The following is a 144,179-nucleotide window of genomic DNA, read 5'->3' on the forward strand; positions in this document are numbered from 1 at the left end:
AGCGCAAATTGGCCATTACACCTTCCATTTTGCTCATCCTTTACAAGCTTTTGGATTTTTCAAAGCCTTCAGATATCACACTCTGGGCGGCCTTCCTCACTGCCTTCCATTTATTTTTGCGCAAATCTAACTTCGTGCCCCCTAGCCCACATAAATTCGACCCATCTAAGCACCTAGCCCGCCGCAACTTTAAATTCACTTCGGTTGGAGTTGTTATTGCTACTACATGGTCTAAAACTAATCAGTGTAGGCCACAATTCATTCTGTACCAATTTTACTAATACCGGGTTCACCCCTGTGTTTAGTTTCTGCTTTGCGCCACATGTTTCACACCATCCCAGCTTCCCCGTCAAGTCCAGCCTTTGTTTACCCTGGCAGCTCAGGTTGACGACGTTTACGCATCGTAGTTTCACAGCCAATCTCCGTTCTCTGCTAGATTCAGCCGGTTTCCCATCTCAGTCTTTTTCTGGCCACAGTTTCCGCAGAGGGGGTGCCATCACTGCCTTTACCGCCCATTTTTCCGGGGAGCTAGTTCAAAGCCATGGCGACTGGAAATCCGGGGCCTACCTTTTGTACCTTGAGATACCATTTTCAAAAAGAGTTGAGGTTTCAGAACGCATAAATGGTTATTTGCGCTCTTTCAAGTGTTGACTGTTATTTTGCAGTTGCCTTATGCATGATATTACTATGAAATGCATCAGTTTACTTCACAAAGTGATGTGTTCTGAGCTTGGCCGTCTTTCATCCTTGGCCATTTTGCGGGTCACCTACAATAAATGAGGTGTTCCCGCCTCAGACTGCCAAGCTCTCTGTTATTCTCATTTGTTCTACAAGTAATTAATTGTGCCCCTTTGGGGAAGCGAGTCGAGCGCCCTCAAAGGGAGTAATTAAGTTTTTCAGAGTTGTGACCTTTGACATCAAACTTCAGTCGAGTTAGCCTGTGTTTGCAGCTCGTCTGAGTTTTGGCAACCACACCCACCCACCCTTTTATTGGGTTGATTTGTTAGCCTTATATACTTTGTATTTCTGTGAGTTATGTATCTTGTTGATTTTGTGGCCATTTTGCGGGTCACCTACAATAAATGAGGTGTTCCCGCCTCAGACTGCCAAGCTCTCTGTTGTTCTCATTTGTTCTACAAGTAATGAATTCAAAGCACATTAGATAATTGTTGCGTAGTATGGGTAACACGACTGAGAAAAATCTAGAGAAACTTTTTACACTGCAGAAGAGAGCTTTGCGTGTACTTTTTGAATTGCCCTATGATTTTCCTTCTGTAGAATTGTTTTCTGTTTTCAATGTTATGTCAGTAAGACAAAGAATTTATTATTTCCTTGCAATTTTAACATTTAACTGTGTGACAGGTAATGCTCCGCAATATCTTTCAGATATGTTAATCTTCCGAAGTAGAATTCACCAATATTATACACGTTCTGTAGAAAAAATGGATTTCAATATTCCCAAAGCAAATATTTGTATGGGTCAGAGAAGTTTTAAATATCGTTCATCGCAAGTATGGAATTCTTTACCCAGTGCATTAAGACGTGCTCCAAATATAACAACGTTTAAGGTGATAGTGAAACAATTTATAAAAGAAAATGTTCCTCTGTAATTAGTAATTAGTTTTGTGTTTTTTTTGAGATTTTTGCTCTTTATTTGAGCCCCGACGAAAATTACTCCTTGAGTAACTCGGTCGCTCAGTAAAAGTGAAAGTAAATAAAATGGAAATGGTTCATATTACTGAGGTCGAGGGGCAACCTGTCTAGGTGACTGCGATATGGAAGGGCGAGCGATTTCACAAGAGAGTAGCATAAATTTGTAAAAATTCCCTACGGACCGGTATTGAGTGAATCTGTGGCGTGTGTTGAGAGGCTTGGAAATGGAGAATGTGTCAGTATTTTTGATCGAAAGAGGTTTTGCGGTGATTTGTCCAGGTAGGTTGGGAGTGGGGCATTGTAAGCTATTGGAACGGGTTCTTTTTCCCCGATTCGTGGCGGGAGAGCAGCAGACAAAAGCGTTCACACACAGTTCTGTGATATGATATTCAATCTCAATATCACAGAACGTACATTTACGTGTATATGCAGTTGAGCGATATTTTACATCTGCAGATATTCTGGTCGTGATCATGAGTACATGTACGTTCGGTTACAAAGCAGCGCCTTGTCGGTTTTTTCTCACTGAAAGAGAAATATAATTAGTATTTTCGTGATTAAATGTGACATTGAGTTTTACATTTTTTCTTAGTTTTTATTGTTGTTTGTATTTAAATAGGGAGGTAAGAAGTTAATGATTTACCCGTTATATGTGTATGTTCGGTCACGAGACCAATTGAGTGACGCCATATTTGTTTCGACAGACTGCCAGGACGTCAAGAAGGTGCACGCCAGTAACGAAATTTGATGATCTCCTGGCATTGTCTATGGCATGACCATGGCTACCAGCGAATACAGGGATCCCCAGGTTAGCAGACTCCACGATTGTTTCGCACGATTTTACGTCTGTAGTATGTAACATGTAAAGAGTTCATTCAACTGTGCTACGTTACTCTAGTTTTGACGGGTATGCAATGTTACTCGGTAAAACTTAACACATTATACAATGAATCTGTCAGACTGGAAAGCTCAGCTCTATCTATTTCACGTGTATGACTAAATCTTATTAGCATGGCTTTCTAGAATCCCATAGAAAGAAGAACAACTTTGTCTAGTGCATTACAAGGTACATGCACGCTCTTTTCTAACAAGAATGATCATCGCTATCCTGGATGTAAAAAGGTCAGAGTTCGTGGCGGAAATTTTCAGCGTTTTTAGATAATGGCGTTCACGCACGCATTTAATCACGATCGTTTAATAACAATGTTTCTGTTTGGTAACAAAAGGTCAGCAACGTTATCAACCATAGTCCTCGCCGATTGGTATTTTCATGAACCCCTATTGACCTATGATGTCATACGGACATTTTTTTTCCTATTGGGGGTCAAAGGGTTAAAATACGTTTAAAGCTACTCTACAAAAATACTACTAGGTATACAGCTGCACAAGTTGTACCCTTTACCTACCTCCATCTTGACACGTGCCAATAAAATAATGTAAGCAATCACAATATGGTACTTTGAATTCAAAGTGTTGCCCATTTCTTGGTTCATTACTTAGTATCGTCTTATTAATCGTACAAACTTGTGTAATAAATCACAATCGTCAATTTACAGCACGCCGACAAGAAATCTGGAAACAAAGGCAAAGCTTGTGTTTTTCATTGTCCATTCTTATGGTTTAACGAGCTTCGTGTCAAAGTTCAAGTCGTTGACATTGTTGTACATTCAGTATTTCTGTCAATACTTCCGAAATCAAGAACTATACCAATACAAATATTTTATACTAACAATAGATCACACTATATGAAGCACATTATGACATTATCTATAAACACAATTGGAACTATTTTGTGATTATAAGATCTTGAGCATTTTGTTATAATCTATTTAAAAATCATCAATCTAACAGTGTTTTTGTGTGAAGGCGGGGTCAAATTACATAAATTATTGATCATTGCACAATCATCAAATACACCTCGAACAAATTTTACATTTTTTTCTAGCTTTTTGCTTGCTTAGGAAACGAGAACCAATTAAACGTAACTGATTTGTCAATTTTGTTTAGTTTAAGTCAAATACAAATTCCCTTTCCAAGTTGATTTGTAGGCATTTACTGTTATCACCAAACGATGCATGATAAAATTTTAAATTTTCGATGGGAAAATGGCCTTCTACCTCTACCTAAATTAGTTCTGCTGTAGTGTATGTTTTTTTGGTGATCTCTCTTTCAAATGATTTGGTAGATGTTAAGAAAATGTCTTGTACATTTATTTATTTCACATACAAGGAAATGAGACCTGGTAAATTTGATTAAACTACCCTTTTCTTGTAAGTGTGCTAATTAATGCTGGAAAATTTTACAAAATCACTGAATTATTCCAGCTCTTCTTTTAAAATGAACTATTTTTGGTAGATGCAAAGAAATGTAATCAATATCATCTGTCTGTTGAAACCTTAAAATATCAACGGCGGAAACCAACAGTTTTTGTCTGGAATTTTTAGGGCCTGTGCAGAGATGTCTTTGCAGCTTCCAGGACCACCCAGATGTGACCCTGAATCTTTCAAGGACTATCCTGGTGTGACCTTGAAACTTTTAGGGACCACCCAGATGAGTCCTTGAAACTTTTAGGGACCACCCAGATGTAACCCTAAATCTTCCAAGGACTATCCTGGTGTGACCTTAAAATTTCTGGGACCACTCAGATGAGTCCTTGAAACTTTCAGGGACCACCCAGATGAGTCCTTGAAACTTTCAGGGACCACCCAGAAGTGACCTGAATCTTTCAAGGACTATCCTGGTGTGACCTTGAAACTTTCAGGGACCACCCAGATGTGACCTGAATCTTTCAAGGACTATCCTGGTGTGACCTTGAAACTTTCAGGGACCACCCGGATGAGTCCTTGAAACTTTCAGGGACCACCCAGATGAGACCCTGAATCTTTCAAGGACTATCCTGATGTGACCTTCGCTCATCAGCTTGTGCATTCACAAGCATTACTTGGTAAAGCTGACAGGCAGAGGAATCACTGGAAAGATTTGGTCCAACTTCCTGCACATAAGCGTCAATATTCAGCACCTCGAAGTTAAGATTATGTAATGGCTTAACCCGGCGTCCTCATGGCTCTGATGTGTGACTGGTCGGCCGGCGCTGAAACACGTCTTTGCGTATTAATCACGCGACGAGATCTACAAGGCATGTTCTCCTTGGCATAAATGTGATGAACTGGGCAGTGGCTGAACCTTCAGTCGATTTAAACGAGCCTCTTGACGATTAATGGCAATGTACTCGTTTGTTGAATATGCTGTCCAAACCGACGCGACGCTGGTAAACAATTTGCATGATGGCATATTCCATTTTAATCTACAGGGACACCTAGGGCACATCGCGCGATTGTGTAAGGTCCCGGGTAAGGTACATGTTGCTCTTTCATGCTGTAAAGTTTTCCCACCGTTTAAAATACTGTGGTTGTATGTTATAGTCTTCATGATTGATTTGGAGATGTTGTCAATGATGCTTTTCTCGTTAAGCGAGACACCAAATCGTACACCAAATAATATGGTCCTTGCTAATTAACATAATAAAGGTCACAGGTCACATTGTTGTGAGATTCTGCATTGTTTCAAGTCGATTGTGTAAACGACGCGACGTTCGAATGAATTTTGTCCACTGCACCACCGTCCCTCCACCCTCCACTCTGGGTGGAGGGACGGTGACTGCACTAATTCCTTCGTCGGGAAAGGTTACTGATTCTGAATGTAGGACGTCCATTACCTCAGTTATTTAATGACAGGACTACATGGAAAGCAACGGAATACTGGATATCGCCGATGAATTTGATGTATGTTACCAAGGTCCTTTGTGGAGTGACAGTGCTGTTCCCGATCTCGACAATGATGTCAGCAACTGTGATCGTAGCGTGAACATGACTAAGTCTATGAGTCCTTGAATCTTTCAGGGACCAATTGAGGTGTCCCCGAATCTTTCGAGGACTATCCTAATGTGACCGTGCAACTTTCACAGACCGCCAAGACGAGTCCTTGAAGCATTCAGGGACCACCCTGATATGTCCCTGGATCTTTTAGAGACCACTCTGATGTGACCTTTAAACTTTCAAGGACCACCCGGATGAGTCCTTGAACGATTCAGGGACCACCCGATGAGTCCTTGAAACTTTTAGGGACCAACCTGAGGTGTCCCTGAATCTTTCAAGGACTATCCTAATGTGACCTTGAAACATTGAGGGACCACCCACATGAGTCCTTGAAACTTTCGGGGACCACCCTGATGTGTCCCTTAATCTTTTTAAGGGACCACTTAGATATGACCCCTAAACATTGTTTGAAATAGTAAAGAACCAATCAGATATGATCCCGAAACCTTCAAATGCATCCAGGTCCTCTAAAAAATACAGCAATCATCAAGTTTTGACCTTTAATCTTGACATTTTCAAGAATGTGTATCAATGAGATGAAATATCCTCAAAAAATTGTCAAAAAAGATACATTTACAATTTTGAATAGCAGATGGCATTAAATACTACAATTTTTTTTATACTACTTTAACATTTAGTTCGATAATTACAGTTTTGATATTTTCACTAGAAAAATTGATAATTACTAAATGCTTTGAGTAAACCCTCTCTTAGAGAGCATATTCTGTGACTTTAACTGTTCATCTTATAATCACAAAATAGTTCCAATTGTGTTTATAGTGCATTTTCCTTGTTAAGGCTCTAATTGTTATTAATTGAGTTATTAGATGAGTTCAATTAATGTTCAAAATCACAAGGAAGTGATCAAATAACCATCTTGTGTCAGCTTTGCTGTCCTCCGTACTGCTGTCCTTGGCAATCAATGAAAAAATAAAGAAAAACAAAACGAAGATGGGTATGACACATATAAGTGCCTATTATCACATGCACAAGCCAAGTTTGTCGTCTCCGAACAAAAAATACGGGATTTATTCTCTGGTCGTTCTACGTCACGACAACCCGCGTCTATGTCATCAATTTTGGTGCGTCGGACCTTTTTTTGTCGATCTTCGGTGTGCTCGTAAATATGTAAACAAACAACATGGCGGCCGATGTTTCTCCCACGATCAAAAGTCATGTAATGAAATCGATATTTTCACAGACTACGACATTACTAATCCGAACAATGTAAACACAAGAGTGTACCGCCTGTATATTCCGAGGAATTACGTGAATAATTTGCGGAAACAACGAACTCGAAGCTGGTCGCGTATACCGTGGGTTCCGTACGCATTGCAAACACAGGGTCAGGCGCGATGTTTACAGTGTTCGCGCCGTCGAGATTCAGTCGATATTTGTTCCCGAAAAATGGCGTATCTTCGTCTGTGATAAATTCTAGGACTATACTATCTTTGAAATAGAGTATAACTTTGCGGAAGGTAGCCTACGTGTAGACCGAGAGCTGTCATTTGCTCCACACACGAACGAACGTGAGCGCTAACGCACACGACGGACGACTGGAAATGATTGACAACTTGTGCACGGCGTACTGATATTTATTCCTAAAGTAGTTCAAAAGTTTAAACGCGGAATCGTCATGGAAAACTTATTTTATTTTGCAAAAAATAACGAATTCTTGGCTTGTGCATGTGATAAGTATATTATTCCCTAATATTTTTCTTCGTTCAGCTCGGAAAATACTCGTGACGTAATAACCGTGTCACCAATCGTCTTCGACTCGTGGTGACACGGTCATTACGTTACTCGTATTTTCCTTCGCTGAACGAAGAAAAATATTAGGGAATAATATCTAAGTATTGTGCATCAGACAATTTTCTGCTTATCCGCCAATGTACGTGCTGTAAGATGATATTATACAACTCACTAAATTGTATAAATATAAACAACCCTGGGCTTGGTACTGGAATTCTTTTAAATATTTTTTTTTTTTTATCATCCTTCATGCAATTTCTGAATCTTAACTTAGCCGTGTATAACTAATTGTTTACCATTACAGAAATCTGATTTAAAGCAGGGTATAACTTATTGTTTACTTTACAGGATCTCATTGATGCAGCAAAGCGAGGTGATGTTGAGAGGGCTAAGTCTTTGATAGATGATGGATGTGATGTCAATGGTAGAGGTAGTTTTGGGGGTTGGGTGAGTATTATGAACATCTTTCATGCTGTAAATATGTACAAAACTAATTCAGTGAAATCCCCTAACAAAGTATACAGGAAATATTTTGGTATGTTAAGGTCGATATCTCCCATAACCGATCGCTAAAATGGCAAAATAAAGTAAGTTAAATGCATCACGGAGGGGTTGAGATTTCCCTGAATCTCGTGTATCACGATATCTGTAAGCGATCGCGGTCGGCTACTCGGTTGCTCGAAGGGTGACCCCAACAAGTCATCACGAGTTATGTTTATTTTCGGAGCAATTTTTGCGTGAAATGTTAGTTAACCTCCGACTGGAATCAACCACGGACTGTGTTCATAGATATCTTCGTTATTGGAGAAATTAAAGTCCAACCTTTGTCGAAATCTTACGATGTATTGCCGACTCAATGAGCCGATCGCGGACACCGTATCCTCTTAGGCCTCAGATCGGGTGATTACGCTCACTTGCCAGTAAGGTGCGGAATTGTGTTTTATTGTTTTTAGAAGGTTTAGCGAGAAATTTAGAAGGCTATATTAGAATTTTCTGAATCTAAATCTAAACTCCAGCTAAATTAGAAAGTTTAGAGCACTATTTAGATTTGGGCTAAATATGATATCGTGATCATTGGATATATCGCCGGAAAAAATTGGACTCCTCAGAGCCGATCTAAACTTCAGCTAAATTAGAAATTTTAGAACGCTATTTAGATCGGGCTAAATATCGTAATTATCGGATATATCGCCGTAAAAAAGTTCGGACTCCTCAGAGCCGATCTAAAGTCCAGCTAAATTAGGAAGTTTAGAACGCTATTTAGACCGGGCTAAATATTGTAATTTAGCTGTGTTTAGCTGTGTTTATCGTGTTTAGCCTATTTAGCTCCCATTGACAATAAATGGAGTTTAGAACAGGAACACGTCGAGAGACACAATTCCGCCCAAACTCTAATGGAATTGCACGGGCATTGCAAGACTGAGTTCGTAGATGAAGACAATGCAAGTAGAAAATCTAATTTGAAGGTTTTGGTTTGGTATATAAACTCAGCCTGTTCAGGTGTTTCAAGGCTTCCACTCGTATACAGGTCTGTGAGAGAGTTCAATAATACAAATTACCAGTCATAACAAAACAAATAGCTATTCATGAATATTAAGTAAGGTAAAGTAACTTGCTCCTTTTTTAAATTTGATATATCTAAAAATTACTAATTATACAAAAGGTATCACGGCATTTTACAAAACTCTCAAACTGTTTGTTTAAGCTCTTAAGTTATAGACAAATTACAGAGCTGCATTCATTTTGAATTTAGGAAAAAATAACTCTTATTTATGGTATACAATAATTTATAGAAGTGAGGGGCTATACTAGACAGAAAGATCCGTTGCTCGAGGAGGATGCTCCCTTCGCTCCCCTCCTCTTACGACTGGACGCGGTCTGTCACATGCGACGTGAAGATGAAAGAAATTTAGTCACTTGTGTAGCTGTTTCTTGTCGCTACAATATGGGAAGTTTATGCAGATTACTATTGAATATTTATTAGACTAAGCTCTCTCTGCATAATAGGTATGCTTGTCATGGCAACACTGTCAATCAATTACCATTGCGGTCATCACAAATTATAACATTGTAAATATAAACATTCACATACATTCACATGTGGTAGGAATTAGTTCAAGCATAGAATTTTACTTGTTAAATTTTGTGAAGTTCATGGTTTCACTGCCTGCTCTCCAACTGAAATATGTGAGGACACAATTGTACTTTGCATGAAGATTTTTGCTTACATTCACTAAAGTGACGAAGTTATGAATAGAAAAAATGTATGACAAGATACCTTACAGTCATACCATGTATGCATGCAAGAATGGTCATGCATGCACTCCACTAAAAATAGATACCCTGTGATCTGAATGAGACTGCTGCCCACTCCATGTTGTCAATATCTCGGTGTCTTCATGCCATACGCGTTAATACTATTCTATTCATCGATATACAAGTAATAATTGCAGATATAGATGAAATTTCCAGCAAATGACACCCAAAATAGCGTCACATGCATGTATTTCAATGTTGTGTCGATCGCGATCGCAATGTGCGATGGTACATGTAGATGATAGCTGTATGTGTAGGCTAGATGAGAAGACTATTTGATGTAAGGCCACAGGGTCCGGCGAGCAATATTCGTCTAGAAATTATGAATATGATCAATAAATGTCTTGTATTAAACTTTTTTTCACTATACAAGCCTTACCTGTGTCTAGTGTGTGCCTATTACTTTACCCTAGCTATCTGTGGATAGTATTTCAAAGAAAATAGTCTATATCTGTTAATTGCCCTCCCTAATCCCCTTCATTAATTTGTTCTGCCGATCGCCAACGCGGGGGCTTATCGCCCTGACCAAATAACTCGTTAGCAGCTCATAAGGTAGTAGACGGAAAGGGCTGAAACTCTCAGGGTCCGATTTCAAAAAATCTTCATTTTCGAAGGGTTAGGTGACGTAAATTTTCGAAAAAAGTCGGCATCAGCTTTGTACTTAAGCAAGCAAGAACACTGACTAGTTATTTTCAGGATTCCCATGGCCGAAGACGGAGTACAGCGATCGAGTGGTTCTACCAGTCGATGGCATGAGGATGGGAGTAACGCCGGAAGACGGAAGTTGCGACCTTTGACACTATGCTGGCTCATATCTTGTTTACGGGAGCGAGCAAATGGACAAGTTGTAAACAAAATTTGCATACTTCCACAAAAGCTTCGCTTAGTGTCAAGGTCGATTGATATACTATCAGTTACTCTCCCCACTGTGTTTTAGTGCATTAAAATACTCCGGCATCAAAGTTGGGATGTTAAGTTCGTTCAAATTTCCCAGGCTTTCATTCGGTAGACGCAACTAAAACTCTAATAAGCCACAAACACTAAAAACACCGTGTGAAGTAATTGCAGTGTTTGCCCCGTGTGTGCAAAGTCGGGTTGATTAAATCATGATTAAATCTAGTGAACATTTCTAAAAAACACGAATGTTTCTCGGATCGAAATGAATTCGTCTGTCTGTTTATGATTTGACCAAAGACAGCGTATTGGACGACCAGTTTTACTGCCAATGGCTTGACAGTGATGCCGCACCTACTCGTGTCTGATCCGCAAAACAGAAAGGATCGCGTTGAATTTTCTAGCAGCAGGCTCAAGTTGGCAACAAGTAAATTGCTTTGTAGAGATTTATCGTGAAGGAAAGCCAACGGGTGTGAGAATGAACACGAATAGAAAACCAATACTATCACTAGGAAAATTCTCATGTCAATGAAAGCAACTCGGATCTACAAGTTACGCATTTGACATGCCTTCTTTTCGTTGTCGATGTTATGAAACACAAAACTTTTTCGTTTGACTCTTCGCAAGTCCCCCACCTTTCTAAAATGTCACTGTCTGATGTGACCCAAGTAAAATTATTGTAGCTGGAGACATATTTTGGTTAAAAGACATTGATTTGTTTGAGATTTTGCTGTGGCATCATCGTGAAATAAATGATCGGCAGCGTTCTTTGTAGCAATGGAATAACCACAATTTCGTGGTTAGTTGCCACATTCAAAAACTTTCCTTTCGACAGTTGCACGTGATACACCACGAGAGAGAGAGAGAGAGAGAGAGAGAGAGAGAGAGAGAGAGAGAGAGAGAGAGAGAGAGAGAGAGAGAGAGAGAGAGAGAGAGAGAGAGAGAGAGAGAGAGAGAGGAGGGGGATTGTATCCAAGAAGCCGACTATGCTTGTCTTTGTAGTGACTCTCTAGGTTCGTTTATTTTTTTGCCTGTTGTTTTTTGCTTTTCTTTGCAATTTCGCTGGTTTAATTGCTTGACGAATGTGTTACAGATTCATTGACATTACTGGATCTTTGCGTTGTTCATTATGTTCACTCCTTTGGATAAATGTAACGGAGATCGGTTTCGAATCAAGTATTACGCAAAGAAATGTTTGATTTATATAAGTGATGAACCTTTGAATAAAAAAACGAGAATATTTTGATCCATTTTGACTTTCCCCATTGATCCGGCTCAAAAGTCAAGTAGTAAACCCAGCGATGACTCGTGGAATGATGGATGTTGATGTTTACTTCGGGAAGTGTTTTTGAAATGTTACGAAATTCTATCGGGAAATTAGTAGTTTTATACTAAATGCTATATTTTTACGACCATGGTTTATTGTACAAAGGCAAAGGAAGTCATTATAAAACAGAATAGCAGCCTTAATTTCGTTTTAATTCAATTAAATTTCCGTTACCGTTTGCGCGACATCTCCGTCATAAGATAGTTATTGGTCTGTACGTGGTCTGTACACGGTCCTGCCGGCGAGACCGTGGTGGCGAGACCGTGGTCTGTATACACGGAGGTAGAAAGAAAGAGGGACCTCCATGGTCTGTACAATGACCGACGTAGAGAAAGGAGGTATAGCTTCACTTGCCCAAGTCTGACGCATCTGTGGCATTTAGATATCAAAACAGAGTAGTAGAATTACAGGAATTGACTTCAGCAGACTGTCGCGTTAGTTGTGAGGTGGTCGAGAGATAGGAGCAACACGTACATGTCGCGTAGCTCGTGGAGTGGCGTTAGGAAAGCCATGCTATAGCGTCCGCCCGAGAAACTCCAAACGACCAGGGCCAGTCCATAATCTTGGAGGTAACATATCACACCTGTACGCTTCATAATCAGTTGATTTTCTCTCACAATGATATGGAAAGTACTTCATTTGGCCTCAATTTTATTAGACATCAGGGGACAAAATATGTCTTCCTGACTCCAATATGTCCGTATCCATTACTTTACACGAAAATTCAACATGTTCAAAGCGGACACCGTCGCTGCTGAACTACATGTACTTTGAAGATTACATAATGGCGTTCGCGCATACATGCATACCTAATACTATACGTTGTTTATTTCTGTTTATCTATGCATACATGCATAAATTAAGTGTCTAGGTACTTTACTCCCATCCTCTTGCCACGGACCCTGAGAGTTTCAGCCCTTTCCGTCTACTACCTTATGAGCTGCTAACGAGTTATTTGGTCAGGGCGATAAGCCCCCGCGTTGGCGATCGGCAGAACAAATTAATGAAGGGGATTAGGGAGGGCAATTAACAGATATAGACTATTTTCTTTGAAATACTATCCACAGATAGCTAGGGTAAAGTAACAGGCACACACTAGACACAGGTAAGGCTTGTATAGTGAAAAAAAGTTTAATACAAGACATTTATTGATCATATTCATAATTTCTAGACGAATATTGCTCGCCGGACCCTGTGGTAAGGCGTGCCACAGTAAGTGAGGCTACCCACAATCCCCCTTGATTTGTTCACTCAGAGATTTTTTTGCTAAAGGCTTTTTCAATTTTATCAGTTTCTTTACAATTTTTAACTTACAATTTAAGTTCAGGATTATTTGTTAAAACTATTTTCCAAAATTATTGATTATGTTTGAAATTCAAGAGTAAATTGAATGAGAAGTCGATGTTTGAAGGTGCTAAAATGGCACAATTTTCAAGATAAAGTTTTCAGCAACTCAGATGGTCTCATCATACCACCTGTCAGGTGGACTGAGTTGTTCTGTGTACAGAAGAAATTTGCTTCAGTTCAGTAAGTGATCTCCGTGTGTACAGATCATGGAGACTTGTGGGTAGTCTCACTTACTGTGCGTGCGTGAATATTAGGAAGGTGTACAAAACCATAACTTTTGATGAAAGAAAACAATAAATAATGATAAAATAATGTAGAATTTAAGTTCAAGTGACTGAACTACACGTAAAACCAAACGTTATTGCAATATTTTTAATATACGGCCCCTAATGGAAGAGTCATTTTGATGTCATATCCGTCATAGCGGCAAAGCCAGTCCAGATAGCTAGTACGCCACATTATGGCGACACGAAGGAGATGGACGTCCGTTTTGTGGAGTGGCCGTGATTCACATAAGTCATTTCATCTATCAAAGCATGGTCGAAATAAATTTGTTTATTCAAAGAATTTCATTGATGACTACAACGAATTTTAAAGGTCTTTGTTTATGAATGCTGCAAAGACGTACACTCACACATGCCACGTTCTCTATTTCGTTTGATACTGATTGATTTTCCAACTCGCCTAATTTACGCTAGTCCCCGTCGGGCGAAAGGGCGAAACAATTACTTGCCCTGCGGTGAAATGCTATATCCTTGAGCTCGGGGCTAATTGACTTGGGCAGCTCCTATACATCTATGATTTGCTCACCCCAGGTTGAGGTGTGATACCGACAAAAAAGAGAACATCCTCTCCAGTACAGAAAATTTCAAGGGCCTGCCTTTATTCCGTGGTCAGCAAAATTCTAAGCTCTACGAAACACTTTCTCACTGCCTCGGTGTAACGTACAAGGACAGCTATTTTTCACATCCGTTATTTAAAGTACGTAAAATCACGATTGTTGCTTGGCAGAGTTGTTGCCTCACCGTGGATATAATACTGCGGGTAATTACAATGTTTGTCTGCCTGTTGTTGACATTAATAGAAAATAGGCGGAGTCCTATGATAATTTTTGATCATGCACTTCGCTTGCTCTATGCGAGTGACACAGACCTCAAAACTGCCAATAAATTTCTCGGTGAATCTGATTGGTAGCAACAAAAGTCTGTTGCCAAACAGGAATGTTACAGACCGCGTCTAGTTGTAGTGGGGCGTAGAGAGCGCCCTCGAGCGACTGATCTTCAAGTCTAGGGCTATACTAATGTCATCGGATAAGTATGCGCCTGTTATAACCATATATATCTGACAGATTTTGAGAAAATAATTGATTGCCAACAAGTTCATGGGAGCAAACATCTCTGGGATAGCGGTATATGTAAGTCATCCCTCCTCTAAGGCTAATAGGGTTCCCTTGTTTCCCATTTTCTGAGCAATGTACAGATAAAATCATGCCTATCCGAAGTCTCATTTAACGCTTTAGAGTATAGAATATATACTGGACTCGCCTACGCTTTTGTTCGGACTAGGTAGAATTTTGCTCCTAACCCCTTGTACTTTACTTATTGTTCAATGTCCACAGAATTTTGGCAAGTCTTCATGACAATGGAGGTACAAACGAAACGAAACGAAAATACAGTAATTCCACCATTACTGACATTGGCTCCGCGGCTCTTACTATTTATAGACAATATAAATATCCTTTGCGAAATAAGCCCATTATGAGGCGATATCGGACAGCAGGATTGGTCATCTAAATGTTTTTGTAACGCTGACCGTCAAAATTGAAATGGAGCAAAAACGTCGGCAGTATAGAGTCCCCTAGCTCAAATTCCACGTTCTCGATCTTCTGTGATACAATTATATTTATTACGTTTCACTTTGCATATTTGCACATCCGTATGCTCAAAGTGGCGAGAATTCGATTTTTCTAAATGATGTAGCGACTAAATGATGTAAGAATTACATTTCCGATAATCATCTGCTCATTGTGTACTGATAGTTGTACGATCAGTCGTGACACATATGATTCCTTAGCATAAAAAATGATCAACTGCAACATACACGTATGAGTACGATTTATAATTTTGCCTTAGCAGGGTCTAAAATCATGGCTAGAGTCTATTTGTTTTCACGAGCAAGTCTGTATGGATAATGAATTTACAACGTCACTGTTGACAGTATCACTATACAGTATCACGTGAATATGCATGGAACCGGTTGTTTGCTGTAAAATTAACGATTTCATATTTATAACAAATTTTTGAATAGTTTTATTTTAACTTTGATTCTTATGTTACAGTACTTTTGTATTTATTAAAAAATAAAATAAGAATGGTCAAATACTCAATGTTTACTCAGACGATGACAAATATCGTAAATATCGATAAATTGAATTATTTATCTGAAGGGACCATCTGAGAAACATGACAAGTCTTGAAACCCTGTAAAGAATGACTTAAAGTTTCAAGTACAGGTCTAATGTACAAAATATGTGGCGATGAAGAGATGTGAATTTTAATTATTTTCATTTAAGCTCACGGACGAGTTTCACATACATTTGATTGACCCATTGGTGGTAAAGTCAGGATGTCATTCAGAGTGAATGACATTGCGAACAGTCCGTCCAAACATCTTTGTAGATTTTTTACTTATTTTCAATTTTCGAATCGTACATTCTGTTTCTACTCTACTTATGACAGACAAGATAACGCATTCTCTCGTAAAGTCCACTTCACATACATAAGTTGGGAAATACTATGTCTCAATTCTCATGCGCGTATGTCTGTCTAAAACTATGATGCTTGAACGACCTGCAATTTTGAGAGAGTAAGTGGTTGACCGTCAATATTGTTAAAATTAAAATGTACTTTATCTACATGAATTTCAGTGCAATTGTTATCCTATAGAGACATATAGAACAGAATAGCACACCAGAATAGAGCAACACACATGAAACAAGGAGTAGCATATCATGAGGAATTTTCAAACAAAGAAGAATATTCAGCTTACAATCTGATATGAAGGTTTCAAAAGCCATTGTACCTAAAGGCTAACAATCTGCTATTGTTAATACTACGGTTCTACCAAAGGAATTGAGCTTTAAGCTAACCTTGACTTTGCAAATCAAAACTTTGAATTGTCTTCAATTCTGCTTTCTACTGGTGCTTGCAACGATATGCAAGGATTTTGTTCCTGCAACAATATTTTCTAATACTGATTATCGCTATCTAAAGGTGTTATGAAAGATGTAATGGGTTGTATCATCAATCCAAATGGATTATATATCCACGTCATCAACGTCAACTTGGTATAATCGATGCAGTAGATTATCTTTAAGTTGATTCTGTATTGTTTGCCGAGGACAAAGCAAGAGTTTTGATAAATCAATGTGCCACCCGACGGCCAAATTTGCTCATCGATCGACTCAGAGCTACAATCGTTCGCAAACCTGAGAAAATCTGTATATGTGAAAATGATTCGACAATGACAGTTCACGAGCGGCTGAAATGGTCCGTGGTCACGTACAATTAGCAATATTAAAGAGAGTCGATTAACGTGCCGACAATTTACGTGTTTCGATTTCAAATTTTCTGAATGTCCATTACTCGATCGGACACTTTCATCTCAATTAATGATTTGTTAAATGATTTGGTCAACATTTTGTCAATAAACCTGCCTGTGAATGCTAGTCTCACTGGAGTATTTCGAATAAGGTCACTTGAGTTCACATGTTAAGTGGTTGCTCGGCAACATCAAAACCGTGCGTGACTACAGTTGATGTACGTGATTGTGAATCAAGACACCCGGATGTTCAGACAGCCAGTCAATATTCACCCGCTATCAGCAATAGCTGCCGCCGTCATATCTAAACCTGTAGTGTATCCTCGCGGCTTCTCCGCAAATGGCGTATATTCGATAAAGAAATGAAACGAAAGTCGTTTGCAAGTAAAGAAGCACATCTGCTTCCATTCAGAAGTTTTGTTTGTCCATGCAAGGCCAAAAATGCAGGTCACTCTTTAACTGAAACATTACGTCTAAATTTATCTTTACCACGTTTTCGCATTTATGTCTTATCTTGTTTCCCGCGGCCTAAGATATGTCGTCGAATAATAAGCATCAATTACGCCAATGGTGTCCATGGAAATCGAAGAGACTTGTTGGTTTAAAACCTCGAAAAGATGGAAAATATTCAAAAGCAAACGTAGACGAGCTGTTACAAAATTCGTGAAAGAAAGCTCGTCTTGTAGAACTAAGTTGTGATTATGATCTCATCACATAAGTATCCATATACACATCGGTATATAGCACAATAGACTAAGTGCTGTAGGATTATTCGTTACCGGCGTCATACATTGTATCAAACGCAATCGACGGCTTGGAGAGCGGCCGTTAGATTACAGGTGAAAATCGGATGCTCATTTACAACAATAGCTGGAAAATAAAAATTTAGCAACATTATCAGCACTCCAGTCGAGTCATACGGACGGTTCAATGTCTGCGGATGTTGAACTTGGCGATATACCAAACTGCTAAATCTCAACCTAAGTTCAACTGTATAAATAAGTGCAGTATGATTTTCGCAAAGCGACAAAGAAGGCAAAAATTGAAATCATTCGACAAACAACGATAAATTTCCTTCATCTCATAAAATTCCTTAAATTATAGATTCGAATCGAACCGGCAGCGTAGTACTGTAGCCAAAACATCAGCTGTCAGATATAGCTGTAGCCTGAACTCTGCAGAGCCGCGCTATGGATGTATGTAGTTGATTAGGACAACAGAACAGAGTCAAGTTACAAAATTTGGAGGTATCCGCGGATGAGAGATGTGTGTCACTGCAAACATCAAAATTTGTAAGACATAAACATTGATCATCGGGATCGAGATTGACGAGTTGACACCGGCGTTGACCGGTGGCCACGTACTTAGTCTGGGTCAGAGTCTCGTAGATGTCATCGAATTAAACTGTTCGGGCTTGCTACGATATGTCACGGTTAGTTATAATTGTATATTTATATACGTTTGATAAAACTTGAAGTGTTAGGTAAATTATGCACGTGTGTACAAGAAATTGGATTTTTTGGATTTCCTTAAAATATTGATTCAATTATTGTCCTGACGAAAAAGTCTTTGAGTAAAACTAAAGTCGGGTAGAGTATCTTAGTAACAACTGTACTGGTTCCACTTCTATTTGCTTCGTGTGAGTTAGCAGTACTATTGTGTTATGATGTTATGCGGGTCATTTTTTTGCATTTGACCAATGAGACTATCATGTAATATCAAACAAAAACTGATACACACGGCACGAAAAGACTTTCCAAAAATGATGTAAACAAATGCCGTCAAGGTATACAACAAAGCTATGAGACTCTTTTGTACAATCAGTGTCGTTTCTTCGCCATTGTCAGTTTTCAATTAATGACTTTCTTTGAAACACGGAAATTCTCCTCCTATGTATTATTCCGAGCGCTGGTATTAAAAACACTTAACAATGGAGACGACAGGCATGTATGTCGGCAGAATACAACCAGTAATTAGTCAATGGATTAGATAAACGGTATAAATTTAAAACTCTTTAAACTCTTAAATTGTAAACTTTAATTGATTGGGTACGCGAAAAGGTATTTAACCAATGAAGGAGCTACCATATCACCTCTCACAACCTTAGAGGAATTTCTAGCCTATTACACAGACGTAATAAACGAATGTTATCGACCTCGTTGTACGCGCAGTACCATGTTACCGACGATACAATTCACAGGCATTGAATCTACGAAACATTTATTTCCAAGATATTGAACATGCCGACCAAGTATAACAGATACACGGACAAAAAGACACAATAAATAATGATTAAGCGACTTTTTTCGATACATAGCAACCTAAGGCTTACAAAGTATAGATATTAATACATATATGACCAATGTACTCAAGAACAACTTTAAATTGCGTCGTCATTATGGACCATCCAAAGCTCATTGTTTTGTTTTGTTCGTAATTTTTTTTTTGTAAAATGACAACTATGAATCAATTACTGACGTTTCTAGTTTGTATTTCTTATTTGATTTGTCACCTTAAATATCAGTATGCAAGCTGTGTGTTTTGTTAATTTCCCATCACAATGAAAGCATACTCCTTGATTACTGTGACTTTGAATTTCACTATTTCTGTCAGTTTATACCTGTTACCATGCCGACATGATTTAGTTCTTATTGGTGAATTGCAATTTTAACATTGTTTACATTTTTGTAGAGCAATTCCACAGCATTGCATGCGGCTTCTAGAGTAGGTCATGCAGACGTCGCTGAAGTGCTGATTAAACATGGTGCAGATGTCAATGCTAAGGATGGGGTAAGTAAATGTGACTCGGTTTTTCGATGTTGATATCGGAATCATAATGCTTAAAAAATTTCACATATCCCTCTTCAAAATGTAATAGAGCAAATTATGCTAAGATGGCCGCGATCTGTCCGCAAAGAGAGTGACCCACCACTCATATGGCGTTCGATTTATTCAAATAATTTAATCATTTTGCACGATGACCGATAATAGTACATCATTATTTCAAATTTGTATTTGGTCCTGTCGGTTGGTTAGCAATTTAATTTATTTATTCTACAACCATAGCTTTCGCTTCGAAAAAATATTCCGTAAAAGTTTTAAGTGTCGGTTATCTTCAACGCTTATCTTCATGGACAGCATGATATCAGAGAGAGAGAGAGAGAGAGAGAGAGAGAGAGAGAGAGAGAGAGAGAGAGAGAGAGAGAGAGAGAGAGAGAGAGAGAGAGGAGAGAGAGAGAGAGAGAGAGAGAGAGAGAGAGAGAGAGAGAGAGAGAGAGAGAGAGAGAGAGAGAGAGAGAGAGAGAGAGAGATGTTTTTGAGAAATCCAAATTTGGAATGTTTGATAGCGGATTATTTAATGCCAATGGCTTGAATTGCTCTTTATATTAACCATACATTGGTTAATCGATTTTCGTTTACATCCTAATGGTATTGCAGCTTTCAAATATTTCTGTTAGACACAAATGCATGGTATTATTGTCGGTTGTTAGGCCTCGCTGATGAACGCACCCATGCAGTACATCAGCCTGGTTTAGGCAAAAACATGTTTCTGGTCAGCGCGCGCGTAACCTGAACAACAGCGCATCACCCATTTCCATTGCAAACTACGTACTGATTGCTATGACACCAAACCATAACGGCTGAAGAGAAAGAGAAAATTCGTTTGGGTGCATGATCAGTGACTGCATGAACATTATATATGTGACTATATTGATAAAACTATAAAACTGACAAGTGTTTCATCTAGGCTGCGCGATTGCGCGATTCCCCCTCTTTGGTGTGCTACGCGCCGCCAATTGCACGTAGAAGGGGCGACACATTGCGCACTGCACTGAGCTTGCTGGAATGGCTGCTATCATGGTTGTCACACTTCGAAGTATTTGAGTCGTTATCGGCACCCGTTAATAGTGTGGCAACAGGCATAGTATAGTGTAGCAAGACCATTTGGAAGGGACTAATTTTAGTTCGAATTTGATACTTTTTGAACTGCTTCAATAAAATGCTGTTGAAACTATACCACGCGAAATTTCCGTACGCTTATTTTGCGTATGAAAGCCTATATCAGCCAGTTGAGAGTTACGTTCACAGAAGTTCATTGCCCTAGCCCGATAAGGTTTCTGTGTCACATCATCTCTGTACGATTGAGAAAAGGAGACAAACTGAAGTTGTTGTGCATCATGTGAATGTCCAAAACACTCTGATAATAATCCTGATAGCAAAATTTACACGAAAAATTGGACTTTACTGTCACAGAACGTGTTTAGTGCAGACTGCACGAGCATAGCGCATTGAAGCAAGCTATTGTGTCAATGGGCCCGTTTTTGAATTCAGTGAACAGACACTGACTCATTTTTCTTGGCAAATAAACCCTCAAATTAACTGTCGGAAATAACCAACCTTTCTGTTTGTTATTTTCCCATGATTGAAAAAAGCAAATGGAGCAAATCTGACATCGAGAAAAACTCGACTCCGCAAAATACGGGATCTGACCCTCTAAGTTGTTCGTTTTAGCTCTACTGAGTCTGCGCACAAAACTACAAGACCAGCTAGGTCACTAGAAAAATACAGCTCACTGGTTTGCAAAGGGCAATCTTGATTCAAATTTACAGCAGTGAGGGATGATATACGCACAGTAAAAACGTGACAAACCAGCTCATTATTTTTTTCATAAGCTACAAAACATTCTTTTATAACTACAATAGATTTTTTTCTTTGTTTGTGTAGTGCAGACAGTTCAGTGAAAAATGAAAAAAATCCCTTGAAGGTACAGTGGGAATGGCTGGCTGTTGTTAAATTTGATGTTAAGCCCCATGAAAGCAGACTTACAGAATATGTGCAAATAAACATACAGAATATTTAAGCATGAGGGAATATGCTACATTTTTAGGGATATTAGTGCTTATGAATATTAATGAGCTGTCCGCCACTCTTGGAAGCCCTATACATTCATAACAGTGATACCCAAATTTGTTGACTTTGGAAAAAATCTTGTAGTATATAGAGGATGGTGTTTGCAGCCAGCAGCTTGGATTTTGTATGCAAGTTATTTATGGCTTGTAGTATCTAATCACAAGTGACATCACTGCAATATTAAAACTTATATATATATAAGATGTCATTAAATGTTTCAGTTAAATCCTCCCAAAAATTTTAAAATCCCCCTCAAAAATTCCAGTAGAGGGGGACCAATGCCCCCTTGGTGTAGTATCCTAGATGAAACACTAACTGACCCTCCTCCCTCCCTTGAGGGAAAAAAATTAAAAAAAATATTCGCGTCGCCGCACCCATTTTTAAGAAAGACCTGACCAGAAACATTTTTTTTGGCCTTATGTCTCAATACAGCATAGTAAAAAAGAACCAATCGCGTACCGTATAATAATGTAATTGGGGTTAAAAGTTACGTGTGTTGAAATGTTTCCTCAACTGGGCGTATATTTGTTTGATTTTTTATCCTGAGATCATGATCAGACCTCACAAATCCATCGATCGACCTCGACTGTTGGTTACCCGGAGGTGTGTTAGCCCGATGGTCGATCTGCGACGTTCTTTCGTATGAAAATTCAGTGTTCGCGGTTGAAATTCTGGCAATGCTATTCACGTAATCAAAGGCTTAGCAAAAATGTGTATCGTCATCATCTGAATGCGTAACGGCCACTTCCGCATTCAACCGTGAGCATAAATGTTGTATTTTTTTTGACACTTGTAATGAATGTTTACGATAACGAGGATATTTTTGATAGTAACATGATATTTTGATGTACCGGTATTCATACTGAACTGAGAAACAAATTTGAATTGAATGAAAAATAAAAATACGAAACTGATCATAATCACACACATACACTGACAGTGTGCAACGTGGTATTCTGAGGCACTGTAACCATAGAGGTAACGTCTCTCGCTCCATGCTGTAGCTAACACTGTAACAGTGGTAAAAAATCATACCGGTAATCATGAAAAATGTGCCTCTAGAATTTAATTGGATTTCTGTTAGCACGCGAAGCAAAGATTTCCCTTGCTTGGTCAAAAGAAGGTCTGCAGACAGTGGTCCTTCCATTGTAAAGGAGCATCAGATCATCGGTATGATCGTCACGTAGTCGATTACGTTGTGCTGTGACTACGCGGTTTTGGCAACTGAATCCCCGTTCACAGGGCACGGACGAAACCAGAATCACCAGAGCTATGCAGGCTAACAATCGGAACATTGGAAACAGCTCTCCATATTCGTTTATCAGAATACGACAAGATTCACTGAAATTGGGTCGTCCGTGGGCACGCAACGTCAGTTTCATTTGAGTAAACTCGGCTTGCAAATCGGGCCCATGTATTGGGGCTACCATTGGCACGCCATCTTCAACGTGATTAGCACCAAAATGGGCAATCAGTGTCACCAGAGACACTGTGCCATAATCACGGTTGACGATCATTACGATCTGGATATTTGCTGGCATCGAGGAAAGTTAGTAAATCAGTACATTTATTTGGAAATCGTGCTCGCAGTCGTTCGATGAGATACGTTATGAAGTCACGCCTGACATTTGCATAACCTTCGATATGTTTGGCAGCTACGTTAGTTAGAGAATGACCACGATATACATTGTTTTCAATTTCCCTCGTCAGCTTGCTCTCATGTTCGCCTAGACTGTCTGGTTCTAATAATAGCTGTAGAGACGCGATAGTTGATTGGACCATCGGTTCGATAATAGCCAATTTGACATAATCTCGTTTGAATACAAAATTGCAACGGTCCATGATTGGCAGTACGTCCATCAGCAAATGCGTTATGGCCAAGAATGAGTATTGTTTGATCTGCTTTAAGAGACCGCTAGCAACTGCGTTGTCACGTTGTGTCTTCTTCTTCCACAGGCGCTCCTTAGCTGGGTAGTCTGCTAAGTAGATCGATTTCGGATCGATCTATTGATCCCGTAGTCGATATGCCCGCCACTGCAACCTAAATACTCACAAGGTGTGCAACACAATCACTAAAAAAACACGCGATCTGGGTTTTCAACTGGACGTGCTCTCACAGAAAATATTCAGACTACGCTTCCATATACCTAGTTGGATAACAAATTTAACCGTCTCCTCGAAAATCATGCCGATGAACGTGTTACTCGCATCATGTTGAAGAAATCGGCCGTGTTTTGAGATCAACCGCAGTGAAATGCGGCCTGCAGAACGATTCTACCATATGATGTAATTTATTCCACTACTGATCGGCTAATCAACGGCGAAACAAAGGTCATGGCAAGACGGCATGGTTAAGTATAGTTGAACCAATCAGCAGTGGAAAAAATGACGTCATATGGTAGAATCGTCCTGCATGCCGCATTTAATCGCGCTTGGTCTCAAAACTCGACCGCTTTCTTCAAGATGATGCGACTAACTCATTCATCAGTGTGATTTTTGAGGAGATGGTTAAATTTGTGATCCAACTAGGTATATGGGAGTGTAGTTCTGAATGTTTCGTGCGAGCGCACGGCCAGTTGCCAAATCAGGTGGTGTGTTTTTTTAATAAAAGTGTTGCACACCTTGTGAGTATCTAGGTTGCAATGGCGGGCATATCGACTACGGGATCAATAGATCGATCCGAAAATCGATCTACTTAGCAGACTACCTAGCTAAGGAGCACCTGTAGCTTCTTCGTCGAATTCCATGACAAGCGCTGGCCAGTTGTCATAAATTCCTTTGACGGCTCGGTCGGAAGAGAGCCATCGCACTGAGCAAGGCTCTTTTAAACTCAGTATATCTTCGCTTTCGAGAATTTTATTTAGTTCTCGTAATCTCTGGTATCTTGTGGCAGAATACTTGAAAAGTTGAAAATGTTATTCACGGTCTTTTTATACTCCGTAACTTTCTTGACACCGCGACTAGGATCGGCTGCTGCAAGTGCTAACCAGTGTGCAGCACAATGGACACGGATAAGATATACGTTCTGATGTTTCAATCTTACGCCGACACTGTTATGTCTACCGTCTTGACGGGAGCCCCGTCTGAGCCGAGACCCATGACTTTCGATATTTCAATTCCATGATCACTGATTACTGATAAAATTTTGTCAGCTACTGTTTGGGCTGTACCGTATAAAAAAAATGTTGTTCCCAATAAATATTGTACGGGGTTTTCCATCATCAACGATTTTCAGAAACACGATCAGCTTCTTATGAACCGTGACATTGACTGTTTCGTCAACGAGTATGTCAACAAACGGCGAATCGGATATTTTCTGAGAAATTTTTTCACGTACTGTGTCAGCTAATGCTATCTGCATGACTTTAACACTGTCGTGGTGCGTGTAAGTCTCCGTTTTCAAGTATTCACATCCGTTTTCACGTTGCAGTTCAATCAACGACACGCATTTTCGGTTTGGTATCTCCTCCTTAGCCATGTAAGAGACCGTACACAGGACTGCTCGCTGTTTTCCCTTAGTTTCGGAAAGTCCTTTACTAGTAAAATCGCGCATTAAATCCTGCGATGATCTCGCCACAGCAGCCTCACGATGATCATCGATCTCCATATAATGTTTATCGCCGAGTTTTGTGAATCTGGAGACCCACGAGTGAACGCGTTCCTCTTATTTGCTTTCTCACACAGCATAAAGAACAGTACAATTGTTTTTTGTCATTTTCGATGGCCTGAACTTATGAGCGAAGCCAAGGATACTCGATACTCTAACTGCTTTGTAACTCAGTGTGACTTTCTCCCGTGCCGGCTTGCTCGTGCTTCCGCTTCACTGCTGTCAACGTTGAACTTGATGTCACTGAGGACACGGTAGTGGTGCACGTGGTAGATTCTTAAGTAGTCGTGGCTGGCATGTCAGCCTTTTAGTGCTTGAACTTGTACAAGATTCATCTTGTGATGCTTCCGATATATTTTTTTGCTTGAAGCACTAAAGTTGAAAGATAGCATCGATGATTGCTTTGACAAGATCTATGACCTATGGTGGCAACAGTTATAGGTAGCTACTCTGCCTCACAGCATGCACGCTGTCGTGTCAGTGATATGATAAGTGTGGTTGTTTGCCAGGAGGAAAATACATGTAAAAAAAGCTCGAATGATTTGCTCAAAATGTTACAATTTCAGGCACCACCCACGTGAGTATTCAGTTGTTGACGGGTCGCAATCTCACAAAGCAAAATTCGCTCAGCGTGTTGCAATTTCACACTGTTTCTCTGCATAATATTAGCTAAGATGCAATCTTGGTTGGAGGGACCATGGACAAAATGCCGTTTTGTCATCAAAATGGCGCTGATTAGGCCAAAAAAAATATGTGCTGTTCCGATTACCCGACCTACCCCAATTTTATCCCCCGACCCTAGACTTTTTAGAGCTTCGTAAACCCGGAAGTAAAATAATGATATGAAAAAACGTGAAACGCATGAAACTATTTTTAGTTCGATTTTGATACTTTTTGAACGACTTCAATAAAATGTTGTTAAAACAATACCACGCATAAATTTCCGTACGCTGATTTGCATATGAAAGCCTATCAGCCAGTTGAGAGTTACATTCACAAAAGTTCATTGCCCTAGCCCTATAAAGTTTCCGTGTCACATCATCTCTGTACGATTGAGTAAAGGAGACAAACTGAAGTTTTTGTGCATCAATGAATGTCCATAACACTCTGAAAATAATTCTTATAGCAAAGTTGACACGAAAAAATTGGACTTTACTGTCACAGAAACGTGTTCAGTGCAGACTGCACAAGCATTGAAGCAAGCTGTGGTGTCAATGGGCCCGGTTTTTGAATTCAGTGAACAGACACTGACTCATTTTTCGGGGCAAATAAACCCTAAAGTTAACTGTCGGTGACAACCAACCTTTCTGTTTGTTATTTTCCCCATTCTAAAATGACTGAAAAAAAGCAACTGGAGCAAATCTGACATCGAGAAAAACTCGACTCCGCATTCAATTCAAAACAAGGGATCTGACCCTCTAAGTTGTTCGTTTTAGCTCTACTGAGTCTGCGCACAAGACTACAAGACCAGCTAGGTCACTAGAAAAATACAGCTCATTGGTTTGCAAAGGGCAATGTTGATCCAAACTTACAGTAGTGAGGGATGATATACGCACAGTAAAAACGTGACAAACAAGCACATTATTTTTTTCAGAAGCTACAAAACATTCTTTTATAACTACAATAGATTTTTTCTTCCTTTGTGTAGTGCAGACAGTTCAGTGAAAATGAAAAAATCCCTTGAGAATGGCTGGCTGTTGTTAATTTTGATGTTTGAATGTACATTAAGCCCTATGAAAGCAGACTTACAGAATATGTGCAAACAAACATACAGAATATTTAAGCATGAGGGAATATGCTACAATTTTTAGGAATATTAAAGCTTATGAATATTAATGAGCCGTCCGCCACTCTTGAAAGCCCTATACATTCACAACAGTGATACCCAAATTTGTTGACTTTTGAAAAAATCTTATAGAGGATGGTGTTTGGAGCCAGCAGCTTGGATTGTGTAAGCGAGTGATTTATGGCTTGAAGTATGTATATCACAAGTGACATCACTGCAACATTAAAACTTACATATAAGATGTCATTAAATGTTTCAGTTAAATCCCCCCAAAATTTTAAAATCCCCCTCAAAAATTCCATTAGAGGGGGACCAATCCTCCCTGGTATAGTATACTGCATTGATGACAGTAAATAAATTGTGTTGTGTCAGTTCTTACAAGTCAGACTTACCTGTGGATAAACAGTTCACTTTCCTGTCAAAGAATTGTAATTCAGCCATATCAATTTCCGTGGCAGTCTAATAAACCACACATTTCAATTCTACTGATGAATATTTTATTTTAATAAATTGATATTCACTTTGAGTGCGTTTCATGAGGAAATTGTTCACTGGTAGTTTGTTTGAACGCGTACAAAATGCACATTGAGAAATAAAAAAAATTGAAAAAAAAAATTTCCCTACCTACCTACCCTATTTTTGAAAACCATGTAATCGGAACAGCGCATTTTTTTTTTTTTTTTGCCTTACGGGCAACAGTCTTTTGCATAGTCAAAAACAATTGAATGCGACGCAGACTTTGAATGCGGAGACATGTGTGAGAAAAAACAATTGAATGCGATGCAGACTTTGAATGCGGACACATATGTGAGAGAGAAACAATTGAGTGCGACACAGACTTTGAATGCGGACACACATGTGAGAGAGAAACAATTGAATGCGACGCAGACTTTGAATGCGGACACACATGTGAGAGAGAAATAATTGAATGCGACGCAGACTTTGAATGCGGAGACATATGTGAGAGAAAAACAATTGAATGCGACGCAGACTTTGAATGCGGAGACATATGTGAGAGAAAAATAATTGAACGAGACGCAGACTTTAAATGCGGAGAAACAGGTAGTTTTGGGCCACCGTACTAAAATTAGTAAAGATAGAGATATTAAAGTTATTCTTTATGATGATTAAAAATAACAAAAAAGTTATAAAAAATTAACAATTCATCTCTATACTCAAATCAACATGCCTCCGTTTTCTTCGTGACATATAGATATCCCTATTTACAATGACAAAAGACAATGTAGTCGTGTTGATTTACAATATACAATCTGGGCTTTGGTAGGACGATACGATCAACTACGTGTTACTAAAGCATAGCCTCGTGGACATCTTTCACTCAGAATTTTCTGCGGTTTTCTGCTTTAATTGTTCATTCCAGCCTTGCATATGATGAGGGAGATTACACGTCTTTGAAAGCTTGTGCTACAGTGAATTTTAGTTTTTAATAGCGTCACGGTGCTACCAAACCCAAGATTAGATGAACCATAGGCCCTGAAGCTCCATGGGTCTATGTAATGAACAATCAGTAGTTTTATGTGTTTTGGAAATGATGGCGTTTTCTCATGCCAGACCTCTGACCTATATTAACCTTCGTGATCATAGCGTAAACAAAGAATGCAAAATGTATGAATAAATCTCAATGCAATACGCCAATGATAATTCAATGACATTATCATACACTAAACCAGACTACAAAAATAAAAACTTGATACATGCCATTCCGACACACTTCAGACAAGGAAACGCGTTGACCACTCTTCAATTTTGTGTGTTTTGTGTTGTGACGTATGTAGTAATATGGGAACCGAATGGCGAGATAAAGTAAGCGCTCTGTACTCGGAGCATTTGCACTCGCAATTGCGCTGTATTGATTCTTCGGCCGTGCCACACTTGCTAAGCGCTCGTGCGAGGACGGCCGCGGCGGCAGACTTAAGCAAACCAGAGTGCAAGTACCCTTAATACGGTTCGCTCGCATTGTCTCACCATGGGGTTCAGTCATGATTTAATATATTCCAGTTGAAAGAGTAACAGGTTACGTTGTGTCTGTTTCTAAATATTCTTTTAATGGAAAAAGATTTGCTTTCAATTTATCTGATGAGCGTCAATGTTGTGCTTCTAAAATAGAAAATGCCGTTGGATGTGTTGATGACAATATTTTATATTTCCACTTCGTTTGCGTTTATGTTTGTGTTTGTAAGTTAGTTTGTTACCGTACCTTGTACAATAACATACCAAATGAAACATGATATCTTTTGCAAGTACTCAAGACAGAGACTAATAGCACCCGTCACATCGTTCCATTTCGTAATCTATTTAGGGAAATATACAATGTTTCCAATACGTTACCAATACCATTACCGAAAAGCATGAGAAAAATAACACTTCCAAACACCTTCAAATAACATTCTTGTTCTTGACGAAGTTGATGTCCTATTTATCGCCACTTTCCAGATAATAGTTAGTATACTGAGCGATGTACTTTGCTTATTAATACAATGTATGTAGTGAATGGCCAAAGTGCACTGTAGAGTTTTTAAGTATATCCTCTTAAGGGTATACTGTCTCCTGTTCCAAATTGTCAGAGTTACCATGAAAAGAGAAAATTTTATCAATCACAGACTTTAAGCGGCTGGCTGCTTTTTTAAACAGCGCCTTCACATGGGCATTTTGAAAAGATGTTCTCTTTCCATGGTAACTGTGGCAAAATTAGGACAGGTTGCATTATACCTTTAAACTTGCGGTAGACTTGGATATCACGAGTGCTTTATGTCACGGATGCGAACATTAATCATACACGTACCTCTGATTGCAAGTCCGGCGAATACCTGTTTACAAGGCGCTGCCTGGTAGGAAGACACGCCTTGGTTTAAGCTAAAAGTGTCTGCGACACTGGTGATATGGCGGACTGGAAAAGACTGGCTTGGCGTGAGGTTTCCTCCAGAATTTGAGATTAAAGAAACTACAGAACCGGCCACTTCTGCTTCATATCTGGGCTATTTACTTGAATTTGACTCTAATGGTAACCTTTCTACTAGGCTATATGGCAAGAGAGATGATTTCAACTTTAGTATAATCAATTTTCCACATTTCATCTGTAATATTCCACTCTCACCAGCTTATGGGGTGTACATTTCCCAGCTTATTCGATATGCAAGAGCATGCAGTTCATATGGCGATTTTGTAGAGAGACATCGCCGTCTCTCTTACAAACTGTTAAATCAAGGTTACACCAGAGCAAGACTTATGTCCACAATCAATCGCTTTTTTGGCAGATATCGCAAGCTGGGAGATAAATACAATATCTCTCTTCGACAAATGATCGCCGATGGCATCGATGACATGGGGCTTTAGTTAGTGACCACTACCTATCTGACTTACAGATTGATGTATGGCGGGTGCATCCAATATCGCAGTTGAAAACATTCAACTTCTTCAACTTTCAACTTCTTGGTCTTTTTGCCAGAGGTCCATATATCTTTCTTTCATGAATTTGACTGTGTTTGTGTACCGTCTATTTACTGTCTGTTCTGTGCTGTTTTGTGTCTATGTTTACAACTATTGTCTTACAAATTTTGACTAGTGTTATTGGATTATGGATGGTATGATTGCGATTATTCACCCCATGCATTACATTGACTACTCTGTGTAATTTATGTGAAGATTTCAGTGCAGATATATACACTGCTTATACTTTTCCGCATGGGTATGCGATTTAATGTTCAGGGCAAACATTTAATCGCAATGTAATCTATATGTTGTTCAAAACTGCATATGCAGTCCCAAAGGGTACAATAAGTATATACACACACGTATACTAAGACATTCTCAAAAACTGTTTTCAGCTTGAAAGTAAATTCATAAAAATAATGCTAAAAGCCACAGCTAGTGGGGCTTTAATTTATTTAAACAGAGAAAACAGTGATAAAAACCTATTAACCTTAACCTAAACGTGACCATGTGACTAAATAAATCTACTATAATGGCAAACTCAAGTGTTCAGTGTCCAGCAGGAGCGCTCTTCACCTTAGATGTCGGTGACTTCAACCGACGTGCGACACGAGACAATACACGAATGATAAACACAAACGCACAGGTTCAGCCAATAGTCCACGTAGAATAATGGCACAAACTTCCTACTATATAAATCACTCATCGGAACAGAACTTCTATGGATGTTCACCAGAACCCACAGTAGCAATACGTATATCGTAACTGTGCCCATATGTAGCACAGGTACACTGAACTTGGATTAAAACCTCACTTCACACAGTAAAGTGGCATGGACTTCCGATGATCACAGCAATGAAAGAAGAACACAGCGACTTTTCTAACCTGTCGGGCAAAGCAATCGCAGCCAAAACACCATTTGTTTTATATAATAAAAATACCCACTCCTCAAATTCAATGAGACTCTGCTTGTCATTGAATTTATCATCGCTTAATGTCGCCTGAGCTATGTTTGACCTTGGTAACTGTGACCTTGGTGACAATTTGTACCAGACGAGCTAGATGGGCTTGGTAGAACAAATCACTAACGCGGAGGGTTATTACCACCCTTACCAGCAGGTCATAAGGTAAAAACAGGCATTGAAAATGCTAACCCTAGAGTCCTGGATTCTGATAGTACTGCTAGTAGCTATGTTTATTGCTGTTGTCGTTTTTGTTGTTGTTCTTGTTGTTGCTGCTCTTCTTGTTGGCATACACAGACGGATTCCTGACAGGACAAATGATAAGCTCTGATACCCTAAGTCCCTCTTTCAAGCCATGATACATGGGACCAAATAATAAAATTAATTTTAACTTTTTATGACCAATTAAGCTATTCCTTGATTGCTGTATCTGTTCGGAAAATGCACCAACCAAAGTAAACTATTTTCTTGCGATATATAATAAATTTTCCTCCACAAGGAGGCTATTATCTATGTTATGACCTCAATCTTGGCTGTTGCTAAGCGATAAGCGCACACCGACAGTATGACGGCCAGTGTGAAAGAACCGCCCCGCTGAAACCCGAGTTTCTGTTGATTTTCGTCATAAAATTGATTTAACCGTTTCTTTGTATCTGTAGTTAGAATTACTTGTGCTCTGAAATTTACATAAATTGGTGTTTTATGGAAATTTAGCTTTATTTTACCTTGTACAGTCTGAGCCTAGATTAGTTTACACTGTTGAACTGGATTTTGGAATAAAACAGTATATCTGGCAACTAATCTTCGCGTAAAATATTTACTATATTAAGAAAGTTATCGAACTGCCTTATGTAACCAATGTCATTTTGCTTCAGTTAGACCTGCAATAAGATGACACACTCAATGTATTGTGTGGTGTGTACAGTATTCATGAAAAACGTATTTTACATTAAGAAACTCTGTGCTCCTACATAAAGATTATGTGATCATTATAGTACTGCAGTAGGATGGCATTAAAATGATAGCTTTTAATCTACTTTATATCTAAACGTGTTCGATAGAAAATGTTAAGTTCGAACGTCGAAATTTTGAAGACTTTATGTAGCAAATTATGATATTAGATGAAAATACATTGACTAAAGGTTATAATGAATTGCTTTGCTTTCGAGAAAATGAAGGTTTCTCAATTGTCGAGAGACCATAATAACTGTATATAGCTAAAGTACATATTTTTACATAATATCAAACCACAGATTGTTTAACCGAGGAATTCATAGTTCAGACCATGACTGTTATGGTATGGAGAGCAATGCGTGTTTTCGAGAAAATGTAACAAGGTTGCATTATTGTCGATAGAGCAAAGTGCACACTAAACGCTACATAATTGTATATTTCTAAAGAATATACATTGAAATTAAACCACAAAGATGTAGCACAAATAAACATAGAATATAACATTTAATCTATTCCTATCAATAAAATCAAATAATGCTGTTTTATGAAGGAATGAAGATACTGCTGCCTTTATATTGATTTTTGATTTTACTGCTGTTAAAGATAACGTCTGACTATATCGTTCGTCTTATACAAGGATAACTGAACAAGAGTCTAAGAATCTAGTATTTTGTCTTTCAATATATAACCTCACTTTATACTACTTGGAATGTTTGACTACATGGTGATCATTAAAAAGTGCATAAACAGTGTGGCCTTGTCAATAACGACATTAACAGGAAACACCTCGGATAAATCATGGATTTTTTTATTTCGATTTTCATGAGTAAACAGCCAATCAACCTAATAACGTGGTTTTTATGATTGTTTGTATAAGCATTCAAAATTCACATCAGAATCTCAATGGCTGTTTATTACACTTATTCGTATTGACATATAGTCATACCAGCCATGGAAATACCAAGTGATTTCAATGATAATATCATTTTCAAAAATTGGCTTAGGAATGATTAATAATCAAGAGGAAAATACAATTACCTATGTGTACTAATCATGTAATCCTTTAAGAGAATAATTCCTGTCAAACTGTTTGTTGTAGTACAGATTATGCTGTAATACGGTTTGTGTAATTTGGAATTTTACTGTTTACCACTTGTAGATGACACCTCTATTTCGCTGGCGATTAGATAATGTGCACAAATGTAGATGGCGCTTTTTCGCATTTTATTGATACTTGTTTAAAAATATGCCAGTGACATCAATGATGACTTTGAACAGACAAGATCCAACACATCCAAGATAGGAATAAAATGACACAGATTATGTGAAAAAAAATCATCAAATCTCGGCGAAATTTTAATGCCGTAGTGTGCGACCGAGAGAAATGTGAACAATGTGCGGCGATTTATCAAGAGTCATCGTGATGACCATCGAGAGCTAACTGAAATCCCAGCAGCTGCCTTGAATGAATACTTAGCAGTATTTTCCATCAATATGAAGGAAGACGACGGGAATAACTAGGAACCTGGTTCGATCTCGGCCTTAAAAAATAACGTCAAGAGATATTCATCGGCATAAGACGATACGGCGTTTCCTCAATGATAAGCAATTCGACGAAGCCACCGAAGCACTGACGGCAAAGCAGATGCACTTCAAAAATCGAACATGAGGGCAAGCAACGAGCATCCGAAGAGAGTTCTCGCAAAGAATAAAAAGCGATGTGGTACTCAGGCCAGGCATTCTTGGAAAGAATGAATTGAAAAAATAACAGCTTCACGCGTATATATATGGACTCAATGGCCGATTGGCGCGAAAAATGACCTCTGGCGATATAAAACTATAAAGTGACAATTCTATTCATGAATTTGGGAGCGGGTTACCGAAACAAATACGCGAGACTGAAAGTACATGGACTATCACTCTGTTCCCTCTCACTTGTTATAGGCTACCTTCAGATTCTACCCTTGGAATGGATCGCTTGTTAAAAACTTACCGAAATGACTGTGACCCGATTTCGAGCTCCCGTGAGTTTGTCAAGCAGAAGCCTTCGATACATGTACACACAAAATGATAGTCAATTCTACATTCAACCCGATACCGTAAACCAAAAGTTACACTTTTACGTTGTTTTTACCCGCAATCCAGGTCCAAGGGAAAAAGTAAGTTACTGTCTTTCATGCAACACGCTGCAAAACGTATGTCACTTGCTGGACGTACATTATTATATTTGTCTCTAAACCCTCTTCAAAAGATATTGATTCAATATTGTTCTCATATAGTAATATTCAATGGTCAATTCAAGTTTAAATTTATAGCTTATTATTAAACATCACTGTTGCTGTGTTGTATCAGCATGAGTGTCATTTGTGCAGTGATAGATACAAACGAAGTCGATTGTCTGACGAAGTACAAATAATACTAATATCCTTAATGCAACACAGGAACGGGTGTTATTGAGTAGTAACAGGCTTAGCATTTACTTATGCCCGGAATTGTATAAATTACAGGAAAATCGAAATTACTGGGCTTCATATTGTCTCGCCTCCGCGCGCCAAAATCAGAAACTTTTTTTTGCAATATTCATAGATTGCTTAACCATTCAGAACAAAATACAGCGTACGACAACAATCACCATCTCACTTAACCCTATACTAATATACAACAGATCTAACGAGAGTAACAAGAAAAAAAACTGTTTATGTCACAGCATGGTTTTACAATTGGTACCGCTTTAAACTCACCTCTACTTCGCCTGATCATAGACCCTCTGATCGTCTTACAGAGTGGGGAGTGGCCGCTATCTTATTTACTGTCCCGAAATGTTCTTGTTCCCAAAGCCCTTCAAAGCTATATGTCGGAACATCGCATCACTGATGAAGAGTGGCAGCCATTGTGTGTATTTGCTTTGTTTTCTTGTAGGTTAGAAATGAAGTTTGGGGACACTCATAAACCGATGACGTTATGACTTTTAACGTTCATATCGACATTTGTCGTGGAATATCACGGCTAATTATTTAGGCAATAGGTCGTCTGGATGGAGCGATATGGGAATGTGTCTATGATAATACTCAATAAATTAAGTCAGTCAACGAATCGATCGATCGATCATTACCTGATATCATCATGATATCCAATTCTGTCACACTGTATTCGAGTCAGCTGTTGACTTAGAATTAAACCAAATACGTATTTTCTGTGTTTGTTTGTGACATTATAAAAAGAAAGCAATAGTCTAATCATTCACCATATCAGAAACATCACTGGGATGTAAAGTCTTTAAATTAAATGTAAAGCATGGAATACTGTATGATTAAACTGCTTGTATTCGTTTTCCTGCAGGATGGTGATACACCGTTGCACTGGGCAGCACGGGATGGTAATGAGAAGACGACCAAATTATTGTTGGAATACAAGGCATCTGTAGACATGAAGAACAAAGTAAGTGAATGCAGTTTACATTAAAGCACGATACTGCAATGAGACATTACTAAGATTTCAATGCATAGCAATGTGAAATAAAATCGTATGTTGAGAATGTGCCAGAACACCGCTTAAGTATGAGTACGCATGTGCGAGATTATATTCGCCTTTTGGATTTGTGGGAACACACACAGCTTTGGTCTGTTTATTTTGTATCGGAAACTTTCATCAATGTGTATTATATGCATTATCGGGAAATTATACACCACACGACAGGCAAACAGTCTGCGGTCCCTCATTGTGACTAACTCAATCGTGTCGGGAAAGTGTCAGCGAGTGGTGGCAGAGACCCGTGAAGAGAGTGTTCAAAGTTAAAAGTCGTTTATTTCGTGTACCGGAAGTAACATACTGTAAAGGAGAGCATCCTTCTTGGTCTGTATTCAAAAACCAAAATCATTCTATCCAGTGGTCATTTGAATACCATAAATGTAAAGTTGTCACAGCATCCCCTTTTCAAATGGATATTATCCGTGGTCAGTGCACGCGGTGCAGCCTGGGTATATCCCATGGAAGTCCATCATACGTTGCGGCATTGAATTTGCTTCAACGCAGCTAGAAAAGACATTCAAATCAGCTCTATGTTATGTATTCTTGTTTGGGATTAAACCATGTCTGGAAAATTATGCATTTCAATCGTAAAATTACAGTCACGTTATAAGTCCAATATCGCGTGAAATATTTTGTGAATTCTCTGTCTCGGAAATTGATATGTTTGAAAGAATATCTCAATTTGTGTTGTTATAATATCCGCTGGTTGTTTGCCACTGAAATGTTGGAGTGTAAAGACGAAAGTTGCAATGATCCAAAAAGGACATTCAATATAAATCCCCTTATCCACCCCCTCCCCGTCGACCCTACACGTTTGTAACTTACGAGTCTTTTTTCGCCCATGACACATTGATTGCCAGTGCTGTGTGAACAAATCCAACATTTTGTTGGCGAAGTAGCATGTTTATATTATTATTACTAACGTACACACAAACGAATAAAATGAATGAAATTTCATTCTGCAGATTACTTGCGATAAAGGTGTTGTGAGAGCATCTAGAAGTTATATGGGGCCTCATTAGTCAAAATGAAAATATTGTGCTGTTCCGATTACCCGGCCTACCCTATTTTTTGCCTGCCGACCCTAAACTGCTTAGAGCTACGTAACCACGGATTTTTTAGTTTTACATTCATGAACCAATGACCTCGACAGACCCATACATTGATGGTGATGTTTTGTGTCTTTACACAATGATCTTGGCAAAACCTCATGCAGATCGTGTAAAATTGTAGTGTTATGCTGAAATAAACCCAAAGATTCATGCCGAAGAAAGTATATTTGTATTGGGTCATCACTCTATCGAAAATATCACAAGCCATGACCATATTTTATCCCTTATTTTCAAATGTGTGCGGAACGGGTCACTGTTTGACCGTATCCCTTCAACGTCATTGCTTTTCGTGCCTGTCTTTTCTGTTTATCTTATTATTTTTTTTAATTTTATTTAATCTCGAACCAACAGGTTGCCCCAATAACAGGTTCGTTTAAAAATAATAATATAGTACAAAAACGAAAAATATATAAACAGTTACAACGTAAACAAAAACAGACAGGAGAATGCACATTAAAAGAAACAGCAACGCAGCGAAAGATACACAGAAATACATCAAGATAAAAGTAATTATTCAGAAAAAAAGATCTTACATAATCCATGACGAAAATTACTAAGTTATTAAAAATATCTAAATTTTGCTTGTTACAGATAGACTTAAAAATATTTTTCAAATAAAATAATTTAGACCAGCCATATGTTCTGACATCTTTCCCGAAACGTCTACCTGGGTGTCAAAGTGGCTATTTTATTCATTGTATGACCCCTTGGGCCTATGCTCTGGTCATTAGATGTTAACTTTAAAGTAGAAATCTTGGCCGCGAAACGTCACGGATTCTATTGATTTTGAATTTATCGCTTCGGTGTGCAGTACTGCGTTGTTTACAACATGGCTCGCTTCGTTGATGAGGCGAAAGAGAACTCATTTACTTCAGTACGCTTGCAAACTTCTAGATGATGCCGGGTTTTGACACGCGGCATATTATATACGTCACAAAAGTTGCAATGTAAACGTGGCAAGCGTGAAAAGCTATTCAAAGCCAGTCATCGACAGGCCAACTACAGCAGCTGATGTTCATTAACCTTGTCCGGAGCCACTCTAAATCTCGTCCAATGTCAGCTGAGAAATGATGACGATGGTTGGCTCTCCGTTGATCTAACATGTTACAACGGCTACCTTTTCTTGTGCATCGGTTGCACATCGGCGACAACTTTCACCAGCGGCTTCGACTAGTTCCCGACAAAGCCTCTCCAGTATGTTTGTGAACTGTACCTTTCAATTACCCATTTACATAGTTTAGCCGGTCGCCAAAAAACAATAGCTATTTTAAAGAAGTCATCGTAAATTTAATTTATAGACTCAATTATTAATGAAATTGAATTATTTTAATGCCATTGTTTTACTTTATTGACATTATTTGTAAATGGATGTTGTGCTTTACTAGCCTACTAGCGACACTGTTTATACTTATCGATCAGCTGATACCATACAGCTCGTTGCAACAGCCGTGTATGTCTGTGCATTGGCATTACGTTTTCTTTATGCATAGCATATCACATGTTTATGAGATTTTCGAATTACATGATATTGAAAAAAAAACGATGATTCAAGTCTGATATTGGAGGCAGGGATGCAATTACTTTTCGTTTCCTTCAAAAATACATAGTTTTTGTATTTCCAAATAAAACCATGATTGTACTGCTCATTTTGTTGTGTTTAAACGTGCCAGTGAAGTGCAGTTGGGTGGAGGGTGTACAGATATACTGATTCTGGGCCGATCATGCCGGATGATGTTCACGGCTTCCATATTCGTTTTCTACATCTATAAATTCACTGGCATTGCCAAATCTATAAAAATACTAGCAATGATGTATTCCGCTCCGGGCCCATAATGAACTAAAGCAAGCTTTGCACTTCATAATGTACTCGGCTTCACCTTGGACATTATGTTGCAAAAAGTGTGGCCTGGGAGGGGGTACATTATTGCTTAAGTATATCGTACTGTATAATTAAGCTATATATTATTCACTCTTCTGCAGTTCGGCAATACACCATTGCACGATGCAGCAGAGCAGCGGTAAAGAGAAGACGACCAAATTACTGTTGGAATACAAAGCATCTGTAGACATACAGAAACTCGTAAGTGAATACAGTATCTATTCCCAGGCAATAGTACAATGTGATATTATTATGCTTTCGAATGAAAGTAACTTTAGTTTGTTATGAAGATATCCGTGTCACCGTAACACGAATGCATGCGTGTGTGCAAGCTAATATTTGCAGCCGCTGTGACTTTGCCGGTACAAACTTGCATTCCGTCTGCTTTGTGTAAAAACAATTGCGAAACTCTGAGGAAGGCGGAGTAAGCGTGGACTCTTCGTAGCACGACAGGACAAAATAAACACAACAACAGATGTTTTGTATCAGTTGATCATTCAAAATAATGGTCCTTAAAATTAAACCACGGATAGATCACATCGCTCGAAGCAAACTAGTGTTTTTGTTTGTACCATTTTGTAACAACAGTGACAGGCGCAGAATTATGTTGTGAAAAACAGTGGTTACTTACCTTAAACATTTTGCACAATTACAGCATAATGGTGTAAATAAAGTACACTGCATGCATATAATGATGATTGTTTGTTGGCATATCAAACTATTACGTCCAGTGAAAACTACAATTAAGCCATAGAAATAATAAGACTAGAGAAGCAGTGAGTGATTTACCGGACGCCTACAAAGCTTGTAATTATCTTGATTATGGACATAGACTTTAGTGTAAATGCACAGGGAAGAGGAGTCAGTCTCCTGGATTTGGAGAGGACTGGGATCTTTGTGCTATAATTTATTTTATTTTATTAATTTTGACTGTGATATTTCAAATAAAGATTTCAACTCCAACCCGTGTGACTGCTTTCTTTATGATTACAAGTAATTTTATTGATTTTGACTGTGCTATTCTAATAAAGATTGCGACTGCACACCGTCTGACAGCTTCCTTTATTTAACAAGTCCTTATCTACTCTCCAGCATGTGATTCACCGATTTAATAGTTCCGCAAACGTTGCCAACTTGCTAATCGGCTGTCCATATAAGTAGATAAATTGATTAAGTCAACACCACAGCTAGCCGACACGTAGTAAATGTATACTAAACGATACTACTACAATGACTTGGCCTTGTGTCTAGGCACGCCGGGTTAGTGACAATCTCCGGGACTCCACGATATCCTGAATAACGATTCAAGAATCAATGATTCTTGTTAAACGCACGCCAGGTCTGTTAATCGCCGATATTATCGGCAATATCGGGACTCTAATATCGATACTAGACGATACTCTAATGCTTTTCCTTGTGCTTCGGCATGCCGGGTCTTTGAAATCGCAGAGACAGATCTGACCCAGCCCAACTACAGTAGTTTGACTCCAACTTCGATACTAGACGGTACTTGATTTGTCCAATCGTAGGTAAATATCCGATATAATATCTGACATTTCACTACCTTACAGATCTTGCCAAGCCCGACTTCCTTCTTCAGACACTAACTTCAAAACTATAGACGACACTAGACTTCACTACCAGATCTGGCCTTACCAAACTTAGAAAATTGTATAGTATGGTAACGTAAATGTCTGATATAATAAGTGCGGGTCATTTCCAAAATTGGCAAATCATTATATATATAATATATTCTTACATTTAACTAGTCATCGACCAGATGACGTCATTAGTAAAGTACATGTCATGTCATGTCACATACTACTCGCCAAGTGTGATTGGCAGTTTTTGGCCGCTTGTTAAGTTTCTGTCTTATGAATTTCGACAAATTTCGACTGTCAACATAGTCCACATGTTCTGCAGAATCTCATGGCCAACAACGAGTCCGATAAATGAAAAAAATATTCGAAATATTTATGATTCATTTGTACTTTAAGTTTATCGATTTCTCTCATATCGAGAATCATTCTGTAGACGTTCGTCATTGCTATTAGAAATACTGTTTTCAACTTCATTTGTGTAGGTACGCCTATGGCGATTTCCAGGAAGTAAGAGCGATGTCAAAGCTATAAAATGATACCTATGTTGTGGTTGTCTGACGCAGACTAAAAATGTTACGCGATTTTGAAAATGTGTTGACAGAGATGTCACACAACTGTTAGACATTATGACAGAATGGTATCATTTTTGATCACTGTTATATATCTCCGATACAAATGGGTTTTTCGTAACGAGCTGTGTTGGCACATGATGTATATTTGGAAGTAATTCAGAGCAGAGTCCGGGGATCACTGCAATATCGGATTTTGTTGCCTGAGCCAGACTAAAAATGATACGCGATTTTGAAAATGTGTATTAACAAAGTGGCACCACAACTGTGCGACATTATGACAGAATAAGTAGAATTTTCGATCGCTGCCATCTCCGATACAAATGGGGTTTCTGAACGATCCTTGTAGGTACACGACTTATATTTGGCAGGACTTCAGGCCAGAGTACGAGGATCACAGCAATGTTTTGGATTTGTTGTTCGACCCAGACTAAAATTGCTAAGCGATTTTGAAAATATGATTTTACAAACGACACCCGTATTCCTATGAAATGTGCAAGGTCAAGTGTTTTGGCAAAATCCCTCTTTCACAACTGACAATATTTTTGACACGGATCTACGAAAATACACGGAAAAGATACGTTAATGGTGTGCAGCAGGGAGTATATAGCAAGTCAGAGTTCAACACAATATGGCGTACGTAAATCATGAGCGCTTGTGAAGATTGCCAGGAAAATACCATTTTTCCTGATGGCGCGCTGGCCGCTGATTGGCTATTGATAGGAAAAAATATTATGGTATAGCATCGTCATTTTGGAAATGACCAGACTGATGATATAGAAGTGCAATGTCGCGGTATCCTCCAAATTTTCTGTGTTCCACTGATCCGAAAAGCGGTCGAACTATCGCGCCCTTTTGAACGGCGCAAATCTGCACGTCTTCTCCTCGATCCCTTACCTTCCAAAATACATTACTCCTTCAACAAGGACGCTTTTCCCCGTGTCTCATGAAAATGTTTGCACAGCATTTATAGAGTACTGAAATAAAATCATATTCAAGCGGCACTTAAAATAGCTGGTGTAGGACTTTCGCAACAACTGAACGCACGTCTGAATCGACATTTGGATTTGTTCTATAAACACACATCTCCATGGAGGTAACCTACATGACTCTGTCTTCGATGAGCGTCACATCCGTTCAAAAAGTGGGAGATTAAATATATATGTGCCTATATATATGCCTATATATATGCCTATATGTGCCTATATATATATATATATATATATAATATATATATATATATATATATATATATATATATATATATATATATCGCATTATAAAATTGAGTCAAATTTTTACACTTGTCTTTCAGTGAGGTACACTTGCGGTCATTTAAGTTTTCTTTATAAAAAATGCCATATTATTATGAGCGGAGTCGCTGTAAAACCAACCGCTGCGTTTTTTTTTCTCGGGTGACACAAGGCGTGTTAGTTCAGTCACTACAGCGAAAACGGAGTCAGCGTGGACTCTCTCTTGTGCGCTTCAAAATAAACGCAGCCAACAACGTTTTTTACAGACAAAACGCACAGACAATGTAGTAAATGTCATTGAAATCTTTTTCTACTGAAAATGCGTGCTGGCGTTACCAGGATTTATTTTTTTGAACGTGTTGATTTCTTGTAATAAAGGGAAAGCGGCTGCCCACATCGCCTACACTATTTTTCGTTCTCTGTGTTCGTGTTTGATTTTGTGTGTTTGACTATTGGTGTAGATATAAGCCATGGCGAGACGTAGCCCTAATCTGGCTGTCGAATGACAGGGTGATCTTTGACGCTACGTTTCGAAACCAGTGTGTGGTCTCTTCCTCAGTCGCTTTTTGATACTTGCTCTCCTTGGATTTTTGTTTCACTGTTTGTGGTTTAAAACTTGTCAGTGTTTTGTTCATCCAGTAGGGGGCTAGAATACTTATCTGTGGATCAGTTTGTTGTGTTTCATTTGTTTGTAGAAATTGTTGTTAAATACGAATGTGTTGTTTTCAGAATACTGTTTAGCATAATTAATCAGGTATTCTGTTGGTGGCTTATGAATATTTGCTTGTTCATTGTTTGTTTTCGTTTCGCTGTTTAACGCTTTGCCGACTGCCCTCATGGCGTCATCGTGTTGTGTACATAGATACTGCGTCTTAACTAATGTGGCTAAGATAGCATTGTTCGGAAACTGGACTGAGTCCATTTTCCGGATGAAGTCTGTAGTGTCTTTTATATATGTTTGTTGTTTTTTCACGATTTGTTTGGGGAAGTGGTCTAGGAATTCCGATATGTTATATGTTGGACTTGAGCATCGGCTTATTATCGGGCGACCTGTGAATTTCGTGTCCGTTGGTGGCGCTTTGTGTAATTTTGGTAGAAAATACCAGCGTGGTGTTGGCGTATTAGTGTAGAATGGATTTATATATTTATAAGTATGGTGGTCGATGTGTTTCTTGTTGTACATTTCTATTGTTTGTTGGTGTTTTTTCTACTGTTTGTTTTGTAGTCTGTTGTTAATTTTTTGTAGTAGTTTGAGTCGCCGAGTTGTCTTTCACACTATCTTATGTAATCTATTGTGTTCATGATTGCTGTCCCTATTGCCTTGTCCAGTGGCTTATAGTGCATCTCCAATAGTGAGTTTAGTGTTTTTATTGCTTTGCGTTCAGCACGTGTCATGTTGTCTTTTTGTGTTGAAGAATGAAATTTTAACGGTAGCGCTAATTTTCCAGGTTTGTGTTATTCGATGCTGGTAGGGCCCATGTTGATTTTTGTTGGAATTGATGTTCCTTGGTTTGTTTATGGCGCATAATGTTTTGGAGACTCATTCTTCGAGTAAACTTGTTTGCGTCTTTCAACAGTGATTCTTTTTTGGTGTCAGAATAGATTTGTGCCTTTTTTGAGTGCATTTGTGTTAGTTCGATTGTGTGATGATAGATTTTTTATGACTCTGAGATTGTTGTTGGATTTTGTTTGTAGTTTGTGTTTATTATGGTATGGCGTTTTATTGTGTTTTTTTCTTGTTTCGTTTCTTGTGTCTGGTTTTCTTGTTTTTGTTGTATTTTCTGTTTTTGTGTTTCATAGTGTATCGTTCTTGTTGTATATGTTTAACCATTTTGCTACGGTAGTTCTCTTTTTGGAGAGAGTGGTGGCCTTGAGAAAGGCCGTTTGCTTTGGTTTTGTTGAGGCTTTTGTTTTAAGTGCGTACCTGTGGACGTTTCTGTCTAGATTGTTGTTTCGCCTTCTTCTTTGCTGATTCGATGAATCTCGTGAGAAGGTGCTTGGTTTTCGTCTTTTCGGCTTGGTGTGGCAGATCTTCGATATCTTGTTTCAGACTTGTGATGTGAGTTTCGATGTGTGTCGGACTGGATCAGGTTAGCCTGGAATCAGACTGCCTTCGTCAGAGGATGTTACGCCGATAAGTTCAATGTCGCTTATGCATGGTTGTGTTGGATTGTGTAATCTCTCTATTGTTGTAAGTTGTTGTTGATTGGTTCATTTCGCCTTATTGTTTGTTGGATTTGGAGCGCTGTAATTGGCTCAAAATTCTGTGTTCCTATTGATTAATTTGTGTGATTTCAGAATCTTGGTGGATCCTATAAAAGCGTTGAGGAAGTAGTGTTGCCATAGTAAGATGGTTACACTGGTTAAATGTATTTTGGCTTATTTGGCTTGTAGTCTGTAGTCCTAGTCCTAGGATTCATTTAATTCGCAGATTTATAGACTCTTGTGTTCTTTCTCGATTGTCTGTGGCTGATTTTGCTATCCCGATATCGATATTGCGTTCGTATTTCAGGTGTCTTGAAACTTACGTCATGGTGATTCACTGAAATAGTTTTCGGACAAACTGAAGAAATTTGACAACTACTAACGAATAGTCAGCAAAATTTACAGAGACTAGCAACAATAATTACATGTATGGTCATTTTACCGTCTTTCGCCTAAGCGGGTTTGCTTGGCGGAAGCAGTATATAACGATCTGAGTTCCCATTTTTACCCTACCATGTGAGTGTAGTATTCGAACAAGTGAGATCATAATCTTACACTGTTCCGAGTGTCCTGGACATTTTTTTATAATATACAATAAATTGATCCTATCAAAATTACTCTTTTTTACATTGCTTGGATATGGATATTTTTCTATACTTTTTGACTTTTGATTTGAAGTCTTTTGACTCTCCATTGGCGGCAGCACATGTACGGGTACAACCGTCATGTGCAGACTGGAGTGTGATTGTAAATTTGTCGGGAAGTTGTTTAACAGACAGTGTTGGCTGTTAGAGTGATATTTTGAAGAACTTAAGACATTTGTTGATATGTTGACATCTGGAAAGAGACGAGATGGAAGAAATTTCATGGTTGGAAAAAAATTTGTTTTCAGTAGTAGTGGTAGTATTTCTTGAGTTAGTTTCACCAATTCTTTTCGACAGCCGTCTTTTCTCGCTTATCTCAAGTTCGTTGTCGTGTTGAAGGTGCGTTCTCATTTGTTTACACCTGATACAATAATTTGGTGAAGCGGCACTCCGACTTAAAATATAGCCTTCCTAGATTTACACATGATTTCCATAAATAATGGTTTAGTTTCTCAGCCTGAATATCGGCTTTCAAATCAGTATTTTACATCGGTTGGCCAAGTTGACTTTTACCAATTTGGCGATCGTAGAACAAAATAGCGTCGGACTTCGCACGATCTATGTAACGGTTGTAGGAAATGGTGTAAACTCTATGACTCACGCTGATCGTGTCGTTGTTTCTTGATATTAGCTCGTTTTGAAGTCAAGATATCTGAAATTATTTTCACAAAACTTCATTTTATTCACAGCCTTCATAGTTAGCCAATATTAATAATGAAGAGTCACAGATAATGTTTCACAGAGTTGACACCGTTACAGTGTATACCAGCCATATTGAAGTTTAAACATCAAAAACTTAAGTGATTTGTTTATCTAGTCAAAATGTGATTTGAACCCTGGTTTTAATTAATGATTATCAAAGAGGTTGGTTCAAAGTGTCATCAGAGAAAATGTGAGCAAACATTTGAAGGTTTGTGAAGTTGTTTCGAGGCGCATCTGTCCTTAAATACGACGGGATTCTTAAAGGTGAAATAAAAAGATAAAAAAACAGCCGAAAAGCTACCTTGCTCCGCGTATTAAGTATGTATAAGAAGATTAGAGACAATCTATAAGTCTGACCCACTGAGAATCAGGTTTTTTAATCGATTTCTCAAAGTCGCCGTCAGAGGGCGTCCAGGACGTCATATGAGCCAAGCAAAATGTCGCTCAGTGACAGCGAGAACGGTGCAGACTGTTCAGACCTCGAAGACTTAGCCAGAATACAACGGTATTCTGGCCTAAAACTATCAATATTTCATTCTTTTCTATCAATTCAATATGAAAGACCAGGTTTAAAAATAAAAAGCGCACAACTCTGTTAATGACTCCTACACATGCTCACACAAGTTACTATATATTTCTATGACGACCTCAAATATAGCCACGGTCTACTTAACAAATGTGCAATCACTAGAATTCACCGGTAATATCCACGCAGATATAAACGGAAAACTTTTTACGAGACCATCGTTCATGAGAATAGTACCGTTATAGTAAAATGCCAGCAAGTATGTTATGAGCAAAAGTCGAAAACATGACTTGTTGACGGATTGTATTTCCCGAATTTAAAAACGTTGGCAACAGATTTCGTGACAATTATTTAGTAAATATAACAACTGTTGTTTCTCTTTCATTGGCGGCTAAAGCTACTAGTTGAGGCTTAAAAACCGATTCGTAAGGCTGCGGCAAAACCCTAAACGAAGTTATGAACAGCGGGTGTGTAAGGTGTTGGTCACGTGACCTCGGGCTGTCAATTGACACACTGGCACACGGTCCCTTCACAACCATGACTGGCAACAGTGCCCTACCTATCGCAAAACCAGCAAAATACACATATTCTCTAAACAAACTAAACAGCAGAAACCCACCAACTTTACTTGACTTTGCCTGTTCTTTGGCTCAAGGTTCAACGCATATTCTGCCGATTTTCCACCTTCCCACACTGGTTAACGTTCAACAAAGTGTCCGTCACAACTTGCGGTACAGAATCAGATAGAAATATATAGTAACTTGGTGTGAGCATGTGTAGGGAGTCATTAACACAGTTGTGCGCCTTTTATTTTAAACCTGGTCTTTCAACCGACTTCGATAATTTTCATATCCCACGTCCATTTCAACAGTTTAATTTTGGATTAAGATGTGAAAAATGTGAAAGATGTGATGTGTGAAAGGTGATATAAATAGCTTTTCAATCTTAGGAATGTGTAAATGAGGTTAGGAATTAACTTCAAACTATGATATTCCCTCGAATAAAGCAGAGTCGAGTATTCGGCCGTGTGCCGGGGGGGGGGGTGTTTTTGGCTCCCCCAATCAAAACAGCTCCGCAGGAGCATTAAAAGTTCCCGAGTTGGTCAAATTGTCCTGTGTTTTTCTCTTAAAATTCAAATAAATCAACCTGCTTTGAAGCTCAAGCTTAAAATCAAGCATATAATAAGTTCAAGTTTAAAGTCAAGCATATAATTGACCTTTTCTCAACATGAAGCCGTCCGACAGGTCATTTCTGTGTTGACACTATGGAGAAAAATAACAAAGACGGTGAAAAAGTTTTAATATAGCGAGAGCTTTAAAATGAACGCCTCCACCCACGGTACATAAGAATGAATTTTAAAAGTTTGAAAGTCCCGAGGCGCTTTCTACCTTAGTCCTATCAAAACATTAAGAGTGTAACATGCTTTTTACTAAACTGTCGGGTATTCGATGCAGGGACGCTTGTAAATGCCCTACGACTATCTATTTCGGATAACCACCGCCTTGCTGTCTCTCTCCTCAGACTAATATAGATTAAAATGGGCTTTTATTTTTCTAACTTGAAAACGGTCGACATCCCAAATAAAGCTGAAAACAAGTATGGCGTGTATAGGACAGAAAACTCCAATGTCATACCCCTTTCTTTTGCACTCTCTCCCTCAGAAAGGTTTCTTTCTCTTGATGAAACACGAGTCCGCTATTTTATTGCAATTGTCGGGCTCGTGTCGCAAGGCCTGGCAACGTCAGAAGGAGGTGGGGAACGGAAGTAGGTTTCACATAATAAGAATTTTTACGCAATTTTTTTACTAACCATTGGAAATTTTTGGTCAAAATCATCATAATAGATGTCTCAACAGCTAAATTGTCCGCAAACGTTGATGACTTTAGTTCAATCCGGGTCATCAAGCTCACAACTTGGCCGAAGTTTTACATCCTTAGAAAGAGAGAGGCCCGACGTTATTTCAATGACTTTATTCCAACGCTCCGTATTACGCACCATAAGCGATGATTTCACGGTGTGCAAGAGGGGCCTTTTGAGGTCATTCCGTAAACCGTGTTACATCATAGAGTGACGATCATATGGAAATCCGGTCACGACATGCGACATGCGACATGCGACCTGCGACTTCAAAACTGCGACCTGCGTCCTGAGTGTTTGTCAAACTGCAACAAGCGACTTCCGGGATCTCTGGCCTAGCTGCCACCTGCGAGTTTGGAAACTGCGACCTGCGAGATCACGACCTGATCCATGATTTTAGGTATTTGGTGTTTATTGAGAGTATGAAAAGCAGTCACAAGTAATATCAGTGATAGATGGTGTCATGTAGGAAAGAGATGAGCTTCGATGACACAGCTGTGTGGCTTACGTGTTGTTCGGTTGCTTTTAAACTTTGAAAGTCCGGTTTCAAAGGGACAATGCTCAACTGATCACCAATTTTCATGAATAAAGTTTGTTTTGATAGGCCTACTTCATAAGCATGTTGTTTTCTAAAGTGGTGGCTATTTCACAGATCGAAATGACCTAGATTAGGCCTAAGAAGTATTCTTTGGTTGTTGTACGCCTACTTCGATTCGGTGATCATGCACCCCACCCAGCCCCAGACATTATTTATCTCACAGTTTGTAAGTCGCAGATCGAGTGTGGACCTGCCTGCGAGATGTGACTGTGACTATGACGTAACTGCGACTCAATATAAAGGAAAATGAGGGTAACTCCACACATCGGCTCTACCAAGTTTGTTTAATATTACGATATGGTGAATAAAATGATCATTGCATCAAACATCCAGTCATGTTTCTCCATATCATTAAACCACATCGATCGATTCAATATACCGCATCACTATCAAAGGTAGAAAACGATGTGTAAAGTTGCTCTCATTTTCTTATATACGCATGTCGCAGTTGTGAAGTCGCAGGTCGCTGTTGTGAAGTCGCAGGTATATACACCTAGGTCTAAATGCCGAAGTCTCAGGTCGCATGTCGCATGTCGTGACCGGATTTCCATACGATCAGAATACCATTCACGTTGATGTCGAGGCTACGACACGCGTGCGAGCGCGTTGAAGCAATCAAGGTACTCAAGGCAATGCTGGAAAATCTTTACTGCCAGCGACGCTGGCTGATGATCGACATGGCCGAAGTATTCGAATCCCCTTCCCGGCCACGCACGCTAAGGCGACTGCGTCCACAGACGCAGGAACTTCTCGACTCCCTAAACTGGGACATGATGTCATCCAAGGGGTGTTGGAGATACTTCGCCGGTCATGGCCTGACACTGAAGCGTTATAGATCTGATCATCAGATGATCAAAAACCATACGGCCCTTTTCAGGGCCACCGCATCCTCCAAAAAGAGATCATCTGTTTAATAATATTAAAATTCTACACCTTACCTCTGACACTCACAGAAAACTGTACTTGTTCACGTGTCCTACACACAGTACATGCACGCATTCTCACAAAGTGGCGCATTCATGTCACACATTTTGCTACTTTTTGCCGTCAGTGTTCTAAACCACAGCATGCAGCGCTGCGACATTGAAGTGCCAGCGATGCAGGATTGTGACGCTCTATATTTATTAAAATTTACATAACTTTATATTTCAAAACATAGTGGTCTAAACTACTGTAACTATGAAAAATACAATTATTATATATGTTACAGAAGGGACTGTGTTTTCGTACAATCCACTTGACTGTCAACAAACAACTTGCATTTCTAAAAGCCAAGCACGACTGAGGTCTGATTTTTTTGGCCTACATTCCAATTTTACTTTAAAATTATGACTGAATTGAACATAATGATACAAAATGTAATGCCAGTGTCACAGTTAAAAGTAAAAGATAAGGAAAGAGAAAACAAGGGACAGGCCTGTTTATAATCACCTCTCGCCGACGTTTCTGCATGGAATTTTGTGCGCGGTCGTTCGATATCTTACACCTCTCCGATCTAGCTGGAGAACTTACCTTAGGAGGAGCCTTCAAATGTTCCTGATCAGTAGGAAAGCTAAAAAAGCTCGTCCTGACCCTCTACCGTTATTTCAATTAAATGCAAGGATAGACCATCGTTTCTGTTTACATATGGCTAACAAAGAGCCAACAACTATTATCTATTTACATACAAGAAAAGATAATACACTCAGCTAGACCGCCGCCGTGAATAGCCAGCACATAACTTGTGTTTGACATAAATTGCGTCACTAACCACAGAACCAGGAAGTAAGGATTTTTACGGGTATTTCAAATTGCGTTTTGTGGGAGGGTCTGACACCCAACTACAGTTTCGAGAAATGTGATTAATATTTCGCATTGCCTACAATGCCAAGTATGAATATTTTATTAGGAGTTTAGATGTTTATCAAGTTTAAGGTGAGATAAAATCCTATCATTGATCATACTCATATTAACAGAACGGTTTGTAGAACAGCTGATATGAAAAAAAATGTTTGGAGATAGAGAATAATCCTTTGTTTAAAGTGACATAATATCTGCTACTGATACCTGCTAATATATCATGGATGTATATCCACAATAAAATGAGTGTACAGATAATTTCAAAAGACTGCCATTCAATATAAAAATACCTGCATTAAAAAAGACATAATAATCATGTACTTTTAAAATGTATGTTTAAGTAATGTTTAATTTACTGTTTTTTAATATGCATGTATATTAGAAGGTGATTTTTTTTCTTTCGGGTCAACACTGCATGTACTGACGACCAGTCGTGATGCATGAGAAAATTTTGTATCGTCTCAGTTATTTGATGATACTACATGTCGTTACAGCAATGATTTATTGTCATATAAAGCCATTAACCATGATTAAAATCTAGTTTTGCTGCATTTTAATAGATTTCATTGAGATTGAGAACGACACTCATTAAGTTACATTTAAGAAGGTACTTATTGCATAACACGATTCAGAACTTATTTAGTTTGGTCTTCATATTTTTCAAATTTCTCAAAAGTGTTAGGAGCTCTATAGCTGAATGTTACAATATTACAAATTACTTATAAAAACAAGTGTATAACGTGCAAAATAATATAAAGCAGATGAGCTTACGCAGATAAACTGACATTAGTTAACCATCCAATTATCCCAAACTAGTTCCGATCGTGCTGCATCAAATTGTGAGAGACTTTAAAAGGCTGCATTTTAGTCAGGCAAATCTCTATAACCTCATCATTAATAAAATCTGTACTTTTAGAACAGTCGATAATTGTTAAAATTTCAAATTAAGAGAAAGGTGTCGCCCTGAATTAGTGATTCTGATATTTTTTCTTGCTCAAAATGCACGTGAGCATTCAAAAAAATAATCATTGACAATCAGTAATAGTTTATTTATATAAGCTTATATGTTTTATATTTAAATTCACCACTTTTAGTGATACAAGTCTTAAATGAATCCCTCATTTTGGATGTTTAATTTACTCTACTTGTATAGACGAGGTATTTCCTTCCGCGCAGTAACTTCTCAATGAGATTCCTGAACAAACGCTAAAATGAGCATCGTTGCTTTAGGGCATCCTCCATGTATACGTTATAGTTGTTGTTTCAGGAGATTTTGGAGTTAAAAAGCATATGTTAATCCTCACAAATGTCACCATTGCCACAAAACATACAAATAAGTAACTGGTCATCGAAATATTGTATGTACACGTTTACAAGTTGAACGTTATCAGAAAGCAAATGATAACATGTGATGGCTAGTTCACACGACTGTACGCAATGTAACCGTTGAAGTCGATATGTGCACCGACCGAGTAGAAGCAATGAAAATAGACTGATGGGATTTGCCGTCGATTCTTGACGACATTTTATTGGTGGATAATTATCAGAATTGGCTGTCCTCTTCCACAAGATTTCTACTAAACGCTGGCTTAACTCGAAAGAATTGAAATTGACTGCCTAGTCGGTATGAAACATATGCCTCGAGTAATAGATTATAAAGTTATGTTAAAAATACATCGTAGTGTTATGCACTTTAATTCACGGTCTATGACTTAAAGTACCGGCCTAAAATCGTAATGCTCTCAGTAACTGACGCTGCTGCACCATGTTGCTAATTGCAAGCACATATTTACATTGTTATTACTGGACAGCAATGACAAAAACCCAGCTTTAAAGTCTCCCTTCCACTCTCCATTAGTTAAGAAATAGTACAAATTGAATACCTTCCAATAATACATAATAAATTGCTCAGAATACAGTTTAATTAACACGGATAAGTCCGAAATAGTGAAAGAAGGAAATGTTGCAAAACCACGATGTGACACCAACTTAGAACTTTTCCAACTAACATAAAATTATGCATTGTATGTTAATTTATTGAGCCAAATGATCTTTGTCACTTCGTAACTCATTTTAACTTACCAACACTGACAAATTGTGTATCAACTAGTACTTACTGTCACGAAAACATGGTGCACACTGAACGCTACACAATTGTATACACACATTATTGTATGATATCATGTCATAAAGATATAGCACGACTGAACATAAATTTTTACATTTATTGTATCCCTATCAATAAAATTAAATAATGCTCCGGGAATTTAGAAACTGCTGCTTTCATATTGATTTTGCAACAGCTGTTAAAGATCACTTTCATCTAATAATACAACATGCCAAGATTTCCCGGCACAAACGCTGTAGGTTCGAAATAATTTTCATATGAAAAGATACCGTACTTGAGGTGTGAACTGACTGTCAATCGGTGATTGCTCTACAAATATCACGGGCGGTGACATATTCACAAACATTGTGATGTTTTGTTCTACTTGATCGGTAGTTTATTTACTCTCTGGGGAGTCATAAGCCATTAATTCGGTAACGCGGAAATTTTCCGCGTTCAGGGATTAGCCTAGATACATGGTTTGTGCCGATCAATCCCCTCATGCAAGGATAACTGAACAAGAGTCGTAGTTTTGTCTAAGGATGTGTAAGCCAACTTTACAATACTCGGAATATTTAACTTAAGTAGTGGTCATGTAATGTGCATATGCATGTACAGTGTAGACTCGGCAATAATGACATTAATCCTTCAAAGCTATATGTTGCAACATCGCATCGTCGATGAAGAGCGGAAATTGATATATGAGAAAGAATAACTCAGAGTCGTGTTTTTGTAATTTCCGCTGGTTCTTTGCCACGCAAAACGTCTTGGCATAAAAGACGAAAGTTTAACCGATCGAAAAACGGGCATCTTATTCAATCAAATTTGTCAATCGACCATCCACCTATCGACCCTGTACGTGTTTAGTGTACGAGTCAATATCTATTCCAGGTTCGCGCATTAGTGGGTGCTCCACCCTGTCAACATAGTATCGATTCCATTGATCACTATATTAGTAGATTTACAAACATAAACTATTCACGTTGAACGTCGATGGGCGCGTTGAATTACGTACATTAGTGCATGAGGTGTTTTCACCGTACGTGGTGAAAACCGATTTCACCGATTGCAGCAGTGTGTCGCTTGGCGCCGGATGCGAAACCCGATCGACGCGGACTCACAGTGTCTGCGACCTAAAAAATTACCACTACAAGTCAACATACTGGTATACAAAAGCACAATCTGCTATGCTCGATTAGAACTTATACGCTTTTATTATATTTGCTGAAGCTTGAACTGTGATCCCGACGTACTCAACCGGCAAACGTTAAACTTATGTGGCCAAGATGGCGGTCGAAAGTCCATGAGGGGATTGGCCGGCACAAACCATGTGTCTAGGCTAATCCCCTGAACGCGGAAAATTTCCGCGTTACCGAATTAATGGCTTATGACTCCCAAAAGAGCAAACAAACTACAGATCAGGTAGAACAAAAGACCACAATGTTTGTGAAAATGACACTACCCGACATCTCTGACTTGACTTACAGTTTAAGTTGCGTGCCGAAGACATGACTGACACCTTCAGTCAATGCCTCAGTCTAAAAGGAGCCTATGAAATTTGCATAAAAGTTCGTGTTGTAGAGCCTCGTTTTCGTTACGCTGACCGCCACTGCAGTGATGGATAAAATACGGCGAAAGGGTGATCTTTAAATATCGACGTGCAGCAAAACGTACAATAGCTAGAACTATAATTTTTGCTTTCAGTTGTAGCATACATACTAATGATCTGTTTTCCTAGGGTAAACTCACAAAAGTTGAGAAGATTTTATTTAAATAGCTACAAAGTGGGTGGCGAGGTCGACCCGCCAAATGCGGTTCAGTAAACTTCAACTTTTTCGTAAAACAGCTCGATAATTACCTTAGAGGTCTTAAGCCAAGCCGAAAATTTCAGAAAATATTTATCTAACTATTATCAACATTTGGTGAAATTTTCATGACCATGCGACAATGGACATGTATTTGCGGCAGTGTTGAATGTTGGCATGCAGTTACCATATCGCTGTATACGTAGATCTCTAGGGTCTATGAGTATACGAACACCCGTTACGCTACGTACACTCCACGCTGTTTACCGCGACACGGCGCGGGCGTTACACGATTAATCTTTCATTTTTTTTCAAAGTTTACTCCTATAATCGGGTCACAGATGTTATATATAAATAAAGTATTTAATTAATGTCACATTATGACCATGAATACTTAAAAAAAAAAAATAATTTTTGCTAGTTACATGAGTTATAAAATGTGCCAGTCTAGTTCGAGCACGCACGGTAATGCTAGCAGGGATGGCCGCTAGCGCGCAGCTGTTACCGCTATCATTCTAGCCGCATCTATATTCACGTACTCGTGTGCGGGATACAGGGTAGCCGTATTTATCCACGGAGATTTTTTGCGGTCGATGTTATTTCCTACAGTTTTTGTATGCTTGCTAGCTACTAGAATGCGAAAACGGAAAAAATCACTCATAAACGAAACAGCACTGCTAGTCAGTACGACGGGTGTCTACCACTATACTACGTGCACGGCCGCAGACAGTGACAAACGTAGCCCTTCTGTCACCGTAGTGTTTTTTTTCCATTTGCGCTGTCCACGACTTTACCGAGAAGCCAGCCAGGCAGATTGTGTTGGCCAGTGAGGTAACACAAGCTTGCAGTCTTGCTTCCTCGTCACAATCATTGAAACATAAATAGAACCGAAACAATCTGCCAAGTTAGCCGGTGAGGACCGAGAAAGAGCTGAAAGAGTCTACGTGTACATTCACGCTGCGCTGTAGGTCGCTATGTTAGATTTAACACATGAACGTCGCTTTATAGTCAACTTCAACGAGACGTGTTTCAAAAACGGAGGCTTAAGCCACTGAGATTTTTTCAGATCGTATGGACCTACTCAAGATACGTCCCCTCCCTACTTCTCATAGAAATTTGACTTTGGATATGCTTTTGCGGCAGTGTTTAGTGAACGGCATTTTCGGTCGCTCGAAAACCATGATAATAAGGCTAACGCAAACGAATCGATAAAACCCAAAAAAATCATCGGCGAACACTAACTAATAGTACAATTCAGCCGCTAACTGGAAACAGGACGGATGCTAAACGAAGGCTGAGATATCTGCGGAAAAAATTCTGGCGAAAAATGCCATAACCGTCACTCACTGGCTAGAGGGCGCTGTTCGAATTTGAACTAAATCCCTAATTATGCATGCAAATGAAGCACCCTCCTTTCAGACTGCCTGATGAATAGTAAACACATATTACCTGGTCATGAGGGCTATAGCGCCCGTCTATTACCCCGAGGGGCCGTGTGTTACCAGAAACACATCGCTATTCCCCGAGCCGTAGGCCGAGGGGTATAGCGATGTGTTTCTGGCAGCACACGGCCACACACCACACGCTCATGTTGTATTATGTTATAGTTGTTAATATGTTTTGATATTTTGCACCGCAACGATCAATTGTAACAAGTTTACTTGGCGATATTTCCGTAGCTTACAGTTGTACGTGGCACCACTTTCTTTCAAAGAATATCCTAAGCATACCTAGCAACAATCCTTGGTTGCACTTGAATATTTTTCGTCGATGAGCTGTTCAAGTCCTATGCTGTTGGAATGTTGGAAAATATTAGAAAATCTGTTTTAGAGAGACCTCGTAGCTCATCCCATACTCACATCACGTTCTAGTCACCTGCCATTGTTGCAAAGTTGCAGGCGACACTATGGTCACTTGACCGGGCACCAATTTTGGTCTGGACTATTTCCCTAGGGAAATAGCTTTTTAAAAATACCCTCTGACGTCAATTTTGTCGATTCAATGAGGACTAGACGTATCTATTTCTCGTCACGTGACGTATTCTAGCGAATTGCAACACCGAATGAGCATGTGGTGTGTTATAAATGTCACTATTTCACTAGCCACTTGGCGTTTTAAGTCTCAATAAAAACTATTAAATAAATAATTTGTTGTACATCTCCTTTATTGTATCACTTCTTTTCTACTATGTGCTCCGCTCTGAATGTTTGCTTCGGCTGCATATGCATTTGTTCTCACCAAATAACTAGAAGTCGGAAGGTTCTAAAGTCTACGGGCTTTTATACGCGATCACACCAAGCTACGAGATCGCACGACTCGAACTGTATTGCGGAAATGCATTTCTTCAGGTGATCCATGTTCCATTCCTACGGCGGGAATTACCACTGCCGCTGAATCAGAGTGTACGCTTTGACGTAGCTGCATGCACCAACCATGTACTGCCGGATGTGACTGCCAATCTGACGAATAGTCCCGCCCGACAAGCCAGCCGTTCGTCATGCTTGCTGAACATATTCAAGCTCGTTCAACCAATGAGAGAACTATTGATTTTATATTTACGAAGGAAAAAAATGTAAGATTTTATTTTACTACAGCTAGTACTAAATACGTTTGTTAGGAAGCGTAGCATATTTCAGCCGTACTGGAATCCGAAATTTTGAACATAAGTGTAGATTATAAATATTCAATCGAACGAGCCTGTTATGGGTCACCCACGCTAACCGGTACGCCACTACGGGCATGCACGTTTCAGACTATACTGTGGACGAACATATTAAATGTTAAAGGTTGTCAATTTCTGCTGCCAAAAAGGCTAGTCACACCTGTGGTTTTCACATTTTTTTGAGAATTTTGTATTTGCAGTGTTTTCGAGTTGACATACCCAGTATCCTGTTTTGTGTACGGAGTTGTGAAATGTCATGTTACAGATGTACGGGCGTACGCGACGGAGGGTTTGAGCACAGAGACTAGCTGTTGGCTAGCCGTAGCTTATTTCTTCGTACCGTGGTGTCGCATATATATATATATATATATATATATATATATATATATATATATATATATATATATAATATATATATATATATATATATATATATAACATCGGTTTATTGACCAAAACAATGAATTGAATCCATCTAAATCTAAAACGAGTAAAATCTTTTTTTTAATAAAGAGCCTTCTGTGCCCAATTTTCTGGCGATGTAGTCGTAAGACTTCCTCACATTGTCTTGTCAGGGGTCGCTTTACTATTTCACGCATGAAGTCGAAGGACTGAAACTTCTCCTCCAATTTGCAATTACGTATGGAAGCCACAATTAACTCAAGAGCAAATAGTGATATTTCTAGAGGAATCGTCGATTGACAGTCAGTTCACACCTCAAGTAAGGTATCTTTTCATATGGAAATGATTTCGAACCTACAGCGTTTGTGCCGGGGAATCTTGGCATGTCAGAAAACAAGCCCAGGTTATCGTGTACTACATTAGTTGCCAATTTGTGTTGCAAAACTTCTTTTGGATTGGAAGCAAAAAAGTACAAAAAATCAGATGAATTTCCAAAACTCGGACAGGAAATCTCGTAAATTTCTAAGACGTAGTCAAGTTCGACTGATATGCCGAGCGGAACTGCATCTCGTCGGTTATCGTCATAATCGATAGTACATGCACACATGGATACGTCGTACGCTCTATGTTAGTGACGATAGAACAAATTTAGAGGAAGTCAACAAAAACGGTTTATTAGGAGACTCATTGAGGAACAAAAGACACTCCATTGGAAATTATACGTGGATACCTTACCGCTTCACACCCGTGTGCCGGGGTATTGAACATTTCTTGATTTGTCATTCTAGTTTAGCATCAAAAGTCTGGCAATGGAAACGCGGCATCATTTTACAATTGGTATAGCCACAAACTGATGACGTCAAAGATGAGCATACTTAAGGGAAGGAGGTCAAAGGCCCTGTCTTCCTCTCTCACTTCATAGCAGCTGGTAGACAGATGCTGACAGAGAATGAAATGTGCATCTCTCTCCTTCAGCCGTCGCAGATTTCAACCCATTCCTTTTCCAAGGGCACATTATATCATTGTTAATTTACAAGAACGATATGAGAAATTTACCGCTGAGTCCTGGCCCAACCATTGGGTCTAACGGCTATCAGTGTTAACACTAGCTGAAATGAAAAGAGGTGCATTTAAACTGGCCAGTAAAGGATGACCGGTTGGTGAACATGCAAAACAATTCCATGCAATATGCACGGAGACGGCAACAGTGCCCTAGCTGTCCCCGAGCTCCAGACAGGAGATGAAAGGCGTAAGGATAGCGTACAATCTTGTTCAAATTTTCTACTATTCAAGGTTTTTTTGCATCGGATTTTCCTTAGCAACCGTTGCCTAGATACTTGAATCACCTCAGTACCTAAGGAAACAGTATAATTATGGATGTATAAAAAAAGTGTACAAAAATTGTACATTCATGGTTTAACTGCATTTAGTTTGTCCCAAAGTGACGGACCAGACATGGCATGTCAAATACTGATTGAATTTCAGGTCCCCGGCTTTTGTAGTCCGTGTGGACTACCATTTCATGGATTTTGGTAGCCCAAGAGAAAAGTTTGTAGTCTGTGGACGCGGGACTACGGTAATTTCAAGCCCTGGAAGTCTGTAAACACTTATCAGCGTCTTAAAAATTTTCTGCTTACAAGTAATGTATAGCGATTAAAATGCGACCGAGACCTACGCCATCGACGGTCTTCAGTGTTTACAACGCATGCATGCATAAACAATGGGGATCCTCATGCTGCAAATGCTACTCTGTCTGAATTTGCGTTCTAAACGTCACCGACGCAGATTTAATGGCCATCTGCACGAAGCGGTACCGATTCGTGGTAACTTTTCATTGGAGGTTGCACTTGAATGTAAAGAAATGTGAAAGAGGCTCCCAACCTTACTATCCAAACTGTTTGTGTTGAGTTTGTGTTTGATTCGTTTCGGATATGTGAGAAATAGGGTTCCTACATTCTTATCCGACTGTTTGTGTTACTTTAGTGTATGTTTCGTTTCGGATATGTGTAGAGAAGTTTGCATAAGTGTGTAGTATAATGCGTTGTTTGGGTGGGGAAAGCTTATGGCGTGACGCAGCCGGACCTATGGTGTTACAAAAGTTGAAAGAGTGGCCCTTTAACGCATGCGTTTCAAAACCTGAGTGTGGTTTCCCATCAGTCGCAGTGTGGATTCTTTCCCCAGTTTGTGTTTGTGAATTTTTTAAAGTGAATTCAGTGTTACTGTTCTTCAAGTAGCGAAGCCAGTATATTTGGATCGCATTGTAAATCTGTTTGGCGATCTGCATGTTTATGATGTTGCATATGTAAGTATTTTTCGCGGCATTCGTGTACGTAATCTTTTGTGTTGGCAACGACAATGCCAGGACCGCTGCCGAATGGTTTTGTGGTAATTTGTGTATTGTTTGTAAATTTATTTATCGCGACACAAACAGTTATCGAGACATTTTTTGTCCTTTTCGCGAATAGGTATATCTGGAAGTGCAAGTTTACTAGTTGCTTCAAGATAACTTTTAGGTTTTGTGTTTTCTGTTGTTCGGTGAGTTCAGTTTGATTTTTCTTTGAATTGGCGTTGTTGCCATTGTTTGTGACTCAGGATGTATTGCAGTTTGTTTTTTTACTGTATTTGTTGCCATCTCGAAGTAGTTGTTTTCTCTTTGGTTTTGTTGTTGTCGGAAAATATTTTAGGCTTTTGCTGCCTTGTGCCATTAAATCGGTGTTTGTTAGTTTGTGCGACGATAGGTTTTTGATAAAGTTCATGAAGTTGGGAAAATGGTTTAGTCTTGGTTGTCATCTTTTGTTGTCATCTTTCATCGTTCAAATTGAAAGCAATAATCAAATCTCCCTTTCACTCCAGTTGTTGCCACGATCGCGAGACACTGCTCTTGTGAGATCAGCCATGCTTTCTGTATGGTGTACCAAAGCATTATGAGGCAATCCGCGTCGGTAGAGGGCGTTTAGGACGGCCTTTTAAGTCCGCGTTTTGTCCACACGTGATTTAGGTCGCTGTTTAGGAAGGAGCATAGACTTGGTTCAAGTCTGTGATTTGTGAATGTTTGAGTGGGATGTAGGCGATGATTTGTCTTCTATTTTCATGTGAAATGTGTGAGTGGGGTGAACGCAATGAGTGGGCTGAACGCTATACAGGGGAGTTTCTCCCGGAATCACAGGTGAATCCGGTAGAAACTAATTCACTACTGCGCAGACTCAAAGGTAACGCATTTAATCGATAAGAAAACCTCTTACCTGGCCTGCCAAATTCCCAACAGGTTTGTATGAAATAGGAAACATACAAGAGAAATTATTAAAATGATTTTATTTTTGAAAATTCACCGACTTGAGCCAAGTCTTGACGGAGCATTGACCCTAGTCCTTGGCCCCAAAAGCGTCCCAGAAAGACGGCCCAGGGGCGTCCCGACTTGTTCAGATGAGGTACTCATCAGAGATGAGTCCATCTCAGTCATAACCCATCTCAGTTCTAACCCGCAAATCTGAGCGGCTCTTCAAAGGAAAGGCGGTAGGGCTAGGGGTGGACTTCCGTAGCACGACAAGACAAAATAAACACAACCACAGACGTTTTTTATCAGTCGAACATACAAACTAACTGTCATTAATACTAAACTGCGGATAGAATCACATCGCTCGAAGCAAACAAGTAAATTGGTTTGTAACATTCTGTAACAACAATGACCGACGCAGAATTGTTTGTAACAAACAACGATTACTCTACTTGAAAACATTTGCATTGTCACAGTATAATGGTGTGAATAAAGGACACGGCATGCATGTCAATTTGATTGTTTGTTAGCACATCAAACTATTATAAGTCCAGTGAAAACTACAGGTAAGCCAGTGACAAAAATAGGCTGGAGAAGCAGCGAGCGATTTACCGACGCCTTCACAGCCTGAAATTAGCTTGATAATTGACATAGACTGCTGTGTAAATGCACAGGGAAAAGTAGTTAGTCTTCCGGGGTGGGAGAGGACTGAGGATCTTTGTGGTATGGTTTATTCTATTCTATTTTAGTTTGACTGTGACAGTTCAAATAAATATTTCAACTCCAAACCGTCTGACTATTTTTTTTATGATTACAAGTAATTTTATCAATTTTGACTGTGTTATTCTAATAAAGATTGCGACACCACACCGTCTGACAGCTTTCTTTATTTAACAAGTCTTTATCTGCTCTCCAGCCTGTGCATACACCGACTTAATAGTTCCGCAAACGTTGTCAACTGGCTAATCGGCTGTCCATATCAGTGGATAAATTGATTAAGTCAACACCGCAGCTAGCCCACACGTAGTAAATTTATACTAAACGACACTACTAGAATGATTTGCCTTGTGTCTCGGCACGCCGGGTAGGAAGCAATCGCCGGGACTCTTATATCTATACAAGAATCACTTGCCTTGTTCAACGACACGTCAGTTCTGTGGAATCGCCGATATTTATGGGCGATTTCGGGACTCTAATATCTATACTAGACGATACTAGAATAACTTGCCTTGTGCTTCGGCACGTCGGGTATGTGAAATCGTGGAGACAGATCTGACCCAGCCCGACTACCGTAGTTTGACTCTAACTTCGATACTAGATTTGTCATATAGTGGGTAAATATCCGATATTTATCGTAGATATCACTACCTTACAAATCTTGCCAAGCCCGACTTCCTTCGTCAGACGCTAACTTCGTAATGAGACGATACTAGACTTGTCAAATTGAGGAAAAATATCCGAAATATAACGGATATTTCACCACTATTACAGACGTGGCCTTTCCGAGCTTACTTCAATATTGTATAGTGTACAAGCCGTAAATACCGGATATAATCATTACATTATAGAAGTGCAATGTCGCCTTGTCCTCCATATATATATATATATATATATATATATATATATATATATATATATATATATATATATATATATATATATATATATATATATATTGTGTGTGTGTGTGTGGTGTGTGTGTGTGTGTGTGTGTGTGTGTGTGTGTGTGTGTGTGTGTGTGTGTGTGTGTGTGTGTATCCCTCCCGACAGCACACTTTGAAGGTGTCTTATAATATATCTCTTCTCCTCAACACATTACATCTTTAAACAACAAAACTGCCAAATTCATTTGCACAAAAAATAAAATGTCCAACGGAAATTCCATCTTTGTACTACATAATTTGAAAAATAAAATACCTGTCCAAGAATGTTAAGTTTTTATCTTGTTGTCCTTAAACTACCCCCACCCCCGCGAAAACAAACATGATATTTCATAATTTTCAAATTTTTAATATAGGCTTAAGGCAATTTTATTTTATTCATAGCAATATTGAAATGTATTTACTACTTTAAAAATAAAGTTTCTCTTGTCCATTAAAACTTTTCCCCGCACAGAAACTTGCCTCTTTGGGTTTATAACACATAGACTAATTCTACTGTTCTCAATGTTTTGTGTTTTTTTTTTTTTTTTTTTTTTTTGTCAAATATGTTAGATCAGCCCAATGTTTTGACACCTTTCCAGAAACGTGTACCTAGTTGTTAAAGTTGCTGTTTTAACCATTGTATGACCCCTAGGCCTATGTTCTCCTCATCAGATGTTATCTATGATGTATACATCCTCTTTCCAATTAATAATTTCTAAACTACAAAAATTCAATTAAACTACTAAAAGTTTCGAGTTTGACACCTTGGCAAGCTGACTGCTTTTAACACCCATGAGTTGAGAAAAATTTACAAAACTGCCCTGACCTCCTGTCGTTGGCTTTGTGCAGTTGAGGCATCACCATGCTGGTCCGGTCGACTAGACTATTGTCTATGAAATCCTCAGCGGCGACGGAAGCGCAATGGCGGATACTTCTTCTCAATCAGTCCTTCAGCCACGCAATACCAGGCATGCAAACCGGTCTGGACCAATTGATAATTTCAGAGATACCCGTTTCCCACCATACACAGAGTTGGTTGCAAAAATCCTCGGGGGGGGGGGGAGCTAATGATACTGTATCCCGTAAAATCACGGGAGTTGATTATCCATATTCGTAAAACAACAAAATAATGGTGACAAGGTAACTGCTCATCTACCCGTCTCCCTGTAATTCTTAACTGTACGCTGCATTATACAAGCATCGGGATTACATTTTCAGGATATCTTCTTCGTGCCAACTTGAAGGAATTCAATAATGTGTGATTAATTTAACAAAGATATCTCTTTGTCAAATCCGAGACTCGCGGCTTTGATCTATTACAGTAGATCAGGTAGTCGAGGCTTTGCCACACATACGATACTGAATACGAATCAAAAGCAGTGACATCTAAGCTTAGTTTCAATGTCAAACCAGATATGAACTGAATATGCTCACGTGTTTTACAACAGGTTCATTAATAGTAGTACGCTTCACAGAACAATCAGATATATGTTATAACACTATATGTAACAGGTTTTATCAACTTCGCACAGTACTCTCAGAGTTTAGTCACTGATTGCAAAACTTTATTTAATATGCAAATGAGCTATTAATCAACTTGACACTGCTCAGTGCTTCATGCGACAATTAGACATCCATCAGATCAACATTTGTAGCACGTTTCATTCAATTTAATGCTGTAATTCTAGAGTAATATCACTAATACAAAGTTCATTAAATATGCAAATGAGCCCTTAATTAACTTGACACTGTTCAATGTTTCATAGCACATACTAATATTTATCAGGTCAATATATGTAGCACGTTTCACCAAATATGGTGCCGTAAATTCAGAGTTATCTACCTAATTACAAAGTTTATTAATTATGCAAATGAACCCTTAGTTAACTTCACACTACTAAATGTTTTACAACACAGTTAGATATCTGTCGGATCAGTATAAGCATCAGTTTTCGTCACATTTGATGCAGTTATATTAGAGTTATAGGACTAATTAAAAAACTTCATAAAATATGCAAATGAGCTATTTATTAACTTGACACTGCTCAAGGCTTCTCACTACAATTGGACATTTATTAGATCAACATATGTAGCAAGTTTCATCAAATTTAATGCTGTTAATTTGGAGTAATATCACTAATCACAAAGCTCATTAAATATGCAAATGAACCCTCAATTAACTCCAAACATCTAAATGCTTTACACCACAATTAGATATCTGTAGGATCAGTATCTGCAGCAGATTTTATCACATTGGGTGTAGTTATTATGGAGTTTTATGATTAATTACAAAACTTCAAAAAATATGCAAATGACCTATTTGTTAACTTGACACTGCCAAATGCTTGTCAGTACAATTAGATATTTATCAGATCAATATCTGTACCTGATTTCACTGACTTAGGTGCCATAATTTCAGAGTTATATACCTAATTACAACGTTCATTAAATATGCAAATGAACCCTTAATTAACTTCACACTACTAAATGCTTTACACCACAGTTAGATATCAGTCAGATTAGTATCTGCAGCAGATTTCCTCACATTTGGTGCAGTTATATCGGAGTTATATGAATAATTACAAAACTTCATAAAATATGCAGATGAGCTATTTATTATGTTGACACTGCCCAATGTTTCTAAGTATAATTAGATATATCAGATCAATATTTGTTGCAAGTATCATCAAGTTTGGTGCAGAAATTTCAGTGTTGTGTCACTAATAACAAAAGTTCATTAAATATGCAAATGAGCAGACAATTGACATGACACTCACAGTATCATCATAATGTATTGAGATTGTCATCTGTGAACAGTTCCATGAAGTTTCGTGCAGTGTTTCTTGATATATGTCGATACTGTCATTACCGTCTCCATAGGGAAACCATTGTACGAAAAATAAATTGCATAACTTCATTAATATGCAAACCACACTAACCAAAATCTAATCAGTTCTTGCAAGTAGCACATGGTACCTGTCTTCCAAATCTGACTTGAATCCGGTCGGGCGTTTTTGAGTAATCGTGTAAACAGACAGACAGACAGACACACACACACACACTGACACACACACACACGGACAGACAGACAGACATCGCTATGACATTAGCCCACGTGTTCACACACGTGAGCTAAAAATGACGTTACACTCTGAAGCTCAAACAGAGAAGTATTGAAATATGAAACGTGTTCAGGTTTAATAATAAAACTTAGAAATGTTTAATTTTGGACATTATAAAATTTAGAACTTCAAATTAAAGTTTAAGCAGTAAGGCTTGTCAGCGCAATAAGTAACGTACGTAATAAGTGGAACATTATAATACCTCACATCGCATTTCAGCGAATGTTATACAGTATGATAAGGGGAAGTTGTGAAGTGCATGGCTTTCAATTTTTAAAGGTAGGAATACACCAATGAGCAGTTTGCTGGACATGTACAACACTGGTGTAGTCGTCTGCTTATGTGAACTCATTTTGAAGCTTGTGGAGTGAATGAAATTTTCACCGCATTATTTAGTGTGACAAACGAACAATTATTTTCCCAGAAACGTCTAAAACGGGTGAACGTAGCATTGCCGAAACTAAAAGAAATAGGAAACATGTAATTTGTGCCCGTAGTCTAAATTACAAGGTTTCTGCAACCAGTGTTATAAAATTGAGTTGTGTTTATCAAAGAATTGGTATGGCCTTTCAGTAACCTAATTTATGTATATTCACATCAATTGCCTGTCACTATTTCAGTTTAATCATCTGGAGGCAAACGACTGCTTTACGTTTTCAGACGTCAGCGGAATTCGTTAAATAGATTCAGAAAGTATATTTATATCTGTCCCTGGTCATGGAAGTCAAGAAATAGGTTTATGTTAAATATTCGTGTGAATAATCCGATTATCGCACAGAGTAACACTTGAAGCATTTCATCTCAAATCCATGAATTCAACAAAGTACACGCTTTAGGTTTTTTTCGAATTCACTCACATTTCGATTTCTCAAAATTACTCTAAAAGTGAAGACACTTAGTTGCGTATTTGAGACCTGGCAGATTTCAGTACATGTTCCATGTACTCAGCTTAAGAATCAAGCTAACTACATTCATAGAACGCCACCCAGGTAATAGTTTGTAACATTTATTGACACCACTTTCTATTTCATATGGATAAAATTCAGATTGACACATAATGCCCTGATATAGATGTTTGCTAATGTAAAGTGTTTCCTTATTTCAGTTCATGCATTCGACGTAGAATAATCTTTATTGTTATATGGCCACCCTTTATTCAAAGGGTGGAAAGAATCGACGCCATGCAATTCAACCAGTAATTTCTCAATATCATTCAAAAACATCAGTCAGAGGCCGTGGAGTGAATACAAATAACTTGATTGCAATAACAAAGTACCGATTCAGGAACAGGTGAGGAACTTGTCGTTCTGTTTGTGGAATGCCAGGTCACTCAACAACAAAATACCAGCTGTATGTTCCATTATTCATGAGAAGCTGACTGACATCTTTGTGGTAACGGAATCTTGGCTGAGTGACTCAAAACAGCAATTGACTATGAATGAACTTCGTTCGTCGTTGATTGGTTATAACATCTATAACTGTCCTCGTGCATCCCGTAAAGGTGGTGGAGTGGCCGTAATTGTGCGGAAAAATCTAACCACCAATGTTTCAACAAAAACTAGTTTCTCATCTTTTGAATCAATGGATTTACGTATTCAAGTCCAGTCTGAAATGATCCACATGATTGTTGTTTATCGTCCACCCCCTTCAAGGAAAAATTGTTCAACATCCGGAGTATTTTTCAGTGAATTCACATCGTTGTTGGAATGCGGTGTCGTTTCGCCTGGAAAATTGCTCATTCTTGGTGATTTCAACTTTCATATGGAAGATGATACTGACCGCGATGTCATCAAGTTCAAATAACTTTTAGTATCATTCGACCTCGTCCAACATGTAAGTGGCCGACTCATGAGAAAGGTCACACACTAGAATCTCGTAATATCGCAGTCATCACAAAATCTCGTCAAGGACTTGGAATCGCACTGTCTCCTGCCATCTGATCACAGTTCCATCCACTTTGTGTCTAATTTGACCAGGCCTCGCACCAGAAGATCAAAGCAGTTAGTCGGAAGATATATAATATTGACTTCGATCAAGTGATGTCATGTATGGGTGACAATCCTTTCTCTTTATTGAAGGCGCATCTGTGGATATGCTGGTCCAAAATTACAATATCACTTTGTCCAGGGTATTTAACACTGTCGCCCCAGCAACAACGAAAGTTGTCAATGACAAGCCGCGTGCACCTTGGTTTTGTGACGCAATACGTAATCATCGAAAGGAAGTCAGAAAATTAGAACGTTTCTGGAAGGCAAATCCCCTAGAGATTAATAAACAAATCTTCCACGCGAAACGCTCTGCCCACAATCGTATCGTCAACAACGCCAGATCCGCCTACTATCGTTCAAAGATAGAAAAATCTGATCAACGAAGGTTATTCTCTGTTATCGATGATATCATTGGTGAGAAATCATCATCTGCCCTGATTCTGCCACACCATTGTGACCCCAAGGTTCTGGCTGAAAAGTTTTCGGACTTTTTCTGTGAAAAAGTGATGGTGCTCAGAGAGCGATTGGATTCTACGACCGGAGTACAAGTGTTTAATGACTGTGGTCCACCACTTGATAATTTCATGTGTGTTTCAGAGCAATATGTTTCTAAGTTAATCACATCAATGAATTCCAAATCTTGTAAACTTGACCCAATCCCGACTTCCTTGCTGAAAATATGCCTTCCATTGGTATCATCACGTATTACTGACATAGTAAATGAGTCGTTTAATTCTGGTGTTTTTCCACAGTGTCTTAAACATGCCATAGTTAGACCTTTGTTGAAGAAGTTTGGATTGGATCAAGATCAATTGAAAACTATCGCCCTGTATCAAATACTCCATTCATTGGCAAAGTCATTGAAAAATCATAGTAGATCAATTACACCATCATTTAGCATCGTCTCAGCTGTATTGTAAATTTCAATCTGCTTACCGCAAATTCCACAGCACAGAAACGGCTTTGGTAAAAGTACAAAATGACGTCATGCTTTCTATTGATAGTCATTCAGAAGTGATTCTCGTTCTTTTAGATTTGAGTGCTGCATTTGATACCATTGACCATGACATTCTTTTAAAAAGGCTAGAGACTCGTTTTGGCATTAAGGGACAAGCACTGGATTGGTTTGCATCATACCTAAAAGGAAGGACTCAGAGTGTAATGGTGAATGATATCGCTTCTGAACCACGTGAACTTTTATATGGAGTCCCACAAGGCAGTGTCTTAGGGCCATTATTATTTACACTTTATTGTGCCCCCCTTGAGACATACTGGAAAAACACTCGATAAGATTCATGCTGTATGCTGATGACACACAAGTTTATTTAACCTGTAAGCGGCTGATCATTCAAAATTACAGATTGAAACCTGTGTGGACGAGATCCGTGAATGGATGGCCGTTAATAAGCTTGTTTTAAATGATAATAAGACAGAATTAATTCACTTTCATTCGAAATTCAGACCTCATACACCTCTACCTGGACTACGTGTCGGAACAGATCTAATTACACCTTCATCCGTTGTCAGAGACCTTGGGTTTTATTTTGACAGTGTTGTTTTAGCTCATAATCAAATTATGCAAGTTTGTAAGTCAGCCTCGTTTGTTTTAAATCGCATAGGTCGTATCCGTAACGTCTTGGATAGCAAAACTACTGAAAGATTAATCCACGCCTTCATAACATCACGCCTAGACTACTGTAATAGCATGTACATTCATCTACCTGATTATCTCATTAACCGGTTAAACACATACAGAACTCAGCTGCTCGCTTGGTTACTCGTACTAGAAAACACGAACACATCAGACCTGTTCTTCAAGAGTTACACTGGCTTCCTGTTATCCATCGAATTGATTTCAAAGTTCTTATGCTTACATACAAATGTCTCCATGGCCAAGCTCCAACTTATTTGTCAGATCTTCTCATTGTTATTAAACCTAGTAGATTAACACGTTCTGCGAATGCTACAAAACTTGTGGAACCTCGCTATAATCAGGAGCATTATGGAAAGCGCGCTTTTTCGGTAGCTGCTCCCAGGCTGTGGAATTCCCTTGATGTTTCTATTCGAACGCACCTTCCCTGTTATTCTTTTAAAACACAACTTAAAACCCATCTCTTTAGGAAGCCTTACGGGATGCAATAATTATATTTCTCAGTGAGTTTTTTTTATCTAACTCCATTAGTGTTTTCCAATTGTGTTTTTAAAGTTGAACCTTTTAGCGTGTACAATTTTGATATTTTACCAGATTGCTTAGTTTTACATTAGCTCGAGTGTGTGTGTGTGTGCGTGTGTGTACGTGTATGTTTATGTATGCTTGTTTGTAATGTTACTTATTATTTTATGACAACTTTAATGTACTTTCATTTAATCTATAAGTGTTGTAAAGCGCATTGAGATTTTATACTATTATGTAATGCGCTATAGAAGAAATAAATATTATTATATGTATTTTCGTCGTCCTAGAATCATAATGGATATGCTTTTGCGGCAGTGTTGTAGTGAACGGCATTTTCGGTCGCCGAAAAGCATGAAAAATAAGGCTAACGCAAAACGAATCGATAAAACCCCACAAAAAATCATCGGCGAACACTAGCTAAGAGTACAATTCAGCCGCTACCTGGAAACAGGACGGATGCTAAACGAAGGCTGAGATATCTGCGGAAAAAATTCTGGCGAAAAATGCCATAACCGTCACTCACTGGCTAGAGGGCGCTGTTCGAATTTGAACTAAATCCCTAATTATGCATGCAAATGAAGCACCCTCCTTTCAGACTGCCTGATGAATAGTAAACACATATTACCTGGTCATGAGGGCTATAGCGCCCGTCTATTACCCCGAGGGGCCGTGTGTTACCAGAAACACATCGCTATTCCCCGAGCCGTAGGCCGAGGGGTATAGCGATGTGTTTCTGGCAACACACGGCCACACACCACACGCTCATGTTGTATTATGTTATAGTTGTCAATATGTTTTGATATTTTGTACCGCAACGATCAATTGTAACAAGTTTACTTGGCGATATTTCCGTAGCTTACAGTTGTACGTGGCACCACTTTCTTTCAAAGAATATCCTAAGCATACCTAGCAACAATCCTTGGTTGCACTTGAATCTTTTTCGTCGATGAGCTGTTCAAGTCCTATGCTGTTGGAATGTTGGAAAATATTAGAAAATCTGTTTTAGAGAGACCTCGTAGCTCATCCCATACTCACATCACGTTCTAGTCACCTGCCATTGTTGCAAAGTTGCAGGCGACACTATGGTCACTTGACCGGGCACTTTTCAAATTTGGTCTGAACTATTTCCCTAGGGAAATAGCTTTTCAAAAAATACCCTCTGACGTCACTTTTGTCGATTCAATGGGGACTAGACGTATCTATTTCTCGTCACGTGACGTATTCTGGCGAATTGCGACACCGAATGAGCATGTGGTGTGTTATAAATGTCACTATTTCACTAGCCACTTGGCGTTTTAAGTCTCAATAAAAACTATTAAATAAATAATTTGTTGTACATCTCCTTTATTGTATCACTTCTTTTCTACTATGTGCTCCGCTCTGAATGTTTGTTTCGGCTGCATATGCATTTGTTCTCACCAAATAACTAGAAGTCGGAAGGTTCTAAAGTCTACGGGCTTTTATACGCGATCACACCAAGCTACGAGATCGCACGACTCGAACTGTATTGCGGAAATGCATTTCTTCAGATGATCAATGTTCCATTCCTACGGCGGGAATTACCGCTGCCGCTGAATCAGAGTGTACGCCTTGAGGTAGCTGCATGCACCAATCGTGTACTGCCGGATGTGACTGCCTATCTGACGGATAGTCCCGCCCGACAACGGCGTTCGTCATGCTTGCTGAACATATTCAAGCTCGTTCAACCAATGCGAGAACCATTGATTTTATATTTACGAAGGAAAAAATGTAAGATTTTATTTTACTACAGCTAGTACTAAATACGTTTGTTAGGAAGCGTAGCATATTGCATTATTCAGCCGTAACTGGAATCCGAAATCTTGAACATAAGTGTAGATTATAAATATTCAATCGAACGAGCCTGTTATGGGTCACCCACGCTAACCGGTACGCCACTACGGGCATGCACGTTTCAGACTATACTGTTGACGAACATGTTAAATGTTAAAGGTTGTCAATTTCTGCTGCCAAAAAGGCTAGTCACACCTGTGGTTTTCACATTTTTTTGAGAATTTTGTATTTGCAGTGTTTTCGAGTTGACATACTCAGTATCCTGTTTTGTGTACGGAGTTGTGAAATGTCATGTTACAGATGTACGGGCGTACGCGACGGAGGGTTTGAGCACAGAGACTAGCTGTTGGCTAGCCGTAGCTTATTTCTTCGTACCGTGGTGTCGCTAGATGGTGGTTTATATATATATATATATATATATATATATATATATATATATATATATATATATATATATATATATATATATATAACATCGGTTTATTGACCAAAACTATGAATTGAATCCATCTAAATCTAAAATGAGTTAAACCTTTTTTTAATAAAAAGCCTTCTGTGCCCAATTTCTGGCGACGTAGTCGTAAGACTTCCTCACATTGTCTTGTCAGGGGTCGCTTTACTATTTCACGCATGAAGTCGAGGACTGAAACTTCTCCTCCATTTGTAAATAGTATGGAAGCCACATTAACTCAAGAGCAAATATTGATATTTCTAGAGGAATCGTCGATTGAAAGTCAGTTCACACATCAAGTAAGGTATCTTTCTATATGGAAATGATTACGAACCTACAGCGTTTGTGCCGGGCAATCTTGACAAGTCAGAAACAAGCCCAGGTTATCGTGTACTACATTATTTGCCAATTTGTGTTGCGAAACTTCTTTTGGATTGGAATCAAAAAAGTACAAAAAATCAGATGAATTTCCAAAACTCGGACAGGAAATCTCGTAAATTTCTAAGACGTAGTCAAGTTCGAATGATATGCCGAGTGGAACTGCATCTCGTCGGTTATCGTCATAATCGATAGTACTTGCATACATGATACGTCGTACGCTCTATTTTAGTGACGATAGAACAAATTAAATAATAATAATAATAATAACAAGGCAGTATTGCTTAAGGCAATGAGTACTTGGGCCGTGATAGAGTAATTTTGAGGACAATATATACAACTATTCAAATATGGTCTTGAATTTCCTCCTGTCAATTAGGCATTTGATTAACTGGTTATTAAACGAAGCAATGACATGACAACGGCAAAATATGTCTAGCAACTTTTGTGGAGTTTGAGGCAGGGGTTCTTTATTTATAGTGGAAATTGCTTAAACTCCTTAAATATTCAAATTACAGCAAATTTCTTTTGTTCTCGATGGTAGATGTCTAATATTTAGATGGGCATATTTAGATTTTTACCCTATAGTTATCCCTATATACCAAAAGTCGGACATCCAGCTCAGAATTAGATATGTCGCATAATTGATGAGGTACAATATGTGGTGTCATAAGGTGTCCCATCATACCATATATGAAGGGTGTAGCACTTGTGGTTACTGAGTTGTGGACAAATAATATATATATTTGAGGTCAAAGGTCATTGAGGTCACGTGACATTTTGTCAAAATAATTGTATTGCTAAGTTATTCCTATATACCAAAAATCAGACCTCTAGCTCTATTGGCTCGCTCAAAATTAGATATGCGCATAATTAATGAGGTACAATATGTGGTGTCATAAGGTGTCTTATCATACCAAATATGAAGAATGTAGCACTTGTGGTTACTGAGTTGGGGACAAATATATATATTTGAGGTCAAAGGTCATTGAGGTCACGTCACATTTTGTCATAATTGTATTGCTAAGTTATTCCTATATACCAAAAATCAGACCTCTAGCTCTATTTTGTCGATCAAATTTCAGTAAATTTACCTTACCTAGATGAAATTTTGTCTATAGCCTGAAATTTCGCCGAAGTTTGACAAAATTGCATCGATTTTTCAGGTTCATATCCGACATTTTTGAGTTTGAGTGCAGACAGAAATAAGTTTTGAGGCAACATGGCTGCGACCCCATGTTGACCCCTACCTGCGTACGATGCTATGTGCTACAGCTAACACACAGCATCGCACGCAGGGCTAGCGATAGCCCTGCGTACGATGCTGTGTGTTCCGCTACAGCTAATAGCCGGCAGATCGTCCATGTAGCCGACACGAACACGAAGTGTCTGTTCCGGCTACCAAAAAGTATGAAAAATAGTAAGAACGAGCTACAAAATCACTATCAGTTTTAAGTTGAAGGTAGAATAAGTCTGTGCCTTTGTATAAAATACTATAAAAATAGTAGAAAGTGAGCAACCAGCTGAAAGTTAGTCGAGGTGACCTTTACCGCATATCATTTGCATCTCATTGTCGGCTACATGGACTGTGTGCCTAATAGCCCCGCTCACCACAGCCCTGCAAAGACCCGTACGTAGAGTTGGTGACTTCAAATCCATTTTTGGACTTGACGTAAAAAGCCAAATTACTGCCGAAATTCAGCGTTCTTGGGCCCAAGTCGTATCCTGCCTACCTCAGCTACTCGATCGCTTCCAAAATGCCAGTCTTTTATTCTTTTTTCGTAAATAACCGTCGATGTCGGCAACTCTCTCGCTAGCCCTGCGTACGTACGCAGTGTACGCTGTGCATTCCCTGTGTGCGTTCCTAACACACAGCGTACACTGCGTACGTACGCAGGGCTAGCGAGAGAGTTGCCGACATCGACGGTTATTTACGAAAAAAGAATAAAAGACTGGAACGTAGAGTTCAGCTCGCTTAGAGTATCATAACATTCTTCGGCCTTCGTTTAGATCGACCCTAATCTCTCCCATTTAGGAAATAAATACACAAGCTACCTTGACAAAACTTCGTGCACCATCGATCCAGGACCAAACGCACTACAAATCTGTCACGGTCTTGACGTCATCTCCTTACATGGTAATCGGCATACCGTATTTTTTAGCAAAGGAGACACAGAATACGTCGGAGTATTCAGTTTCAAAACGTATACATTGTGTGATGTTGTCAAAAAAGGTAATGTTACTGCAGTAGTATAAATTACAAAACACAAAAGTTCAAATCAGTTTATTTTGGACTGGCTTTACCCAACATTTCATATTGTTTCTTATGCCAGATTTGACCACGTGCTTACTGGCGACCCCTTTACATGCAAATTTTGTGTCAAATGTGTGTTCTCCTGGAAAAACAAACGTACGATTTCTATATGAAGGAGGCGAAATTTGCCCTCAAAACTCGAAACCACCCCTTTATGGGCTGTACCTAGCTATTTTGAACGAGCTTCTCGAATCTGCAGCTCTATTTCGAAATGATGGTCTGGTTTTCTCAGCTCAAGGATAAGTGTTCTCCATCGCTGTGGGCATTACTATTCTCAACTGGGGTACAGTTTCCAGTCGTAATGTTTTTCTTGTATCCGGGATATAAAACCTTTCGTTTTCACAATTTTAGTTTGATTAAAACTAGTCCACATCTTGTCAGTGATTAAACATGTTTCAAGTTTAAATTTAAATTCTGGTCTCGAGCCCTCTTGTTCGACCAAACTGAAATTACCCCTCCCACTTTGGCTCGTCCAGTGGGTGTAGCAAGGGTCGTGCCATCGCCTAGGAAACGGAGGGTGCATTAATTGTTGCATTTCGATGCACATTTTGATTATATTCAGAAGATTTTGTGGCAAAAACTCAGATAGAGAAGCATTAATATTCACATCTCACTTATTCAAGACTGGCTGAGAGCAGCACTTCCATTCAGTTAACATCATTACGCCATTTTATGCCAAGAAAGATGAAGCCAAGACATTTTGCCCTCCCTGGTTTCAGCCAGAAATGGTTATACCTTACAGAGTTTTTTCCCACGGAATGAAAACAAATGTACTTGGGCTGAGGCCCAAGTACAATAATAATTTTATTGTCATATATATAAGCTATTGCACATACAATGAAATACATCTTGGTTTTGCAAAAACAAAAGGACAAACAGTGAGATAAAAACAGGGAATAAAAGAGCAAATACACAAAATAAAACAAACAGAATTAAAAATAAACATGTTAGAATAAAAGCGCCGACTTCAGAAGTACAAGTGTAAGAACTATGAGAGACGAGATGTGTGAGCTCTCACAGTACTCGATTTACATTCATTTAACATGCGAATTGCTGTTGGGTAAAACTGTTTAGGGACCGATTAGAACTTGACTTGATTGAACGGTAACGTTCACCAGAACGCATAAGTTGAAACAAATTGTGTGCAGGGTGGTACTGATCATTGACAATGGAGACAGACTTTTTGAGAACACGGTCCTCGTAAAGACTGTCTAGCGATGGAAGATTACAACCAATAATTTTACTGGCGGTACTGACGATCCGGTTGAGTCGTTTCCGTTCATTCATTGTGATATTGCCATACCAGACAGTGATTGCGAATGTCAAGACACTCTCAATCACTCCGCGATAGAACCTAATCAACAAGTTCTGACTAACACGAAAACTCTTCAACCTCCGCAGAAAGAATAAGCGTTGCTGGCTTTTCTTAACTATGAAATCAGTATTGGTTTCCCATTTCAAGTCAGCAGATAAGTAGACACCAAGAAATTTGAAAAATTTAACTATTTCCACTTCGGTACCATTTATAGTGAGAGGCGTATTTCTGATGGATTTTTACGAAAGTCCACTATTATTTCCTTTGTTTTCTTGACATTCAGTTCCAAGTTGTTATTGGAACACCATTTAACTGTATCGTCCACTTGTTTCCTATATGGTGATTCATCAGATTCAATAAAACCGCCAAGGGTGGTGTCATCGGCGAATTTTACTATGAAATTGTTCTCCTCAGAACTCACAGCACAATCATGTGTAAACAAAGAATAGAGTATCGGTGACAGGTTACAACCCTGGGGTGTACCGGTGTTTAGAACGATAGAGTTTGAAAAGTTACTGCCAATTTTCACGACTTGGGAGCGATTCAACAAGAAATCGAGAATCCATTTACAAATTGAGGGATTGAAATTCAAGTTGGTGAGCTTATCATATAATTTAAAAGGTGATATAGTATTAAATGCTGAACTATAGTCAATGAATAACAGCCGACAATAAATTGGAGTTTTCTTATCAATAAACTGAGAAACTTTGAAAAGTGCCCAAGATACAGCATCATCAACCGATCTATTTGTTCTATAGGCGAACTGATATGGATCTAAAGATGCAGGAATATTCGACTGAATGTATTTCCTAACAATGGTTTCTAGACATTTCATAACAGTAGATGTAAGAGCTATTGGACGATAATCATTTAAGCAAGTAACTGGAGTGCGTTTTGGTACGGGAATTATGATGGATCTTTTGAACACATTTGGAACGTGACTCGTTTTCAATGACCAGTTAAATATCACACATAAGATTTCACACAGTTCATCTTTACATGATCGTAACAGGCGAGGACAAATTCCATCTGGACCAGAAGCTTTTCTCACGTTCAATGTACTTAAAGTGCGTCGGAGGTCCCCCAAGCTTACTTCAAACGGAGGAGGCAGCGATTCACTTGTAACTGGTGGAATGTCAAAAGGACGGTCAAATCGCGCGTAAAATTCATTTAAACGATCCGGAAGGGTTTCATCATCCGTTGGAGCTGATTTTGACTTTGGTTTATACCCGGTGATTTTCTCAAAGCCTTTCCACAATTCCCGTGAGTCAGTTGCCAAAATATCATTTTCTAACTTGTCTCGATATAGACGTTTCGCATGTTTAATCGCCTTCACAACATCATATTTTGCCTTCTTCATAGCTGAACTGTCGCCAGATCTGAAAGCAGCTTCTTTCGCGCGAAGATGGGTAGCTACGGTCCGATCAAACCAGGGTTTATCATAGGGATAAGATGTTACCAACTTCCTGGGAATACATAGCTCCTCGCAAACTTGATGTAATCCATTGTGACCTCGGTACACTCATCAAGGTCAGCCGCAGTTTCAATAAACAAATCCCAATTCGTACACGCAAAACAGCCCTGAAGTCGCTGAATGGCTGCTTCTGTCCATCGAGGGACAAGGCGTTTTGTAGGTTTTTCACGTTTGAGTTGTTGTCTGTATGCGGGAACTAGATGAAATTTAGAGGAAGTCAACAAACGGTTTATTAGGAGACTCATTGAGTACAAAAGACACTCCATTGGAAATTATACGTGGATACCTTACCGCTTCACACCCGTGTGCCGGGGTATTGAACATTTCTTGATTTGTCATTCTGAGTTTAGCATCAAAAGTCTGGCAATGGAAACGCGGCATCATTTTACAATTGGTATAGCCACAAACTGATGACGTCAAAGATGAGCATACTTAAGGGAAGGAGGTCAAAGGCCATGCCTTCCTCTCTCACTTCATAGCAGCTGTTAGACAGATGCTGACAGAGAATGAAATGTGCATCTCGCTCCTTCAGCCGTCGCAGATTTCAACCCATTCCTTTTCCAAGGGCACATTATCATTGTTAATTTACAAGAACGATATGAGAAATTTACTGCTGAGTCCTGGCCCAACGGTTGGGTCTAACGGCTATCAGTGTTAACACTAGCTGAAATGAAAAGAGGTGCATTTAAACTGGCCAGTAAAGGATGACCGGTTGGTGAACATGCAAAACAATTCCATGCAATATGCACGGAGACGGCAACAGTGCCCCTAGCTGTCCCCGAGCTCCAGACAGGAGATGACAGGCGTAAGGATAGCGTACAATCTTGTCCAAATTTTCTACTATTCAAGGCTTTTTGCATCAGATTTCTGTTCTGATCAAGAATTTAAACTAACTTCGAACAAAATTTAACTTATTAATTACAATTTGGCCAAATCGGTCGATCCCGTCATCTCGTGGCGGACGGCCCGGGAGACGACCAATCAAAAGTACGCTTACCCTCTTTTGGCGAATTCAATAATGAGGTTTGTTTTATAAGGATCACGACATGACAAACTGCTAAGATAACACAATTAACACGATACAGATAAGAATTTTTGTGGTCAATAATTATGTTATCTCAACAAGTTCGTCTATCAATAAGCTACACCTACAGCACGAAAAGTGAATAAAACAAATCAAACAAATCATTGAAAACGGACAAAATGTTCCGTTACTGCTCCTGGCATTATTAGTTCTTGTCGACATTATTTACATTTTATTAGTTATTTGTCAATTGAAATGTTTATTGAGTTAATTTATGTGCTTTTGATTAGGGTGTTGAACCTGCCCTTCTAACATTTGCGTCTGTTGTTGTTTGTATCAACGCTTGGCGAATTACATGAGCTGAGGTGTTTAACAATCAATATTTGTTTTAATTTTACGTTCATCAACCCATGACTTCGACAGACCGATATGTTGATGGTGATGTTTTTGCCTTTACACCATGATCTTGTCAATACCTCAAATCATTAGTGTGAAGTTGTATTGTCACAGCTAAAATAAACTCAAAGCTTCATGCCGAAGAAAGTATTGTATTCGATGGGTCATCACTCTATCGAAAATATGATAAGCCATAATGATATTTTATCACTTTTTTTCAAATGCATGCGGAACGGGACACTGTTTGACCGTATACCTTCATTGTCATCGCTTTTTGTGCCTAAGTATTCTCTCCATGTGGGTTTTCCTTGCACGATATTTATAGCGTATAAAAATTCGCTACGCTATAGTCCGGCTGGCTCTGTGGGCCTCGCTTGCTAGAAAGACCGTTGAGGGCGCATAATCATACGGTTGAGAATAGAGCTGCAAAGCGAACGAGGGGCTGTGCAGAGAGTCTTGGGATGGACGACCATGCACATTCTGATAATCCCTCGCCTCATGCACAATGCTGAGTCAAAAAATATCTGCAGTTTTAACTTTCATGTTTATATACAAATGTTTTGACAAGCGTGTACAGATGGACTCTCAGTCGTTTGTCTCGTTGAGGTCATCTCACATTAACAAAGCTGCAACTGGAGTAGGGCATAGTTTGACAGGCGACAGTTGTAATCGCAACGGAAATGGCTGAGACCCAAGTACTCTAACTAAATGCCCTAGTGCTGGTTTTGGAAAGCTTTATACTTTGATGTTGAGCAAACTTTAGTAACTTATTTTGTTGATCAAACGGGCTATTTGCCCATATTTAAAATACTAGTTATCTAAGATAAAAAAGAATATTGTCGTAAAAATACTGATGTACCGACTTTGTTCATGTAGTGAGCAAAGGCGGAAGTGACATCGATCCGTATTGTGTCGTCAAACATCACCAGAAAACTGTTTTCAAAGGTCCCTGTTAATATGAATATAAATATCAAATTGAACCTAATTTTACAGTAGTGCCCCTTTTGTTTTATAGTTTGCAAATTTCATACAAGATATCCCTACAATTAACTAGAAAAGGAGTTCAGCCAGGATTTCAATGTTGTATCAGTTCAACAATTCCCGTGGCGCACAATTCTTTCCGATCCGTCGTGTCGGTAAAAGTCGTAAAACATGATTGTCTTTAAATCTATCAAAAGTAAAAGTAGATTCCATTCATGGAGCTCTCATATCTCACGTCCACACGGGGCGTATCGTGGTCGTGGCGCAGCAAGCATTTTACCTGCACTACCCTGAGGAGTGCAAGGCACTGAGGCCTAGGGGAAACTGATTGCATCAAAACCTGTCACGTCGACGATAGTTAAAAAGTATAAAATGCAATAATTTCTAACGTCAAGTTGCTTAGTTTCAGCACAGTCAGGGACTGTGGTTTCAGATAACTATATTGCTGAAAATGTGACCTTCCAATCCGATGTCAAGTGCCGTACCTGCCAATGACTTTGCAAACACTTGTTCCCTCTAACGCTGTGCCGAATTTATCGCTAGGAACATATGGATGGCTAGTCACATAACTGTTAGCAGATTACAGGTAGCATTGTTTACACGCGATGTTTCCTCATTTAAAAAGGTTTATATAGATATCTTAAATATACAGCTGATTAATATCAAAATTATGACAGGCGCCTGTGCAATAAAACTTACTTTTAATATCATGATCGTTAATGCTGGACCGGTTATCCAAACTTCAACCAATCCGTGTAGCCAAAAGGTCTAAATGTCCAACTTCAGGTCATTGTGCGGGGTGGCGCCAATGGTTGTTATTGCGTTTGAAGTAAAAAGCCACGCTGCTGATCGGACATGCCGTGCTTGGTCCTAGAATCCCATAATTTTGCCATGTTTCAGGTAATCATTGTCATTGAATCTTGCATATGATGTCTATGAATATATAGCGACTGAGCTGAAAATAAATTGCATAATTCTCCGGATTTTTTGTCGAAGAATGCATGTTTCAAAAATTGTTCCCTGTGAGCTTACGACCGTTTGACCCCTCTTTGTCAAGAAAGCGTGATTATTCAAATTTATTATACCGTGAAAGCGATGACCCCGCCCAGTGTATGGAACGGGCTACGTCATCAGTAATCCCCCTATTGTGCGTCCACGGTCCTGTAACTTCCCTTGTGAAAAACATGCTATTGTTTGCAAGCACCTTGATAAACGGGACAAGATCGTATTGCACTAGCACTGCATGAGTTTTGATCAAAGTGTGTGGGCCGTCTTTTGATTTGAATGTCTGAACGCGAACTCCCACCAAGGTTACATACTAACCTCCCTTAAAGCCTTGTGATCTACGATTTAGTGAAGTATTTTCACGAGTTTCCTTTCAAACTAAACTTAGTTGATGTAAATGTACTTACTGAAGGATGTGTAGAGAAGTATTAGTACTCACTGATTTGGACTGTGTGTACAAGTTTGAACTAGATATGTTGCTCTCATAAAAAGGCCACAACATGAACGGGTAGAAAAATACTCTCTTTAGTGCATCAACATGTCCGAGAGACAAACGTCCTGATTTTGTCGTTTTAAGCTTTTTCGAAAATAGCGGGAGATCAAAGACGATGTAAAAGCTATTCAATTCACCTGCTCATTCCGACACAAACAACTGTGTACTACAGTTTTTCAAAGGGTACACATCATGCAAGGTAAATGGAAACACACCTGTAAAGAGATGTGAAAATTCCCTTCACAAACAGATCAACTTCAGATGATACTTTTGAAGATTTGAGAGCAAGTGCCCTATTTCACTCCTCATCTGTACATATATAGCCATCGTGTCTACGACATCGACAAGTCACCGGCCGGCGCGCACGCGTGTATTCAGCCATCAATGGACGAAGACTTGTCAATCATCATCACGGAAGTCTTGAACAGGTTAGAATTGTCGGTCTAAAACGGTTCTCTGAACATAAACAGAAATGCTCAGCATCAACAGAGAAATCTTCAAAAAGAGTTGAAATCATACGCTTCCGTAGCCGCCCTACCCACAGCTTCGATCAATGTTGCAAGGTAGCAGCACTGTGGGTCGCCAAGCCCAGCCACGCCACTCCATCTGCTGTGCGTTTTTGGACTCCCGTCATAGTCGCCGTAGAATAGAAGCAAGGTCTATAATAATTGTGAGCGGACTTGACTTTGTGCTTACTATACTTGATCAGTTCTCCTCAATATGAGAAGTGTAGTAATGTAACGATGTCGAACTTGATTCAGAAATGCATTAGATTGTACGCTTCTAAATTTGTATTAAAATATATTACGAACACACTTAATAATGTTCTAATATTGTTTTAAACGTTGTTTATTCAATTCGCCCGTGGCGCTTCTATCGTAACTGGTTGTTATCGGTTGTGTATGCTGAGATATTACTCCCACATTGACAATAGGTTTGAGACTTCAAATGTCCAGAAAAATAGTGGTGCCAATGATATTGATTTTTGTTGTCCATGCATGAACGTCTTAAAAATTGTTTGTTTGTTTGTTTGTTTGTTTTTTCAAATAAGAGGTAGACGAAAATACTGACGGAGATAACGTACTCATTGGTGCATAAGAGATTTTACTGAATAATTACTTCACAATGGTTTTGTGTTTAAAATTGCATAAAGGGACATGAACTGTTTTGAAATGCTTTATTTCGATAGTAAATTATTATTAAAATATAAGACATTTATAAAGAGTTTTAATAACAAGATAATAAGATTACATTGATCATAAGCATCCATTAGCAAACAAAACCCGACAACACTACTGATAACATACTTCAGAGACCTAGCGTATTATATTTTAAATCCTTAGAGTGGCTCTAACTGGCCACAGTGAGTACATTCACCACCATTGTTATAATTCAACATGATCACAATAAATGCCTGATATTGTAACCTCTGCTGATTGATTTCACAGAAGGTCAAGTTGCATAGCGTTAGCAATTTTGACGCTAACTTGTTATTTTGTGGCCGCATAAAAATCTGATTATAGTTGTTGCGTTTATATTTTCTGCGCCGTTGAACGAAATGTTGCAGCCGGTGGTATTTTTTTCGTGTATTTCGCTGGAAAACGTTTCTACAGTGCATCAATGGGGACAGTGTTATTACCGAGCTTTCTAGAGCAGCGTTTAATATATAACAGTCCTTTTATCTATTGAACATACGGTGTATTTGTTAAACATCTTCAAAACCTGGCAAGGTAGCATATAACTTTCACAAGTTCGTACTTCAACGTAACTTTGTGAAAATTGTCATCATTCAATCGGTAAAAGTAAACATGGCAACTGCCTCTGATGGAAAGAGAAATTGTCCAATTTGTGAACTCGTTTTCATTATATGAATCAGATCGGATAATACGAAATCGATGACACTTTTAAAGATGTTCTACAGTCGGTGTTGGCTTTTGAAGAAATATTTCATAAACACTCCCGTGAACATAAAACACTAACATGTTCCTATGACATTGTGAAACACACAATGTGGTAGAAATTGGCGGAAGAAAAAAGTGATTTTGATTTGAGTAGCAGTGGTTGTATTTCCTGAGTTAGTTTCATTGAGTATATGTGACAGCCGTCTTGGCTCTCAGCTCAAGTTCGTTGTCATGGTTCTTGTGCATTCTCAGTTAGCCCAGTCAACATTATATTCCGATGATTTTTGGAGCGGCACTCGTGCATAAGATAGTCGTCGTACTATACGTATACATATGGTTTCTGTAAATAATGGTTTGGTTTTCTATAAGAATATTCGCTTTCAAAGCAGTCAGTATTTTACATTCGTTGAGTAGGTTGATTTGTTCCTAGGTGGGCGATTGTTGAACAAAATATGCGTCGCTGGGACTTTGCACGATCGATGTAGCGGTTTTAGGAAATGGTAACACTATATCACACGCTGATCTTGGTTGTTTTTTTATGGTTTTGCGATATAAATTAAAATTAAATCGATATTCTGGAAGGATCCTAACAGTGGCATACATACTTGGAACGCTTTAGTGTCAAGTCCGATATCATCACGGGTTTTTGTCTGTCGCCCGATAAATTCCATTTAATTTCCTTTTTGACTGAAAGATCGAACGGTGAACGGGCGCTCCGTGACCTCCCTTCTACACTATGACTGAAGAAGAAGTGTTTGATACCTGTTCTCCAAAAAATAACTTTTGGAACTGTTCACATCTTAGTATCTATTTTATTGACATTATAGCTGTTAATAAGATCGTCTACCTAGCTTATTGACACGCTTGGCAGTGATTAGCATATTCCAGCGGAACCCCTAATTTATTTCGTCGAAGTCACCCAAGCGCAAAAAATGATCTATTATCTTTAACCAGATATGAACTGAATATGCTCACGTGTTTTACAACAGGTTCATTAATTGTAGTACCCTCACAGAACACTAAGATATATTTTATCACTATATGTAGCAGCTTTTTTCAACTTCGCACAGTACTCTCAGAGTTTAATCACTAATTACAAATCTTTATTTAATATGCAAATGAGCTGTTCATTAACTTGACACTGCTCAATGCTATATGGGACAATTAGATATCCATCAGATCAACATTTGTAGTACGTTTTATTTAATGTAATGCTGTAATTTCAGAGTTATATACCTAATTACAAAGTTTATTTAATATGCAAATGAACCCTTAATTAACTTTACACTACTAAATGCTTTACAACACAGTTAGATATCCGTCAGATCAGTATTTGCAGCAGTTTTCATGACGTTTGATGCAGTTATTTCGAAGTCAAATGACTAATTATAAAAATCATGAAATATGCAAATGAGCTAATTATTAACTTGACACTGCTCAATGCTTCTCAGTACAATTGGATATTTATCAGATCAACATCTGTAGCAAGTTTCATCAAATTTAACGCTGTAATTTTGGAGTAATATCACTAATTACAAAGTTAATTAAATATGCAAATGAACCCTCAACTAATTTCACATTACTAAATGCTTTACACTCCAGTTAGATATCAGTGAGATCAGTATCTGCAGAAGATTTCATCACTTTTGCTGAAGTTATATCGGAGTTATACGACTAATTACAAAACTTCATAAAATATGCAAATGAGCTATTATTTAACTTGACACTGCCAAATGCTTCTAAGTATATTTAGATATATATCAGATCAATATTTGTTGCAAATATCATCAAGTTTCGTCCAGGAATTTCAGAGTTATCTCACTAATAACAAAAGTTATTAAATATGCAAATAAGAAGATAAGTGACATGACACTCACAGTATCATCATAGTGTACTGAGACTGTCATCTGTGAAAAGTTTCATGAATTTGGTGAAGTATTTCTTGATATATGTCTACACTGTCATTACCGTCTCCATAGAGAAACCATTGTACGGAAAAAATAATATTGCATAACTTCATTAATATGCAAGCCACACTAACCAAAATCTAATCAGTTCTTGCAAGTAGCATATGGTACCTGTGTACCAAATCTGACTTGAATCTGTTCAGGCGTTTTTGAGTTATCGTGTAAACAGACAGACAGACAGACACACACTAACATACACACACACACACGGACAGACAGACAGACATCGCTATGACATTAGCCCACGTGTTTACACACGTGAGCTAAAAACGGATGAACAAACATTTTAGTTTGTTACAATCACCAAACGATCGACAAATCGTACTGAAATCGTATATATCGTATCGAAATTATTACTTGATCTGAAAATATGGCAATATGTTGAAAACGCAGCAAAAAGAGACACACTGGAGAATATTGGCATCGGGGGACAGTGTTCATAATTTTACAGAGACGATACGAGAAACGTATATTTTGTTTAAGTAGTAGTAGTAGTATTTATTGATTTAATTTCATGAAATATATGTGACAGCCGTCTGTTCTCGCCCATCTCACGTTCGTTGTCGTGCTGAAGGTGCGTCCTTTCTTATGTCCAGCTGTTCCGATACTGTTGTGAAGCGGCACTGTGGTTGTAGGAAATGGTAACTCTATCTCACACGCTGATCATGGTCGATGTTTTATAGTGACGCAACATAATCAAGCGCTATTCTTGGAGGCCTAACTGTGGCATACATATTTGGCAAGAACCATTTAGTGTCAAGTCATATACAAATACGGATTTTAGTTTGACGCTCGTGGAATTCCAGTTGTTTTTTTTGACTGAACGAATGAGCCACTTACTGGCGCCCCGTGACCTCAGTCATGGTGAGAGGTGGTGAGGGGGTGGAGCTCATTCCCCTCACCACCTCTCACCATGACTGAAGAAGAAGTTTTTGCGATCTGTTCTCCATCAAAGTACTTTGCAACCATTAATTGCAGATAAAATCACATCGTAAACAAATCAAAGCAAACAAATGTTTGTGTGTATTCCCTTTTATGCAAAAACTGCCTGATGCAGAATTAATTCATAACAACCGTTTATTTTTACTAATAAAAACATCTCGGAGTGTCACAGAAAAATGAAGTGAATTAAGCACACGGTATACATATCATTTTTGATTCCTTGTTTGCACATGCAAGTCAGAGAAAAATAAGGCCGAAGAAGCGGTGGGCGATATTTTTTGTTTGCAAAACCAGCTAAATTTTGCACTAGTCATATTGTTACTGATGACTTGGAGTCCAGATTTCATAAACTGTTCACGATAATAGAAGCGTTACATACACCGGCAGTGTTTACTGAGCAAATTCTGAGCATTTTCACGTGCTAACAAAAACAAATCACCGGCAACACCAATATAATAGGGATGCAGTTGTACACTTATGGAGTACATTCGAGGAAACAGTCACATTGCGGCACTAAAGCAGAAGCGGTGAATCAAAGGAACAATATTTTCTTTGTCTGGCCTTATCAATATTTAGTTGAAGTTAATGTAACTCGTACTGAGTCAGGTACGGTGACGATGTCAGGTATATATTCATCTTCTAAAACTAGTGACTAAGTCATTTCTTATACTGGGAATGGGTCAAGCTTGTAATCGCAAATGTCTCAATGACAACTACTATGTAGTGATACTCTGCCATACATACTGTCTTAGTAGTATAATGCCGAGAGGAAAATTGTAACACTAGCAAAACAAATCCAGAGGAAAGCTTTTCTTGAAGGTCCGTACCATATCGAATCAGCACCCAGTTATCTAGTAAATTGCATGTTTATTCGCCTATCAGAAAATACTCTATTCATGGAGGTTACCTCACCCCAATGCACTTTGGAACAACTTCTCTTCAAAGACGAAGGTGTTTGTACGGCCGGCAGGCATCCTCCCTAAAAACACTTTACGACTGACTGTTGCGGGAATCTGGCTGAACTAGTCAGGGCATGTATGATACTTGGCGATATGAGTAGAAATACAGCGGTATGCCAATTAAAACAAAACTGCTCGTCAGTGTGCATGATATTGTTATGCAAGTGTAGTTAAGGGAGCACCCAGTACCGTTTCTTTTTGGGTTTCCGACAGATCAGCAAACCCTGTCATGTATGATGACACACGATCGCCATCCTGAACGCGTTATTGTTGATTGTAGCATGAGCCATCACACGGAAGTGACTTTCTGTTCTACAGCGAGTAGTAGATTGCATGAAATCAAAGAAACTCACGACCCAGCAGATAATCTTGCACATCAAGAGTTAAGTTAATCGCTATTTTAACGTGAATTGTCCGTCATTGCTTTCGTTATATGCAATCATCATGCCGTCAATAGCTTCAAAGTCTCGTCACTTTATTAAATCATTATTACTGCGATTTACTGTTTTTCCAATCTGTCCGTTACAATTTATCAGACGGATGCCGGTAGTCTAAGTTTGTACGAGTTTCATCTACATTTGGTAAACAACTGAACTCCACTTCTCAAGCCGGAGAAGTGATCGGATACAGGTAAAAAGCCGCGTCAAGCTTTCTCGCGACTGATACAGTCACTGACTTACCCGACCTCAACTTGGCAACTTGCGAAATTAAACGCCTTTTCAAAGTTTCGACTTTTAATATCGCGTAAATCAAGATCATTGGTTCGAACTTTAAAAAAAACAACAAATATTAAGCGTTTGTTTGTTTGTTTGTTTTTGTTTATATTTCTTTATTCAAATAAACAATTGCAGTCATTTGAAAATGTGATGCCTAAAAGAGATAAGCGAAGGAAAACGAGAGTGATTTACAAACACGGTCACCACGAGCCGACAAGTTGAATACCTCACTCTTGATTTTCTAGATGAACTTTGTCAGCAATAATATGCGTTCCTTCACCCAGCCCATAATGGATGAAAGCAACCTTTGCACGACATAATGTGTGAGGGGAAGCCGAGTACATTATGGAATGCAAAGTGTGACCTGGTAACTGTACGTGACTCCGTCGTTTTCGTTGCAACAGTAGTTCTTCGTCATGAAAGTACTCTCATGTGTCGAGGGTTCAAGCGGTGGCTGAGCCTTGATTCCGCCGACAATATTGAAACACAAGTACTTGAAATTTGCCAAGCAGATGTATTTTTCAGACTGTATTGGTATCGATGATTTTAACGAAACACTTTAAAGTGACCATGCAAACTAGGCAATCGTTAAAAGCTACTCAAACCAGCCATCCACGGACCAACAACGGCAGATGATGTCATTCACATTGCCAGATGGCATCAACAGAAAGGATTCCGGACAAAACAAAAATCTCAGTCAAAGTGCAACTACAACCGACAGTCAAAACGACCCTGGGATGTCCGGTGATCTAATGTCTCGCCGGACTACATATATTTCTGATGCATTGGTAAATCGGTGACAACTAGTTCCCGAAAAAGCCTCAGTCGCCAGTATGTTTGTCAAATGTACCTTCCAAAAACCTGTTTACATCGTTTCCCGGTCTCCAAAATACAGTATCTCTTGTCAAGTAGCCATCGAAAATTACATTTTTAGACGCAATTATTAACAAAATATAAACATTTCAGTGAAAGTGTGGAACTATGTAGACTCTTTAACAGCCGCTTCGTTCGCAGTTATGCGCCCTCAACGGTCTTTCTAACAAGCGACGCTAACCTGTGTCTATGCAATGGCCTTTTCGACGCTGTAAGTTTTTGGGTAAGACATTTTGAACCATTGACTTCCCGCCCACTGACTATAATTGCACGACGTCTCGATTTAGTATCTATTTCGGCAATTGCGTAATACAAGCCTAAGTTTGTGCTGGCGGGGTATCAACACTGATATCCCTTGTTATCTCATAGGGAACAAGTCTGTCTCGATAACATGGTCCAATGGCAGGCGAAATGGAAAAATATGGTTGGAGTTGTTCTAACCAATCAAAAAAAAAAAAACAAAAAAAACCCCGAAAATAAAATTGAAAAAACAATTATTGTGAACAGCCTCTCTCCGGCTTCGCCAAAGGCGTAGCCGGCGAGGGGCTCTGAGAGAGTCTAGGAACTATGTCGATATTGTTTATAACTGGATGTTGTACCGTTACTACTAGCGACACATGCTGATCAGCTGATACCTTACAGCTCGCTGCACAAGACATTGATGTCGATTCATGGACACTCCGTTATCTTAATGACTGGTTTATCACGTGTTTTAGCTTTTTGAATGGCATGATATTGAAAGATGACGATTCAAGTTCGATATGGACAGCAGTTTTTGTATTTCCCAATCAAATCATGAGTGTACTGCTAATTTTTTCGTGCTAGACGTACGTGTTTAGTGCGGTTTGAAGTGTGTGTTAATGTTTAATGTATACGCCTTCAGGGCCGATCACGCCGGGCTTTTTTTCAACCTACAAATTCACTGGCATTGCCAAAACTATAAAATATAATAGCAATGATGTATCCCCTTCTGGCCCATGGACCCTAGCAAACTTTGCACTTCATACTGTACTCGCCTTCGCCTCGAACATTGTGTTGTGCATATATTTGCTTTCGTCAATGAAGGTCCGGGAGGGATACATAATTGCTTAAGTTTATCCTGCTGTATAATTTAGGCAACATTGCGAAAGGCCAGTACTGGACTAATGTTGCTTTTAATTATCTACACTGACAGCGTGGTGGACACCGCCCTCTACTGGTCATGTTTATTTGTGCCCAACTTACATTTGAGGGCAGAAGTCGTCGTGGGCAGCTGTCTCCATTTCTTCCCCACCCTGCCCTCCCTTAGTTAAGAGTGCGTGTGCATTTGTTTGTGTTAATTATTAGTTCAACAACCAAGTTAGACCTGTGTATCTATTGGTTTTAAGCATAACAAGGTCATGTCTTCTACATGTCACATAAAAATGCACAGTTCTGTGACTTAAAGCATTTGCGAGACTTCTCTATTTTGTACGTTAGCTTTTCTACAGTGTCTATTATTCTCCGTTAAGGCCTGCAAGACTTTCCAGTTACCTTCATTAAAACATTACAGGCTCTTGCCTTCTGAATAAAACGTTGTGTATCTTCAGAACGGCAGTGTTTCACACAAGCGAGATCGTCTTTGTCTCGAGACTAGACGAACCGGAAGTTGACCGGGCAATTCATTTCGCATTCCAGTTTCTTCCAGTGATTGTCATTCCGAGTGTTTTTTCACAAAGGAACAAGCTATAAAACCTCTCGACCATTGTTTGCCATTTGCATAAATAAAAAAAACAGACAGACAAATAGCTAGATAGATAGATCATATGGGTGGATAGATAGATTCTCTGTGTGACAGCATGGAAGTATGGTGACAGCGACTGTGTATGAAGATACAGACAGAGAATATACATGCAGAGGGACAATGAGACGTAGAGAAACATGGAGAAAGGAAGCAATCATTGTTCGCTGTGTTCGTTCAGTGAAATTCAAAATCGACGGAGGCTACGGACTGTGAACAACAGTACTAAAATACCAACATTAATGTGGAAATGGAAATTTAAACTTCATGGTCACTGTTTTGGCGATGAAAAGATATAATTTAAAGTGACATATATCCCTTTTAAAAAATTCAGCGATGATCACAAAACTGTTTCAGCTGAGTCATTTTGAAGGCATGTCTGCACTAACATAGGATGGGGATTACGATATTGGCGTTGGTTGCCTTTCAACGACAACTCGCATGGAGTGAGAGATATCCTTGTTTTCGTGAAAATTGTCTTCAGTGACTGTCACTCTCACTGTGTTTTTACCTTAGGGGGACTTTTGTACCATTGGTAAATTGCAGTTTGTAAGCTATGTTCCAGAAAGGAACGCAGTCATCGCTTCTAGCGTTTATGCGCTTATGCTGACATAAGCATGTTTATCAAATTTGGATAAAAAGGGCTAACAACGTAAAATAGAGCTTTGCAAAAAGCATGCGAATCACTACCAGAGGAATAATTTCGACATCTTTTCATGCTCCATGAATCCATCATGAATGTCCATCAAATGTTGTTTCAAAAATTTTTGCAACGTTTTGATGCATTTTTTAGACAAAACATGATCTAACCTTTCGCGAAGGGCATTTGGCGAGAGATAGGTAGCATGGACCACGTGATCCACTGCCGTCCGCAGATAGGATTCAAAATTATGGTGAAGTCACCGTGGTTTAATGACCAGTTAGTAAATACCGCAGTTTGTCTTACCATGGAGGTACTGCTACCTCCGTGGCTTACACTTTACACCCTTTGGTGCAGCAACAACAGAGTCCGAATCATCTCAAATTCAGGTAAATCAAAGTCGAATTCAAACCTATATCTACGACTGAAACTGAACATCATTCCGTTCGAGGCCCGCAGCTCACTCATTATCACCGGCATAAAAAAAATCGGTGTCATCAAGGGACTTTCAATTTTGTATTTTTATAGTTTTTGATTCTGATGTAGCTTTATCTACACTTAGGGTATTTAAAAATTGAATTCCTTCTCAACTGCTTTATGTAAATGTTCTGCTGGGAGTGTTTTGTAGATTGTGAGACAATCACAATTATCGCCTGTGTGTTGTATGCTGAATTAGCAACCTCAGGAATGGTACAATTTTCATTACGATTTTCTTCTGACGGAAGTCCTTGTCTGATTCAAAACGTTCGATAATGCGATTGTGACTGGCGAGGCTAATCAGGATGCAATGCACTTGGGTCGAATACATAGACAATGTTTTTCTTGTGAGGTGAAGTGAGGTAACGTATACAGCTGCCGCTATGTCATAAGTACGGGCCGAAAGAAAATAGGAGTTATACTTGTAAAATATGACTTTTAGTAGCATTCAATACTTCAAGCTATAGAAGTCGAGCGAAGTCTGTACGCCACGGTGATTCAACTCGTTTTTTGGAGTGACTGTGCTTACGTCGTTCGACCATTTTCAGCTTTTGTGCCAGGTGTTGGTACAACGAAGCGTCTTTTAGTTCTATTGTACCGATGTCGCATCGCAATTGCCAAGTGGCGTCAGAATTCGAAAATACCACAAAACCATAGTCCCTCATAGAGGGACTGTGATGAAAATAATATTCAATCAAACTTCACAGGAGAAATAGTCGCCGTTTCCACACACTGCCTTGCATGCAAATGCTGTTCGAGTCGTTTGATTTTGGTATTATCGATGTGTACGTGATTCACACCTTCCGACCGGCTTAGCCTATTAACTAACACCAAAATGTCGGATTTGCATACATGGCGAGTTAGCATCGGCGAAGTTGTAATGAGTATTTGCAATGCAGAAGTATGAATTTGTCAAAATAAAAAAAATCCAAATCGGGCAAAATAGAATCGGCGATTCCGATTAACTTTTTTTTTTTTCTTTTGCCTTATCTAATGCATATACAGTATCTAAATTGGTAAAATTAAGCAAAACACGAGACAACAAAGCGAGAGGCGTGCAATTAAATGGCATAACCAAGATATCTCATGAAATTGAAAATCAAAAACCCAGAAAGGTAGAACCGCGAAAGGGTTGTTAGTTAACGTCTTTCAGAATGGTTTTCATTGAGTCACATGACTATTTGATGAATAGGAAACGTTCTGTGCTTAAGAAATACGGGCGAAGTTCAACTGTAAGTGCAGCGTACCAACCGTTTAGTCTCTGGTATTAAAATTAGTATTTTCACCTTAATATCCAAGGAAATTAGTATATTACCCACTTTCTTTCTTTTTCATCGTGTAAATCAACAAAATTCTCAATTTGATAGAATGACTCTTTTCTGTGTGAATCGAGCAAATTATTTTCATCATTAATATTCCTTCCTAATTTTACCAATATCATGTCCTAAACCACATTTACTTGTTCATTGCAAAGTTAGACAGACCTGTCCCGTGTGCCAAAAGGAATGGTTGGCGATATATTTTGCGAAACTGTGAAAACATTGTTGAAGAAGGAACCATGTGTTAGTCAGAACAGCCGAGGCAAAACCGGCGTCCACACAGACTGGGGACAGACAACGAAAGCGGCGATGTCAGGAAAGGCGATGACTTATTTTCCTAAAGTTGAACGAAATGCTCTGTCTGGTTATGCTAGTCAATCAATCGAATTTTATCTCGTTCCAAAATCGATAAAATCACGGACAATCTTTATTTCCCCGTCTATGAATAGACATTTCTAACTTATTCTCTCTTTTTTGTTGATCGATGAAAGTATTTTCGTCTTCAATATTTAGTCCTAATTTGACCGATGTAATATCCTAACCAAACTGTCTCTGATTGACCTCACTAACATGCAAAGACTTGGTCTGTAAGAAAAAGTGCATGCATAGTTGACGAGATGTTTTGCGAAACGGTTAAAAAAGTATTTGAAGCACGCCCATACTCTTCAAGTTGTGTGGGAGAGTTATTGGTATCATAGTCTTTCCAACAAAAACGGGTATAACTTTGTTATTGGTGAAGAATCAGTTGCATGAAAGCTTTTCAGACATTATATTTTTACATGTCAATCACGCTTCTCATCTGTTTTATGCCAGGCTTGTACTGTCAGGGGAAGTTTACTACACGCATGGTTTATGTAATCTGTCTACATCGGGCCTCGTCTTGCATGCAGGAACTCGAAGTTCATGACTATTTAAAGTGGGATTCAATTGAACGTAAACCGTCAAACTGCCGCAAACGCTATTCTTCCGTCACTCCATTGATTGACTCACCTTCGATACATAAAATGTTGTCATACATGTCGTTTAAATATATTGACTTTCCTTTGATAAATATAGACGTTATTATGCATGTCCTGTCTATAAAATATTTAAATTTAGTCAGCTGGAATTAGAGTCATTGCCGCCATGCTGCATCATGCAAATATACATTCAGCGAACATTGCAATTTCCGTGAAACACAGAGTTCTGACTGCCACTACAGCAACTAGGACTAAGAAAGTATCACACCGGCCGTTTGTGTCCCGCCAACAGTACTACATGTAACGGATGTCAACCCATTGCTAGATGCAGTACAGTAGATCGCGTTCCTTTTCTGTTGCTAATTAACCTCTTGATCGTGCCGTTGTAGGCAATGACCGTGATTAGGGGAGCAAACAGATTATATCGCCAACGCTCAACCAGTAACGTGCACACTAACTATGCACAACCATGCCCAATAGCCACCACTCAAACACTGATACCGGTTAATTTCGAGCCGGGTTTGAAAACATATATATCATACTTGCTCATATAAGATTAAACAAACACGCGTTAACATTGCGGCACCTGTGAAATTAAACGGACAAATATTTAATGAACGTAGATATCTCATTAAATTTGAAATCCCGATTAGTGGATCTATAACGCCTTTGAAAAATTAGAGAGATTCGAATGAGCATCGTAAATGCTCTATAACTCATATCTTGTTCTTTCAACAAAATGCAGTTGGCAGTGCAGCCTTATATAGATCCTCCCGACACCAGTTGGACAATGAAGTCACGAACAAAAGTCCTGGAGAGAATTGTAATGAGATTAGAGTCGGTTTACTGGACGGCTAAAGAAAATAGCGCCACTCACAAATACCCATCACTCATGGAATTGACTGATATTCAAGGATGTGAAAGTACCAAAGGCATGGGCGTTGGAAAGAATTCTACATATGCGTTAAAGCCTACTGCAGATGAGCTCATCATGGCGATGGTTCAATATTTTTGAAGCTGTGCTTTAATTTTTGAAGTTTTTCATTGTTACGGACGCAAGTAATTAAGCGACTTACATACCAAACACCCCATTGATAAAAAACGTCTTTTTCAAGGGCTGTATATTTTACTGATCCTGTCCACATAGCTCGCTCCATTTTGCTTATACCCCTCCCCCCCTCTCTCTCTCTCTCTCTCTCTCTCCTCTCTCTCTCTCTCTCTCTCTCTCTCTCTCTCTCTCTCTCTCTCTCTCTCTCTCTCTCTCTCCTCTCTCCTCTCTCTCTCTCTCTCTCTCACATTATATATATATATATATATATATATATATATATATATATATATATATATATATATAATATATATATATATATATATATATATATATATATATTATATATATATATATATATATATATATGTTCGACTGTGGTTTTTCAGGACACCCGCTTAAAGGAATTGACAACATCATTAATCAAGCGGGGATACCCAGAAAGCTTGGTTATAGACCAAATAAATCGGGCCAAATCAATTCCAAGAAACACCCTCCTACAATACAAAATAAAACCACACCAAACACGTATTCCTTTTGTAGTTACATTTAACCCTCGGCACCCAAACATCAAACAGATCGTTCACACTCACTTCAATATATTACAAAAATCACCCCGTTGTAAAAGTGCCATCGCTGAAACTCCAATCATAGCACACCGCCGTAGTAGAAACCTGCGAGATCTATTAGTTCACAGTGAACTACAACAGTCCAATGCACCAGCAGGTTTCTACAAATGTGGCTCAACCAGGGGCTGCAACATCTGTAAACATTCGACAAATGCCACCAGTTTCCATAGCCACTCAAATAACACAGTTCACACTATTACACAAAACATCACATGCAAGTCTAAAAACATAATATATCTTATAACCTGTAATAAATGCAAAAAACAGTACGTAGGAGAGACAAAAACAGAATTTCGATTAAGATTCAATAACCATCTGTCCACCATCCGTCGCAACTCAAACATGCCAGTAGCGCTCCATTTCAATTCAGATCAACACACAATCCAAGACGTATCAATAGTCGGCATTTTGAAAATCAATAAAATGGACGACCCGCTTCGAAAAAAGCTGGAATCCTTGTGGATTTCCAAATTAAAGACATTAACACCTGACGGCCTAAATATTCACAGCTAGCTGCTCCCATTGTCTTTATTCAAATTCCAACACTAGCGCCCTCCCAGCCACACTATAAATACACATTCAAAGATTCTCCCAATTGCCATTCAACATCTGAGCCATTCAAATAGGTAAGAAACAACTCCTGTATTTTCACCATACTGTCACTTAGTATTTTCTCCGACATGTAACTTTTGTACGAAAAATATCACTGTAACTTACTCCGTGTTGAAACTTTTTGATCTGTAGCACCTGAGGAAGTCCTACTTTTAGGACGAAACGTTGTGCTGATGTAATAAACTATTTGAACCAGAAGATTGGTACGTGTGTAATATCCTACAAACGAATTTATATATATATATATATATATATATATATATATATATATATATATATATATATATATATATATATATATATATATATATATATATATATATATATATATATATATATATATGTACATATAAATAAATATATATATATATATATATATATATATATATATATATATATATATATATATATATATATATATATATAATGTGTGAGAGAGAGACTGACAGACAGACAGACAGACAGACATACAGAGAGGGAGTGAGCAAAATGGAGCGAGCTAAGTGGACAAGATCAGTAAAACATACAGCCCGTGAAAAAGACGTTTTTATCAATGGGGTGTTTGGTATGTAAGTCGCTTAATTACTTGCGTCTGTAACAATGAAAAACTTAAAAATTTAAGCATAGCTTCATAAATATTGAACCATACAATATCAGTGCTCTACAAAGATTATTGATGTAATTATTTTGTTTCAATAGCTGCGAATATAACCATTTTCAAGAGAGCGATCTGCACGGGACTGGCAAATAATTAAAACCAGTAAAATGATATTTTTTTCTGTATAGGGGTAAGCTTCATAATGTGCCTTGCCGGATCGCGAAGCAAAATGCAAATTAGAATAAAAACAAACTGAAAGTCTTTCATTGAAAAGAACATCATTGTTGAACAGTATCTCAAGATTATAGATTATATGTTTTTACATCCCTCGCTGATGAAATTTGTATCTTAAAACAAGCGATGGGCACAATAGTGCAAAGAATGAACAGCCGGTAGATGCCGTTTTTTTTCTATTGGCGAAAGTAATGTGTGTTTCTGGCCAACAAACGGTAGTACAAAATGTTGAATTACAATAATTTAAGCAAATATTTGAAATTAGAAAAAGACAAGATCGTAGTACAGAATCTCAAAGTCTCAGTGTGAATATTTGTAATTACGAATGAAACAATAGAACAATAAAGCTAGCAATCCACAAGGTACTGTCAACCAACGCAATAGATATTGTTTATTCCTACTGTGTGCATTTTTCGTATCATTCATCACTCATTTGTAGGTTATTGTTTTCATTTTCAGCCAAAATGTAAGAAAAGAGACAGTCATTCAGAAGTCCATGGTACCCCAAAAAACGCATTCCAATCAAAATTACGCCTGCTTTTCTGGTATTTTGTTTTCAGGCTTAATTAGCAGTGCTGCTGTACATGATTAGGGCATGAACGCTTCCCTGTGTCAGCAATATTTTAATAGCATTTACACAATTGATTTCGCGTCTTAGTAAAATACTACTTATACATTTTTATGTATTTGTATATGTGTACTATGTATTCGGGAACTCTTTATCAAAATGCTAGCGTGAAACGGCGGTAATGGTGCTTTTTCGGTCTCATATCGATATATGTGAGACAGCTTGTGGCTACCGTAGTGAAGCCCATGAATTATATGACACGTACGCAGACAACGAATAAACACCCTAAAACCTTGTAGTATCTTATTCTTATTTTTTGATAATGGATGAGAGGTGACTTTATAGGTTCAAATATCAAAAAAAGAAAGACAATTGACACGAATGAATATACAAGTCAGTGTTTTGCCGTGATTTTATGATATATCAGTGAGTCACTGCATAATTGAGGATATATCTACATTTTTTCACAGAGTGGACAAACTCCTCTTCACCTGGCAGCAAAAAATGACAGTGATGCCAATACAAGACTGTTGTTGGAATCTAATGCATCCATTGCCGTACAGGATGAAGTAAGTCTGAAATGCACTTGACCATGTCGACAATTATATACAAAACTGGTACCATAATTGATATAGCCACGATTTTTAAATATATCCTATCGTAATGCCCATTCTCTAATTGTTTCCGAAAACGTCACTATAAAGGGCATTGATTATAAAACAACCATGGCGTCCTGAATAGTAATGAATTGTAGTTACTACCATCCGTTAACATATCGGACGTATGCAATTAAACAGCAAAATCATGCAACTAACTTAAATCACTCATTGATTGTGAAACCCCGTAAATGTTAATTTGTATACAATCTTCGAAAAATCGTTGACATTAGGATTGATAACGTACGTGCTGTAGTTCATATCTTATAATGTAGAGAATTTGTAAACAAACTTTGAACTGATGTTTAAATAAACTATAATTTACAGGCTCTCATTTACAAAGGTACTCTCCATAAAAGTAGATCAAAACAATGCTTCACAGTATTAATTAAATAGTGAGTTATACCATACCAACCGTAATGTTATTTGTATTGTAGATGGATGGAAGCACTCACTGTCTTTTAGAAAGGGTTGAGAATGGTAACTGATGTGTTTTCAATATCAAAACAAAGAAATTCAACGAAATTAGGAAAAAAAAGACCAGTCTCATACCATTTTTGTTCTGTGATTCCAATGAGTCTTTGATTCATTAAGGAATATCTATATTCTCTACAGAACTGGCAAATTCCTCTGATTACAACCTAGTTATAAGCTTGTAGTGTGGGATCGTGGTATACGGCGTAGAAAAATCTAATATGTGGATTGAACTGTATACACTGTTGCTGGTTTCTAATGCATGCAATTAAATTCATAAAAAGTTTTCAATATCCACAACTGGTTAATCCCGCTAATTTCGTAAACCTTGTCACAATACCGTACCAGACCAAATGTCATGGTTAATCATACTGTTGTTAAGAACGGTGACAACCGCTTGGTTGTACATCTGTTGAAACAAGCTATGGAACGTTGTTTATAAGAATTCTTGTGGATTGAGGAATGCGATGTAGTCGAGGTAAAACCTTGTCACCATTCATTAGCTTCATGCCAAATTCATTAAATACTTATAAATGATTCGCAAACATTCCTCTCCTGATAGGGTTGAGAGAATGTAGGAGGAAACAACTTCGAAAACTTTGTGTCTGACCTTGGTCGTTGTGCTATATGATTGAGTCATTGCATCATAAATGATATGTCCATATTTCTCTACAGAATGGACAAACTCCTCTTCATTTGGCAGTGGCTAATGATCGTGATACCACTACAAGATTGCTTGTTGGAATCTAAAGCTTCATTTAATGTACAAGATAATGTAAGAATGTTGTGTAATTGTCCTTATGAAAATGCTAGCATAAAACGGCGGTCATGGTGCTTTTTCTGTCTCATATTGATATATGTGAGACAGCTTGTGGCTACCGTAGTGATGCTCATAAATTATAAAAGGGTCATTATTTGTAGCTTTTGACCATTTTTTACCTCGGAAAAATCCATGTTGGAGGCACATATTTGTTGGAAAATGTTGTTTTACGAAGAAACAAACATGATTAGTGATGTTATAGCCACATAAAACTGCTAATTATTGTTCAAATGTGTTGCCCTTCCGAGCTCGTTTGTTGACGTCGGCATGCTCTGCATGCTGGGAAGAACGCAGATATGGTGATGCCGCGATCACGCGAGATGTACAAGTTCACGTTTATTGCGGGATCAAAACAACATTGCGTCGTGGATTGCCAGACATCGGCTACGCAACGTGCTCGGACAATGGACTACGACGTAGGTACAGGGCATAAGTAATGAATATTTATTTTGAAATTGCTGTAAATGGCTCGCGCAGGTGCAGAAGAATGCGTACATTGCAATCCGCTTGTCAACAGAGTTGTCTTTCTGTCCGGACAAAAATTGAACTTTTCAGTGTAAAATCACATGTTATTTAGTTGTAGGCCACGTAATGTTTCCGAATAATATGCGATTCTCTGTTATTTGACAGGCTATTCAACATGAGCCAGTGATCATTTCAATCAAACCTAACGGAAAATCGCCAGAAGATACAGCTAGTGGAAATTTGAATATGACACGTACTCTGAGAACGAATGAACAACCTAAAACCTTGTAGTATCTCGTTCTAAGTTTTGATAATGGATGAGAAAGATGACTTAATAGGTTTAAATCTCAAAAAAGGAAGTAATGTGACGCGAATCAATATACAAGTAAGTGTCTTGACATTATATTATGATATATCAGTGATTCACTGCGTAATTGAGGAAATATCTACATTTCTTCACAGAGTGGACAAACTCCTCTTCATCTGGCAGCAACAAATGACAGTGATGCCAGTACAAGACTGTTGTTGGAATCTAAAGCATCCATTGACGTACAGGATGAAGTAAGTCTGAAATGCACTTGACCATGTCGACAATGGTATACAAAACTGGTACCATAATTATTGATATAGCCATGATTTTCAATTTATTCTATCGTAATGCCCATTCTCTAAGTTGTTTCCGAAAACGTCACTATAAATAGCATTGATTATAAAACAACCATGGCGTCCTGAATAGTAGTGAATAATATTTACTACCATCCGTTAACATATCGGACGTATGCAATGAAACAGCACAATCATGCAACTAACTTAAATTACTCATTAATTGTTAAATCCCGTCAATGTTAATTTGTATACGATCTTTGAGAAATCGTTGACATTAGGATAGATAACATACGTGCTGTAGTTCATATCAGATAATGTAGAGAATTTGTTAACAAACTTTGAACTGATGTTTAAATAAACTATAATTTACAGGCTCTCATTTACAAAGGTACTCTCCATAAAAGTAGATCAACACAATGCTTGTATCACAGTATTACGTAAATAGTGAGTTATACCATACCAACGTAATGTTATTGTATTGTAGATGGATGGAAGCACTCATTGTCATTTTAGAAAGGGTTGAGAATGGTAGCATATGTGTTTTCAATTCAAAACTAAGAAATTCAACGAGATTGAGAAAAACAAGACCAGTCTCATACCATTGTTGTTCTGCAATTCCATTGAGTCATTGATTCATTAAGGAATATCTATATTTCTCTACAAAACAGGCAAATTCCTCTGATTACAACCTAGTTATAAGCTTGTAGTGTGGGATCGTGGTATACGGCGTAGAAAATCTAATATGTGATTGAACTGTACACACTGTTGCTGGTTTCTAATGCATGGAATTAAATTCATTTAAAGTTTTCAATATCCACATCTGTTTAATCCCGCTAGTTTCGTAAACCTTGTCACAATACCGTACCAGACCAAATGTTATGGTTAATTATATTGTTGTTAAGAACGGTGACAACCGCTTGGTTGTACATCTGCTGAAACAAACTATGGAATGTTGTTTATAAGAATTCTTGTGGATTGAGGAATGCGATGTAGTCGAGGTAAAACCTTGTCACCATTCAGTAGCTTGATGCCAAATTCATTAAATACTTATAAATGATTCGCAAACATTCCTCTCCTCATAGGGTTGAGAGAATGTAGGAGGAAACAACTTCGAAAACTTTGTGTCTGACCTTGGTCTTTTTGCTATATGATTGAGTCATTGCATCATTAAATATATTCATATTTCTCTACAGAATGGACAAACTCCTCTTCATTTAGCAGCGGCTAAAGATCGTGATGCCACTACAAGATTGCTTTGGAATCTAAAGCTTCCTTGATGTAAAAGATAACGTAAGAATGTTGTTTATTATCCTCATGAAAATGCTAGCGTTAAACGGCCGTAATGGTGTTTTTTCTATCCCGTATCAATATATGTGAGACAGCTTGTGGCTACCGTAGTGAAGCTCGTAAACTCTAAAGATCAATTGTTTGTAACTTTTGACCATTTTTCCTCGGAAAATGCCATTTTGGAGCTCATATTTGTTCCAAATGTTGTTTTACAAAGAAACAAGTATGATTAGTGAAGTTATAGCCACATAAAACTGCTAATTTTGTTCAAATGTGTTGCCCTTCCGAGCTCGTTTGTTGTCGTCTGGCATGCTCTACGTGCTGGGGAGAACGCAGATATGGTGACGCTGCGATCATGCGAGATGTACAAGTTCACGTTTATTGCGGGATCGAAACAACATTGCGTCGTGCATTGCCAGATATCTGCCTACGCAACGTGCTCGGACAATGGACTACGATGTAGGTACCGGGCATAAATAATGAATCTTTAATTTGAAATTGCTGTAAATGGCTTGCGCAGGTGCAGAAGAATGCCTACGTTGCAATCCGTGCGTCAACAGAGTTTGTATTTCTGTCCGGACAAAAATTGAAATTTTCCTTGGAAAATCACATGTTATTTAGTTGTAGGGCACGTAATGATTCAGAATAATATACGATTTTCTGTTATTTGACAGGCTATTCAACATGAGCAAGTGATCACTTTATTCAAAACTAACTTAAAAATCGCCAGAAGATACAGCTAATGGAACTTTAAATATGACACGTCCGCTGAGAACGAATGAACAACCTAAAACCTTGTAGTATCTCATTCTTATTTTTGATAATGGATGAGAAAGGTGACTTAATAGGTTTAAATATCAAAAAAGAAAGAAATGTGACGCGAATCAATATACAAGTCAGTGTCTTGCCATTATTTTATGATATTCAGTGAGTCACTGCATAATTGAGGATATATCTACATCTCTTCACAGAGTGGACAAACTCCTCTTCATCTGGCAGCAACAAATGACAGTGATGCCAGTACAAGACTGTTGTTGGAATCTAAAGCATCCATTGACGTACAGGATGAAGTAAGTCTGAAATGCACTTGACCATGTCGACAATGGTATACAAAACTGGTACCATAATTATTGATATAGCTATGATTTTCAATTTATTCTATCGTATTGCCCATTCTCTAAGTTGTTTCCGAAAATGTCACTATAAAGAGCATTGATTATAAAACAACTATGGCGTCCTGAGTAGTAATGAATAATAGTTACTACCATCCGTTAACATACCGGAAGTATGTAATGAAACAGCACAATCATGCAACTAACTTAAATTACTCATTAATTGTTAAATCCCGTCAATGTTAATTGTATACGATCTTTGAGAAATCGTTGACATTAGGATAGATAACATACGTGCTGTAGTTCATATCAGATAATGTAGAGAATTTGTTAACAAACTTTGAACTGATGTTTAAATAAACTATAATTTACAGGCTCTCATTTACAAAGGTACTCTCCATAAAAGTAGATCAACACAATGCTTGTATCACAGTATTACGTAAATAGTGAGTTATACCATACCAACTGTAATGTTAATTGTATTGTAGATGGATGGAAGCACTCATTGGCATTTTACAAAGGGTTGGGAATGGTAACATATGTGTTTTCAACATCAAAACAAAGAAATTCAACGAGATTGAGGGAAAAAAAAGACCAGTCTCATACCATTATTGTTCTGCAATTCCAATGAGTCATTGATTCATTAAGGAATATTTATATTTCTCTACAGAACTGGCAAATTCCTCTGATTACAACCTAGTTATAAGCTTGTAGTGTGGGATCGTGGTATACGGCGTAGAAAAATCTAATATGTGGATTGAACTGTACACACTGTTGATGGTTTCTAATGCATGCAATTAAATTCATGTAAAGTTTTAAATATCCACATCTGTTTAATCCCGCTAGTTTCGTAAACCTTGTCACAATACCGTACCAGACCAATGTTATGGTTAATTATATTGTTGTTAAGAACGGCGACAACCGCTTGGTTGTACATCTGCTGAAACAAACTATGGAATGTTGTTTATAAGAATTCTTGTGGATTTAGGAATGCGATGTAGTCGAGGTAAAACCTTGTCACGATTCATTAGCTTGATGTCTAATTCGTTAAATACTTATAAATGATTCGCAAACATTTCCTCTCCTGATAGGGTTGAGAGAATGTAGGAGGAAACAACTTCGAAAACGTTGTGCTGACCTTGTTCTTTGTGCTATATGATTGAGTCATTGCGTTATATAGAATATATCTATATTTCTCCACAGATTGGGAAAACTCCTCTTCACTTTGCAGCGGCAAACGATCGTGATGCCACTACGAGATTGCTGTTGGAATCTAAAGCTTCCTTTGATGTGAAAGATAACGTAAGAATGTTGTGTTATTGTCCTCATGAAAATGTTAGCGTGAAACGGCCGTAATGGTGTTTTTTCTGTCCCGTATCAATATATGTGAGACAGCTTGTGGCTACCGTAGTGAAGCTCATAAACTCTTAAAGGGCAATTATTTGTAACTTTTGACCATTTTTACCTCGGAAAATGCCATTTTGGGGCTCATATTTGTTGCAAAATGTTGTTTAACAAAGAAACAAGTATGATTAGTGAAGTTATAGCCACATAAAACTGCTAATTTTTGTTCAAATGTTTGCCCTTCCGAGCTCGTTTGTTGTCGTCTGGCATGCTCTACGTGCTGGGGAGAACGCAGATATGGTGACGCTGCGATCATGCGAGATGTACAAGTTCACCTTTATTGCGGTATCGAAACAACATTGCGTCGTGCATTGCCAGACATCTGCCTACGCAACGTGCTCGTACAATGGACTACGACGTAGGTACCGGGCATAAGTAATGAATTTTTAATTTGAAATTGCTGTAAATGGCTTGTGCAGGTGCAGAAGAATGCCTACGTTGCAATCCGTGCGTCAACAGAGTTTGTATTTCTGTCCGGACAAAAATTGAAATTTCCTTGGAAAATCACGTGTTATTTAGTTGTAGGGCACGTAATGATTCCGAATAATATATGATTTTCTGTTATTTGACAGGCTATTCAACATGAGCAAGTGATCACTTTATTCAAAACTAACTGAAAAATCGCCAGAAGATACAGCTAATGGAACTTTAAATATGACACGTCCGCTGAGAACGAATGAACAACCTAAAACCTTGTAGTATCTCATTCTTATTTTTGATAATGGATGAGAAAGGTGACTTAATAGGTTTAAATATCAAAAAAGAAAGAAATGTGACGCGAATCAATATACAAGTCAGTGTCTTGCCATTATTTTATGATATATCAGTGAGTCACTGCATAATTGAGGATATATCTACATCTCTTCACAGAGTGGACAAACTCCTCTTCATCTGGCAGCAACAAATGACAGTGATGCCAGTACAAGACTGTTGTTGGAATCTAAAGCATCCATTGACGTACAGGATGAAGTAAGTCTGAAATGCACTTGACCATGTCGACAATGGTATACAAAACTGGTACCATAATTATTGATATAGCCATGATTTTCAATTTATTCTATCGTATTGCCCATTCTCTAAGTTGTTTCCGAAAATGTCACTATAAAGAGCATTGATTATAAAACAACCATGGCGTCCTGAATAGTAATGAATTATAGTTACTACCATCCGTTAACATATCGGACGTATGCAATGAAACAGCACAATCATGCAACTAACTTAAATTACTCATTAATTGTTAAATCCCGTCAATGTTAATTTGTATACCATCTTTGAGAAATCGTTGACATTAGGATAGATAACGTACGTACTGTAGTTCATATCAGATAATGTAGAGAATTTGTTAACAAACTTTGAACTGATGTTTAAATAAACTATAATTTACAGGCTCTCATTTACAAAGGTACTCTCCATAAAAGTAGATCAACACAATGCTTGTATCACAGTATTACGTAAATAGTGAGTTATACCATACCAACTGTAATGTTAATTGTATTGTAGATGGATGGAAGCACTCATTGGCATTTTACAAAGGGTTGGGAATGGTAACATATGTGTTTTCAACATCAAAACAAAGAAATTCAACGAGATTGAGGGAAAAAAAGACCAGTCTCATACCATTATTGTTCTGCAATTCCAATGAGTCATTGATTCATTAAGGAATATCTATATTTCTCTACAGAACTGGCAAATTCCTCTGATTACAACCTAGTTATAAGCTTGTAGTGTGGGATCGTGGTATACGGCGTAGAAAAATCTAATATGTGGATTGAACTGTACACACTGTTGATGGTTTCTAATGCATGCAATTAAATTCATGTAAAGTTTTAAATATCCACATCTGTTTAATCCCGCTAGTTTCGTAAACCTTGTCACAATACCGTACCAGACCAATTGTTATGGTTAATTATATTGTTGTTAAGAACGGCGACAACCGCTTGGTTGTACATCTGCTGAAACAAACTATGGAACGTTGTTTATAAGAATTCTTGTGGATTTAGGAATGCGATGTAGTCGAGGTAAAACCTTGTCACGATTCATTAGCTTGATGTCTAATTCGTTAAATACTTATAAATGATTCGCAAACATTTTCTATCCTGATAGGGTTGAGAGTATGTAGGAGGAAACAACTTCGAAAACTCTGTGCTTGACCTTGTTCTTTGTGCTATATGAGTGAGTCATTGCATCATTAAATATATCCATATTTCTATACAGAATGGACAAACTCCTCTTCATTTAGCAGCGGCTAAAGATCGTGATGCCACTACAAGATTGCTGCTGGAATTTAAAGCTTCCTTTGATGTGAAAGATAACGTAAGAATGTTGTGTTATTGTCCTCATGAAAATGTTAGCGTGAAACGGCCGTAATGGTGTTTTTTCTGTCCCGTATCAATATATGTGAGACAGCTTGTGGCTACCGTAGTGAAGCTCGTAAACTGTTAAAGGGCAATTATTTGTAACTTTTGACCTTTTTTACCTCGGAAAATGCCATTTTGGGGGTCATATTTGTTGCAAAATGTTGTATTACAAAGAAACAAACATGATTAGTGATGTTATAGCCACATAAAACTGCTAATTTTTGTTCAAATGTGTTACCCTTCCGAGCTCGTTTGTTGTCATCTGGCATGCTCTGCATGCTGGGGAGAACGCAGATATATTGACGCCGCGATCACGCGAGATGTACAAGTTCACGTTTATTGCGGGATCGAAACAACATTGCGTTGTGCATTGCAAGACATCTGCCTACGCAACTTGCTCGGACAATGGACTACGACGTAGGTACCGAGCATAAGTAATGAATCTTTAATTTGAAATTGCTGTAAATGGCTTGTGCAGGTGCAGAAGAATGCCTACGTTGCAATCCGTGCGTCAACAGAGTTTGTATTTCTGTCCGGACAAAAATTGAAGTTTTCGTTGTAAAATCACATGTTATTAAGTTGTAGGGCACGTAATGATTCCGAATAATATGCGATTTTCTGTTATTTGCCAGGCTATTCAACATGAGCAAGTGATCATTTTAATCAAAACTAATGGAAAAATTGCCAGAAGATACAGCTAATGGAACTTTAAATATGACACGTCCGCTGAGAACGAATGAACAACCTAAAACCTTGTAGTATCTCATTCTTATTTTTGATAATGGATGAGAAAGGTGACTTAATAGGTTTAAATATCAAAAAAGAAAGAAATGTGACGCGAATCAATATACAAGTCAGTGTCTTGCCATTATTTTATGATATATCAGTGAGTTACTGCATAATTGAGGATATATCTACATCTCTTCACAGAGTGGACAAACTCCTCTTCATCTGGCAGCAACAAATGACAGTGATGCCAGTACAAGACTGTTGTTGGAATCTAAAGCATCCATTGACGTACAGGATGAAGTAAGTCTGAAGTTCACTTGACCATGTTGACAATTATACACAAAACTGGCGCCATAATTATTGATATAGCCATGATTTTCAATATATCCTATGGTAATGCCTATTCGCTAAGTTGTTTCCGAAAACGTCACTATAAAGAGCATTGATTATAAAACAACCATGGCGTCCTGAATAGTAATGAATTATAGTTACTACCATCCGTTAACATATCTGACTCATGCAATTAAACTCACAGTCATGCAACTAATTTAAATTACTCATTAATTGCGAAATCCTGTCAATGTTAATTTGCATACCATCTTTGAGAAATCGTTGACATTAGGATAGATAACGTACGTGCTGTAGTTCATATCATATAATGCAGAGAACTTGATAACAAACTTTGAACTGATGTTTAAATAAACTATAATTTACAGATCTCATTACAAATTACTCTTCATAAAAATATATCAACACAATGCTTGTATCACAGTATAAAGTAAATAGTTAGTTATACCATACCAACCGTAATGTTAATTGTATTGTAGATGGATGGAAGCAACTCATTGTCATTTTTGAAAGGTTGAGAATGGTAACTTATGCGTTTTTAATATCAATGCAAAGAAATACAACGAGAATGAGAAAAAAAGACCAGTCTCATACCATTTTGTTCTGCGATTCCAATGAGTCATTGATTCATTAAGGAATATCTATATTTCTCTACAGAACTGGCAAATTCCTCTGATCACAACATAGTTATAAGCTTGTAGTATGGGATCGTGGTATACAGCGTAGAAAAATCTAATATGTGGATTGAACTGTACACACTGTTGATGGTTTCTAATGCATGCAATTAAATTCATTAACAGTTTTCAATATCCACATCTGTTCAATCCCACTAGTTTCGTAAACCTTGTCACAATACCGTACCAGACCAATTGTTATGGTTAATGATATTGTTGTTAAGAACGGTCACAACCGCTTGGTTGTACATCTGTGAAACAAGCTATGGAACGTTGTTTATAAGAATTCTTGTGGATTTAGGTATGCGATGTAGTCGAGGTAAAACCTTGTTACCATTCAGTACCTTGATGCCAGATTCATTAAATACTTATAAATGATTCGCAAACATTTTCTATCCTGATAGGGTTGAGAGAATGTAGGAGGAAACAACTTCGAAAACTTTGTGTCTGACCTTGGTCGTTGTGCTATATCATGGAGTCATTGCATCATAAATGAGATATGTATATTTCTCCACAGAGTGGGCAAACTCCTCTTCACTTGGCAGCAGCAAAAGATTGTTATACCACAACAAGATTGCTGTTGGAATCTAAACCTTCCTTGATGTACAAGATAACGTAAGAATGTTGTGTAATTGTCCATATCTACAATTATTCACATAACTCGTACATAGCCACAATATTCCAAGGATAAGAATGCAATGCCCGATTTCCTACATGTACCAGACAGCATCACTATTCATCTTACTGAATTCAAATGTCAATGGCGGCATGGAATTAGAGAACACACTTACCTTCAAAAAGCATATAATGTTATATATAATTACTAACCCAGCGAAATTCATGCAAACGCCTGAACGTATCATCATGTGTACAATTAACTGGCATTACCCTGCTGTAACTTTAGAAAACGGCATGAAATTGCAATATTGAATATTGCTTATTTCAATATATGTACTGAACAGAACGAAAAATAGTTCCCACTTTACAAAAAAGTCAGGTTTTTCTCAATTCCATGTGAAAAATGGAAAAGTAGCGGCATTTGATTGCTTGTTTTTGGAAGCAGTCTGCTTTTGGAAAATAGTGGATAAGTCTTGAGATATCTGGATTGTTTGAAATAGTATATACTTTTTTCTAGTCACTTAGTTGTTTCTCATGCGTACGCTGCCATTTATGGCTGTTGGTGGGCCCGCTATATATGCGACAATCTGTTGAAGTATAGAGCTTTAATTTCTGATCTCCTCAGTTACTTCAATTTACTCTATTTTAATATTTATATTCCCAGAAAGTTGGGGTTAGTCGAGGATTAGTATTGAGCCCACAGGTTATTATTCTCTTAGGCAGTAGTGGTCCATATCGGTATACCGTACTAGCATCAAACCACAAGGCGCCGATTGCTTAAAATATAATATGTCCTAGGCTTGTGTGAGACGGTAATTGGAGAAACCCTTTCTATGCTCTCTTTTTCACTACATCCTGCCAAAACGAATTTGGTAAAGCTGTACTTTTGTTCTGATTAAATATTCTTAACCGGTAGGAAACGACAATTTCAAGCATATTAATATGATCCAATCGCTTTTGACATCCCCACATTAAACAATTTTGGGGTCGAGGGAGTTACTATCATGTCACTACCCCAAGATAATCACTTTGCAACTAGTACCTGGTATTTTGATGGCATTTTTGATACCACCAATATTGACCCGTTAAATTGCAGCCTGTTGATGTTACCTCGACCTAAGTAATAAGAATTACTTTACGATTTAATAATACTTAGTCGCGCAGAATTTATAAATGTTCGCTTACAGTGAACTGATTCCCGTATTTGCCACTTTGTAATTTTCACAAGGCGGCGAGAGTTGCCGTTCTCAACCCATGGGATCAAATATTTGTATGTATATTTAACGCCTAAATATGAATGTATCAACATTGAAATTATCTTTGATAGCCGAATTGTTGATTTGAAAGTACAGTATTAGGCCGTTCTGAATTTCCGTAGTGCATGGCTTTTTGTGCAAAAGTCTTTATTTTATTCAATTCACATTTACTGCCTTTTCCGATTTATTTAGTTTTATTACTATTTTTCATTTCTTTTATTTTATATTTCATATTAAATTTTATTCAGAATACATCTCTTGTAAAGATCAGTTTCATGTTTCAGAATAGGAATAATTTCTTTAAAACTAGACTCGTATATTGAGAAAGTATCTTTTTCTCTATGACACGTGTTGAATTGTGATGTTATTGATATTGCTCAAGACTACGTGTTTATATGTTGTAGTATATTAGTAGGTATATTTTGTAATCATTTCCTTTCGTTTTTAAAGTATTGAAGAATGCATGACAATTCATAGTGCACGGGCATATAAATCGTGTTTGCGTTTTAATCAAACAGTAACTAAACAGTTTCGTTTCGCTTCATTCAGTATGGACGCACTCCTCTTGACGTTGCCCATGACAGAAGAGTGAAATCAATGATTAAAGTAAGTTATTTCGTGATTTACATCACCCTATTGATGATTCTCTAATTCAGTAAGTTCCTGGGCTTTACAGGTGACATTTTACTCGATATCCTATGAATAAAATTAATTGGCAACATTTCAAATCGATGAAACAAACAATGATAAGCAACACGCATTTTAGAACAATAAACTAGCATAAAGCGCTTTCGTAGACGAATAATGTCGAGTTGAACTTATCAGAGCATTATAGACAAAACAGACAAGACAGCCTTCTTTTGATGTTGATGTAACAGTGAATAAAAAAGGGCAACGTCGCTAAACGCACTGTCTGCCTATTTTCGAGTTGATTTTTCAGGTAGACTTATGCTATATTAACAAACAGTTACAGACTTACATTCCGTTTGCAATATATATATATATATATATATATATATATATATATATATATATATATATAGATATATATATATATATATTATATAATATATATATATATATATATATGTTGATGTTGCAAAGCCATGCTTTTATTAGTTCCCATAAATATACTCGTTTACTCTCTAATATAAAAAAAGTATCATTTTTATATGTCAGTCGGCGAAGAAAAAGCAGAGTTTAGTGTATTGATGCAAAAACAGGAATCAAAAGAAACAGAAGCAAGCTAAATGTCTGTGGATTTGGTGGTGTTGGAAAAACAACCCTTATGAACGCACTGCAACGGGTAAGAGAGAGAGAGAGAGAGAGAGAGAGAGAGAGAGAGAGAGAGAGAGAGAGGAGAGAGAGAGAGAGAGAGAGAGAGAGAGAGAGAGAGACTGCATGAAAACCCGATAATTCAGATAAATTCACATTAATGTGTTGTCTGTATTATTGTATAATACACGTAAATTCACATGAATCCACATGAATACAGGCTTGCTGAATACAAAAAATGTATTCTTGACTGTATTCATCTGTATATGCACTCTTCAGCTAAAATACAGGCAATAATCCATGTTAATACAGTAAGTATTATAGGGTTTTTATGCAGTGAGAAAGACAGACAGACAGACAGACAGACAGACAGACAGACATAGACAGACAGAGATATCTGCCTCTGCTTACAATGTTGGTACTTTATATTGTCTATACAGTGTTAAAATGTGTTTGTGTGACGCGGGAGTAGCACATTAATACATGTGTTTGCATTTTATAATTACCTGTTCATTTTTCCTCTACACTTCATTACTCTCTACACCCCTCCAATGTTTTGCCTTTCATTTTTGTAACTCTTGTACTAGAATAAATGTTACGATCCATTGACACGTTATGTTTGTTTGACCATGTAATGTTATTCGTATAACACAGTAAGTCTATATTTCAGAATACATAACCTTGAAGGAAGAAGCTTGTTTAGTCTCCATAATCACCAGCAAAAATGTCTTTAAGTGTTGTTTCCAAACGGATGGAAATTTCAAACTTGGATTCAATATGATGTATAATTGAATGGTGTCATCAGTTGTCTACACGAATAGATTGCAATGGCCTGTACTTTAGGAAAAAAACATCTTACAAACATATAGATTTTACTGTTATTTTGGTCGCAAATAGCATCTATGAAACTTTTCCAGCCTACAATGACAATTAACACCATAATTCAAAATGAGGTTCAAGTTTGCCAATCGATCTCTCTCTTTCTTGTATTACTTACTAGGGTTTCTTGGAAGCATACATTACTCGTAGATCAGAAGAGAGAGCACCTCCTCCGGACAAAACCACACATATACCAACGCCTGGCATTGACGTCAACATTGTCAAAATACCCAAAGCTGGCAAATACAGGGTATGGGATTTGCTGGACAACCAGAATATTACGTCACTCATAATATGTTCTTGAGGGCGGACGATTCAGTGTTCTTGGTTGTGTTCAAAATAATCGATGTAATAGATTTTGATGGTACGCTAACTGAAGAGGTGAGTTCATTTAAGTTTCACTGTCTTAAAAGTAACTCTGAAGTGTAGTTCAAAATATCCGCGCTTGACATTATTTTGTGATTTCTGCACCTAATGATATACTATAACATGTACCTTTCTTCACATCGTTAATGATAGTTGTTGACGTGGCCGAGGTTCATCAAGTCTAGAATATCAGACGACCACAAATCTGACAGAAGACCAATAGTGATTTTTGTGGCCAGTGGAGCTGATATGGTGGAAAAGCGTCGAGGCAATCATGGTGAGTGAGATATACACATATCGATGTTTTCTTTAAATACGGCCATTGAAATTTATCATCCTGTTTAAAGGTTTCATAAGTGAAATATAAGAAATATTATTATTGTTTGACGATGTAACTGACCTGACTTCTTACAGCATGTACCCTTGGTATTAATATGACTACCGGCTTTTGCGATGTTCTATTGACGCGATAATAATCTTTACGGCCCTGATACGGCTTTTTCGGCCCGAGGTCGTACGGCGGAAGGGCCCGATTGTGCGAGGGCCCGTATGCCGCACGACAAAGTGTCGACCATGCGTGCGATATCAAAAAATTCATCGCCATCCGTGTCAGTTTTTTTTAATACGATGGTCGCTTCCCGTTGCGGATTGACATACATATTGACGTCACTTGTTTACCTGCAGAATTCTAGAAAGCGAAAAGCATATGCCTATAATTATGTGACCAACAGAGATCAAGGCTAAAATCGAGGTGTAAGAAGGACAAAAGCGTGATTTCGGTTTCTTGTAATTTATACTTAACAGGCACACACTTAGTATACACAGAATTTCACTAGAATTTAGAAACAAAAGCCGATGTTACCGGCGCGACTCCAATATCGCCACGCGTAACTACGATCTGAGCGAGCAGACGTTTTCCAAATCTCGCGCTGGCTTTGTGTACGAATGGAACGTTTGCAGATAGCAACGCGCGTAGTAGCCAAGAATAGAGATAGTTCAGAAATTCACGCGATTACCCATATTTGGCACCGGGCCGGGGCGTGAAACGTAAAAAATATGCACGGATCTGAGGGCGCTTTCTCCTATAGCTTTACACGGGCACGTGAATGTAAGTACATGATAACAAAATTATAGCCAGGCTGATTGATCTTATTTGCCCAAACGTCTCCAATTTTTCGGGGCAATATACGCAAGGGAGTATGAAACATTTTTAAAGTGACTTAAGTAAAAGCGTCAACCGTGTGGGCTTTATGAAACAGATTGAGTAATTTCAGGAAATATTCGACAAGTCACGAACTGTTTATTTCACAAACACCGAGTAGAAACACGGACGATCACTTTTCCATGCACTGTTCAACCAATATCGTTAAAATAAGAACGGATAGGACTTGCTTTAGATACGTTTAACGATCCTACTGGTAATTTGAGTGTATATGTGAGTGATATATGTAGTGATACTTGCAAGAAGGCGTGCAGGAGCGGGGGTCGTAACCGTACAGAATTGAGTTGTAAAAGTAATACAAAAATGCGTTCCAAGTACTGGGCGCTTCTAGTCAGCTATCCATATCTTGATTCTGACCCCCTTTTAAATCCCCCCGTCTTTGAAATTGTTTATCGACCCTTAACACATAAAATGTAACCCTATTGCTGCACCTTTTCCCTTATGTTTGATGTCATTAGTACAGTCATGTTTTTAAATGTTGCTTATATTCAATACCTCATGAGAATGAGGTATGACTTAGAGTCCGGTTGTGACCCTGTTTATGCCTGGTCGTGAGGAATATCAATATCAACAATATCTGTGCAAATAAGTCAATTCTGGGGTATTTTGCGAAATACAGCAGTTCGTTAATCATGGCCAGTCTAGCCTGGTATGCGATTTAACTGTTAAGAACTTCGTGGTATTGCTTGGTTAAAATTACACGTTCAACTGTGTCATAGAAAAGTCGATTTTGACATTACAACCTTTCAACACATGCATGAAGTTCAAATATCATGTACACACAAGGCTGGGCTTCATGTAATGCGTCTTACATTTTATGGCCAATGTGTTATTCTGGCACACTCAGAATGTGTAATCAGACATACCTTATAGAAACAGATTTCTTCTGCTATGAGTGGGTTTGTGTAGTATTCATTTAACAAATGCCAGGAAGTTGAAGATGACTATGTACAATCACCTGCCACTTTAGCTCGGCATATTTACAGAAGGGGTTTACGTTTCCTGTATTGCTGTAATTGTATATTTAACATATTTAAAAGCTTCAGACGTGACGAAGTAATTAGTGACAGGATAAAACAACTCTTGTACTAAGATTATCACCTTTTGTATTATCTTAAAAAACAAATGGCCGTATCATACTTACTTTTGTAGCAATCAAAGTCGTTGAGGAAATTCGGACAAGTACTAAAGAGATATTCGGGGAATACTTGAACATAGTGGATGAAACATTTCTGCTAAATTGCCATGATTCCCGACATAAGGATATGGACAGACTTCGTATATGTCTATCAGATTGCAAGGTAAATTGAGTCATTAACAAGCTACACTAGAGACATGATAGACGACAAGTTGAAACAATGATATTTAATATATGCAAATAAAAATAAGATATTGATTCAAAGAACTGGTTACTGAACGTTCTTGTATATTTTAGGTTTGCCTAGTATATAGCAATACACTCTGCTTGATTGTCTCAGTTGTTTATGTAGCTATACAAGTTTATCTCTGCCATACCATTTGGAGATAAAAATAGATATTTCAAAGCAATTTAAAATCTGAATTATTTACATTAATGAATATCGTAAAATTAAGTCACAGTGAATATTCATTTTGCCAAGGTCAAAATCTCGTGCAATAGGCTAATTTTGATGATTTTACTGTTTCCTTTTCAAATGTCATTTTCTCATAAGCATTGGTTATATTTCGTCCACTATTAGTTTAGCTCAAAGAAAATATTTATTCTCGATTTCGACTGTCCTCGTTGCTAGAGGGAAGAACAAATACCTAAGCTGTGTGCGAAGATTGCAGACATTAAGAACAAATGGCAAATCAACGAGAAGTTCCCAATATGGTATTGGCCTGCCTATGTGGAACAAGTGAAGCAAATAGATCCCTTGGTCGAGGAAGATTTCCTCAAAACGGCTACATCTTACCTTGACAACATCGGAGAGTAGAAACTTTTAAAAACAAATCATTTCTTTTCATACTGTGTGGAGGCATCTTCATACGTTATGTTACAAGTATCTGCATTTATCATATCACTGTATGTCAAACCAGCACGACAACGGAATAGCGACCAGTTGAGTATCTTGCCCTTGATTTATTTCCTATTTTGATCAGAGTTGATTTATGCTTTAAAAACATTCACATCTACAGCCGACATCTGACAGATATTTTCTTTACCCTGGTAACCGCTGTCCTTGTCATAGATGTTTCAGCATTAATACCTCACTAAACTGCTTCTATGAAACTGTAATTGAGTGGCAGATAGCTTGTCATCTTAAATAATTGAGGAGTGTCAAAATTTTAAATAATTCTTTTTTACATTATGTGTTGTTTGAATATCAGTTAACTTTTACTTACAGCTTCTCTTTATCAAAAATCCGAACGGCGATGACATCATAGTCCTCAATATTCAGTGGCTGTGCTCCAGAGTTTTTGGACCAATGCTAGCCACTGAAATTTTCCTTCAATACAGCAAGAAGTTACGTAAGAATAAGAAATTCTACAGTCGAAGTGACATCGACGAAGTGTTCCGCGAATGTGCCGACACTGGATTACTTCTCAACCTTTTGAAGATATTCGAGCTCGTCTTTGAAGCCGACCACAGCCCTTCGGTATCTGTTAGCGATACGATGTACATCGCACCTGCATTGTTGGTGGACAACATGCCAGAATCACAGTGGAGAATGGATCCATCAAAACAAATCTACTTCGGTCGAAGAATTCAATGTCGAGATGAAACAGATAGCTTCTCACCTGGGTTGTTTCCACTGCTGCAGACAAGACTTTACAATCATTTCCGTGACCTAGGTCAGACTCCCAGTGGAATATGGAAGAATGGTATCAAAGTTTGCCATGTGGTTGAATGTTTGGTATACATGACCAGGGGTTGGAGAGCCATTCACATCTGCGTTAGGGCCCAGAATGAAGAGAACATCGGAGACTGTCACAGCTTACGGGAGATAGTGTCTGAAAAGATCAATGACGTCCTTGAAATCTGCTGCCCCGGCAGTGATATCGAGAATCGTGTTCTCAGCGGCCGTTCATTGAAACTTCATAGAGACCCGGAGAAGACACAATTCTACCAAATGCAGAAGATTGTGGATGCAGAGATGAAAGTTGTCAACGTCTATGACGAGGAATGTGGTGAAGAGGAGGCAACTACTGATTTGCTGTGTGCCGGATATGATACCACTCTACTTCGTATCAGCGGATACGAGTGTGACGTCAAGTGGATGCTGCACGACACCTTAAATAACTTCTGCATAATAATGGACATAAAGAGAGAAGGGGCGTGTGACTATAGGGGAATGGCAGATCAAATGGGTATATCACATGGCGAAGTACTAGGATTGGAAGGACAATCAAAGACCAAAGAAATTCTATCAAAGTGGTCCGAAGAATGGGCAAAGCGAAGGCGAGGAGGAGGATCGCCAACTGAGGGCTACAAAATATATAAGAGTACTTTCAGCAATTTGATGAAAATCCTGAATGATGAAAGCTGTCGTGTAGAAGTTGCAAGGAATGACATCATTGATATGTTTAAGCGCCTTCATGTGTCACAAGGGGACCACAGCATCTCAGAAAGGGAGTGTCGTGACTAATTGAAGAGGACATTGCACAGGGCTAAACTTATGAATAATCAATAACATATATCGCAAACCAATGATGCAATAAAACATTGCACTTAGACAGAAAGGAATTGACCAGAGTAGACGATACAATAATATAGAGAGACAAACACTCATTATTTTAGCACATTCAAGACAAACTGTGAACCAATGACACCAAAGCGAATTATACATACCAAGCATACTTGCTCAAAATAGACCAGTAAGGATTTTAATCAGATGATTTTCAGATTTAAAAAGTAAAGATTCTGTTGTAAATTGAAACAATTTCTCATAATTGGAATTTTTTTTTACGGTGATCTCAAGAATGAAAAAAATAGTTCTCTAAAATTCATTTTTCGTAGTTGTCTTTTGTATCAAATGAGTATGTCTTTAGCCTAAGGCTTTTGGGGCTGTTGTTTTATGTAAGATTGGTTTTATATTCAATAAAATTTTCATATAGTGTTCAAAGGTTGTTCGAAATTTCTTAGATTGACTGTCTGAACTCGTTTGGACTACACAATATGTCCAGTTTCCACCCATGACAAAGAACACACACTGGACCTCATCATCACCAGATCGTCGGACACTTTCATTTCAACAATTACAAATGACTGGCTGCTACCCTCAGATCACGCATCTTTACACTTCAATATATATAATATCATGTCAAATGCACCGCCACCGTCTACAATTATGCGTATATCAAGAAGACTTCGCAAAGTGAATTTAGACAACCTTAAGGAAATGCTATCGTCTTCATTATCTATATTGCCTTCAGATTATGAGAGTGCTACTCGTTTAGCTGAAAACTACAATGATTTACTTCGTGCTGCGATCGAAATTCTTGCTCCTCCTGTTACCAAAGTTTTTATCAATAAGCAACGAGCCCCTTGGTACACTGTTGAGCTAATCGACGAACGAAAGAGACTTCGTAGGTTAGAAAGAAAATGAAAAAACAACAGGACTTGTCGTACATAAGGACATCTTCAAAGCTGCTTATTCTGTATGGCATTTCTGTAGCGTCACCTTATACAAATGTATAAATCTTTTTCATGAGCCACCACACCATGAGTCACGGTTATTTTAGTTTTGTTGGTTATTGCCGAGAAAAACATTCGAAGTGTCGACGGAAAATTGCATTTGTTTGAGAAAGTTACCGAGTGATCAGCAATTTTAAAGTTGCTGGCCGGTTAACAGTTAGAAATAGCTCGTGACTGAGAATATCTAAACGTACCATCCACGCACATGCACATATTTGAAAAGTAAAGAAGATGTCGGTGAATGAGATTAAACTACTCTAATTTTGGCATAGTCAAGAACAATGGGATGAGGTATGTTACAAACAATATGTCAACTGACTAACGTCGAATGACAGTAAACGTTCGTATATGTTCCTTAAGGCCTGAAATGGCTGCACAATCTTTGTTTTTTTGTTTTTGTTTGTTTTGTTTTTTTCTGGCTGACATTAAACTTTACTTTATAGCCATATCAAGCATGTAAGTGCTAATTATAATAAAAATAAATTATGCAAGAAAATAATTAAGAAGTGAGATCGATGTCGTCTGTTAGGTCGGAGATATGTGTATAAGGCAGGCTAGGTGAAATGAACACATTTTTCTTTCATGCAGGCACAGTCGTTCATGGTTCGATACATGGCGAAGGCCACTTTAAGCACATTAATACTTACAAGGGCTCTGCTGACTGCACATATTTGTCATCTAAATGGGCGACATTTGCGATGGCAACCCTCCCAATCGTTACTAGACAGAAAAACACGAGAGCATTTTGCGAAATAGTATGATCCTATTCGTCCGCGGATTATGAGATTATCAAGTTGTTATAAAACGTGCCTATCTATAAAATTCTTTGGAAGTCATTGATCGCTTACGTCGTACTTAATGTTCATAATAAATTGGACAAGTAGAATTCGGACGTCCGTCAATTCTAAATCTCTCACGCAGGATTTTTTGACTTCATCAGGCAGTCTGGTATAGGCCATCTTGTAAAACGCTCCATCTTTACTTGCTAACTGTTTGCAATTGGAATGCTATGCCTGGGAAAACAATACGAAAAGTTCTGGCATGTCGCCTTATGGTATAATTTCTATACACTTCTAGGGAAGAACAAAATAAAAAAAGGCTTCATACTTAATAATTAATTTTATTCGTATAATAAACAGATGAAAAACTCTGTACATCATCCCTCCTTGATTTTATTGCGTTTGGCCTGTATTTTTAATAGTGTGCGGTTGTTAGTGTACTCTTGAGCTACCGCGAGACACGTCACTGCGTTACATGTGATTTTACCCAAACAACAAACAACATCTGCCACACACCAGTGCCCTTGAAAAAATCCCCTGTCCTTAAAAATAAAATGATTCCCATGCCCCTTTTCTATGAACGGCTCCGTTGGCTAGCTGAACCTGATAACTTAGCTTTCTTTCAACTGTCACTAAGGGACTGGTCAGTTTATTCGGCCTGCGGGGGGCGATGGATTATTTTTTGCCGATGTCAAAAAGTGGCTGACCCCCCATTCCAACTTTCGAAAACAGGGTGACCCCCTGGGCCAAACAAAGGTATTCCGAAGGTGGAAATATTAATTGAATAGTTTGGTGGGATATATATATATATATATATATATATATATATATATATATATATATATATATATATATATATATTATATATATATATATATATATATATATATATATATATATATATATATATATATATATTTTTGGGTTTATTTTAAACATTCAGTCATTCTGTGTTTTTATGAAATTGTTGTCATGTCAGTTGTAAGATAGAAATTTTAAAGTGTCAATTCTAAAGTGTGAATACAGTATTTTAAATAAGCTGAGTGTATTCCAACTCTCTTTATGCATAAGCAGATGTCAAGAACTGTTGTAAGAAAGATGTGATTGTGAAATATTAGTGCATCTTGCTTTTTAATACTAAATTTTCATAGAGGAAAGTATCAGGAATTTATCATGTTTTTCATATGAACTGCAGATTTCATAGTGATAAGTACACTTTGCAAAACAGACTTCACTTTACAGACATCAAGATATTTCTGACAAGTATCTGTGATATATTGATTTACTGCTCCGAAAAATCTTTAACATCCAGATATCTCTGATATATACTGATATATCAATGTCATGTAGCTGAAGGGGATGTTGAAAAATATGTTTGATATTTTAAAGAAATGCGCCTAAGGGCGCGCCGAAAAATTTTAAACATATAGATATCGCAGATATATTTTTGTCTAATATCTCTCTTCGACAAATGATCACTGATGGCATCGGTGACATGGGGCCTTAGTTAGTGACCACTACCTATCCGACTTACAGATTGATATATGGCGGGTGGCACATGTGGGGCAGGATGCGCTTACTATTTTCGAAACACCTGACATCACTTCTTGGTCTTTCGGCCAGAGGTCCAAATATTTTTCTTTCATGAATTTGACTTTGTTTGTGTACCGTCTATTTACTGTCTGTTCTGTGCTGTTTTGTGTCTATGTTTACAACTATTGTCTTACAAATTTTGACCTTGTGTTATTGGATTATGGATTGGTATGATTGCAATTGAAGTTATTTGAAGTTATATTGAAGTTACGCGCCCGAAGGGCACCCGAAAAATGCAACTGAATGATGAAATTTGTGGCTGGCACAGTGCATTTTCTGCAAGTACGAGCCCGTGTCGAACTTGAAAAACGCACTCGAACCCCCGTATTGGGCATTTCAAATACAGGTGACCCCCCCATGATCCACCAACCCTCCCAGGTTAACGAAATTACCAGTCAATAACGCTGTATTGCGCCCATGGACCCCAGACCATGGAATTTTACCCGAATAACCACTGTCACCCCACAAATGGAGTGGCCAGAATTAACAAATCACACATTTGCGTAACTTTGGATTCCGAGGCAGACAACTGACGTTTAAAAACTTTTGAGCAGATACTAACAAGCTCACCCGTGGGATGGGACTGTTATAGACTTGTGACAACTGCTTCTGAGAATAAGTCTTTGACTGCTGAGAAGATTTTGCGGTCATGTAACTTGTCTTACCAATCAGATATTGTTAACTTATTGTTTATCATCAAGGAGGGGGGGGTTAGAATCTTGTTTCGCCCTACAGAAGTTTAGCTAGGTTTTGTTGATCCTTTTCCGACAACAATACCTTAAAAGTATGCTACTTGCGCGAGGCATGGGACAGAAAATTCATGCAAAACACGTGCTTTGATGCAAATACTGTATTGCTGATGCGTCACTTTTCGGTGCGGAGCTAAATCGTAGCAATCAACAGTGCCCAGTGAACGATGGCTTGAAGCAGGGGACCAGGGCGATCTTCACCGCCCCTAAAATTACAGGCTGTTTTTTTTCAGTGAAAACCGACTGTTTTGGAGAAAGCCCGAAATGTCACCACCATTATCGTTTTACCTCTTTGACACTGACAGTACTCGCACCATACACGATGAACCATTAGTTACAACATCGCTTCAACCCTTGAAAACGACAGGTTGAAATCTCATTTCACATGCATATGTGCAAATCCAAAGCCGAGCCGGCTTCATTTAGATGCAAATGAACGAAGGGTGCAGTTGCCAATCATTATATCAAACAAAGGACTGCCGACTTCTAAGAATACCTAACATTAAACTATTCCCCAATCGATCTGCGTAGCATAATATGAAAAAGTACGTTCTCTGGGAAGGAAAGCAATTCTATAATTTTAGCGTAGCATTGCGGTGTTTTTTTCCAACAGTAAAACCGTATACAGAAACAAAGCCTCTGGTTAAAAATGAGCTTACGCGGACCTTGGTGGAGGGATTGTGATCGGACACGTACAATGAGACATGCACTGATTTTCTAATTTCGTTCATGCTTTCCTCTGACTAATTTTTCTGTGATTTTTTTCCTTCTGAGTCGACCAGTAGAATCGAAAGCCATCTAGTCGATCGACACCAGTGACACACTTGTAAGATGTTATCTCGATACCTCTGATGTCCGACGCGGCGTTCTCTTCGACAAGCTTGTCCGTTCTCTCGATACCTCGACACACTTGTCCGACCTCTCAAACGAGTTATTTCTCCGGGGAATATATAGGCCATGAAATGCGGACGGGTGACCTTTTATTTCATTTTTGTACTAAATTGAACTGACTTGGCTTCAATGTTTGTCGACTACAATATTTATCATTATTGCTAAGAGAGTTTACTGGCGCAATGGTCAGCTGAGACGGTGATGTCTGATAACAGATTCGAAATGATAGCCTTTCATTGACACGTTTATACAAAGAAAACACCGTTTGGCTCACCTCATGTATAAACCATCTGGTCGCCAGATTTGAAACATTTGAAGTAATTCCTCTGCGGGAAAAGCGTACCCGTTTCGCACGATCTACATTTGTTGCATAATTTTTCATGTCGATGGCTTTTCTGCATTTTGTAAAATATGTTATCTTTCTATAATTTGTTTTTCACTTGTAGTTCTGACGTCCCGATGGTCGGACGAATTCCGATCGCATCGTTTTGATGTCATTGGAAAGTTTCAAAAATGGTGATTTTCGAAAATTCTCTGGGACATTTGAGGAAGCTATTAGGCCGATTACACCACGGCTATTATATAGCTGAATGATCCGGGCCTGACCTACAATTTGCCCACTCAGTTTTATCATGATCTGGCACTTTCTCCAATGTTTTGATAACAAACAGCTGCTTGTTTTACCTTATGAAACATGTTACAATTTTTTTCAACTGGTGCTTGACTTCAGTTGGATCGAGTAGATTTGGGCTGAAATAGTTGCAGTTGGACCAACTTCTGCACCGGGCGGCTCCCCGTAGTCCCCGGGTATGTACAGGGAGCATTCAGTGGGACCGATGTCATGAGGTGTTACCTAGTCAGTAGCATTAATGCATTGTTTTCAGAGTGCACACTCGTAGTTATAATAGAAACAACTGTATGCTTGTTTTCAAGCTCTGATTGTCGCAGTTCCAAACTTTGACAATATCCTATCTCATTTTATCAAGTTCGGGGACCCGCTAGCATATTTTTATATGCAGTGCATTAATCATTGTAATAGAATTCAACAGTATCCATAATGGATATAGAGGTGTATTTTCTATACCTGCACTTCTTACACCCCAGCAGATCTGCAATGCATTATGGTTAGGGAATCCAGCAATATCCATAGAGGATTACGAGATGTATTCCTAAAATCAACTTCTAAGAGTGTTTAACTGGATACTAATAGAATCCATTGTGTATTCTACCACTATATTCTCTAAGCTGGATAGCAGTGGATTTCCTTATGGTTTCCACTGGAGAATCCACTGAACTATACTCTAGTGGATTTTGATAGATACGGAACATTTGGCACAGTGAAGTTGCTGTAAGGATCTTTCTACTGCTTACAGCAGACTCCCGCCATCTTTCTATATGATCATTGCCTTTTGTAAAGTTATTTGTTTAACAATAATAATTATACCATACATGTAAAAGTAATGTGTGTATATTAACACATTTCCAGAAATCACTGTATGCAAGATTGATGCCCACTATAGCCTTAAACAAATCAAAGGAAAGTGCCATGGAATTTAGTCTGCTAGCCTATACACCAAATTTTCGTCTGATGGATTGTGTTCGCTAGCTTTAACATAAGCGCATTATCTGGCAAGTTTTTTCAAAATTTTCAATAACAACCGATCTATTTTCCACACCGCTTCCAATTGACGAGGAATTCACTCTTTTCTTGATAATCAGATGATGACGGCTGAGTCCCTGATTTCTCGGTAGCGAGTCCACCGTATCGCCGCAATTCAACATTAATATATTCAATTTGTAAACTATATTACAGTTGCTTATGGTTCGATTAATGTGAAGTCGCTGTATGCCTATGATCAAATAATTTTAATGAGAACACGCGCCTTTGATGAGGAAGTGACAGTGATCAAGAATAGTTTAATTGATCCGTTATTTAATTGTCTACGTTTTTGGGAAGTCGTCTAAATAATCAGATCGAGTGATTAACCTACTTATCAGAAAAAGTTATATATATATTGTTACTTTAATTTTTGATGCTGGCCGGAAGAGTGTACTCTGAATCTGTGTACTGAGAATTCACTGTCGTGAGCTCTCACTTAAAACAGCGTATGCTCAGGATAGTATAGGCAGGCATGTGTGAGGGCGCTGTTGGCAATGATTAAGAATAGGCAAATGACAAATGGTGGACATTGGCATTTCCTCAACAATTCTTCACACGGGTTATGACCTCATTTTTTCCAAGGACTGTCAAATACTTGTTCTTGCAACATTTTTTTTAACTTTTTAGTGTATATTGGTACGTTTTCAACGTGGGCGGCAATATACATTTAAATATTGTTTCAGAAGGAAAAAATAAATTAATGTTTTATATTGTTGGTGAGCATTCCTATAAATTCTAAATTATAGTACTGTTTTCGTCTTTGAATAATATTTATTCATTTGCAACTTTTAGTAAATATTTATAATAATGATCACTTTTACAAATACACGGACATCTAATCAAACCATGAGTGAACCATGTTTTCTAATACGAAAGTTTAGTGGCGGGGTTGACAATTTTCCATCCCTCCCTTTTAAATCGCACCCGTTCTCCCCTGTTCATTCTCTCCAGGCCCCAAGCATAATATGCTTAGTATTAGAATATTCACAGTGGAGGATGGATACAAGTAAATGTGGAAAGGGTATACGGCAGGCATGTCCTGATTTCAGAGCTGCAGTTATGAACTTTCCAGCAACGCCGAGAATGACTAAACGTTACCTGTAACACGTATCAAGAACAGTAAAGTCAACACTTTCAAACAATTCTCAATATGGAAAACAAATTATAACTGTACGCTGCCAAAGGATATTCACCCAGACAGTGGTGAAATGTTGTTTTTGTAAGTCAGAAGTGAAATATGTACAGTTGATGTCAAGTTTCTCGATCAATTTTGGTTTTGAATGGTCAAAGTTCAAGGGCATACTGTGGAACAATCTAAGCCAGACAATTACGGGTCCACCTGCTGCTCCTCTGCACTGGAAGTCTAGTTACATACTACTGTTACTGTTACTGTTCAAAGTCTTGTTATCAACTATTAAAAGGAATAAAAGCTGTCGAAGTGGTTTCCTAACACGTGTAAATAAACAACGACAAGGAAAAGGCACTTTTGTTGTTTGGCTGGCTGTACCATGCCCCTAACTTTTCTTATAAAATCTTGTATACTTGCGCATTATTTTTTGGTGGAGGACTTTCGATCCTGTGGTGACGCACTATATCAAGGTTTGACTAATAAATACAATGAGTGGGAGTAAGACTTTTTAACGGAAATAAAAAAAAATTTGCGTAACAAATTGTAACGAATGTTAATATGAATTCTTGACGAAGAAGCGAAGAATACAACAGACATTACCTGCAGAAACATATCAAGCCTGAATGTAAGTCGCAACATTCTCATATTTCGAATACGGTAAGTCGATAATTATTTTCATATATTTCTCCGTGTGTTGAAGATACAAATGAGATAATGACTATGACACCACAGATCGACAACAAATGGTGACAAGGTAATGACGTCGTCTTTAGCATTTAGCGAACTGAACAAAGGATAATCGGTGTGCGTCTTTTGTAAATTAAATATAATTTCTTTAAATGATTCCGCGTTGAAACTTTGAACTAGTTCTGTAATCACATGGATACGCCATATTATGTTTCATAGGATTACTTAGAGTTTGATAGGGTGCGCCACCAGAGGATCAAAAGTACTCCACCAATAAATTAATGCACAAGTATACATGAGTTCATAGAAAAGCCTAGGGGTACCTGGTAAAATCAGCAAAACAACTAAAAGGCGTTTCCTCGTCACTGTTTACTCACACGCGATAGGCAGCTCGCATTCGTCAGGTTTTGTACCTTAGTTGCATTACTTGGCTTCCATTGCAGGGTATAGAAGGATCTCTACTTGTGTGACTAGGATTTTGTCTAGCGTTAGTTGTTTATTGCCTCGTTTAACCAGTTCGAAACTAAAGATGATCACGAAAACTGACGTTTCATCTCAGACTTACTAATAGAGGAACACCGCATCATGATGATCTACTATTCACCAAGGTTCAGGTGCATGACGTGCAGTTACAGATTTTCTTTCATAATCTGAATTGTTTAGAGTGTTTGCCTTTATCCTACTTAATACACGTTACGGTTAGAGTTAAGTCATTGTTCGCATAACTAGAAAGTTCATAACTCCAGCTATGAAATCAGGACAGACCTTCCGTGTATCCTTTCCTCATCCACTTGTATTTATCCTCCACTGTGAATATTCTAATACACACCAGCATACCGGTGTGAAGCAGAGTGATAATCAAGCTTGCTTATCCTATGAAGATCTACATAAGCTGTAAGTATTATAGTCATTTCAACAACATAGTGTCAATTGAATGAGCAACAAGGCACAAGCCAGCATAAATAATTTACGAAATCTCTCTGCTAAACCGCCATGAGAAAACAATGCCGCCAGGAATTGTCCGGTTTCGCAGGCTCGTTATGTATTCAAATATATGGCATAAAATCAGCATAATGAGGCGTTAGCTGATGACGTAGGACTATCAAGTACGGTTGTCCTGGATTAGTGGGAGGAGAACTTCGTTAATTGGGATCAGCTGATGAACAAAAGCGGGCTCCAGATCCATGACGCTCTTTTGTACTCTTTGTATAAACACCAACTGCTACTTCAGTCGACCAAACGACGGTAAAATTGTAGTTCTTATTCCATTATTCTCTGATTCAACGTTTATGCTGTATAAGAATTAACAAAAATCGTAAACACAACAAAAAAGAAATGCAACATTAAAAAAACGAAAAAAAAACAAAACGATAAAACACCGTAACAGACAAAATGGCCGTGGAAATAAATCAGCCATCTTCCAAAGAAAAGCCGACAACAACATGAAATTCATCAAGAACCTTCCATCGCTCAAACTAACAAACACCGAAATAATAGCACTAGGCAAAGGCCTAAAATTCATTCCGACACCAACAAAACCAAGCAGAATAAAACTGCTTCAGGATTTCAACAAATATGGTCGCAAAGTGAGACTGCGCTACATCATGAGACACAAACAATCGCAACAACACCCATTCAAGGAAAAATCAAGCTGGACTCCCCGAACAACAAAAAACACAGAACTTGAAAGCTATCTGAAGCTGTTGAACTTGCACTTCTAGAGATATCCTTTCAAACAAGGAAACAGAACATGTCGCGTGCCCAAAGAATCGCGATAAACAAGCTTGCAAACAATATACAAATTACCATAAAAACTCTTCGACAAGGGTCGGGGTATCGTCATTGTCAACACAAAAGATTACGTACACGAATGCGAAAAGCTATTACGCAACCCTCAACTAGACAGTGACGACACAGAACAAACAGTAGACAAAATACACGAACTGTTTAACAAAATGTACGACAAGAAACACATCGACCATGATACTTATTTATAAGTATCTTGATCCAAAAAAACCATAAAAATCCGTACCCCGCAGTGGTACTTATTGCCTAAAAGTTCACAAACCGCCGCAAAAAATCTAAAAGACAAACTAGTCTAAACAAAAGTTACAAAAGTAACGAAACATAGAACAAACAACAGAACCACCGAACGGACTCACAACGAGACCCAAACATTAATATACTTGCCTCGCTACTCGAAGAGCAAGACCACTAAAATGCATGTAAATAAATTTTCACAAACACAAACTAAGGAATCTACACTGCGACTGATGAGAAACCACACTCGGGTTTCGAAACTCAAGCGTCAAAGGGCCACTCTATCAACTTTGTAACACCATAGGCCCGGCTGCGTCTCGCCATAAGCTTTCCTCACACAAACAAAACATTACCGTACACACTAATCCAAACTTCCCTACAAATATCCGAAGCGAAACAAACATTTCATTAACACAAACAATCGGATAAGAATGTAGGAACACATTTTCGAAACGAATCAAACACAAACTCGACACAAAAAACATTTTGGATAGTTAGGTGGGGAGCCTCTTTCACATTTTTACATACGAAAGATTTGGATTTTTTGTTTCACTCAAGGATTGACACTGATACTTGACTTCTTTTGTCACCAAAGTAAACAATCACTGTCTTGAGTGACAGCTTACGCTCTGCATATATGCATAGAAAATGAACACGTCATGGCTAATCCATGCATAAATGCATGTCAATTAATCGGGTTCCCCTGAAGCGGTTTGAAACCGGACACTTCCTGGCGGCAGTACTTGGCATGCCAATTCTTTACTTTTACGGGTACCTTGACAGCAGCGATCTCGCCGGTACTGAATAGAACATCCTCGAACCGATATTTTTTTTCGACTTTGCTTTAAATTCGACTTTAAACTGTGAATAATAATATGCTTATTCACAGAATGCGGGGACTTCCGTCCTCGTACATTCTTTACCATTGTATTAAACTCAGAACTCCTCCTGAACTGTGATGTACTCAGACAGAAACTACTGTATATTGTGAATAACTGTACATTATTCATTTTTCATGACAAGACGGACTGCATTCGGTATTGTTTATGATGTTTGTTGTTATCCCGTCAAAGGGTATACAGATGCTGTGACGGTTACTATCTCACAACTCGATTTGTATCGGTAAATTATAAAACGTTCAGTGTAGAATGATATTTTAAAGATTACATTTATGCACGAGTCTCTAGCTAAGAGCTCGCGTTTTTTCATCCTGTTGGATATCCACATCGCGAACATAGTACAGTTGTCTTCACGCCTTAAACAATCCTATCAATATAGTGATATTACATAATACATAATAGCATGATATGAGCGCGCCTTAATGGCAATATCACTAATTGTTGCCTGGGCAAGTGTCAGTGATGTTGATCGTAAAAGTAATAGATTTAGTTAGTCAAAGGCGATGGTAGAATCAGTATTACTATTACGAGCACCTCCAACCGGATATTTTATTGATTTTATTGCGCAGAAATGTTTCTGTGCACCAAATTTCCACATTATATGGTCATAGTTAAGAACGTCGTGACTTGCTAAAAGTTAACACTGTGAACAGTTGAATTTAAAGTTTGCCATGCTAAAAATTTAAAGTCAAACTAGTATTCGAAAAACGTCAAAGAGTTGTTTGTCTTCAGAACTTATGTCAACCTGTGTAAACTTGTTACTAATTCAGCCGCACTTTGTGTACGGCCGTGAGGCGTAAACAGATCCTTCTAAGCAACCGCGATACGGCAATTTGTTACACGCAAAAGAGAAACTGCTCGCAAAACTCGATGACTGTAAATATATATATATATATATATATATATATATATATATATATATATATATATATATATATATAGTATATATATAATTATTTATATAATTAATTAATTTAAGTACAAAGTAATGCATCTGTAACTTACGGTTTCCAGGCGCTCCATCCTCTGCGACTGAATCTTCACGTTCGCTGATAAATGGTTCAAGGGACTCATTGAAAGAGTGCCAGAACATGTCTCTGTATACGTACGTGGAACAAGCAGAAGCTCTTACGAGCTAGCGTTCCACGCTGGCACCATAATCAGAAAAAAATTGTTTACATTCCACAAAACGGTTACTACTCTGACATTTTGATGCCCCCGTCACGAATGTAAGATGTATAACAAGGTTATCACGAAAATACTGCAAAGGATGCACGAGGACTTTGGTGCAGCACATCGCCCTCCGCTTCGCGTATAATTATCAACCCATGCTTAGTTTTCTAGATAAAAATCGCCCTTTGTTTAGCGATTTTTTTCTTTAAAAAGTTACCCACTAGGGCGGTACATACCCGTACATCTTTATCCATTGGGGCGATACATACTCTTACATGTTTCTATGGGAGTATCCCGGGACTTGGCTATCCTCTTCTGTAATGTTCTGTAAATGGGATGCTAGTCATTTCCTATTCTTTAATAAACACTGACCGATTCAAGAGAAATGGGGTAATGAAATTTGCAGCACGTTTGAAGTGAGTGAAACAGTATTTAAGGTAGTATGCGCCTCGAAAGTGAAAGACAATGTTTTGCTCAAACTTTCCTGAATGAAACTTTTAACAATTAATTCTTTTTGCCGAATCAACAATAACAATGCGGGGTCACCATGAAAATTTGGAACTAGCGAAACAAATAACCCAACATTTTGCGATATTTGAAATTCAGCATGGCTATTCCCGTGTAATCTCTATGGGGAACACTAAATTTTGGATTTTCAAAAAAACTAAGACAGAGAAATATTTATTTCTCTGGCTTTTTTTTCTCCAGTTTTTAAATGAGCCTCTACAAGTGGTAGATCAGAAACGACATGTAGTTTGATAAGACATTCGATGTTATTAAATATTATTATTGAGCCCCCACAAGTGGTAGATTAGGAAAGAATTATAGAAATTTGAGAGTCCGACTATCTGTCCCCGAGTTGGCCGCAGGTTCTACTCAAACCCGATTGAACTGTCTTATCAAACTTTATATCGACTTTGTTTGTTGTTTGTCTGAGTAAACTATGGCACAATGCTCGTCAAATGCATACACCAAGATTTTGAAAAAACCCTAAACCGACAACAGTACTGTAGCTATCACTCAACGTTGCTACTATTACATCAACACAGGTAGTACGTACATATACGTATTTGCCTAAATTTGAGCAAGCAATGTTGATACATCAGTATTTTCATAGAATGTGATCAAAATATTATGAAATTAGAAACATTGAAAGAAACGTCAACACTCCAGGAAATACACAGGGACACAAGCACTTCTCAGATACAAACAACTTCTGCATGAGGAAAATGCCAAGAGGATTTGACCGGTTTAGAAGGCTTGACTACGCAGTTTCTGCGTAGTGAAGCGTCATTACGTATTCATGGTGACCCCTGGCCAGCTGTCAATATCTTTGGGGGCTTTTGTCTTTTAGCCTGCTTTGCATATGCGTCGTTGGACACGACCTGCCAATCACCCAGGTAGTCAATTAAACTATTAATTGACTGTTTACCGACCCAATTAACACTATCCAGCAGTATCAGTCATATTTTAATCGCGTGGCCCGGGTGGGCACAACGTAGGAACGCGTGTATTTCTATGTGTACGTTTCACTTGTGGTGTTGTTTGTACCATCGTGCGTTTGAAGTCCTTGTTTCACCTACAGCATTACCTTCAAGGTGACAGGCTTACTATTAATGTTCATTATCATTGCACCGAGTTCTGCCCACGGTGAAAACCACCTGTTTTGCCTACTAATTACTGCCCGTCGCTGCCCGTCCTGAATGTAGCCTATCATAGCTACAGTAATCAGTCAATATATAATACCCCGCGCCTTATACTTTTATATAAACTTGTAAAATCATAGTCCGAGCCATAAAATTGTTGACTTTCGATCCGATATACAGGTTGATCGTTGAATCGCACCGGCGCATCCATGTTTACTTGCCCCATAAGCTTACTACTCTGCAAAGGGTGGGTAGATGGAATTCCAGGGCCAAAAATGAACACCGGGGCGAAACTTTTTGTGAATCCATGTGAAAACATAAATCATTTATCAGTTTTGATATATACTCCTCAATTGTAAGTTTGATCAAAATCGAGACCACATTCAAGGGCTATGCAGACTGTCCATGTACGCACACACAGGCAACCACCTGAAGCGTCAGCGGCATAACTATCGGGTCGAAAATCGATCGGCGGTTTGGGGCCCTGGACTATGATTTTATAAGTTTATATCACAAGTAAATGTTGTGGAATATTAAGATATCGACCTATTACTGTATTAAAAAGGCCTATTTCGTGACGGGCAGTGCTAGAAGAATGATGGACAGGGACGGCAGTAATTAGTAGGACCGTTTCTTTGAATACTGTTCGATATTAAGTGACGGTCAGACTTTTTGGTGGTGCGCGTGACCGGCGGCACTGACACAAAAGGGGTTGACAAGCAGATAATTTAGGGTTTTTTTTCAGTGTTGTTACCATGGTGGAAACCATTGACGGAAAACCAGAGAAAACGGTCCCGCTCCGAGAACAGCCCCGAGACGGGGACGGCCACACTTGTGGTGTTGTTTGTACCATTGTGCGTTTGAAGCCCTCGTGTTATCTACAGTATTACCTTCAAGGTGACAGGCTTACTATAAAAGTTCAGTGATCATGGCACTGAGTGTGTTACATTTCATGATGTAAATCACGCAATGTTTTTTTTTATATATATCGCAAGGATTAATTTTCGCTTTTTTTTTTGCCCTCGCGAAGTTTGCTAAAATTTCTCGTTCTGAAAAAATTTCCGGCCACAGTATCATTGAACCCACTCATTTTTTTCTGGGTGACCTGTGACCAAATGTACGTAATAGTGAAGTCGATCATACGGGGAAATAAAGGAGTATTAAAAGCAAAGTTCTATTCGTCTATGTCCGTTCATTGTCAAAAGTCAAGGCAAAATGGTGATCCTGAATGATTTCATGGCCATTGGGCGATAGAACTTTGATTTACTCTGCAGTGCGCCTGTTGGATACACAAACATTACGACACTTTTGTCAGGGTAGGTATTAAATTTGGTCTGGCCGAGAAAAAAAAGCACACAAGACCATAGTCCGAGTTTTTAGAAAAACTAACTGGGACACGATCGGAATTCGTGAATCAAATTTTGTTGAGCTTTACAAGCTGTCTGTTCACGACTTATTGTGCACGGGCCGCGTCTTTGCCCTTGCCATCATGTCATTGAACTTGTAAATGGACACATCAATTTAAACAATTTCTTTTTATGAATGTTCTGTAAGTTCATAATCAAACACCGATCTTTGTCGGCACGCTCAACATGAGAAGAAAAACTGCCGAAGTGACGATCGGTTTCGGAGCACCCAATAAAATTTCCACAAATTAACAAGTGTGTGTCATTTATTTTGACAAGTGTGCGTAACTTTCCATCATTCTATTGTGGTCACCGTGAAGGCGTTGTCACGTAACTCGTCAACTGCCGAAACCGCGGGCGCGCCGGGGGGGGGGGTGTAACATAGTACAACAATAGAGTTATTTCTGATTGGTCAAACAATGTTTAAAACAGGTCGTAATTGTAGCAGAGATATCAGTTTGGTCAGCACAACTATATCATCAACATATACGCCAGTCACCTAGGCGACGGTAATCCGCACCACTTATCACCATCGGGAAGGTACTCCTCCCCCTATTCCACTGGCGATCCCGCCCTCAAGGCACTACGTCATTCGACCAAGCATTGTTATTGTAATTTCCTGCATAAAATTAACAGCGAGGTCAACCGGTCAAATCCTCTTGGCATTTCCTGGCATGGGTCGCGTTGTTTTATTGCAAGGGCGCCACCAGTGTTGCAACATGCATGTAATCTTCTGTCTTCCGAGCTCTGCGCCGTCTGGCATGAATGGACTCGTGCCCCGGGCGATTGCTATTTACTTAGAATTAAAAAAAAACTGAGAGTTCAAAAGAGAGCACTTCGAATCATATATCCAGGGAAGTCATACCAAGAATCTATTACAAATAAATGCAACACATTGCATCAGAGAAGAGAAAAGCTATGTCATTAAATCAGCCCAGTCTCTATCAGAAAGACCCGTCACTCCAAACAATGCGCTACTCCTAGGTGTCGTACACAAATGTTTACGAATAGTTTCAGCCCCTGCGCTCTTGAAAATTGTCAAAGATACCTTTTTTTTTCATATGTATGCGCTTTTAGAACCACCTCTTGTCTTTTTATGACTTTTAACAGATCAATTTTATGTGCATGTTTTAAACTGTGTAATTTTTTAATTGTAAGAATTCAACCTTTATGCATTTGTATGGAATCTGGTTCAAAAAGTTTAATCAATGAATACAAATATATCAATATATATATATATATATATATATATATATATATATATATATATATATATATATATATATATATATATATATATATATATATAATTTTTTGATTGAAAATTCGTACTTATCCTGTTTTTAATTCTTTTCTACCACTTTGTAATGTGTGTATCTTGAGAGACTGTCTTGCATTTGTCCATCAAATTTGTTTGCTTGGTATTGATAACGTATTGGCAACATGCCTCCAGCATATCGGCATATTGATGTCAGACGGAATTTAGAATGTATAATGATTTGTGTTGTCAGATAAGCAACTCATATTTTGTAAAAATTAATCACACAATTCGTTAAGATTCTGTTTTGTACAGTTTTATAAGTACAGATTTGAACACAAACGACATTCAATGCAAAAGGTAAGACGTTGACCATTGAATACATGTCACACACTGGTTGGGGTCATGTCAAGTGGCAAGCTTTGTTTGAGCCTTGAATAGAATGGTTTCTTTGCTATTCAGTGCGTAGGTGTATACCTGTGAGGTCGAATTCAATACACGTCTGAAACAACCCAGGTGGTCAGATGTCAGAGGTCAACTATTTTAAGAGACCATAGTGCGTAGCTGTTTACAAACCCCATAACATCGTCTATTATCAGGGATCAATGTTTGATTTTCTAATAGTCATACTACAGCTCACGAGAACCTTGTACGATGATACCAGTTTCTCCTCATTAACCTCTTCATAGAAGATGGCATGACAGGACGTAGACGAGACAAAGTGCAAACAACGACATTTCTCTATGCATGACCGACATGTCATTATTGATCTTACTGGTGTACGTGCACAGCCAGCCTACAATTATGAAAGACGTTCATGTGAAATATTGAAAATTCGTAATAAGTACCGATTTATGTAAATTAGTAAAATTTCATCTGTAAAATGTACAGAGATTGAGTCGAAACGATCATATATAAAATCAGTGAACAGGTAAACACATGCCTCATTTTAGGGTCATGCTAGATCACCCCATTGTTCCAGTTTTCAATGGAATGTGAATTGTTTTGTGGTATTCGTTATTCAAAGATTAGGGAAGTGAGTTTAAACTTAAATTTAAATTTAGCCTAAGGCTGAATCCCTTTACGTCGGTCGAGAGTTTTGTTTCTTGCTTGAGTCCTCAAACTCACAGACATAATCTAACATTTGGCCACTGAGATATATAGAATAAGCTTCAATAGTGTTAAAATTTAAGCAAACAACAAGTTAAAATTTTGTTTTGTACAGTTTTATAAGTACAGATATCAAGACAAACGTCATAAACACGATTTGAACTAATTTGAGATAATTGAATGGTGAAGTAATGTCGATTTTATCTACAAATATAGTCTCATCTGCTTTCCTTTTACATTACACACTTGTTTTTATGTCATTGAGCAATTTGTGTTATTGCAACACTCAACTATCTTGCACCTAACAATTGTGAGAAATTTTAAAAATATAAAAATCCAATTTTCCCAAATTAGTCCCAATCGTGTTCATACAAATCAACCAGGGTAGACGTCGACCATTGAATGCATGTCACGCACTGGTTGGGGTCATGTTAAGTGACCAGCTTTGTTTGCGCTTTCAATAGAATGGTTTCCACAAGTCTCTTCTATTTCGCTATTCAGAGCGTAGGTGTATACCGGTGACGTCTTCGCTATTCAGTGCGTAGGTGTATACCATGTGAGTTAAAATTCAATACATGTCTGAAACAACCCAGCAGTTATTGTTTATGGTCAGTTGAGGTCAACTGCTTTAAGAGACCACAGGGCGTTGCTGTTTACAAACCCCATAACATCGTCTACCATCAGGGATCGACGTTCGATTTTCTAATGGTCATAATACAGATAACGGGAACCTGGGACGATGATACCAGTTTCTCCTCATTCACCTTTTCATAGAAGATTGCATGACAGGACGTAGACGAGACAAAATGTGCACAGCGTCGGTTCTCTATGCATGACCGACATGCCTCCATGATCTTAGTAGTGTATGTACACAGCCTGCCTACAATGATGAAAGACGTCCATGTAAATACCGAGAATTTATAACTCTACCGTAAAGAAATAAGATCTAGTCGTAAAGTTCAAACATAAAATCAGTGTAAAAGTAAACACATGGCTCACATTGGGGTCATGTTAGGTCATCGCTTTGCTCGAAATCTCAATCGAATGTGAATTGTTGATTGCTGATATCTGGCATTCATTATTCAAAATCCAGGGGTGAATGTAAAGTTAAATTCAAAATTTATCTTAAGCTGAATGTTTTTTCAACTTTTTTATTTGGATTTTGAACTACACAAAAATCGTCTATAATTGGATGCATAAGCCGATAGAGGCCACATAAGGGCTAATTGCACTTACTTTTGAGACATAAACGAATACAAACAACCAAATAAACAAGCAAACAGAAAACATGAGCATTTTTCCTTTACAGACGAGTAAGTCCTCAATCCATGCCAAGATCAAGCTTGTGCATGTTATGTCCCCTGGTTGGTGATCGGCTGTGAGTTGTCAGACTTCTAAATACATTCGCGATTACCGTTAGCGCATTTTAGCTTAAGTAGCATTTCATGAAAATTGCTGTCCACATGTAAGCATAGTCTTGCCAATCTAGTATCGGCGCGCTGTAGAGATCAACAAATACCAGAGAAACAAATAATTTTTTTGACTATTCCTAACGAAATTTCACTTTGTTTATTTAGTTGTCAGAGGTGACGGTGAGGGCCTGAACTTGCAGGCCATGGCTACGCTTCGCCATCATCACGTGTCTTTGCTTGTTTTGAAAGTAAAAGACTTAACGCATGCGTGTTTAACTGCTCAGAAGAAGGACATTCCAGGTGAGTGGTCATTCTATTTCCTTATTAAAATCGTTCTAGACAAATGTTGCGGAATATGTCATAATTGTGCACATGCACCTGTACGTAATGTTAAGTTTAACGCACCCTCATATTCCATTTATCTATAATCTCGTAACGCTAATACACCTTGGGTATGTTGATAAAAAACTGCTCTCTCTATTTGCACTGAATTTTCCCATGCGTGTGTTCATAGTGTATGTTTTACTTTGGAAATCAGTGTTTCATCGATCTCAGTATTGCCATGTTGATAGAGGTGTTTTCCCTGTTTGTTCAGAATTTTCGAAACAATGTAAGCACAACGTATTTTAAGTTTGTTTTAAAAAAAGATCCAATGGTGAACTTTGACCTACGTTTTACATATCTGAGTCCTACATTAAAACAAGGTAGGGATCTTCTAATATCTTAGCGTATAACGACAGCCCAGCATGTTTGCTGCGACCTACGAAACCACGGAATAGAACCTTCAACTTCGAGTTTTATTCTTTTTGCATTGTCACACAGATTACGCATAAAAGTCTGTCAGTGTGTGTTTGTGTCTTTTGTGAAATTACGTTCGCAGTATTTTGAAACTCTATTTAGAAAGAAGCCCGATGAAAACGTGGCAAATGAAATAGATTTCACTAGCTGTAATCCAAATATTTCATTCAGTAAATTTTATGAGAATGGAGTCTTGGGGACACTGGCTGCTAAGGGGATTTCATTTTAAAATGGCACAGTAGGCGTAAAACACTGAACGGTTCAGTGAAGCCACCGATCTTTGAATACATGTCCCAGGCTAGGGTCACACTAAGTGACCTGTTTTGTTACTGGTTTCAATAGAAGGCGCATGAAAAATTGCAGCGCTTCTTTGTTTCGTTATCCGATGCTTAAATGTGTTTGTATTGACCTAAAGCGTCATTCCTAGCGACCCTAAATCTTGTTGGTTGTTGAAAAGATCAACACTAATTTATTCACGCTTTATATATTATTTTCGGAGTCGAACTTTGTTAGGTCTCTCGCGTTTGATTATTTATATGTCATACAATGATAAAGTATAGCTGAACTTGATATTGTTGAGAGCAAGAGAAAAGGACAACATGTATCCTGACGCAGTTAAATCTAAATTTCGCTAATCTAAATTAATTTTATCAGTGCGTACATCATTTCATAGGACTCTGTTACTAGTGAATAAAGGTAGGTCGGCAGTCGAGAGTAGTGTTCGCTTCGTCATGTACTTCATAAGTTACTCATTTTTATAAGTTATTATTTGTGTTCAGAGTCCGCAGTTAGTCCATTTATTAAAATGTTTCGATATAGAATCGCTGCATAGGTTCCATCATAGTATTCCTGTGTCGATTAATACAGGGGCATTACGGTGACACTGTTTTTTGAATTTAACACCGTGAGATTTATTTTCGAAAAATGAGAATTAGAGAAAATTAAGTATTTTCCAATTTAAATTTCATAAATCAGTACAATTGATCAGATTTTCAATATTTAGTAAACAAATAATTCAATTGCAAATACACTCACTTGGTTTTTCCAATATTTCCTATAGAAATGGCATTTTTCAAAAAGTTGCAGTAAATGACTGCTGTGTGATTTTAAATTTTCCAAGGATGAAATCTACTGAATGTTTGGCTTGTCACTGAAAACTAACTTTTAGTTGACAGAAAAAAACTGGAATAATTAAAATCCTTGAAATTTGTCTTCAAACAAAGAAATTGAAATATTTTGTCTAAAAAAACCCACAAAGTGTACGCATACACTGAAATTGATATTTTCTTTTTATTATTTTATACATATCAATGTGAGACCTTTTTTAAACTTCTAATCCAGTAAGAAACAAATACTTTGGCAAATTTTGTTGGGAGGGGAGAATGAGGGCAAAGAATTTGTTGCCTGCATTCTTTTGAAAGAGAAATGGGGGCAAAGAATTCGTTGCCGTCATTTGTTGAAGGGGAAAAATGAGGGCAAAGAATTTGTTGCCTGCATTCTTTCGAAAGATGGTGGCAATAAAGTCTTTCCCCTTGTTTCTCCCAAATTCAGTATGCTGGTATTTCAAAACTTTGGGCAAAGAAAAGCTGAATGTACAGGACCGTACAGGAATATGCTAAATTCAAGAATAAAAATTGTAGCATTTTGATTTCTATGACTAGTTGGTGGAGACAACAGATATTTTGTGGAATAAAATTGGCACATTAAAATATCCCATTGATTTTTGCTCTTTCTTATGGACATAATTCAAAAATCAGTAAATCTCATTTTACAAAAATACATCTCACGGTGTTATTTATGAAAATCCCGAACTAGGTATTGGCAAGATATGCTTCCGGGTTCATTCTATGGTGAAATGGGCTGCCAGCAACGATATCGATGTTAACAGAATAGTATATCTTAATTGTAACCCAGCGAATACAAATGGCATTTCATCAGGAAGATAATCCCAAACAAAAGTAAATTGTAGGTGTTGCCTTCTAAAAGATATTGTAGAAATTACAACTTCGCCTCACTTTGGCTGCCATATCTTGTAAGCGATGAACATTTCTTTCTAGTTTACGGTAGACTTCACGCACCGGTGCACAATGACATCATTTGACACATCAAAAGTTAAAAGATGTTTAGATCGCTGAAATAGCGACAGTTCATGTGTTATTGCTGACAACCATAGATAGGTTTCCCACACCACCACTGGAACAAGGGATGATATATATTGAAAGGGCTGAGTAAACCGCAGAGTTGGAATTTTCAATTGGGTTTTGTTGTTGGAAGAAAATGATTGTTCATTTTTTTTGCAGAAAATAAAGGTCAGCGACACTATTCCTAATATATGTTTATTTTGTAATACAGCTTAACATATATAATCTTTTGTCAGAGTTTTTAAATAATGACTATATTACAATGAAAAGCTCTTGCAATTTTACACACAAATCAATCGATTTGTCTGGCATTGCATTAAGGATGAATATAAGAAAATAGTTTCTTCAGGATGTAATAAAGGTAACACTCCAATCATATAGTAATGCTCCTACAATTATAGTTTTGTTCATGATTGCGTACATTTTATATTGTCTGTAAGACAAAGAATCAAGTCAATGATTTCAAAGCATGATTAGAGTTGGTAGTAAGGGGTGTCTTGAAATTATCGCTGTGGTTATATGGCATTCAGAGACATGGCTCTTCATGTCGGTGTTAAAATTATCGCTGTGGTTGAATTCCATTCAGAGATATGGCTCTTCATGTTAGTGTTGGATATTTTTGTCGTCAAAGTTAATTTTCATTTCGAGAGTAAACTGCTAAGATGTTATTGATTTTCCGCATTAAGCCGTAAAATAGACACAATTGGGTCTCGAGTAGCGTGTGAAACAGCCAATGATAATGCAAGGAGACTATATGGTGATTGGTTGGTTTTTTAGTACAGTGACCCTGTAACCTCAACAAATGTAATAATCTCCACAAATGTAATATCAACCACAATTGTAATAAAATCAACCACAAATGTAATAAAACAGTCAACCATTAATGTAATAACCCACAACCACAAATGTAATGAACAAATTAACCATAAACGTAATAAAACTCAACCATAAATGTAATAAACTTGAACTTGCATATGTGACCATTTGTTTATCAATGCCCTGAGTAAATAATAAATTTATTAAGACTAGTGTAATGTTATAACATACATCCTGAAACTAGGTTTCCTTTCCGAAACACAGAATAGGGTACTTTGAGAACACTATCAGAAAACGGCGAGGTACTGATCAAACCGTTAGATAATGGAAGTGGAACAGCAGTTCTAGACACTGATAATTACATAATAAGAAAGCGTCAAAATAACTCGTTAACCAGTGATACCACACAAAGTTTATGACAGATGACTCAGAACAAATAAGAGAGAAATATACAACCTTATAACAGAAATTTACGACACAAAACATGTTGACGAGAACATATATCCATATTTCAATCTAGTCAAAAAAACATTACGAACACTACCTTGGACACAGCAGAACAAAATCAGACACTGCAGACATCCTAACATCCAAGCAAAGGAACAAACTTCAAGTGGGACAACATAGGAATACCGAAAATCTATCGATTATTCCACACAATTTATCCACTGAAGATGAATTTGAGGCGACTGATTATGAAAGTGCGCCGAATTTCGAAAAAAAAAACGTTAAAGGATCGCAGTGTTATACAGTCTCCTCCTCTCTGGAGTAGAGACTGCACTGACATTCATATTACAACTGTGTCTCGCCATGGTCAATCAGTTGTGTACACAAATAGGGAAACGTAAAATATACTTTCGAATATACAAAACACACTAAACGCAAACAATTAAGATATGAATATTGTGTGGAGTTGCTTTCCTTATTACAGAGATAAATATTGAAGGGTTAAATCCTCAAAATAAACTACAAAACAGATTTATTACATTTGTGTTGACAAGTATTACATTTATGGGTGATTTTTATTACATTTATGGTTACCATTTAGGCCTATTACAATTGTGGTTGGTGTTTTTATTACATTTATGGTTGATATTTGTTACATTTATGGGCGATATTACATTTATGGGTGCACTTTATTACTATTATGGTTGATGTTACATTTATGGAGATCATTACATTTATGGAGGTTACAATTTTTACCTCCCTTAGCCCTACACAAAATATCATTTCTATATTTAGTCATAAAAAGGATGTACGTTTTATGACTTTCTTTTCCATGTTTTACAATAACATAACAGATGTGAAAGAAATACTATTTCGGAAAGGAACTTGGTTGTCCAACAATGTCAATAGGTTTAAACCACAAGTCATTTGCTATGAACAGCCAGCCAGCTGCTGTTTGAAATTTGCTGGGTTTGGTCTTAATAATCGTACAACACTACTTCAGAAGAAGATTGCATGCTCCAGGCCCTTGAAGATAGCGTGGCGAAATAGGTGAAATATATTTTATTTCTTAGTCTTGACAATAGTTCCTAAACAGCTTGTTGAAATTCAATATAAACACAGTTTACAAGTGTATAGGGCCGATAACTCACTGTATGTAAAAGAGAGCTGTAAAATAATGCCAATGTGAAACTACAAATATCGGTCAAGGGCACAAGTGCAGTTGATCTTTCAGAGCGTTTTACTTAAATGCGGTCATCGGTCGGGTGACCTCCATGTAGGTGAGTGATATGCCACTACATCACATCTAAACACAAATATGTCAGTACTGCAACCTTTCAGACATTGGTCAAGTGTTATCAAGTTGACCACAGTCTACGTGTTTGCGTTGGTAGGGTTGATTGCTGTTCACCAATGTACCCAGATATCTCAATGTAACAGATTGTCTGGTACTTGTGTCACTTCAACCATAAGAATATTACGACATGATCTCAATACTGCTTTACCTGTATTTAACATTCCAATACTTGTCTATGAACGTTACAGATTCTCATAGAGTATTCCTCTTTTTGTCTTTTCGTACGTATTCATAGCAAAACTTTTTACAATTATTTCTACAATTCAATGTTTGCAGCTATAAAGATAACTTACATTCAGGAAAAGTTCGCCATCACAAACACCGACAAGGTGAGAGAAATATCAATATCTCCCGAAGATTTGTTTGTTGCTGTTTGTATTGAAATGGGGAGACCAGAAGTTAATAATTGATTCCGTAGTATACGTTTCTTCTATCACGTGACCCCTCGAGTAACGCCATATTTTGTTTCGACAGACTGCCGGGACATCGAGAAGGTGCATGCCAGTAACGAAGTTTGATGATCTCCTGGCATTGTCTATGACATCAGCATGGCTGCCAGCAAATATAAGGATCCCCAGGTTAGCAGACTTCACAATTCTCTCCCACAATTTTACGTCTATAGTATGTAACGTGTAAAGAGTTAATTCAACTTTGCTGAGTTTACTCTACGTTTACCGGATATGCAATATTACTCTGTCAAATTTATCACATTATAAAATGATTCTGTCTAACTGGAAAGCTCAGCTGTCGCTATATGCATTTAAGTAGATATGACTAATGCTCATTCTGGCTTCTAGAAACCCATATAAAGAAAAACAGCTTTGTCTCGTGCATAAGATACATACACACATTTCTGGCAATAGTCATCGCTTTCCTAGATATATAAGGTGACAGTTAGTGGTGGACATTTTCAGTGTTGTTAAATAATGGTATTCGTTCATGCATTTAATCACGATCGTTTGATGGACCACCATGCTTCTATATGATAACAAACGGTGAAAATGTTATTCATCATAGTCCATACTGCGGCACAAGTTGTACCCTTACCTAAACCATCTTGACACGTGCCAATGAAATAATGTAAGCAATTCAACGAGTTACTCGTATCTCCGTCCATAGCTAAATATTATCTAATTAGGCGTACAAATTTGTGTATAATATCTCAGTAATTGTCATTTGACAGCACGCCGACAAAAATATAGGTGACAACGGC

General features: G+C 38.2%; 2 protein-coding genes across 2 annotated transcripts; both read left to right on the plus strand.

The window, feature by feature from the left end:
- Positions 1–34,431: 34,431 nt before the first annotated feature.
- Positions 34,432–105,211, plus strand: LOC139128674 (ankyrin repeat and protein kinase domain-containing protein 1-like). The gene is made up of 7 exons (XM_070694411.1): positions 34,432–34,458; positions 35,774–35,872; positions 98,241–98,339; positions 100,648–100,746; positions 103,050–103,148; positions 104,394–104,492; positions 105,167–105,211. The coding sequence occupies exons 1-7, from the start codon at positions 34,432–34,434 to the stop codon at positions 105,209–105,211; spliced, it is 567 nt and encodes a 188-aa protein (XP_070550512.1).
- A 7,651-nt stretch (positions 105,212–112,862) lies between these two features.
- Positions 112,863–116,273, plus strand: LOC139128675 (uncharacterized). The gene is made up of 4 exons (XM_070694412.1): positions 112,863–113,111; positions 113,250–113,373; positions 115,471–115,619; positions 116,088–116,273. The coding sequence occupies exons 1-4, from the start codon at positions 112,983–112,985 to the stop codon at positions 116,271–116,273; spliced, it is 588 nt and encodes a 195-aa protein (XP_070550513.1). The 5' UTR covers positions 112,863–112,982.
- The last annotated feature ends 27,906 nt before the right edge of the window (positions 116,274–144,179 follow it).

The sequence above is a fragment of the Ptychodera flava genome, unplaced genomic scaffold (assembly GCF_041260155.1).
Source record: "Ptychodera flava strain L36383 unplaced genomic scaffold, AS_Pfla_20210202 Scaffold_64__1_contigs__length_706160_pilon, whole genome shotgun sequence".
Classification (NCBI taxonomy): Eukaryota; Metazoa; Hemichordata; class Enteropneusta; family Ptychoderidae; genus Ptychodera; species Ptychodera flava.

What these genes read in the sequence shown, in the direction of transcription:
- LOC139128674 (XM_070694411.1), top strand. Translation starts at nt 34,432, where the DNA reads ATGACTGTGACCCGATTTCGAGCTCCC. An exon ending in CTGTAGACATGAAGAACAAA is followed by an intron (nt 35,873 to 98,240) that starts GTAAGTGAATGC and finishes ATTTTTTCACAG; the next exon opens with AGTGGACAAACTCCTCTTCA. An exon ending in CCATTGACGTACAGGATGAA is followed by an intron (nt 100,747 to 103,049) that starts GTAAGTCTGAAA and finishes ATCTCTTCACAG; the next exon opens with AGTGGACAAACTCCTCTTCA.
- LOC139128675 (XM_070694412.1), top strand. Translation starts at nt 112,983, where the DNA reads ATGGGATTTGCTGGACAACCAGAATATTACGTCACTCATAATATGTTC. An exon ending in ATGGTACGCTAACTGAAGAG is followed by an intron (nt 113,112 to 113,249) that starts GTGAGTTCATTT and finishes CGTTAATGATAG; the next exon opens with TTGTTGACGTGGCCGAGGTT. An exon ending in TATGTCTATCAGATTGCAAG is followed by an intron (nt 115,620 to 116,087) that starts GTAAATTGAGTC and finishes CCTCGTTGCTAG; the next exon opens with AGGGAAGAACAAATACCTAA.